The sequence below is a fragment of the Eschscholzia californica genome, unplaced genomic scaffold, assembly GCF_041429995.1.
Source record: "Eschscholzia californica isolate CP2 unplaced genomic scaffold, dmEscCali1.0.p SCAF_5, whole genome shotgun sequence".
Taxonomy (NCBI): Eukaryota; Viridiplantae; Streptophyta; class Magnoliopsida; order Ranunculales; family Papaveraceae; genus Eschscholzia; species Eschscholzia californica.
Window position 1 is genome coordinate 26,033,583 of NW_028238472.1, and position 144,179 is coordinate 26,177,761.

Below are 144,179 nucleotides of genomic sequence, written 5' to 3' on the forward strand. Positions count from 1 at the left end.
CAAACATACTCATAAACAACTTTTTTTCTTTTTTTTTTTCTTTTATGTCACTTTTTCCCTTTTCTTTTTTTTTTCATTCCTTTTTTTTCTTTTTCATAACACACATATAATCACCCACAACAAAACAAAACACACACAACACTATATTCTTGCGATCAACCTTCCTTTTACGTACTTATTTTTGACATTCTTCATTCTTTCTTCTCATGTCTTCATTCTCGGGATATAAGATGATAGATGGTGATGGAGTATCCGTCTTCTTCTAGTTGGCATTCTTATCGGGTTTCATGGACACAAGGGCAAGGTTAATTCGCTATCCTAATGTCAATCATAATGGCTAAGAAAATTGAGCACACGATATCAATTGAGCTATTTTGTAAAGTTACGAGGTTGAGTATCTCTTCATTCTACTCGGAGTTAGCGCGGAAGAATACACTCGAAGGACAATTTAGGCTTTGAGCTCTCACATGGGTTAAGTCTCCACTAATGACTACTCTAGGTTTCTTAGAGATGTTTCTTCTTCACTAAGATGTCACTTATATGGTACAACACAAACATTAAAAGATTCAACTTTCATGTAAAGGTCATTAGCAATCACAAAAACTCATCAAACTCGACACATATGCATCAACATTCTTAAAACTATCACTACAATCACATGCAAATCCACTCAAAATGTTCAAAATTTTCAAATTTTGGCTAATTTGAACTCTTCTGTCTTTGAAACCCATGGTCATGCATTGGGCATGGCCATATCTCGCATCTCCAAACTTAATACTAACATTGTCCTCAATGTTCAAAGCATACCACACACCAAAGCATACCACACACTCAAAATGTTCAAAATTTTCAAATTTTGGCTAATTTGAACTCTTCTGTCTTTGAAACCCATGGTCATGCATTGGGCATGGCCATATCTCGCATCTCCAAACTTAAGACTAACATTGTCCTCAATGTTCAAAGCATACCACACACCAAATGATTAAGAGGCACATCAATTTAAAGAGAATGGTGGAGAGATATTACCATGACCGGGGAAGATAAAGGATGATACTACCACGACTCATGTATAAAGAGGTTCCAAGTTGATGTCAAGCTCACCGCTATCCCCAAACTTGGAACAAACCACTACAAAAATATAGCCAATAGGGACGGTTCAAAACAAGGTTCACTTTCATTACTCAATTGCTACTAGATTTATTTACAAAAACATCTCCATGATCTTTCTTTTTCTCTCTCTCTCTCTCTCTTTATCTCTCTCTCTCTCTACTAAGTTAAAACAACATAACTATTCGTATCATTCTAACTTCGGATCTCAAATTTAGTTAACATAAAAGAACCCCTCCTCGTCTCTTTGATAGTGTTGGGGAAGCTGTGGTAGTGTCCAAACATCAAACAAGTACAACGACTATGATAACTCGTAAAATTTTCTGAACAAGGTATGTCTCTTGGATGGATCTTTCAGTTTATTACTTTTTAGTTGTCCTTGCCCAGGATACTTGCCATTTCCAGTTATGTAAGCAACATTAAAGAAAAGTTTATATAGGTAAAAGTAGAAGAAAAGTAGGAAAAACCATCTAGATATGTGAATAAAAGAAACAACCCTAATAATGATAAGGTAGTGTTGGTTTTTCATAGATTCAAAATTGATGTCTTTAAATCTGAAATGACACGGTTTCGGATTTGTCTTTTTTCATTTTTAGGATTTTCGAGTCGTGGATTTGACTAAAAAATCAGACATGTAATAATAAGTCCAAATTAAGAGATTGTTGTCTAAAGAACCTGAAAAAGACTATTGTGCTACACCAAGACAAACTTAGACTGAGATAAACAAAATATAGGATGATGACAAAAAACACTACACCTGTATTCCATGTAAACCATCCACTTGCACCAGACATAACACTAATCGATCCAGAAGTGCGGCGAGCTTTCTGAAGTGTAATATCATCTATATCATCTTCTAATTGCTCTAGACCAACCATTCCGTCTCTTGCATTCAACACCAGCAACACCAAATCATCTCCCCTTGTTTAGCCGAAAACTATAATATTAGCAGGAACTAAACTAAAAAAAAATGAGAGAGAGAGAGAGACCACCTTTGTTGAGGAGCTGTAATTGCTCATCACGACTATTGTAGTTTAGATAAACTCCTGAATCAGAAAGGGGCAAACTCTATCTGTTAATATTAGAAGTTGATAAATATACATGAGCTATAACTTATAATTGAACTTCAGTTACTTTTCATGTTTATCCTATAGATATCCACATAGTAGAAGATGAAGAGAAAAAACTGTAACTTAAAGCTATAACCTTGGTCAATAAGAAACTACTGTCTTTTTGTAGAGTAATAGATTTCCTGTCTTAGATATTCTCAATATGAATGAACACCACAGATACTTTACTAGTTAGACTATTACAAATACTTTACTAGTTACTAATAAGACGTAGAAAGAGCAATTTAAGGATATATTGACATGATCCTAAGCATATTTCGGGAGAAAATACGTAAGATATATACCTATAATTAAATGCCTAAATGTATTGATAATGACTTGTAACACAACGTCAACAAAGAATAATCTAATAGTTGGTTCTAAATGAGAAATCCGGAATCTATTTACCACATAGATAAAACAATGAAACAGAACCACCATAAACCGATAATACCATATTCTAATGTTCAATTCAAATACCCAAGAATTGAATATTAGGGTTTTATTTCATTCTTATGTTCTTACTGCATAGTAGTAAAATAACACAAAACAAGTTGATATCACCAAAGCATAAACTTTGGATTTCTCAATTTAATGAATAAGAAGATGAAGAAGAACACAAACCTGGATGTGAAGACTCGCACCAGAAACCCTCGAAGTTTTCTCGATCAACCATTCACAAAACCCTAGAAGAAATCCAAAAGAAACCCTAAGCCTGCCGCAAGAAAAAAGAATTTCACTAATCAGAAACCCTGGACCGATTAACCCTAACGAGAAGAAGATGAATCGTGCTGAAGAGGAGATGAGAAAATGGTGGAGAGAACAAAATCATGTGAAGAGGAAAAAGAAAGAAAAGGGGGAAAATAGAGAACGAAAAAATAGGGAGGGAACAAAATCGAGCGTCTTTTTTGGGTCGAAAATTTCCCCAATTTTTTTTTTGTCTGAAGTGATGTAGGAAAACTGTTCCTATGACTTATTGGTCTCAATTGTTATTCTATCACGGACAAATAGCATAAAATTGTCCTATTACTGTTATATAAGGGACAGATGTAAGAACGTTTGTCCCTATTGGGCATTTTTTTGTAGTGAACCACGCCTTAGAAGTAAGACATATATGAAATGCTCCTAAAATATCAAGAAGTATAATGAGAATGAAGCACATAAACGACACGACCATATACAAATCTACGACTAAGGCGGGTATACACGATTGCATTGAGCTGCGTAATTAGCCTTTGATTATCTTGTTTTCACATAAGAACACGAGTTATGTCTCGTGGAGGGTTTCTAGAGATGCTACCCACAAACATCAAGGCCCATCTTAATCGGCCTAGGGATCATAAAGCAAAAGACGAAAGATTTAAGGGTCAACCCAAAGAATGCTATATACAAATTCTAATAGTCTCACAAAAATATCAAAGCAAAGAAGTGCACGTCAGTTGAAAAATGAAAAGAGGTCATCCCCAAACTTAGTGGATGCACGGTCCACTAAGTAAGCAAAAATGGTAGGAGCGACGATTATGAAGTCATCAAAAGGGTCGACATATAAGTGAAGTGTGAAGAGGCCAGTCGAAGGCAAAAAGTCATCCTCAAGCTTAGTGGATAGAACATCCACTAAGTCCCTAAACATGCTAGGGAAGGCTGTAATGTCCCAAAAGGAATCAACAACTGAGTCTGAGATCATGTGGAAGGTTGAACTAGACTCTAAGGGTAAGGCGATAGGCTCGGGGACAAGTCAAGGTCCGTGGTTTCCTTAGCTAAATGGTCCGACAAACTATCCATTATCTCTCTAACTACTATGTTATTGAGGTCCTTAAAGGCACTTGAATCCTCATAGTCAGTTATAACGCCTTCCATTCTAAGTAACTCATCCAAATAATCACAAGTGTTAAAAGTTGGAAAGTCCAACATCATGTGATCCCAAACTTGCTCATGGAGCTATCATCCTGAACATAAAAATCTAGTGTAGTTTGATCATGGTGAGATGACAATGGTCGAGGGAGTGAGTAATAACGGTCATCGGTTAGTTCATCCTCAAAGGGTCTATCCAAAGCTTCTTCGACATTTAACTTAAGACTAGGGTTAGGTGTATTACCCTCACCATCATTCCTAGTCTCCTCTTGAGTTTGGGGTGGGAAAAACCCTTCCTCGTCGATGATAGGCTCCGACTCAATTCTATCAACAGTTTTAAGTATCCGTTTCGTGATCTTTGTTATATCTCGATAGAATCTAGTCTAGTACTCCAAAAATGCTTGGAGACTATCTTCAGAAGTCTCCTCGTAATGAGGCGCGTGAGTATAACTAGATGAAGACTCTCGTGGAACACGGATCATGGGACAATATCCAGTCAAATGGTTTAAGCTTGCATAAATAGCATAAACCGGGTTAATGGTCTCCATGATCCTTTCTTCACTACCTTCATGCAGATACATAGACTCGACTCTTTGAGTGGAATTATCGAGTCGGGAATTGTCATCATTAAGTGAACTGTCCATATATGTTTGTCGATAGTCACGAAGACTTCGAGGTGGTCAATCAGTCGTAATAGAACTACGGTCATCATCAAATGACAAATTCATACATGAAGGTGTGGTCATCCCAAATGCTTGTCGATAGTCTCGAAGACTCCTACGGGGTTGGTTAACCTCATGCCCATAATCCCTAAGACCATAACCATCATTAGTTTGACCATCTCTGTACCTCTATGGGTATTCACCCAGATCATCCGAGGTTAGTCAGGTTCAACTTGCCTATTCCTATCACTAGTCAGACGGTTCATGTATAAGTTTGAGTAGTCCTGAAGATTTCTAGGTGGTCGACTAGTGTTGAGAATACTTAAAATAAGGTCACCATCATCATATGACCAACAGTTATAGTAACTGGCCATGATCTCACAATATTCAAGGATGCTAACACACGATTACAAAATGAGAACTAAAACTAATAGAACTAAACAATCACACACAAGTAAAAAGGAAGAGATAAAATGCGGTACTATCAATGTTCCTCTCGTTTCGTTCGTGTTTCTTCGTTGCTTCTTGATTCCTACCTTTTCCTTCGCCCTTATGTCTATTTTGGCTCTTTTCTTCTAATGGTACCTAAAAGAAAATGAAACTAAGAAAATACAGATAAAATAAAAACGCCTAAGAAGCAAATAACACTAAACTAATGAACAAAAACAAGCAAACGATATTCAGACTACTAAACCTATCCCTGGCAACACCGCCAAAAACTTGATGCACCCGAAAAATGCGAAACAAGTGGAGGTATCAAGTAGTAACCCGACAAAGTCGGGGTCGATCTAAGGATAGGAGGGTGACTCAGATATCAAATGGTGTAATACCGGTCTAGGTGGCACTAGCTAACTTAGACTAAGACGGAAAGGTACAAAGATAAATAGGGTTTTTTTATATCGTATAGGCAACAAAAGAAGATAACAAGTAAAACTATACTAAATTATCAAAGTAAGATGGCGAGAGAGATTCAAGAGAAGAGTTGAAGGAACAAGAGTCGGGAAACAAACAGGCGAGAAAGGTGTCGAAGTCTGGAAATTCGTAATGATAAACCTACGACTATGTGTGTTCCGATCTAATGTGTCGAAATATGATTGAAGTTCGACTCCTAAAATTGATGTCTCTAAACACTACGTATATCCGGAGATCATACTTAGTAAAACAAACGTCATAGCCGATTAAACCCGAGTCATCGAGGGTGTTGTCTAGTCGCCTAATGATGGGCCTAAAAGGTTACCCTAAAAGGTCTCCACCCGCAACTATACGGGCGTCAAGTAATAACCCGGTAAGACCGGGATCGATCCACGAAGATAGGAAGGTAATACGAATATCGAGAAAATCTAACCCACCGGTTTAAGTGTCAGTCACTAACTCAGACTAAAAACGAAAAGATAATAATTGGGGTTTTGATTGGTTTATAATAAATATAAATAAATAAATAAAACGATCTAATATAAAAGTGAGAGATTCGGGAAGAGTCGAGCAAGAATCGAGTGAGAGGGATACTTCGATCCACAAAATCGATAGTGACTAGTACTAATGATCTATAAGCATGAAAAGTTAGTTAACTTCACCCCATTTACTTGGATTGGTCAACGAACTCGTGATTTAACTCAGATTCTGTCCATGAACGGTCTAAAAACCCAAAAGATTTTATCATTAAAAGCAATAAAACTATTTTGTCACATCAAAACATGTTTCACGAGTATCCGACCACAAAAGCTAGCTAGACATGGCGATACAAATAATAAAAGTAAGAAGATAAAGTAAGACAAAATTAAGATTGAAATCCCCCTTTTCGATGATGGCTCGAGGCTAGGATAGTTGGAAAATATGAATATGTATGTGCTGCTAATCTCCCCATAGCAATTTCCTGATTTCCCCTTAACAGAGCAGATTAGGTGTCCCCTCAGTGAAAACTAGGGTTCCCCTTAGTAACAGTACCTTCTTCTTCCTCCAAACTAAAAATCCACCATGAAAGCTCACCAAAGCTTTCTCTCTTTAAGAGTTCTAACTCAAAAACTCAATCAAACACAAGGAGCATCAAAGCAATGGAATGGACAGTAAAAACCCTAAACTTTCCGGCCAAAATAATGGTCGGAATCACCACAAAAACTGTCCGATCAGATCTGCTTTTTCCGGCCAAAGTCCGGCTTAGTTTGCTGGTCTCAAGCTGTTTCTACTCGAGCTCCTTTAATCCCGAGCTTTCAAAATCCCGAGCTGCAGAAGGAGACCCGAGCTACTTCAATGGAGGTTTCAAGCAAAACCGAGTTGCTGTCCGAGCTGCTTCTACTCGAGCTCCTTCAAATACCCGAACTGTTCTTGTCCCTGTGCTGATGAAGAAACCGAGCCGCTTCCTTTGATGGTTGATGAAGAAACCGAGCAGCTCCCGTTCCTGTTCCGAGCTGTAGCTGTGTTAATGGTGCTCTCTGGTTCTCCGAGTTGCTGTTGTTCCGAGCTCCTTCAAGAACAGCCGACTTGCTCTCTCTTGTCGCCGTGAAGCTGCTGGTGTCTGCTCTCTCTCCGGCCAGAACTTTGATCCCGAGCTGCTTGTTGATGAACTGATTTGGAGTCTGAACCCTAGAGCTCGCTGTTTTCCCGGCCGGCCAAGCTATGGCCGGCGGCTTCTCTTCTCTCTCTCTCCCTAAACTCTTCTAAACCCTAGCTCCAATTGAAAAGATGATGATTTTTCTTTTAAACCCTAGAAGAATAGAGAAGCTAACCCAATCAGATTTCTTTTCCTTTATCTAAAGACACACAACTTTTCTTAATGGCCCAAAGACTTTGGTCCAACTTCTTAGACTGGTCCAATCTAGGGGTGCTCATAAAACTTCTATTTGTCTCTTCTCTTTTTGAGCTTTTGGGCTTTGGGACTTCTGGGCTTTGCTTCTTATAACAAACCAAGGGGTGCCTTTAACTTTGCCTCTACTTCCTCTAATTTCCAGAAAAGACAAAAACACCCTTCGACTTCTTTCTTCCATAACTTTCCCGTTCGAACTCCGATTCAACTTCCGTTTTCGCCGTTGGGCTCACCATAGACTCCACTTGCCATCTAACCTCTAAATTTCACAAAATGACCAAAACACCCCTGGTTCCCTCTCCTTCCGATCTCTTTCACATGAGACGAAAATGTGATGAGTTGCTTCGTTTTATTCTGAATGTAATGCCAAACTCCAAATAAGCTTCCTAACAAGAAAAAATACATAAATTATTAGAAATAAAACCCGAAACGAACTAACTCATCCAAGTTAAGTGATCTCAATGTGGTATTTTAACGCCACATTACCTAACTATGTGAAGTGCATGACACGACACATGAAATTATGACTTAGGCTACGATCGATATCGAATACTTTGGTTCATCTATTATCTATATGAGGTGCATGACAAAACACATGAAAATATGATTGAAACGATAAGCGAATTAAAAGAATCTCGATTCATAATCAAAACAATAAACCATATCAAACATAATCAAAAATCAATCACATAATCGACACACTAAAGTGAGCTAAACATGGTGAATGAATAATAAATGACAAGAAGATGATGATAGAAACCCTCTTTTTTGATGTGGTGTGATCCTAAGATCGTCGGAAAAAAATGAGTATCTAGGTGCAGTCGATCTCCCCTTAGCAAAAATCTGGGTTCCCTATATCAATAATCATCATCTTCTCCATTTAGAACCCAACCTCCATGAAACCCTAACTCAAGCTTCCTCTCTCTATAAATTTTGAACCAAAATCAAATCAAACACAAGGGGATGGAAAACCCTTGAACATTCGACCAAAGTTGATGGAGCTCGGCCTAGGCAAAGTCTGGCCAAAGTGAGCCTTCCCTTGCGCCCCTCCCAACCAAGGCTATGTCGTCCCTGATGATGCATAAAAATGTCTAGACGACTAACGTCTGAAGAGTCAAGATCAGACCTGAAGTCTAACGGGTTAACCCGACTTAAGGCAACAGGACCGCTGAATCCTTGACGATCCGCTACACTCTCCTAACTAAGTGGTCGTTTAGAGGAAACCAACCCTGTTACGCCCTCGGCATGGCCAGATCAGCCCTAGGGCCTCTAGAGGACTGAGGGGGGTCCGGTAGGTTCGGTCGATGCCTTACGCCAAAACTGGCAGGCAGAAGCGCACTGACTTACTGACTCAATCTCGAAATATCTTTATAGATCTTAGTCGGTTACAGATCTGGAAGTGTTTAAGCAAGTTTGGACTACACGCGTCTAAGGGAGGAAACTTCTCCCAGAAGATCTATCACATCGGCAGGATAATCATGAAAGATCCTTGAACTTAGGAATTTTCACATATCCCGAATCCGAGATAAACACAGAGGGAAACTTTCCCCCAAACGGAAAATACCGCCGCCTCTTAAGCCTATAAAAGGCCCCCCACATCGTCTTTCAAAGGACATCAGGGAATCACCCGACATCTCCCATCACCCGAAATCTTGGATCTAGAGGAGGCTTCCCCAATCTAAGAAAACATCTTAGAACATCGTCTTCTACTTAGAATCCCTAGAAGAATTACTCAGAATTCCAATAACTTGCCTCCCAAAAGGATCAATCAATATTCATTCTTTTATTACAAAGAACACCTGACTGTCTTGAGCGTCGAGCGATTTTCGAACCCTTTGTAGGTTGCCCCCCTTTTGGGAATCGACGAACAGGAGCTTGGAGATAGCTAGAATCAGAGCTAAAAGATAGGAGACCTGGGCTGAAACAAGGAACCAGAAGCGAGGAGCAAGAAGCAAGGAGCAGGAACAAGGAACAAGGAGCAGGAGCAAGAACAACGCATCAGAGAACCAGAGCTGGAAGTAGGACTGCTCAGGGGAATCTCACCTCTCATAACAGAATATACCATCATAACGGAGGCTGTCATACATCAAGTCCCTTTTTCATGCTGATATAACGGAAGGCCATTTTTTTGGCAACAACATTTGGCGCTAGGAGGGAGCCTCTCCAGCAAAATCATCGATGCGGTAAAACCTGAATCCCTTTCGTTCACTTTCGATACTAACGGTTTCCCTCAGCCCTTCAGGCAAGCATGTCCTCGGAAGAACACACTCCCCGCGGATCCCAGCACTGGATCCCCAATGCAGTCGAGCTGATGGCCGAACTCGAGCAACTCAAGGCAGACGGAACGCGAAGAGAAGAGGAGGTAAAATGATTGCAGGAGAGGCCGAAGCTGTCAGGAAAGGACTGCGCAGGAGGAAAGGAAGGAGGCAATCAAAATGCAGGCCCGAAGGCTCTTCTCACCCGGCGGCGTGTTTTCTTCCGGAGCAATGGAACTACGGCCTGGTGATCAGATGCGTGTGGAGACCATATTGGACGAAGCCGGAGTACTGGACCAAAACAAGCCTTATATCCCTAAGCGAGCAGGGGTCGGCGAAGGATGCAAAGACGATCCGACTGTTTGTGAAGGGCTTATACATGAAATAGCGGAGCTGACTCGAGAGAGAGAGAGAGAGAGAGAAGGAAAAACTAACAGGGAAGGCAGTAATCCATCAACCTCCCCTCAGCCGAGAGATACTCGAGTCAGAGAAGGCCAAGAACTTTAAGTGTCCGGCTCTTGACCACTACTACGGCTTAGAAGACCCAAGCGCGTTCATCAATAACTACACCTCAGTGATGAACCTCTACACAACCAACAAGAACGTGTGGTGTGTTGTGTTCGCCACCATACTCAAAGGACCAGCACAGGCTTGGTACCAAGCACTGGCACCCGGTTCGATAAGATCCTTCGAGGAGTTCGCTTAAGCTTTCTGCGATGCTTTCCGAGGCAGCACCATCATCAATAGAAAGACAGACGAATTGTTCAATGTGGCCCAGAGGAAAGGCGAGACCCTCGCAAACTACTGGCAGAGGTTCCGCAACCTCATGGTACAAATTCCCGATCTGGAACCAAAGGTCACGTTTGCAGCCCTGAAGAGGTGTCTTATACAAGATGACATCATACGCGATATCTCGAGTCGATAACCGGACACACTGCCCGAACTGATAGAGAGAGTCGAGCAGTTCATAAGGAGGGAAGAAAACTACCGAAGAATGAAGAAGGTGGGCAACATTCCGTACGAAGGAGAGTTACCCAAGAAAAATGAGCGTGAAGAGGTGAGGATTCCCAGAGAACGGGACAGCAGCAGGAGACCAAGACCTAACTTCACCACGTATACGCCCTTGACAAAGGGGACAAAGGAAATCTTAGAGATCCTCGCCTCGAAGGGGAAAGTACAATTACCTAAACCCAATGACGACAAGGAAGAGTATAACTAATTCTGTCTGAACGATGTAGACTAAATTACGATTCAGACACTTCTTATTTTGTGTGTATGCATGATCATGAATTTTCTGCCTAGAGTATAACTAATTCTGTTTGTTTATGAGTTATTTTGATGAACTAACACTATTACTTTGATTTGAAGTTTAAACAACTGAAACACAGTTGCTATTAGCCTGGTTTTTAGAATTATTATTCAGAGTTTGTTCTCTAAAATAATGTAAAATGACCCTTGACGATAGACATGTCTTCATAGTAGTTATGTATTAAGTTTCATATGATTGCCTGTATACATATCTAGTGTTCTTGTGTGTGTGTGGCCGTAGTGAGTCACAATTTAATATTTTGGTGAATGTTGAGTAGTAGGTTGAATTAGTATTTTGGACTGGTTAATATACAACATTAGTTTTGGATGGTTTTGCATATAAAATTACTTTTTCATTGTACGAATGGTTTTCCATTATATGGGTTTTCTCTGTGCGAGTGCATAGAAAAAACATTATTTATGAAATTAGTACTCTTGAGAATTACGCATGAAATCAGTCTTTTTGTGTGAATTATATTCGTTTATTTGGATTTGTATTTTGGTTGTTTGTACTAATGTCTACCAATGTAGCACATGGTGTTTGTGTGCGTTGTATGTGTTTCAATAGTATTTTTGCGTACATAGTACAATTACCATGTGTTGAGGTAGCATTTTTGTGCCTTTTGTGTTTTTGTTATCACTATTAGATGAGTGGTTAATAGAAAATTAGTATCTGAGTGTGTTCAATATTGTGTTTTTAGTAATTTAGGATGCTGTTATTTTTATATTTGCATGCTTCTCAAGATTTTGGTGTATTCTATAATTTACAGTTAGTATTTTGGTGTACCATTTGTTTAGAATTTGGTGTACTGCCAAATTTTATATTCGTATGCTTCGTAGTGTTCTGTTTTCAATATATTGTATTTTAGAATTTAGAATTAGTCTTTCTTCTGAATGAGCATTTTTGTACCTTTTAATTGGTGTGAATCCAGCAATGAATCCATGGATTTATAGATGTTGGGTAAAAGATCATTGCCCTTTTGTTAAACCTCTGTTGTTTTGTGGACGCGCATCAGCACATGAACTATCGTAGGACTGTAAGCTAGAACTGATAATACAACGAAGTTTGTAACAGACAAACGTTTATCAGATTGGTAGTGAATATTCCTTGTGTATTTTGACTTAGTATTACGATGTTCCTTTGGATGAATTGTTAGTACAAAATTTGTGGGAATTTAAATTTGTGCATGTTAGTATTTTAGTGTTGCGAAATTTATTTTTGTTTGCTTTTTACAATTTGGTGTAATTTGTATTTTAGAGATTAAGGAGTCTGTTTTACTCTTACATTGGGTGCTGACATTTTATACTTGTTTGTTCCTTAATATATACTGTTTGTTTAGTCTACGTATAAAACTAAGTTTCTTATTCTTGTTGCTATGTTTTTGTATTGGCTACAATGTAATCATTTTACTAATCAAGTAACTCGATAGACTCCTATAATTAATTTAGTGTTTTTATGTAATCATTTTATTGATTAACTAACTTGATAGATTCCTTCAATTAATTTAGTGGTGTTTCATCGTGTGAGTATATATGGAAACCATAACATTATGTATTAAATTAATATTTTTGTGTATTTGTATTTTATAGTTAGTATTTTCTCTGAATTATATTTGTTTATTTGGATGGTTATTATTTGCATGTTTAAACAATCTAGACTAAATTAGTATTAATGAGCCACCTCTTATTATTTGTTTATGCATACATTCTTCTTAGAATATAGCTAATTGTGTTTGTTTGAGTACGTTTATATGATAGTGACGAACTAACACTATACCATGACTTGAAGCATAACGAGTGAAACAAAGTTGTTATTAGTCTGCTTTTAAGATTTTCTATGTTTGCGTGAATTGCAGTTGAAGAAAAGATTGTGTGTTTATTTGTATATTTGGTACGGCTGCCATGGTCTGTACTTCTAGAATGTATTAGCATTAGTGGTAATATTTTCGTATTTGATTGCCTGAATATTGACCAGAACTAGTGTCTGATGTTTGTTTTTTCTCTGAGTCAGGTTTGAAATCTGACCCTACATAGGAATTGACTCACAATGCCTAACTCGTCTGAATCACTGACGTTGGGCTTATTTCTGATTCATTTGAGTCAAACATCAGTTAAGTCTGAACCTGGAGTATGTTGCCAAAACAGCATGAACACCGGAACTTCTATAGTATAACTTAGTAGTTGTGTGTAATGTTTTATATGATTGCATGTATACATATATAGTGTTTTTGTGAGTGATGGTAGTGAGTCACAAATTAGTATTTTGGTGACTATTGAGTAGTAGGTTGAACTAATATTTTGGACTGGTTAGTATACAACATGAATTTTTGGGATGGTTTTGCATATAAAATTGTTTTTTTGTATTATGAAGGGGGTTTCATTGTGTTACTGCAGAGGGAAACCACAATATATGTAATTGTACACTTGAGAATTATGCGTTAAATTAGTATTTCGGTATTTCTACATATAATAATTAGTCTCATGTGAATTATATTCGTTTATTTTGGATGTGTATTTTTGGCTGTTTGTAATATAAACAACCAATGTAGTATTTTGGTGTTTGTGTGAGTAGTATGTGTCGAAATAGTATTTTTGGTGTTTGTGTGAGTAGTATATGTCGAAATAGTATTTTTGGTGTTTGTGTGAGTAGTATATGTCGAAATAATATATTTGTACATTTGTATGCTGCATAGTATCTTGGTGAAAACTTATTTTGTATTTATTGTGTGCTACCATTTCTATATTTTTGTATGCTTCTTGATGTTTTGTTTTCAGCGTATTGTATCTTTGTTGTATATGTTGTCCATGGATCTTCAGGGGAGAAATGTAATGGATCCATGGATCAACGAGTGTAAGGTTGGAATCCATAACAGAGCAATGTTGTTCGTAATAGAGGATACTAATTGGATTGGTAGGAAATACTGTTTTGGTGTATTTTGAATTAGTATTATGATGTGCGTTCAAATGTGTTGTTAACACAAATTAGTATTTGAGGGTGTTAAAAACTGTGCATGTTAGTATAGTACTTCTGTGCAGCCAGTGTTGCCAATTTTATTTGTATGTATGTGTTTTTTTTACAATTCGGTGTATTTTGTATTTTAGAGAGAGTATTATGGTGTATTTTGCATTCTGTAATTGTGTGCTGACAACTTTATACTTATATGCTACTTAGTATTTTAATTTCTGCATCTTTTAATTGGGTGGGTATTTTGATCCATTTTCTGAATTAGAATTTCGGTGTTCTTTTAAATTTTATGCAAAACTAGTCTTCAGGTGACGTTCGTAACAATGTGGTCGGTAAGTAGTATATACTGTTTGTTTAGTCTACTTTACAATTAAGTTTTCTATTGTGGTTGGCTTCATTTTGGTATTGGGTTCAGTATTTTAATTCTGCATCTTTTATTATTGAATGGGTATTTTGATTGACGTTTGCGGTTTGCTTGAGCATATACAAAATTAATGTTTTGGTGTTCATTTTGTATTTGAGTGATTGATGAGTACCTCATGCAAAATTAGTCTTCAGCGACGTTCGTAATAATGTGGTTGAGTTTATATATTGTTTGTTTAGTCTCCTTGTACAATTAAGTTTCGTATTGTGTTTGGCTTCATTTTTTTTATTAAAATCAGAATTACATTTATAAGTGAATTGATCCACATCATTACATGGTATTCGATTGTTAATTCCTCTGAGAACTACATGAGAGTTACATAAGTAAAGTTCTACGCAGAACTTTCGAACGTAAAGTGGTTCGGCATTTTTGTGTTGGCTTTAGTGTCATCGTTTTATAGATTAAGAATTTAACTTTAGAGATTCCTCTAATTAAGTTTAGTTGTGTTCCATAGTGAATATATTGAAACCATAAAATTATTTGGACATGCATTGAGTTAGCGTTTTTGTGTATTTTATATTTTATCTTTGTGTGAATTATATGTTTATTTGTGTGGATATTTTTGTTGTTGGTAGTTTTTTTAGTAGTATGTTACTATGCATTTGAAATACTACTTTTTTATGTTGATGGACAGACTATTTTCATACACGAGCTACAGGGTGTTGAGTTGGGATTGGAGTTAGCACTTAGTGCCGGATTGCAGGAAGTTGAACTTGGTCTTGACTCGATGAATATCAAGTTACTTCTTGCAAAACCACATCAGAAATTACCATGGAGGGCGAGGCGTTTGTGGAAGAGGGTTCAGAGGCTTCGGAGTCAATTTCGGAGTTTTCGGGTTTTTCATGTCTATAGAGAAGCCAATCAGGCTGCAGATTTCCTGTCGAAGATGAAGCTCGGACCGGGGGTGACTCACTTGAATATTAGTCAACTTCCGGTGGAATTAGTCAATATCGTCAATGCGGACTCTAGAGGAACAGTGAGAATGAGGAAAGGATGGGGCTAATGAGATGATGTAATTTGACTTCTTTGCTGTTTTTTTCTTTTTTGATTTTTCTTTCTTTGTTTTCGTTTCGGGCTCCCCCCGCTTATCATAATAATAAAAAAAGTATTTCTATATTCCTATTGCATTTTTGTTATGGAATGTTACATAAATTAGAAATCAGATGTGTTCCTGTTGTATTTTTTTGTGTGCTCCCACGTTGTTATCATCTTAAGTAAGATAATAGATGCGCCTAAAAATTGAAATGTGTAAGGTGTATTTTGTATTTTAGGGTTACAATGTCTTTTGTATTTGAAAGAGAGAAGTTTCATAAGAAGGAGACGCCCTTCGATGCCTTCGATCAAGCTAGTAATGTGCTCAGTTCGTCGTTCGATAGGACCAATAGCGACGTAGAAAATAAAGTCCGATCATTTAGAGATCGTAATGTTTTGCTAGAAACCAACTATGATTGGGGATTACTCAAGTGATTCGCGATTAATTACAACCGGATCTTACAACGGGTTACACCGAAGAGTGTCAATTTGATCGGAAGATGTGAATTGAGGGATATGGCACATAAAGTATGGTTCAAATTCATATATATGACCGAGTGTCTGGACGAAAAGGAACGGTTGGTCATAAGGCCCGACCAATGGGTGGCCCGGGACATGGGATTGCCGGTTAGGCCCATCAAGGGCAGATCCAACCGACCATACTATTTGATGTCTTAAACATCTCATCCGGGAGACCAACTCTGAGTTAGATCTAAAAACCTCATTTAGTGGTCCATATTGAATCCTAATATGAATGAGATTCAGACTTCAGGAGTTCTAAATAAGGACTCTATTAGAACAGAAACATGTGTGGATTCCTTTCTAGAGGATTTCCATCTCCCCACATTACAGAGACAAAGAGAAAAAAAGGGAGAGAAATATGTCATGTTATCTATACAGTTTAAGGAAGAATCAGTTCTTCATCTAACTGTTTATTAGAGCTCTAGCTAACTCAAAAGACGAGAGATTAAGTCGATTGGGCGAGTGTCTTAAGTAGAGGAGCTACAATTGAAGCTCTAAATCTTCCGAATAAAAGCAGTCAATTCAGTCCGTGGGAAATAAGGACTTTATTAGAACAGAAACATGTGTGGATTCCTTTCTAGAGGATTTCTATCTCTGCCACATTATAGAGAGAGAAAAAAAAGGAGAGAAATATGTCATGCTATCTATATAGTCTAGAGGAAGAATCAGTTCTTCATCTAACTGTTTATTAGAGCTCTAGCTAACTCAAAAGACGAGAGATTAAGTCGATTGCGCGAGTGTCTCAACTAGAGGAGCTACAATTGAAGTTCGTAGGAAAGCAACTTATGTATAATCCTATCCTTAACTAGTTCATTATTATTTTATGCATGAGATTCTGGAAATGAGTGTCAGACGTCTAAAATTCCGCTTAGAACATTGGGAGACTCCATGACACAACAGTCGTGTCAGAATCTCTTGCACGAGCTAATTTTGGCTAGTCGGACTAACTTCAGACTTGTGTAGTAAGATAAATGAGTCCGAAAAGAGTTTCAAACATCAATTTGATTTACCGGAAACAGTCTTTTCACTATCGAGTATTGAACTGTTGATTGATGAAAACAACTCAACCAAATGGAAACGAAAAAGTACATAAACCACCATGCAAAAACCACGCGAAAGAAATACCTAGTAGTTGAAGGACCTCAAAAAAATTGCCTCGGGAACTCTCGTTCTGTTGGTTCTGCATGTGAAAACTTTAAGCTCCCAGAGACGCCCAGTTTCTGATACTATATTCATCAAAAAAAGAATAACATTTAAAAATAAATAAAGAGTACTGGTGATATCAGCAAATGATGTTGCTTTAGACCTCATTTGTTGAGATAATTGACTCTTAATTCAGATTTGTGTTATGTCTGACTCAAATACACTTATAATAAACTCGATTAAGCCGTTCAGGCGAGTTAAATCTTAATTAAGAAAACAAATAAACAATATCAGACTCATATTATTTAACTAGACTTTACAAACTTGATACATAGCATAACACCCTGTCTTAGAAACAAAATGAGCATTTAGATTTCTTTGGCTCCTAGACTGGCTAAATGGAGAAAGTTGGGGTGATCTAGGTCGGGGTCATGCTAAGGAATTATGTCCCATGTGAAACTAGTAGACCCCTGTGGTGCTCAAATAAAGATCATTGTGACTAGTATTAAAATATTTGTTACATCAATTAGTATTATAGCTTACAAAGGCTCTCTTAGTCTCTAATGATGATGGATGAGGTGAAACGAAGGTTTCATATATAGAACACCTAAGGAAAGATCTCACGGAAATAGACATTTGTCTTGAATCATGATCTCCAGTAGCTTATTTCCCCGTCTCTTGCAAGATTGTAATCAACTTCTTTCTTCAACTCTACATGTTCTGCATGATCCTCTTGCTCAACTTGCTTACCAACATTGGATTCAGTCTCTATATCCATTACCTTCTTCTTAGTTTTGTTGGTTAACTTAAATCTACACTTGTTTTGTTGGTTATTGTGCTCCATATTTTTGTTTGTATTCTTCTTTTTGTGGATAAAGATTGTTTGTTCGGAGTGTTTTGATGTATTTTAGATTCATCATCTTGGTGTATTTTGGGTTTTCTTTTGTCTTGGAAGCTACATTAATGTCGAAACCACTTAGATCTTGCCTCTCAGTGACATGTTAGGAACCATGTGTAGACTACATAAACTTAATTGAATCAGTTGATAACTTGCCTTATTGAATGCTTTTGAGTCCATTTGAAGGAAAACTTAGTTTTGGGTGTTAAATGCCGCCATTTTTATATGGTGGGTTGGTTAAGTAAAGGAATTAATATTACATAGTTTTTTTTTGCATTAATAAGCTGGGAAAGGGCCCAGACCCAAGGACAACAAGCTACAAAAGCACAAGCAAAAAACAAAAAAAAACAAAAAAAAACACAAAGGACTAGGCACTAATGCCAACATTTTCTCAAACGAATTCTACCATTCCTATCATCTTTGAGGATATTGCTCAGCTCCATAGGAAGACTAGAAATGTCAAGTTCAATGACACCAGAAGGTCTAAGCTTAGCAAGGAAGTCAGCATCTTGGTTAATGATGGGCCTAGAAAGTTTCCTAAATAGGTCACCACCCGCAAGTATACGGGTGTCAAGTAGTAAACCCGGTAAGACCGGAGTCGATCCGCGGAGACTAAGTCAAACTCAACCTTAAACCTAAAACTAACTTGGCTTTTTGAATTCGATTTTGACTTTTTTTGACGATTAAATAGTAAAGTATTAAAATAACGTAAATAAGTAATAACGGCTAACGAATGAATGGAGGAGAAGTCTAGGGTTTTGAATCTATTTTAATCATGCATAAACATCGATTTAAATCTATTACCTTTTGGTGACTAAACTAATAATCAATTCTTAAGGATTCTAACTATTATTTATCAACTATCAAGTATCCAATATTAAAGAACCTAATCTAAATATAATGGATCAAGACTAACGAAGTATAAATAATGAAAGACTTAAAAGGAATTGAAATATATCTAAGCACCTAAGTTGTCGAAATAATCATCTAATAATCATGCATAACACAAAAAATGTCATCAAAACCCTAAACTAGGTGTTTAGCTACTCATCATAATCATGGTGGGAGAGATAAAAATTAATAAAATAAGAGAGGGATAAAGAATCGGCAAAGAAACAACCTTTTTTCTCGCAATTTTCCCTCTGCGCAGCCAAACAAACCCTTAGGGAAGGGTATTTTCCTTCTGGTTTTACTGAATTCTGCCAAACAGACCCTTAGGGAAAATAATTTTCTCGTCTTCCCGGAAACGGTTTACTGGTGAGAAAATAATTTTCCTTGACTGGTTCTTCTCTCTCTAGTGTTTTTTTTTCTTTCTTCCTCCAGACTTTCTCTTTATCTCTCTATAACAATAAGAAACTTTCTCTTTCTCTCTAGAACCGAACTAGTAAAGGGAGAAGATAAAGAGATGTAATCAAAATCAATTTTTATTAATATGAAATCTCTCTCTCTTTACAGTACCTCTCTCTCTCTCTTAACTCGTTCTTTCTAACCCTCTCTCTCTCTCACAAAGAGAAGGATTAGAAGATGAAAAAGAAAAGAATAAAGAAACTCTTTTACTCACCTTCTCTCTCTACCCTCTAGCTCTCGGTTTTCTTTCTCTCTCTAAACCGAGAGTTAGTTCCTCTCTGTTGTAGTTTGAGCCGTGGAGATATATTCCTTTCCTCCTCTAAACCTTCTGTTATAAAGATAAAAAAAAACAATCCCACAAATCCTTCTCCTCCTTCTTTCCTTTCCAAAATTCCGGTTTAAATTTCTTTCCTTCCCCCTTTATTCTTTCCTTCTCGGTTTGCTTTCTTTCTTCACTTCCCATATTAAACAAAATCTCCAGCTAACATATCCAAAACTTCCCATCTCTCGGTTTATATCTCTGCCGTTAAGAGCTGCTCGGTTTTAAGACTCGCGAGCTGCTGTGTTGGCGGGAAAGATTAGGTGGCCGTCGGATTCCAAGAGAACAGATCTGGATGGTGGACGAGTTGGGACGCAAGGTATAAACTTGCACACGGGTACACGGGGTCATGCGCTCTGTTATACTGGGGAGTGGTACACGGGAAACCCCTACGTACCACCACTGATGACCGAACGTTAGCCCGAAAATCCAGATTACCTGTTAGGTTGGCCGCCACGTGTCTACAAGCTGACTTGGTCAAATCGGTTCTATTCCCAACTTTGACTTGCTCTAGTTTACTCACCCGAACTCCGATTTGACTTTCGTTTTCGCTGATAGATTCGTATTGGACTCTTCTTTCACATGAGCACTAATATTGACCAGAATACCCTTGTCATTAAAATGACCAAAATGCCCCTCAAGTATGTCTTCATCACGATGTTTTCGCATCGAACTCCGTAAATGAGACCTGAGGAAGAAAATCAAACAAATAATCAGAGTAACCGCTCGAACTGGACTAACTAACCCGAGTTAAGAGATTCAAATGAGACATTTTCATGTCTCATCAGTTAAGCTCACGCACTACATGAAGGATGCTGCATTGTTCAAAGGAGTCCCAAAGCTTCTGAATACTCAACCAAATGACCCAAACCTCCCAAGGTGGGAGCTTACTCCTGTCTGCAAGAAGAGAGAACACCACCATAGAATCAGTTGCTATAGTTACTTTGGAGCACTGGTATTTGAGGGCTAGCTGCAGCCCCAGATGAACACCTTGCATCTCATGAGCAAGAATGGACTCCCTGAAAGAAGAACCAGCACCTAAAGCAATAGGATCCCCATCAGAATTTCTAAGAACAGCCCCATGGCCAGCATCCTCAGCATCTAGAGAGCCATATGAACTAATAAGGACATAACCAGGAGGAGGAGGGCACTACTTATAACCTTCACAGCAGGTCTAACCAGCTGAATATTAAGATTCCACTTCTTAGCAAATTCTAAATTCTGGATTGACCCTTCAATCTTGCCTTTCCAAGTAGCAACCTTCATTTTTACTTCCTCAACTATCATCATGATAATTCCTGGGGAAGTATTAGCTTTCTGTTGGAAGATTCTAGCATTCCTTTCAATCCAAATATGGTTAAGAAAGGCCTTAAAGACTAGGCATCCCACTTTAGCCAAGACAGAAGCACCCTTAAAATGTGTACAACACCAAGTAAGCTCTTCCTCAAAAGATTGGAAGCAATGTCTATAAAACCCCAATAACTGGAGCAATTCACACCAAATATGCTGAGAGAAGCTGCATTCAAAAAACAAGTGGGAGGTAGATTCAATACCTTGAGAGCAAATACCACACACACTAGGGACATCTAAGCCCAAGAGCCTCAGCTTGTCCCTGGTCTTAAGCCCATTATGAAGAATCAGCCAAGTTATAAAGCAATGCTTTGGGATGCAATCAGGGAACCAGACAATGCCCTTCCAAGTGACCTGAGACCCTCTAGGACGAATGGCTTCATAAGTGTCTTTAAGGTTATACACTCCTTTAGCATTAACTGACCAAACTATCCTATCAGCTTCCCCAACAACAATAGGCACACAGTCAAGAGCAGCAAAGACCTCAGGCCTTTCAACCCTCAGATAATCAGGAACATACCACTTCCCCTCTTCTCCTCAGGTCAACTCAAGAGGGGAAGTGTGGTCAAATGTACCGTGTATTTTAGTTGATAAATATTGTTGTAACGTTTTGATTTAATTTAATGCAATCTATTTCAACAAAAAAAAGGAGACCATGCCATGGAGGTTGGTTTCTGGTCCTTAGCCCATCAGACATTTTAGAAATATATAATCCGGGATGTTGGTCATTCGTCATCTTAATGGATTTTCCTTTTTTGTCGCTTAGTCAGTTTGATTCAAAAAAGAATAAATTGAATTTGTTGATACATAATGCATTATGTATGACATAAAAAAATGAAATAAAGTATGAAACTTTAACAATAAATAACAGGTAATTTATGAAACAAAACAAGAATCGATAAACAGGAAAACATTGTAACTTTGACATTTAGACATACTTTAACTAATTTGGACTAAATATCCATTAGAAGTATTATTTTAGCTTAAAATCCTATATTAATATTAGGGTGGACTAAATGTGTGTTTAGGTGTAGATTTTTGGACTAGGAACCCAAAAATTATTTAATTAATGGAAACAATTATAACAATCCTCATCCTGCTTTAAACAATCCTCTTATTCATATTTCCACCCACATTATTATGAGAAGCATCATGATGGTAAGTAATTTAAAAAAGGGTTAATTCTCATATGGCCTTGTACATGTGAGCAACTCCTTTCTCGGGCCGCCGGGTCCTCAGATTTTGAAGGCCCGAAGCGAGTTTCAAGAATGTCGCCTACACGCATTTTAGAAGAAAAAAATTATATATATATCGAAATTTTCTAAATTATTTTTTGCACATAATGTGAGGTTTCAAAATGAAACTTGCATTCATAACTTGTAATCCGAATCGAACGATCTTATTGAGTTATTTGGCAATCGGTTTGGGTTCGGGGAGAGCCCTCGACAATCCTTAGTCGATCTCCTGATCAAGTGGTTCAGCGAGGAACTCAACGAGTCAGTAACTTGTTCTGTTTTTTTTAATAAAAATAAGAAGGTATCGGAAAATGATTCTCTGAAAAAATAGCCCATAGAAATTTTAGCTTTTTTTTTGTGCTTAGGGTGATAGTGTTGGTTGTGGTTTGATGGTTGTTGTGGTGACGGAGGTTTAGTATTGATGGTGGTTGTGGTGTTGAAGTTTAGTAATGATGGTGGTGATGGAAGTATAGTGGTAGATGTTTGGTAATCGGGGTGGTAGTAGAGGTACAACGTGGAGGTTTAGTAACTGTGGTGGTGGTAGAAGTGTCAAGTAAGAAAATTAAAAAAACAATTTAATGATGGTGGTTATAGCGTTGAAGTTTAGTAATGATGTTGGTGATGGTAGTGGAGGTAAAGTGGTAGAGGAGGTTTAGTAATTGTGGTGATGTTAGAAGTGTCAACTAAAGTAATGAAAAAAATACAATTTAAAAACAAAAAAATGATTGTGTTTGAGATTGAACTCACGTTGTTCAAATTCTAACATGCTTACTACCAATCGAGCTAAAGTAACCTATTTTTTGTTTGGTAATTGTTTTATAGGGATAAATAAATGGGAACCCCTTAATTCTATCTTTGTAGGCTTCATGTGAGGCCCTGGGGGGCCGAAGCGAGGCTTTGCCCACTTGCACCCCAGGGCAGATCCTGTCCTTTGTTTTAGTCCTTACATTTGGAAGAGACAGTTTAACATGGTTACTACCAATTGAGCTCAGGTTGCTCAAAATCTTTAACATGGTTACTACCAATTGAGCTAAAGTAACCTACTCGTTGTTTGGTAATTGCTTTATAGAGATAAAATAAATGAAAACCCTTAATTCTATCTTTATAGACTTCATGTGAGGCCCTTTGATCTTGGGGGGCTCGGAGCGAGACTTTGTCGATGATGGGCCTAAAGGTTACCCTTAAAGGTCTCTACCCGCAAGTATAGGGGTGTCAAGTAGTATCTCGGTAAGACCGAGGTCAATCCACGGGACTAAGTGAAACCTATTCTAAAACTCAGAACTAGTACGATTTTTCCAAATGGTTTGAGATACTCCCTCCGTCCCATTTTGTTTGGTTGTTATTCCTTTTATGGATGTCCCAAAATGTTTGTTCACTTTCCTTTTATAACATTCATTCAAATATTAAAATGATGGCCCTTCCAAAACTACCCTTCAATTTCAATACCAATAAAATGTTCTAATTGGTTCCACACTTCCACCAATGTTATATTTAATGAAATATCTCAAATTAAATGAGGGTAATTTAGGAAAGTGTTTCTTTTTTGTCAACAATAAATAAGGTCTCCTTAATAAGTTGGACTCCCCAAAAATACAAACAAAATGGGACGGAGGGAGTATGATTTTTCGAAATGATTAAAACAAACAAAAATAAATAAGTATTAACGTTACAAGAAAACCAATGGGGGAAAGACAAGGATTTTAGAATCCATCCATGGAACAACTCTAAAGATGATCTAACTCAATAGTCAATCAAATCCTTTTATTACTCGGACCTCAAAACATGAATTTTCTAAAGTCTGGAAGATATCCTCATTAAAACGATAAAAATTAAAGATACATGTATCATTCCCTAAATACTAAGTGCTCCATTATTATATATCAACTAAGAAGTATAACCCATCAAAGCATTCTATTCTAAGCATGGAATATCAACTTAAGAAAGATGAATAATGAAAGAACTAATTAATAACAAGAATAACGCAAGTTAGACATGAACGGCCAAAGGACTAATTGACTCGCATTGAATCACTGCTAGAAAGTAAATGAACTTCATCAAAGACCTAGTAACATGATCATTAAGGATTTTAAAGAGGATTTCATTACAAAAATTAAGATCAAGAGATAAGAGGTCACCAAATATTAGATTCCTTGTTGATGGTGATGACAGATGACCATCGAGGAATGTGATAAATTTTTATCAAGGTCCCTCTCACAAAGACAAAGAAAATTCAACACATGAGCATTCTCTTTAATCTCTCTCTCACAAAAAGATTAATAGATCATGTCCTTCTCTCTTTTTCTCTACAATAATTTCTTTTGACTAGAAAAATAGAAGGAAGAAGAAAATGAAACTAAAATTCTGTTTTGCTTTGATATCTCTCTCTCTCTCTCTTTTTCTCACTCTCTACAAGTACTCTCCCTGTTTCTCTTTTGAAATTCTGTTTGGTTGAATACTTGAAGTATATAAGAAGAAGAAGAAGAAGAAGAAGAAGAAGAAGAAGAAGAAGAAGAAGAAGAAGAAGAAGAAGAAGAAGAAGAAGAAGAAGAAGAAGACACCAACCTATATAAGTCTCCCTGTTCTCTCTCTGTTATTCTTACAAAATAATAAGAAAAGGAAGAAGAAAAAAAAAAACACTCTCTGTAAAACTTTCTCTCACTAAAAGTTTTCTAGTAAATCTATTCTTCTTTTTTCTCTCAACAATCTTTTTATCTCTTTCTATAATAATAAGAACATGAAATTTGAATAACAAAAGCAAAGCTCTCTTCCTCCTTAAACAATAATTTCTCTCAAAATCCAAAAATCAATCTTTGAAATTCAATGGAAGATGAAGAAGAAAAACAAAATCAGAGAACATATATAAAATTCTTTCTAAACTCCTCTCTATTTTCTCCTCACTCTCTCTACAATAATCTGCTTTTCTCTCTCTCTCTCTCTCTCTAAAATGTATACTTGAAGCCCGGAGAGGAAAAGAAGAGCTCCCTGTTTTTTTTTTTTTTTCTAAGAAAAGGTGTCCACTCCCTTCATGAAGCTCTGTTTTTATAAAGTTCAGGATACCAAAATTCCAAATCTTCTCCTTCCATCTTCAAAAGAATCTTCCTCTGATTTCTTTCTCTAAATAGAACAATAGAGATAAATCCTTTTCTCTCTTTACTGTAAAATATTTGAATCCAATACTCCAACCAAATATCATCAATCCAACCCTCTCTCTCTAAATAGAAATCGAATCAAAATCTCCTCTGTCATCTTCATATATGATTTCCTTTGTTTAGAAATCTCAAATTGATTTCCATCTCTCTAGATCTCAGAGTTTCCTCTCTATAGAAAATATCCAGCTATCCCTCTTCAATCTTCTCTTTAAATTTCTGTTTCTAGAGAGAGAATGTTACCTGTAGAATCCTTCTTTCCATGAATCTCTCTATCTTCCCTATCAATGAAGCTCTCTGTTTTCTTCTATTTTTATTTCTGTCTCTAGATTTATCTCTTTTTAAAACAATAGAGGGAAAGAGAGAAACCGAGATGGAAAGGATATAGGAATTCCCATAAATTTGGGAATCACGTGGGTAGTTTGCTGGATTTAATAACAATGATTAGGAACTTCGCGGGAAAGGTTAATAAGTTGTGTCGCGTATCCCGGATGAAGCCTCGTGCGCAAAGGTATTTGATGCCGTTAGATCAAGTAGTACGTGTACCGGAAGTTTTGTAGTATCTTAGCTGCATTACATGGAATTTCCGCCAGAAATAAATGCCAAAGATTACCCGCATGTTACAACCAGTATACCGAAAATTCTTCCATCTCCGTTGGATCGTCGGTCACGTGTCTACTAGCTGACGTGGTCAATGATTCTTTTTTTATCCCAGCTTTGACTAGCTTTATTTTATTCATCCAGACTCCGATTCGACTTCCGTCTTCGCCATTGGATTCGTCTTGGACTCTACTTCTCATCCGTGCATCAATATTCAGGATTCAACCATTGACCAAAATACCCCTAGTCCGTCTTTTTCCCGTTTTTAGCCTTTTTCGCGCTCAATTTCGTAGAAGACACCTGAACAAGAGAAACATACAAATCATCAGAGTAACCGCTCGAAATGGACTAACTAGCCTTAGTTAAGAGATTCAGATGGGACATTTTCATGTCTCATCAGTCGGCCCCCACGGCGACCCTGTCCTTTGTTTGGTTCTTACATTTAGAAGAGACAGTTTAACCTCTTTTTGATAGTCCATTTAAGAGAACTTCTCTGTGAAAAAAAAGAACTTGAAGTAGAAAAAGTGGTAAGACTAGGTCCCTCATTCCAAAAATACAAACTTTGAAGATTTGGTGAGATCTTCTCTTTACTCTAAATTTTGGTGCTATGTAATTTAGTAGTGGGTCTCTCTCTCTCTCTAAACCAACACCACCATTCTCCACCACAATAGCAACAACTTTCTCTCTCTCTCTCTCTCTCCACTACAAACATGGCAAATGATACAAAATTTCATGTTTTAGCAATAGATGATAGTCTGATTGGCAGAAAACTTATTGAAAGACTACTCAAGACTTCATCATATCAAGGTATTCCAGATTTAAGATGAATCAAGTTTCTTTTCATGAAGATGTCCTAATATTTGAAGTCCCTGTATTTTGATTGTTATTTTCTTATGTATTTTGCTAGTTACCACAGTTGATTCTGGAAGTAAAGCTTTTGAATCCTTGGTTTAGAAAAGGACTCCCAAATAAACGAAAACCCACCTCCTATTTCATCACATCACCAGATAAAATCATTTTATTATGTGATTGTTTTTTTTTCATGATATAAATTTGACTCGTCTAAATTTAAATCAACTGAACTAAGTTGACCTAATATCAACCTATATCAGCTATCAGTCAAGTCATATAAAAATAAATTATCTGAAATCTGACTCGAGTCAATTCAAACTGTGAATAAGTTCTCTTTAATTATAGTTTAGTTTTGTGGGTTTTGTGATCCATTTTCAATTCTTATTTTTATTTTATTTTTTACAGGAGATTCAAGCTAATCTGATAATAACAGATTACTGTATGCCAGGAATGACAGGATATGATCTTCTGAGTAAAGGTATTTAAATATTTTATAGATCTTTATTTTCAAAATCTCTTTTTTTTTTTTTTTCTTTACAAAAAGTTTGATAGATTTTCCTCACTTTTCTTTTTTATTGTTTCAGGAATCATCATGTTTAAAAGATATGCCGGTTGTGATAATGTCATCAGAAAATGTACCATCAAGAATTAACATGTGTTTAGAGGAAGGAGTTGAAGAATTCTTTCTTAAACCAGTTAAATTATCAGATGTAAAAAGGCTAAAATCCCATTTGTTAAAGGGAAAATCAAGAGAAGAATTAAATCAACAATTACAACATTTGAACAAAAAGAGGAAAGCCATTGATGAAGTTCTTCTTTCACCAGAGAAGACAAGAATTAGCAGTCGTCTAAATTGAGTATTTTTGGTTTCTTTGTATCTCATTAGTGTATTTCTTCGTCATGCTTTATAATAGCACTTAGGAGAGTTAATATTATGAATTCTAGATAAAATATCAAATTTTGATTGAAATTCCTATTTCATTGTATCTTTCTTATGTTTGGATGTTTAATTTAATGTATAAAAGAGAGGAGAGTGCACAAGAAAGCAACTTGAAATGTATTTATGGGGAAGTTGTCCAGTAACCAAATAATTAAAGTCCACAAGTTAGACAAGCTCAAATCCGAGCCTATCGTTTCAAAACCAGATATTGGTCTAATTTTTATAATTAGTGGCTAGTCTCATTGCTCTCACCATGACACCACACACCACCACCATTGTCACTCCACCACCAACAGTAACACTAACACCATTATACTGCTACGGCCATTACCACAACTATACTAACAAACCCACTCGCCGAACCAACACTACCTTCATAATTCATTCCACCACCACCACCACCAATACCATAATTCTACGCGCCAGTAGCGACCGCCATAACCGCCACAACTCCAACACCACCAACACACATCCACCACCACTACTCTATTATTGCCTCGGATTATTCGGTCCGAGACCCATGAAAAGTGCCAAGAGTGAAGGCGAGACTGAGTGAAAACTAGGGATGCTTTTAGGGGCACCCTTACTCTCTCTCCCTCTCAAAATTCGTTTATATTTTGGGGTTTTAGGGTCTGTGTGATGCGCGCGAAAGTATTTGAACGGGAAAACCAAGTTTTTCTTACCGGAAAGAAAATGGAGTCGTTGAAATGTGGAATCAAGGGTCCATTTGATACGTGTGAAAAAGTGAATAAGAAAGTCGTTTTCGCAAAATAATCAATTTCCGCTGTTTGGTTGGCCACTAAGAAAAATCAATTTCTTAAGAACTAAAAAAGTGGGTAAATGAGTTGATAATTTTTCTCAGAAAATAGGTGTTAAAGTGGTTTTCTTAGGTTGTGTTTGATAGACACTTTCTGTAGGGAAAAGGGAAATATTTTCTCCTAAATATTAATTTTCAATGTGTTTGACGGGCAATAGGGGAAAGAAGGAAACGGACTCACGTGACTTTTTGGTCCAATTTTTTCTCCTAAAATAGAGAATCTCTTACCCACTTATTAGCCGAGAATTTTTTTCTTGTCGGGCATATAACCCATTAATGATAAGATTTCAACCAATAAAATCCTTCTCTCTTCACATTATTCTCATTGACTGTCTAGATAGAATAGAGGAGAAAGAGTACCCATCATCAACAACTTGAACCAGATTGGATTCTCCATCATTTTTGTTGTAGTTGTTAGCTTTAGTTTCTACCAGATTGGGAAAGATTTGGCATCGCCCTAAGGCTAAGTTGGACGAATCCATTAATCTACCGAACGACCTTTTTTCACTTTAAGACATGCTTCAGTTCTTAAACATGGAAGATAAAAAAATGAACTATGAAATTTCTACCCATATTCAGGATAGTAGTGGATGTTTGTTTACATTATACATTAACCAGATAATATTGGCAGAGAAATTATCAGAACACATGTGTGAGAACTTAAGGTTAAAGAGAGATTACCTGAAAAAAAGCCTTGGCAGGACCAGCAGGACCTTCTGTTGGAAGGAAAGTGACCAAGTACCCACGATGTGATCGACCACAGCTAGTTACTGGCCTTCGAGCAGACACTGATGCCGTTGTTATCATTTTCTTGCTCCAAGATGATTGACCTCCTGGTCTTGAATTCTAAAAAGATGGAAAATGGGTGTATATACCACCTTCAAAGAATAACACAATTTTCATTAATACGACCATCACGTAGAGGTGGAAAGGATAAGAGCGTTATTCAACCACTCATGGCAGACAAGAACGGGAGCATCCATCTAGTGATGCAGTCATTTCTCCTGCTCCTGAATTGTCGTATCTTATTAACCATGGCTTCCAGGACTACCTTCATATCTATGCTACAACCAAGATTTGAATCCATGAAAAAGATGTTATTGGACAATCAAATCTACCATATTAAAGGCCTAATTAATTATTCGCAAATTTATACAAGTTTATGTTGGCTTTCTGCGTTTGTTTATTGATCTTCATATATTTTTATTAAGTTATTTTGTACTGTTTAAAGATCATAAGATGGACATTGGTAATTGATCATTGACTGTAAATTAGAAAGAGAAGAAGATAAAGACGAAAGGGAAGATATGTTGCTTGTGATGATACTGATGAAAAATGATCTTGAGAGAGAAGGTGAAAATTTTATTGGGCGAACTTAATTTTACTAGTAGAAACATATACTCAAGCTAGAGGCTGGAAGTAATTTCATAAATTTTTCTGTTAAAGTATGAATAAGAGTTAAATCTATCACATTCCTATATAGTTAGCATTTGATCCATATTGGCATAAACAACTACAAATGAAACTACAACCACTTATGCGCTTATGCCAGTCAAACAACAGAAAATAGAAAATGAAGAAATAATTATTTTTTTCTTCCAGCGAACCAAACGATAGAAAATATGAAATTATTTATAGAGATAATTATTCTCGAAGAAAAAGTTTCTCGAGGTAAAAGTTTCTCTATTTTTTTTTTCCTTTTCCCTAATTGCTATCAAACAAAACCTTAGGAAACACGCTCTCTTTCCTCTCTTGGGGGTTATTTATGTAAATTCAGGTTGTTTTTCTCTTTTCTCTCTTTCTGTTGTAGTCTTGCAGATGAGAGCGACGGTGAGATGCTATCATTCTTCTCTCTCCTTCCATCTCCCCCACCTTTTCTTGAAATCTCTCGCCTCACAACAATCTTCGTTCAAAGGGAGAAATTAGGGTGAAGAATCTACCCCTAATTGAAGAAACAAAGAATTAAACACTAATTGAAGAATCTACCCCTAATTGAAGAAACAAAGAATTAAACACTAATTGAAGAATCAATTCAAGAATCACCCCCTAGTTGAAGAACCCTAGTTGAATAATCAATCAAGAATCAAACAAAGCTCAAGTTAGGGTTTTAATCGTTTTTTCTTCGTCTTGTTTCATTCTTGACCTAAAGCTCGGTTGAATTAGGGTTACAGATTTTTGTAACAACACTGAAGGGTTGCGATTTATAAATCTCAAGTTAGAAAGAGTGGAATTTTCAAGGGTATTGAAACAGAAATTCCACTCTTTCAAATCGTCTTTGTATTACTATTGCTTGGAAGGAAGGAAGGAGGAAGTGATGGCTAATAAGTTACAGATTGAGGGAGACGATTCTGTCCTTCTCCGAGTAACGCATTCTAATCTCAAGACCTTCTCATCAGATGTTTGTTTCTCTCTCCAGGTACTACTCTCTTCCTTTCTCTCTCTCTCTAAATCTGCAGACTAATTTTATTAACAAAAATGTTGGTATCTTAATTACTTGATATAATGAATGTTTTGTTTAATGTTTTGAAAACCCAAGTTCCTATTTGTTTTTCATGGAAGGGTTACAATTGACAAACCAAAGTGGCTACTGGCTATATCATATACTGTACAAATGGGAAGAATTTGGACTAGTGCCAACTTACACCCCGATTCATGTTTAAAGTTTTTCTTAGTGTGGCTTCTTGTATGTGTTACATGATCTTATCTGATCAACTTGTTCTAATTTATGGAAGGTTCCGATTACATATAGTAGATCTGGATCCGTCTTCAGTAACCTCTGGTGGCTGGCTGGAAGATACTTCATTGGTGGAGAAATACTCAATTTCTGAAGAAGCCTATGACAAACTAGGTGGTGAGTTTTATTTGATTAGTGTCAATCTTGAGAGATTGTTAGGTTGTTGAGCTTGGGTCTTGGTCAGTATTCCTTGTACTGGGGAAGTGTTTTTTTTTGTTTCTTTTTAACTTCTCATTTTCCTTGCTGTTTCTTACTTTACGTAAAGAAAATGTTTTGTTTTCTAACTTTTCTTTACGTTGTATTTCTCGTTCTTGGATTCTTAACATTAACAACTCATGAATGTTTCAGGTACTTTTAGAAAATTCAAGGAAAAAATGGCTTCTCAAAACCCATCAATTGTACAGAGTAAAGTAAGCACCTAAGTTTTATTGTTAACATACTTAAGATCATCTTATCTTACCATGGAAACCAATTTTTTTTTATTACTGCTTTAAAATCAGTCCAACACTCTGTCCATTCGATGTATACCATGTAGTAGCCTCTATATATTATGCTATCTCTTCACTAAAGTTATAAGTCGAAGATGACATACATTATGAGAAATGGATGCACAAGTGCCGGTGGAAGGAATTTATGACAAGGTTCAAATATCATTCTGAGGTGTCTTGGGTAGGAACTCATACCTAATTTCAAACAAATTAAGACATTTGATTGAGCAAAACATCTTTGAAACAAGTAAACAACCTTAGAGAGCCCCGGGTTACCACCAAAATATAAACAGAGCAGGAAATACGATGAATTTGATGTTTTGGATCATAGTGTTGCCTTAATTGATATGGATTTTGTGTGCAGATACCAAATAACTACATGGAAGACCTTTGTGCAAATATCAAGGTTAGACATCTCTGTCAGTTTAATTTGTGTTCCTTTCTTTTAGTTATCTTTTCCTTCCAGTGGCAATTACCATATCTACCATGAAATGTTTTATGTGGATGTACTTGTTTGATACAAAAAAATGAATCTACCTTCACCCGATGCTGAGTGTGTCAGGGCTCATTTGTCAAGTATAATATTATATTCTTTATATATGAAATAGATAAGGGAATAGTAACAGAGATATGTAAGTTGGTTACAACTATGTTAACACTGATGTTTTATTAGACTATTAGTGTCTATTAACAGTATTAGTGGCGCATTAAAGGTTGAGGAGAACTCTATCGCGTTAATTGATGAGAGATTGTAAAAAAGTATATTAATGGATTTACTTGGTTTCAGTGAAAGGATAAGTCCAGTGAGAGAAAATGGTAGTTCGGGGATTCATATTACTTAGAATTAGAAAAATTTTCAGCTTTAGTTTGCAGCCTCTTAGTTGATGGTCGTGAAAATCCTGAGCTAAAATAAAAGAATTTCGCCCTAGATAATTATCAAAAAGGCGCATAACGTACATAGTGGTTTCATATTTCATGGATAGCCTACTTAAATGAGTTTATGGGTTGTTTATTTACTATCAATGGTAATTCTATTGGAACTTCCATTATAACGAAGGAGCTGGGATAGCCTACTTAAATGAGTTTATGGGTTGTTTATTTACTATCAGTGGTAATTCTAGAATAACATGTTCAATTCATAAATCTCAGGTTTTTCCTTTGATTTGTTTTACTCAATTGGATAAAAACCTAAACATTGACCATCACATTTTTTTTACTTGGAAGAACAAGATCTTCTAATTGATTTTCTTGATGGTACCGATGAATTCAAAGTCTTGACTCTTGGCTCTTGACTATCACTTTTTCTATATAAAGTTGTTGTTGTCTTCCTTTCTTGCAACTCATTAAGCGTAGCTATCATTACTAGAAGACATGTTGCTTTCTTGTCCTATCACATACTTGTTATATCATTTTATTAAAGAAGTTTCAATATTACCTTATGCAAGTACATATATTCTATTTGTCCACCAATAATTAAGGGAAGGGTTCCACAATCCTGGGGATTGATGCTTAAGACATGGTGTATATGTCTTGTTTTACCCAATAATTGATTTTTTTTCTTATTTACACTACTGCACCTGCTTCATAATAGTGATGCGTAAGAAACTTCAATGTGCTATGTAGTATATTGTTCCATCAATATTCGAGGGAGGATTATACATTTGTCCGTTGTGATGCTTAAGAATTAAAACTTTAATGTGGTATACCACATTGTTCCGTCGACATTCGAGAGAAAGATTATACATTTGTCGATTCTGATGCTTGAGAAATAGAACCTCAATGTGGTATACCACATTGTTTCGTCGAGAAAGATTTTACATTTGTTAGTTGTGATGCTTGAGAAATGGAACCTTAATGTGGTATACCACATTGTTCCATCAATATTTTCGGGAAGGATTATATATTTGTCGGTTGTGATGCCTAAGAAATGGAACTTTAATGTGGTATACCACATTGTTCCATCGATATTTTCGGGAAGGAATATAAATTTGTCCGCTGTGATGCCTAATAAAATTGAACTTTAATGTGGTATACCACATTGGTCAATCAATATTTTCGAGAAGGATTATACATTTGTCGGTTGTGATGCCTAAGAAATGGAACTTTAATGTGGTATACCACATTGTTCCATCGATATTTTCGGGATGGACTTTACATTTGTTGGCTGTGATGCTTAAGAAATGGAACTTTAATGTGGTACGCCACATTGTTCCATCAATATTTTCGGGAAGGAATATACATTTGTCCGCTGTGATGCCTAATAAAATTGAACTTTGATCTGGTATGCCACATTGGTCAATCAATATTTTCGAGAAGGATTATACATTTGTCGGTTGTGATGCCTAAGAAATGGAACTTTAATGTGGTATACCACATTGTTCCATCGATATTTTCGGGATGGATTTTACATTTGTTGGCTGTGATGCTTAAGAAATGGAACTTTAATGTGGTACGCCACATTGTTCCATCAATATTTTCGGGAAGGAATATACATTTGTCCGCTGTGATGCCTAAGAAAATTGAACTTTAATGTGGTATACCACATTGGTCAATCAATATTTTCGAGAAGGATTATACATTTGTCGGTTGTGATGCCTAAGAAATGGATCTTAAATGTGGTATATCACATTGTTCTATCGATATTTTAAGGATTACAGATTTGTCGGTTGTGATGCCTAAATAATGGAACTTTAATGTGGGATACCACATTGTTCCATGAATAATTTCGAGAAGGATTATACATTTGTCGGTTGTGATGCCTAAGAAATGGAACTTTAATGTGGTATACCACATTGTTCCATTTGTATTTTTGGGAAGAAACAAATATTTGTCGGTTGTGATGCCTAAGAAATGGCAGTATAATGTGGTTTACCATATTTTTCCATCAATATTCTTGGGATGGATTATACATTTGTTTGTTTTGATACCTATGAAATGGAACTTAAATGTGGTATACTTTATTGTTCTAGAATATTTTCTGAAAGAATTATACATTTGTCAGTTGCGTTGCCTAAGAAATGGAACTTTAATGTGGTATACCCTATGTTGTTTGAGGCGAGAAGCGAGGCAAAGCGATGAGGCTGTCGAGTCGCCTTGCCTCGCCTTGGCGAGCGCTTCAGATCTCCATGGCAGCAGATGAACTAGGGTTTACAGAGAAGAAAAAGGTAAAAAAAGAGAAGAAGATGTCGATATGAGGAAACCCTAAAAGGGAGAAGATAAAAACTTCCTGTCCTCTCTTTTAAAAAGGGTGTATTGTCCTCCTTTTTAAGTTTAATATCAGAAAGGAGGACAATCCTCCCTACCTACACTATGAAATGCTTTATTTAAACTTGGTCAAGAGTGGGTCCCACCTCTTTTACAGCTGGGTACACCTTCTCCTCCTAAAAAATCGAAATGGGACCAACTAAAACCCTAAAAACTTCATCTTCTCGACAGTTCTTCTTCTCTCTCTGAAATCGCCTCAAATTTTTTCAGGCGAGGCGAGCTGTTCTTCAACCTTGCGCCTTGCTCGCCAAAGCGTCGCTTATGCGCGCCTTTGACAACATAGGGTATACCACATTGTTCCATCAGTATTTTCGGAAAGCTTATACATTTGTCTGTTGAGATGCCTAAGAAATGAAACTTTAATGTGGTATACCACATTGTTTCATCAATTTTTTTGGAATGGATTATACATTTATCGGTTGTGATGCCTAAGAAATGGAACTTTAAAGTGAAATGCCTAACATCTGTCGAATATAATGCTTAAGAAATGGAACTTTAATGTGTTATACCATATATTTCAATCAATAATCGAGGGAAGGATTATACACTTGTGGGTAGTGATGCTTAAGAAATGGAAATGTGGGATACCATATTGTTCTTCAACCTTGCGCCTTGCTCGCCAAAGCGTCGCTTATGCGCGCCTTTGACAACATAGGGTATACCACATTGTTCCATCAGTATTTTCGGAAAGCTTATACATTTGTCTGTTGAGATGCCTAAGAAATGAAACTTTAATGTGGTATACCACATTGTTTCATCAATTTTTTTGGAATGGATTATACATTTATCGGTTGTGATGCCTAAGAAATGGAACTTTAAAGTGAAATGCCTAACATCTGTCGAATATAATGCTTAAGAAATGGAACTTTAATGTGTTATACCATAATTTTCAATCAATAATCGAGGGAAGGATTATACACTTGTGGGTAGTGATGCTTAAGAAATGGAAATGTGGGATACCATATTGTTCCATCAATAATTGAGAACTAGGACTGGTTATGCGAGAGTCTGTATTGAAATTTCTAAAGACTGTACTATGCCTGAGGTTCTTAATTTCATGGTGAGAGGGGAGAGGGAGTTTGAGGTACGAGTTGAGTATTCCTGGAGACCACTAAAGTGCTTGAATTGTGGCTCTTTTGGTCATGCTAGGGGGAAATGTAGGGAACCTGTTCGACGAAATGTCCAAGAGAGTTCAGATGTTGAGATGGATGTAGCTGCTCATATTCCTAAGGAGCAGGGTTCAGTCAAAGTTCTTGCTCGTGTTCAAGGTCTGAAACCTCAAGAGGTATCCCTTGCTAAGAGCTCCTCTTTCATTAATAACACTTGTGCTCAGGATAAACTACCTCCTGGGGTGTTGCCTGCAAAAAGTGCTATTGATGAGGCTTCATCATCTTCTCCTGCTCTGCCAGGGAGGGTGATGGATGAGGGTGGCTGGACAGAGGTTAAATCTAAGAAGAATATCAAGAGTGAGGGTACTAGGAGAGCTTTTGTGCCTACAAACCAGGAAGAAGGTGGGAAATTAAATGCTTCCAAGAGACAGTGTGTAGTTGATGCTGGTGGGAAGGAAAATATGAATGCTACTGGTGAAGGAGTGGAAAACATGGATGTGGGGGATGGTGTAGGTTCTGTTGGTGTTGCTAACAGGGTTGCTTTATTTGGTAAAGGAGTTGTTGGCTCTCAAGGGGGGGCTATTTTGAAGGGGAGAGCTCCTTCTAGAATTCTTCATGATTAGTGTGGGTTTTTGGAATGTGAGGGGTCTTAATGATTCCCTCAGAAGGAAGGAGGTGGTAAAGTTTATTAGGAATAATGGGTTGAGTTTTTGTGCTGTTTTGGAAACTAGAGTTGATGTTACTAATAAAGATAAGGTTAAGCAAGTGCTTATGCCAACTTGGGAGTGGGATAATAACTATTGTTGTGATAAGTTAGGAAGAGTTTGGATTTTGTGGGATACCAGCCAGTTGTCTATTTCTGTCTGTGCTAAAACAGATCAGGTGGTGACTTCTCAAGTGAGTTTGAAGGATGGGAGGTCTTTCTTGCTCTCTTGTGTTTATGCTAGGAACCTGGCTTTGGAAAGGAAGGAGTTATGGAGTGAGCTGAGAAGGGTGGCTGGTATTTGTAGTGGCCCTTGGATGGTGATGGGTGACTTTAACTGTGTGCTGAAAGTGGAGGAAAAAGTGGGTGGTGCTGTGCTCCATCAAGGTGGCCTAAGGGACTTTGGTGATTGTGTGGAGGATACTAATTTGTTTGATTGTCCTTTTTCAGGTAACTTCTTCACTTGGACTAATTCCCAAGGGGGGAATAGGTGTATTTCTGAAAAATTGGATAGGGCCTTGGTTAATATTGAATGGAGCCAGGAGTTTACTAATGCTAAGGCTGATTTCCTTAATCTTGGAGTGTCTGATCACTTTTCTTGTGTAGTTTCTCTTTTTGAGAAGGAGAAGGTAGGGCCAAGGCCCTTTAAGTTTTTTAATTGTTGGACAGAGGAGGAAGATTTTTTGAAGATTGTTAAGAAGGCTTGGGACTTTGAGATCAATGGAAATCCAATGTTCAGGATGGTCTGTAAGCTTAAGAGAGTTAAAGCTGCTCTTAAGACTTGGCAGAAGGAGAGATTCTCTGGCATTTCTGACCAGGTAGTGCATGCTAGAAGAAGAATGGATGAGTGCCAATCCCAATTACAAAAGAATCCTCTTGTGGAAGAGCTTAGGGTGGAGGAGAGACTAGCTGTGGCTGATTTCTCTAAGAAGGCCATGATGGAGGAGTCAATGCTCAGGCAGAAATCAAGGGTCCAGAAGATTGAATTGGGGGATAGTAATACTAGATTCTTTCATGCTTCACTGAAAGAGAGAAGGTCTAGGAATAATATATCTTTTGTGTATAACTCTTCCAATCAAAAGGTGGTTAGTGCTTCATTGGTGGCTTAGGGAATGTGTGAAATTCTATCAAGAGTTATTTGGGGAGACTGATTATCCCAGTGTGCCTCCTGAGCTGTTGGCTGGTATGGAGTTTGAGGAGGTTCTTTCAGATACAGAGGCTGATTTGCTGGTTAGGAAAGTGACAAGAGATGATGTTTTACAGTCTCTTGCTACTATTGGGATTGATAAAGCTCCTGGTCCAGATGGTTTCACATCTCACTTCTTTAAGTACTGTTGGGACATAGTGGGAGATGACTTCACAGAGGCTGTTCTCAGATTCTTCAATTCAGGCAGGCTTCTTAGGGAGGTAAATTCTACCCTTGTGACTTTAATTCCTAAGTCTACTAATGCTTCTAAAGTTAGTGATTTCAGGCCTATCTCTTGTTGTAATGTTATCTACAAGTGTATCACTAAGATATTGACTATGAGGATGAAAGAGTGTATCTTCAAGCTTGTTAGTCCTTGTCAATCTGCTTTTATTTCTGGAAGAAGTATTCAAGATAATATTCTCCTTGCTCATGAATTGACTAGGGATTATCATAAGTCTTTTGGACCTCCTAGGTGTGCCTATAAGATTGATCTTCAAAAGGCTTATGACTCTATTGAATGGCCTGCCTTGCTCCTAGTTATGGAGAAAATGGGATTTCCTTCTAAATTTAGGGCTTGGGTTTTAGCTTGTATTTCCTCTGCTAGCTTTTCTATTATGGTGAATGGTAGTTCCTGTGGTTATATCAAGGGGCAAAGAGGGTTAAGGCAAGGTTGCCCCATGTCCCCATACCTCTTTGTTCTTGTCATGGAAGTGTTCAATGTGCTACTTCTCAGGAGATTGGTTGAAGGAAGGTTTAGCTTACATCCTAAATGCTTTAGGCCAGTTGTCACCCATTTAGCATTTGCTGATGATCTGTTGGTCTTCTCTAAAGGTGATATGGGGTCTGTGGAGTCTCTTCATGAAGTCTTAGCTGAGTTTCATGAGTGTACTGGATTGAAGGTCAATGTTGGGAAGAGCTCTCTTTATGCTGCTGGATTATCTGATTCTCTTCTGGCTCAAGTGTCCCTTTGTTTGGGCTTTGAGAGTGGCTCCTTGCCTGTTAGGTATCTTGGGGTGCCTTTGGTATCCACAAGGCTGAAGTATTATGATTGCCTGCCTCTATTGGATAAGGTCAGGAATAGGATTAAGTCATGGAAGACCAAATACCTTTCTTATGTTGGGAGAGTGGTTGTGATTAAGACTATTCTTCAGAGTATGGTGCTATTTTGGTTCAGTGTTTTTGACCTCCCTAAGAGGGTTATTAAAGAGCTGGATGCTATGTTGAGTAAATTTTTGTGGAATGGTGCTGGGGTGGACTTGAAGAGAGCATCTATTGGATGGAGTAAGCTTTGCTTGCCTGTTCAGGAAGGTGGGTTGGGGCTAAGGAATCTGAATATCCTAAACATTGCTTGTTGTTTGAGACACATGTGGGATATTTTGAATTCTAATAATACATTGTGGGTGGAATGGGTGAAAGCCAATTTGATTAAGAAAAGGGATTTCTGGCTTATGAACATTCCTGCTTCTTCTTCTTGGGTTTGGAGAAGGTTATTACAGTATAGAGGGTATGGGATGAGGTTTGCTGTTCATGTTATAGGCAATGGCAAGTCCACCCAGGTTGTGGAAAGATAACTGGCATCCCCTTGGCATTCTTGATAAGTTCTTCTCTGCTCATTTCAGATTTGATAGCACAATTCATGCTGAGGCTATGGTCAGTTCTTGCATTCTTAATGGTCAGTGGGTGTTGCCTTGGCAGTTGACTGTCTTTATAGAGTCCTTTGTTGACTTGCTTCATGATGTTTCCATTGATGAGGACAATGAAGATGTTCTTATCTGGAAGGCTGGGGACTCAGGTACATTTACTCTTAAAGAGACCTATGAAGCTCTTAGGCCAGTGGGTCAGAGGTTTTCTTGCCATGAGCTGGTTTGGTTTTCCCATAATATACATAGACACAGTTTTATAGCCTGGTTGGCTCTAAGGGGTGGTCTTAAAACCAAGTGTAAGCTGTTGTTCTGGGGAATTGAAGTTGATCCTTCTTGTGTGTTGTGTGGGCAGGGGAGTGAAGATGAGGATCATTTATTTCTTCAATGTAGTTACTCTAAGTTCATTTGGAAGAAGCTTTTGACTCTACTTGGAATTTACAGAGTTACTATAGGGGATTGGGAGACTGAAGTGGCTTGGTTGTCCACTATTTTGAAAGGAAAAGATGGCCTAGCTTTGCTGGGAAAGCTTGCCTTTTGTTCTTTCATCTACCATATCTGGTGGGAAAGGAACAATAGGGTTCATCAACATGGCTCTCTGAGTAAGGAGGTAGTGGTCCAACAGATTATTATGGATGTCAGGCTTAAGATGAATGCTGTCAAGTGCAAGTTTGCTGACAACTCTAGGAATAGGGAGTTAGCTGCAGCTTGGAGAATTGATTTGAAGTTTGTTCAGATGAGAACAGTGGAGTGCCAGTGGCTGGGGCCTTCTCCAGGTACTGTCCTTATTAACACTGATGGGGCTTTCTCCTTGAGTGCAGCTGGTTATGGTTGTATTTTAAGAGATGTTGCTGGTTCTGTTCTTGGTGCTGGTCATGGTAAGGCTGAGCCTAGATCGGTTATGTATCATGAGCTTCAGGCAATTGAATTGGGGTTAAGGTTGGCTATGGGTTTATCTCTGACAAGAGTGGTGATAGCTACAGACTCTATGTCAGCCAAAGCATTGTTAAGTGCTGAGATTCTTAAGCCCCCTTGGAGGCTCAATCACTTGTGCAGGAAAATCAAGAAGCTGATGGGGTCTTTTGTGAGCTGTTCGATTCAACATGTCTTTCGAGAGGTCAATTTTGCTGCGGATTGGTTGTCTAAGAATGTTCCTAGTTGTGGTGAGCTGACCCTTAGGCCGAGTGAGCTGAGTTTGGAGCTGAGGCAAATCATTGAGGATGACAGGAGGGGCTTTATAAGAGTTAGGCATATATGATTGTAATTTTTCTTTTGAGTTTCCTTTTTTGGCTGGTTGGGCCTATTTTTGATGTTTTATTTTGTTGGAGGAGTTCTTTTACTCCTTGTGGTATTGGTTGATTGGACTTTGTAGTTTTGTGGGTCAGGCTCCCTTCGCCTGCTGATCTATGCAAAAAAAAAAAAAATTACAACATATATATAATAACAAGAATTCAAGAACAAAAAAACATAGTGGATTTGTGGTACCATGAACAAAAACATATGCATAAACAAGACAAGAATGTGACTAACCTGCGTAGGAACTAAAATAAATGTATAAACAAGATAATCATTATTTCACTCTTTTCAAACTACCTTAACATCATGAAAAAGCCAACACAGTTGCCAACTCCTTGTTTTAACAAAAAACAAACAAAATTATTTACGGTGCCGAATAACTCTTAAACCATAAAATACTCGAAGTAACAACAATATAAAAGATCTGAAATAGGAAATGAAGGTTGTTTGCTTATCTTATCGTTAACAAGAAACGAAGGTGCATACAAGATAAGGAGACCAGATTTGACCGACCTTAGAAAAAGTGGTTTGCTTTAGCCTTTATGTCTCCACCACGATTTAGATTTTTAGCATGTGATCCGCTTAATTTGAAGGTATTGGTTTTTGGTCTTCTTGTCTATTTTTGTTTCTGTAAACAACCTTAGGTGAAAAACAACATCCCAGGTGAAATTACTAACTACATGCCAAATTTTTGTCAATTGAACTACTATGTTGATTAATCTTGCTAAAGAATGAGGGTTGTCTTATAAGATTAAAAGCAAAGCACAAATCAAATATAAAGGGAAAGAATGAAATAACTAACTACAATGCCAACCAAACTAAGATCATCAAACCGAACCACTGGTATACCCTAACTAATAGAAACCCCTAGATTAGTTAAGACTTCGAAGAAAATAAAATAGTTTACTTCTATCTAGGGTTAGGGAAAGAAAAAGAAGAAGAGGAATAAACTTTCAGATATAACCAAAACAAAAGAAAAGTTTGTTTGAGTCAAATGATCAAACATGTGAAGAGCAACAAATATACAGAGAGATAAATGTACCAAACCATCTATTTCTTCATGGTAGATGATTAAGAAAGTGCAAAATAGAGAATAATGGAATTGATCAGTCGAAACTAAATCGTTACCTTTTGATTGAATAGAGGCAGTCCAGTCCGAGAGATAAGCTTTAATTAGATGGAAAATTGTTGATTTATTTGTAACTGGTATTTGCCAATCCTGTGGTTCTCAAGTGAGATAAAGTGAGTTCTACGGAGAGATTCTTATGAAATCTGATAAATTACTTGTGATTTCTAGTTCTTCTTGATATGATTGAAAGAATTACTTGAGTTTTTGTTTCTGTTAATGATTTTAATGAGAGAAAAATTTGAATTCATTTATATTAATGATGGTAAACTCTTACTTGTGCTTCCTCTATTGTAGTTTTAGTCGTAGTTGTTGTAGAAGAAGAAGAAGCCACAAAGAGAATAGGTGATTTCTGGACGGAAAACATAGAAGAAGAAGCAGCAGTAGAAAATCCCTGTGAGGAAGGAGAAAAAATAGTGGGAGAGATAAAAATGCAAGATTTTAGGGCAAATCTTTTTTCTGGTTGCAGCCACGTTTTTAGTTTGAGCGGGAAGCTCAATTTTTGGCGACCTTAGATCTGAGTATAAAAATTTCGATTATGCAATGAAAAATCTGTCCCTATAATCATATTAATTGGTCCCTATTATAAATTTATTGGGGACAAACACTAAAAAATTGTCCCTATTTTTGATATATTAGGGACATACGTAAAAATGTCTGTCCCTATTAGACCTTTTTTTTGTAGTGCCATGTATCTCCATTTTATCCAAGATTTGCTCCATTTGTGCTCAAGAATTTTACTCCAAGAAATCCAAGTAATAGCTATTTTATTGCCACCCAAATAAGAAAAAGAAAGATAAGGAAGAAATTGGATGTAGAAAGAAGTTGGAAAGAATAGATGAAAGGGGATAAAGATGATAGAAGAATATGGAAGGAAGAAGGAGAAGACTATTAATGGAAGAATAATTGTGGTAGAGAAGAAGTAGTAGTAGTAGTAGTAGAGAAAGATGGATTTGGTAAAAAGACAGAATTAGATCCAAAATTTATCGGAGGAGAGAGAAAGTCCCGGGTTGGGCGATTTTTTAGGGTTCTTTCCACTTTCCTGCGCCGCCTATCATTTCTCCGATTTTCTTGGGTTATTTTCCGGCGCCGCCTACCATCTTCTCCGATTTTCTTGGGCTTGATTTCTGTGTCCGATTGCTTCTCTTTAGCTGACTGTTTCTCTTGAAGGGAAATGTTGGCTAAAAGGGAGGCACGACTCCTCCTTCCTCCTCCTGGTGGTGGAGATTCAGGTCCATTTGGGTCTGAGTCTCGACCGAAACAGAGAGCTCATGGTGAGGGGGAATCGGATAGGTGCTCTGAGAAGTCTAATGGTGAGTTCAAGATCCATTCGAGCTGGTCTGGTCTATTCCAGAAGAATGGTAGAGTTTCTCGTGAGAAAATGAATTTTGTGCCTCCTACAGTGATTAATGAGGAGGTAGTTCAGGTGATTTCTACAAAGGATTATGAGGAGGATATTCGACAGTGTGAGAATTGGTTGGTGGGTTCTTTAATTGGTAGACGATTGGATTTCATACTAGTACGTAACTCTTTACGTCGAATTTGGAAACCGAAGGGAGAGATGCACATCACTACTCAAGGTGAGTCTTCCTTTATTATTCGTTTTGATTTGGATGAAGATAGACAGAGAGTTCTTGAGCTGGAACCTATTTACATTGCTAGTCGATTATTTTTTGTGCGTCCATGGAAGTTGTTTATTGAGGAAGAGCTTGAGGAGATTGAATCTCTTCCAGTGTGGGTGTGTTTGAGGAGAGTCCCTGGTTTTCTATGGAATCGAAGAGGTCTAGCTCAGATAGTGAGCAATTTAGGGACTCCAATTATGTTGGACAGTCCTACAGAGCTTAAGACTAGAATGAGTTTTGCTAGGGTTCTTGTGGAGATAGGGAAGGAGAGTTCATTCCCTTCGACAATACCCCTGTTGGTGGATGGAGTGAGAAGAGTGGAAGTGCAAGTTGAGTATGCTTGGAAGCCGATGAAATGTGCAGGTTGTGGGTCTTTTGGCGACTCTATTGGTAAGTGCCTCAAAAGTGTTCGACCAAATGCCACACCATCTGAAGATAAGTTTGCTTGTCAGCAGCCTAAGAAGGATACTAGGCATAGTGTTAATGAGGTAGGGCAATCTAGTTCAGCAGCTAATATCCCCGTGAATGCTCCAGCTCGTGCTCAGGGCTTGGGACCTTCCATGGTTCCCCCTGCAAAGAGTTTGGGGCCAACTCGAGTACAGGTTCAGTCACCTGGTGTGCTGAACTTGGCAAAGGGTGTGAGGGGAGCTGGACAACCTGCTGGATTGAGCCTGATTGATGAAGTAATGGAGGATAACAGTGCTGGTTGGTCTGTTGTTACTAATAAGAGGAACAAGAAGGCTGGTCCTAATATTGGGTTAGTTTCTACTGGGTGTAATGAGGAGAATGAGATGGCTAAAGGGATCAAGAGACAGTGTGTGAGTGTGGGTAAGCTTGAGGATGATAAGCTTAAGGAGGATACCACAATTGAGGTGGGTATGTCTGGGGAGGAGTGTTTAAATGAAGATGTGGATGCTGAGTTGGAAGAGGAAGGGGTTCATGATGAGGATGGGGATGGAGTAGCTAATATGGTAGCCCTATTTACCAAAGGAGCTGAGGGTAGGATGGCAAAGCCAGGGTTGAGGGGTAGGGGTCCTTATAGGAATTTTAATGGTTAGTTTAGCTAGTTGGAATGTTAGGGGGCTGAATAATCCCCCTAGAATAAAGGATGTGAGGGATCTTGTTAGAACTAAGAAGTTGTCTATGGTGGGGTTGGTAGAGACTAGAGTAAAGGAGGTGAATAAGGTAGCTGTGCAGAGAAGTATTTGTCCCTTTTGGACTTTTTTAGATAACTATGAAGAGGATGATGGTGGGAGAATTTGGTTGGGATGGGACTCAAGGGTCTTGGATGTCCAGCTATTGTTTAAAACAGACCAAGTCCTTGCTGTTCAGGTGAGAATGTTGGATGGATGGGAGTGTTTGGTTGCTGTTGTGTATGGTAGGAACTCTAAAGAGATGAGGAAGAGTTTGTGGAAGGATATGATAGATCTTTGTGAGTCATTTGAGGCTCCTTGGATGTTTTTGGGTGATTTTAATTCTATAGTAAGTAGTGATGAGAAGATGGGTGGCCAGGTAGTGAGGACTAGCCAGTTTGAAGACTTGGCAGAGTGTTTACAGAGGACCAGTTTGTTTGATTGTGCTTTTTCTGGTTCTCTCTTTACTTGGTATAATGGGCAGGAGGGTGAGAATGGTATTTGGGCTAAGTTGGATAGAGTACTAATCTACATTGATTGGCTGGAATTTCCTGGGTCTAAGGTCTGTTTTGACTTACCCAGGTCTTCTGATCATGCTCCAGCCATTGTGAATCTTGATGATGTAGAGGTTAGGGGTAGGAAACCCTTTAAGTTCTTTAATTGCTGGTTGGAAGAGACTGGGTTTATTGAGATGATAGAAGAGGTTTGGCAAGGCAAGTTTGAGGGTAACCCTATGTTTAGATTTGTTTCTAAGCTCAAAGCTGTTAAGGGTTGCATTATTCAGTGGAAAAGGGGTAGGTTTAAGAATCTCCCTGATCAAGTTAGTGTTTCTAGGGATCATATGGAGAGGGTGCAGGGTCTTATACAGGGGGAGCCTTCTAATGTTGAATTGAGGAGGGTGGAGAGAGAAGCTGTAAAGAATTATGCTCATTTGGCCAATATGGAGGCAGCTATGCTTAAGCAGCAGGCTAGGGTCAAATGGCTTAACTTGGATGATGGAAATAACAGGTTCTTTCACAATACTATTAAGGAGAGGAAAGCTAGGAATTCTATTAAGCAGGTGGTGGGAGATGATGGAGTGATGGTGGAGGACCAGGATAGGGTGATTCAGGAATGTGTGAACTTTTATGAGAGAATGCTAGGGACTGAGGAGAGTGATGTGGAGGAGGATGCTATATTGGATTCCTTTCAGTTTCAACACCCCTTGGAGTAGGGTGAGAGCTTGGAATTGGTGAAGCCTGTTAGTAGAGATGAAGTTCTTCATGCCTTGTCTACAATTGGTTCTGAGAAGGCCCCAGGACCTGATGGTTTTTCATCTTATTTCTTTAAGAAGTGCTGGAGTATAGTGGGAGATGATTTTGTACTTGCTGTCCAAAACTTCTTCAAGTCTGGGAAGCTGCTGAAGGAGGTAAATTCCACTCTTGTTTCTCTTGTCCCTAAGATTCCTAATGCCTCTTCTCTTGGGGACTTTAGACCTATTTCTTGTTGCAATGTGATCTATAAATGTATTACTAAGATTCTAACTGAAAGGTTGAAGCTAGTTGTGTTTTCCATGGTGAGTGAGAACCAATCTGCTTTCATTTCTGGGAGGTGCATTCAAGACAACATCATGCTTGCTCATGAGATTGTGAGAAACTATACTCAGAAGAAGGGGATGGCTAGGTGTACAGTGAAAATAGATCTCAGGAAAGCCTATGACACTGTGAGGTGGTCTTCCTTGCTCAAGATTCTTAGAAAATTTCAATTGCCTGAGGTTTTTGTTAATTGGATTTTTGTTTGTGTTTCCACACCTAGCTACTCTATTGTTGTTAATGGGGGTGCTCATGGGTATTTTCATGGGAAAAGGGGATTGAGACAGGGTGACCCTATATCCCCTTATTTGTTTGTTATGGTGATGGAGGTGTTCTCAGCCTTGTTGCTCAAAGAGGAGAATGAGGGTAGATTCCACCTTCATCCCAAATGCAAAGACCCAAAAATTACTCACCTATGCTTTGCAGATGATTTGATGGTGCTTTTTAGAGGTAATGAAGAGTCTGCTTCAGCTCTTAATAGGGTGTTATTGAGCCTAAAGAAGGGTACTGGTCTTGGTGCTAACTGTCATAAGAGCTCCATGTTTTGGGATGGGTCTGATTGTAGGGAGAAAGAGCAAGTTCAGACTATGTTGGGGTTTCAATGGAGCTCTTTGCCAATTAGATATCTTGGTTTGCCTTTAGTTGCTAGCAGGCTTTCCTATAATGATTGTACTCCCCTCATCCATAAGATTCAAGGGAGGATTAAGTCTTGGAAAGCTAGGTTTCTGTCTTTTGCTGGGAGGTGCTTGTTGATAAAGGCAGTTCTTTGTAGTGTACTTATCTATTGGACAGCAGTGTTTGTGCTTCCTAAGAGGGTGTTTAGGGAGATTAATGCTCTATTCTTCATATTCCTATGGTCTGGGGTGGAGATGGGTGTCAAGAGGCCTACTATTAAGAGAGATGTTGTTTTCTTGCCTAAGGAGGAGGGAGGTTTAGGTATTAGAAGCATTGAAACTCTTAATGAGGCTATGAACCTCAGGCATGTTTGGGAGCTGGTGAGTGGTAAGAATTCTCTATGGGTTAAATGGGTCAAGAAGAATCTGGTGAAGGGGAAGAGTTTTTGGGTGATGGAGATACCTCATGACTGCTCCTGGTGTTGGAGAAGAATCCTAGGCAGTAGGGATAAAGCCATATCCATTATCTTTTATATGATAGGCAAGGGTGATAAAGTTCAGGTTTGGCTAGATGTATGGCATCCTAAGGGGCTTCTTTACTCTGATCTTAAGGATGGGATGTGGAAATTTCCTAATCACTTGAGACACTTATTGGATCCTATTCTAGGTTCCATGAAGAGTGTCTCTATAGGGAAGGTTGATGAAGATAGAGCTGTGTGGACAGTTAGCAGTAATGGGGAATTTAATGTGAAAGCTACTTATGACCATGTGAGACAGAGGTGTGCTGCTGTTGAATGACATAGGTTGGTATGGTCAGGGTGCTCTATCCCTAGACACTGTTTTATTGCTTGGGTGGCTATGCAGAGGGGGCTGAAGACAAACATGAAGTTGAATTCTTGGGGCTTTCTTGTTCAGAGGAGGAGTCATCTCTGTGGGACAGTAGATGAAACTGATTTTCATGTCTTATTTGAGTGTCCTTTCTCAGTTAGAGTTTGGAAGGGGTTCATGCTTCTGCTGGGTATTAGTCCTTGTGTGTTTGTTGATTGGGAGGCTGCTATCAGGTGGTGTATCATTAACTTTCAGGGAGATAAGTTCTGTAATAAGATGGGTAGAATGGTGTTTTCAGCTTTCATTTATCACATATGGAGGGAGAGAAATTTGAGAGCTTTTCAAAGTTGTAGTAGGAGTGAGGAGGTTGTGATTCTTATTATAAAGAAGGAGATGGTGATCAAAGTGATTTCTTGGGAATCAGAAGTTCGATGAAACTCGACGTGACGTCAAGTGCACGGAGAAAAAGACGAGGAGAGAGAAGGAGTGAGGAGGCGCGATTTTCTAGGGTTTGGATTTTGGTCTTTTTCCGTTAAGCTTGGGGCGGCGGCTACTGGTCGGAGCTCTTGGTTTCTGTTTTTGCTTTTTTGCCGATTGTCTTCTTCATGCCGACATCTCCTGTTTTATAGGATATGTTGGCTGGTAGGGAGATGAAAGCTCTTCTTCCTCCTCCTGGTGAGGGAGGCTCTGGTTCCTTTGGAACTGAGCTACCTTCGAAACAGGGGGTTTTTAGTGAGAAGGGATCGGGGTTCTCTGGAGCAGGTGGGAGCTCTACTTTTCGTTCTAATTGGGCTTCACTGTTTAATAGAAATGAGAGGGTGATTCGTGAGAAGATGGAGTTTGTTCTCCCTGAGGTGGTGAATGAAGAGAAAGTTCAGGTTATTTCGACTATGGATTTTCAAGAAGATATTAGGGAGTGTGAGAACTGGTTGGTGGGTTTTTTCATGGGAAGGAGGCTGGATTTTCTCCTTGTTCGAAATACCCTGAGAAGACTATGGAGACCAAAAGGTGAGATGCACATTACAACCCAGGGGGAGTCTGCTTTTATCATTCGCTTTGACCTTGAGGAAGATAGATGTAGAGTGTTGGAGATGGAACCTGTTTATATTGCTAACAGGTTATTTGTGGTTCGACCATGGAGATTATTCATTGAAGAAGAGATTGAAGAAATTGATTCTCTTCCTGTTTGGGTATGTTTGCGAAATGTTCCTGGTTTCTTATGGAATCGGAGAGGACTAGCACAGATTGTTAGCAATATTGGTACTCCCATAATGTTGGATGGTCTTACAGAGAGTAAATCTAGGATGTCTTTTGCGAGAGTGTTGGTGGAGGTTGGAAAGGAGTGTTCATTTCCACCTATCATTCCTTTGTTAATAGATGGTGTTAGGAGAGTGGAAGTTAAGGTGGAGTATGCCTGGAAACCATTGAAGTGTTCGTGTTGTGGTTCATTTGGTCATTCTGTTGGCAGATGCAGACTTAATGTTCGACATAATGTGCCAGAGAATGAGAAGAAGGATGAGAGAAAACAGAAGAAGGATGCAGCTGAGGGTAAATCAGAAACTACTAAAGAGTGGGTTCTTAGGAATAATTTTAGTGTTAAGAAGGTTGATAGCTCGGAAGGTGTGACTCTTAGTAAGGCTTCTTCTGCTAATGCTTCTGCTAATGCTCCTGCTCGTGCTCAGGATGGGAACCCCTCTGGGATCCCTCTTGCAAAGAGTGAGGTAGCCACTCGAGTCCATTCTCAGTCATCTAGTATGACTGAACTGGCAAAGAGTAAGAAGGGGCATCCTCAGACTTCAAGTTTTGGGTCCCTTGATGAGGTCATGGAAGACAATGTTGGCTGGGCAGTTGTTACTAACAAAAGGAATAAGAAGTTTGGAGCTACTAAGGGGTTAGCTGCTGCTACTTCTCTAGATGATAGTGAGGTGAATAAGGCTAAGAGACAGTGTGTACTGGATAATCACCTTATAGAGGCTCAGGCTAGGGCTGCTTTGAAGGTGGATAGTAGAGTGGCTTGTGCAGAGACTCTATTATCACCAAACCAAAAAAATGAAAAGGAAAGTGTTTTGCTTATGAAGAGGAGAGAGAAGCTCTAGAGCGGCGCGGTTTTTTATGGTTTTGTCTTGTGTTTTCCGGCAGGGGGCGGTGGTTGGTTGATTTCCGTGTTTGGTGGAGGGTTTTTTCTAGTGGTCTGGCAGCTGGGGAGCAACTGTTCTTGCTCCCTCTGATTTCAATGGAGGGAGAAGGAGATGATTTTACGAAGTTTGAGTATGGTTCGTCGGCTGATAATGGTGACTTTTCGAAGATGAACATGGATGATTCTTCCTCGAAGGGGCAGAGTAAGGATTCGAGTTGGGCATCTTTGTTTCGTCCAGATGACAAGAAATTTCGAGCTAAGTTAGATTATTCCCCTCCTCAACTCCGTAAAGAGGGTGAGCTACCTGAGATTAAGCTTGAGGATTTTGAGGAGGAGATTAGAGAATGTGAGAACTTGCTGATTGGGTCGTTTATAGGCCAAGGACTACCTTTTCCTCTGGTTCGTAGGGTTTTGACTTCGCGATGGAGGCCAAAAGGTGAGATGTTATTGACTGTCCATGGTGATGCTTCATTTATCATTCGATTTTCTTTGGAAGAAGATAGGCAAAGAATTTTGGAGATGGAGCCTCGCACATTGCTAATAGGCTGTTTTTTGTTCGTCCATGGAGTTTGTTCGTTGAAGATGACATTGCTTCCATGGAAACTCTACCAGTTTGGGTTTGTTTTAGAAATATTCCTATGTTTCTTTGGAATTCTAAGTGGTCATCCTTGATTGCTAGTCATTTAGGGAAGCCAATTATGATGGATGAACCGACTGCTAGAAGATCTAGGTTGGCTTATGCTCGTGCATGTATTGAGATTCCTAAGGAATTCCCTATGCCTGAGGTAATCTCTTTTGTTGTTAAGGATGCTAGGCAAATTAATATTAATGTCGAATATGCTTGGAAGCCATTAAAGTGTTCAGGTTGTGGTGTGTTTGGCCACTCTTTGGGTAAATGTAAAGAATCTGTTCGACATAATGTCCCAAAGGAGAGTAGGGGTGCCCCAGATGCTGATATGAAAGGAAATTATAAGAAGACTTCTTCTCCTGTTAATGTTTTTTTTTTGCATATATCAGCAGGTTTAAGGAAAACCTGAAACCAAAAGCAAAATAACTACACAATCATCAACAGAAAAAACCCATACAAGCCCCAACAACCCAACAAAAACATATGGTCCCATAAGAAGATTACAACCATAAAGACAAACATAAGAAGAAGAAAACCACCATCAAAAGAAACACTTCTTCATCTCTGTCTTATTCTAAGAAGACCCAATCTATCATCCATAGCAACAGCCTTCATAGCATCACTAAGGTCCCCTGCTGCAAGCTGCTCCATTCCTTCAGCTGTCCTAGCCTTAGACAATAAGTCAGCAAGTTGATTCACCTCTCTAAAAACATGATCAATACTGAAAGCACTAAATTTGGCTATGCTACATTTGATACTTCTCCAAACCTTCAAGGACTGCCAAGGAGGAACTGCATCAAGTTTGTTTACCAGCTCAAAAGCCCACTTAGAATCAGTAGCCACATGCACCTTATCAAAACCATAAGCCAAGGCAGTTGCCAAGCCAACATCAATGGCCTGCAGCTCATGATGAATGACACTGACAGGAGAAGTCCCTGCTTGAACAGCACACACAATCTCACCTGCAAAGTCCCTCAAGACACACCCAAAACCAGCCTGATCAGCACTATAAGAACCATCAGTGTTGATCAAGATAAACCCAGGCTTAGGAGCAATCCAGGAACAAGGAATGAGTTTAGGAAGCACAGCAGTCAAGTGAAGATTCCAATTTCTAGCAATAACATCCAATCTAGGATTACTAACAGTGCTACAGCTAAGACAATTCATTTTCATCCTCACCTCCTCAATGATTCTCACCAACAAGCCCTCCTGAGGTACACAAGAGCTAGAGAATACCCTTTTATTTCTCTCACACCAAATGTGATAGATGAAAGCATTAAAAGTCAATCTGCCTAGAATAGCTATTTTATCTTTACCACTAAACATCCTGACACACCAATCTATCATGGAGTCCCAGGAGTTACATGGCACCTGAATAAGAGCCAACATCCTAAGCAACTTCCTCCAAATGTCCTTAGAATAACTACAGGAGAAGAATAAATGAAAGTCATCTTCCTCCTCTTTAGAACATAGGGTGCAAGTAACATCAATATTAAGACCCCATTTGTAAAGTTTCAGCTTAGTCTTCACAGCCCTATGCAAAACAACCCAAGTAATGAAGCTATGCCTGGGGATATTATGACTAAACCAGACAAGAGAAGACCAAGAAACAGGAGGAGAAACCTCTCTCATGGCCTCATAAGTACTTTTCAAAGTGAAAGTACCCTTATCATTAGCTATCCAGACCCTAGAATCATCATAGCCATCAGCCACATCCACCTTATGCAAACTGTTTGCAATAGGACCCAAATAGATAGATTGCAGGAGAGAAAAAGTCCAATTACTATCAACCATACAGTCACTTACCTTAGCATTCAGGTGCAATATATTATCATATTTAAGCTGCTCAGGGAAGAAAGGTAGCAAAATGCCCATAGGGTGCCATGGATCCTTCCAAAACCAAGTATCCTTGCCATTGCCTATCATCACAGAGCAGAATTTCAGACCTTGCTGTCTATAATGCAAAATCCTGCGCCAGCACCATGAAGCATCACACTTCACAGACAGAGACCAAAAACAGTTATCCTTGATCAAATACTTTTGGACCCATTGAACCCAAAGAGTAGGTTTAAAGATAAATAACTCCCAAATATGTCTAAAAGTACAGGCAATATTTAAGGTTGCTAGGTCTCTCAAGTTGAGACCTCCCTCTTTAGTAGGGTGACAAATAATGGTCCAGCTGACAGAAGCACCCTTGGCAGACATGTCTGGACCATCCCACAAGAACCTCATAAAAATTCTATCTAGCTCATTGATCACCCTTTTAGGTAAAACAAATACACTGAACCAAAACAGAACCATACCATTAAGAACTGCTCTAATAAGAGTCAATCTCCCTGCATAAGATAAGAATCTCATCTTCCAAGACTGAATTCTACTCAAAACTTTATCAATAAGAGGCTGACAATCATTATAGCTAAGTCTAGAAGAAATGAGAGGAACTCCCAAATATCTAACAGGGAGGGAAGCACAAGCAAAACCCAAACAGTCCCTTAACCCATGAATCTTCTCTTCTGTCAAACCAGCTGAAAAAATAGAGCTTTTAGCTTTATTAACCTTCAGCCCAGTACACTCAGCAAACAAATCTAAGGCATGAGACAAAGCTCTAGCTGAGCCTAAATCTCCTTGCATAAAGACCATAAGGTCATCAGCAAAACTCAAGTGGGTAATCATAGGGTCTTTACATCTAGGATGAAGCAAGAATCTACCCTCAACAGCCTCAGTAACCAAAAGCACATTAAACACCTCCATAACCAAAACAAAGAGGTAGGGAGACATAGGGCAGCCTTGTCTAATGCCTCTCTGACCCTTAAGATAACCATAAGAACAACCATTGATCATGAATGAATATTTAGGAGAAGATATGCAGACATTAACCCATTGAATAAACTGCTTAGGAAATCCAAACTTATCCATAATTTTCAGAAGAGAAGACCACTCAATAGTATCATAAGCCTTTTGCAAATCAATCTTAATTGCACACCTAGCAGGACCTTTAGTCCTATGATAATTTCTAGTAAGTTCATGTGCCAAGAGGATATTATCTTGAATAGCTCTCCCAGAGATAAAGGCAGATTGACAAGGGCTAACAAGATGGCCTATAACATGCTTCATTCTAAGAGTCAAGATCTTGGTAATGCATTTATAGATGACATTACAACAAGAAATGGGTCTAAAGTCAGTCATTCTAGAAGCACCAGGAGTCTTAGGAACCAAGGAAACCAAGGTAGAATTTACCTCACCAAGCAATTTCCCAGTCTTGAAGAATCTAAATACAGCATTAACCACATCATCACCCACCACTTTCCAACAGTCCTTAAAGAAATGGGCAGAAAAGCCATCAGGGCCAGGAGCTTTATCACTAGCAATGGTAGAGAGAGCAAAAACCACCTCTTCTCTGGTCACCATAGCAGTGAGAGCAGCAGCTTGATCAGAAGTAACTAGCCTGTCAAAAGAAATGGAATCAAGCAAAGTTAGCCCATTACTACTTAAAACAGAGGTACCAAACAGCCTAGTATAGAATCCCACACACTCATTAGCCACATCCTGAGGAAGCACCAGCTTAACACCCTCTTCATTATAAAGAAATGGGATATTATTCCTGGATCTCCTCTCTTTCATAGAATTATGAAAGAACTTGGTATTCTGATCCCCTAGATCAATCTTCTGCACCCTGGATTTCTGCCTGATCATTGACTCCTCCATTGTAGCAAGTTTGACATAAGAAGCAACAGCTTCCCTTTCCTGGCTCCTAATAGTTGAATCAAGAGGATCCAGTTGCAGTCTGGTTTGGAGAAGCTCCACAACCTGCTTAGCTTGGTCAACCTTAGCACCAAACCCAGCAAATTTTACCTTTTTCCACTTCACCAGAGCCTTCTTGACATTCTTAAGTCTGCTCACAACTTGGAACATAGGATTCCCACATACTGGCAAGGCCCAAGCCTTCTTAACAATCTCTTGAAACTCATCCTCAAGAGACCAAGCATTAAAGAATTTGAAAGGCCTAGGACCTGTGCTCATCCCCTCAAATAAAGAAAGAACAAAAGAAGAGTGATCAGAAACTAAAGGATTAAAAAACTCTGTCTTAGCATTAGGATATAGGCCAGTCCACTCAATGTTAACCAAGACCCTGTCCAATTTCTCAGCCACAGCACCCTCACCAACTTGTTTATTAGACCAAGTAAATTCACATCCAGAGTAGGCACAATCAAAAAGATTAGCACCATGGACAAAGTTCCTGAAATCAGCCAAACCCCCTTCTCTCACATTGGCACCCCCTACTTTATCTTTGACCTCAAGGATTGTGTTGAAATCCCCCATAACCACCCAAGGGCAAGAGTATAACTCTCTAAGATTAAGCAAAGAACTCCAAAGAACCCTTCTAATCACAGCATCATTACTAGCATACACAAAGCTAATAAGAAAGACCTTACCATCAACAAAAGTAGCCATAACAGAGATATGCTGAGCATTCATGTTAATAACCTGCAAAGACACAACAGAAGAGTCCCAAAGAACCCATATTCTGCCTGCACTATCAAAATCATAATTATTAATCCAATTCCAAGTAGGAAGCAACCTCCTCCTCACCATTTCACTCCTACCTACATCAATATGAGTTTCAAAAAGACCACACAAGCACAAATTACTATTCCTAACAAATTTTGTAACCTCCCCAGCTCTAGTAGGGATATTCATCCCCCTTACATTCCAACCTCCAATATGAATCATTTAATCACATGAGAAGACCCTTTCCTAGGCTTAGGGTCCCTAGCCTCATTCAAAATTTTGGTCTCAAAGGCCAAAACATTATTACCAACAAGATTAGGCTGAGAACATGACAACTTACCCCTGTCACAATTTTATTCGAAAAAACAAGAGAGAGAAAGTCCCGGGTGGTGTTTCCTAGGGTTTGGCGGCGCCGCTTCCTGTTCTCCTTTCTTCCCCGGTTTTCTTGGATCGTTTTCTGTCCGAGTGTTTCCCTGTAGCTGGCTTTTCTTTTTCGAGAGAAATGTTAGCTGATAGGGAGACAAAGCTTCTCCTCCCTCCTCCTGGTGGTGGAGGTTCAAATTCTTCGAGATTTGAATCTCTGCCAAAACAGAGTGGTTATGGTGGGGAGTCCTCGGATCAACCTGGTGATTCATCTGAACAGAAGGAAGATTCTAGTTGGGCATCACTCTTTTGTTCTGACGAGAGGAGATGCCGGACGAAGCTTGCGTACTCTCCACCTCCGACTATTAATATTGGTGATCCTCCTGAGATTGTGTTGGAAGATTTTGAAGATGAAATTCGTGATTGCGAGAACTTATTAATTGGTTCTTTTGTAGGAGTAAGAATGCCTTTTCCTTTGGTTCGTCGAGTGTTAACTGATAAATGGAAGCCTAAGGGTAATATGTTCTTGACTGTTCATGGAGAGGCAGCTTATATCATTCGGTTTGATTTAGAAGAGGATAGGCAGAGGGTGTTAGAGATGGAACCTCTGTATATCTCTAACAGGTTATTCTTCGTTCGTCCATGGAGTTTATTCATCGAGGATGATATTGCAGCTATGGAAACGTTACCAGTCTGGGTATGCTTTCGTAACGTTCCTATGTTCTTATGGAATCCCAAGGGGTTGGCTCTGATTGCTAGTCAAATAGGGAAACCGATCATGTTAGATGAACCAACTGCTAAGAAATCCAGGTTAGCCTATGCTCGTGTTTGTATTGAAATTTCGAAAGAGTGTTTGATGCCTGAGCTCTTATCTTTTGTGGTTAAGGATCATAGGAAAATAGACATTCGTGTCGAATATGCTTGGAAACCTCTTAAATGTTCAGGGTGTGGAGCTTTTGGACATTCTGTAGGAAAGTGTTGAACAACTGCTCGACAAAATGCCCCAGTGAGACCTCCTGGTAATGGTGCTAATGATAAGCCTGGAACAGGGAAGGTAGGGGTGCAACCTTGTGCCCCAGCTCGTGCTCAGGGTGTGGAGCCTAATAAGACTCCCCCTGCTAAGAGTAGCAACTCTAATACCTTTGCTTGTGCTCAAGAAGAGACCTCTTTAGGGGTTTCTCTTGCAAAAAGTGAGGATGGAGTTGCATCCTGTTCAGTCATTAATGATGATACTTCAATGGATCCTGAATGGACAGAGGTTAGGAGATCTAAGAAGAACAAGTTTCTTGATGGAGCTCGAAGGCTTGTAGCTCCTTCATTCATTGAAGACAGGGGGGTTAGTAAGTCAGTTAAGAGACTTTGTGTGGTGGACTCTTGTGTTGAGGGTGATGCTATGGAGGTTAGTAAAGCCTCTGAGGGGCAGAGAGGTGTGGCAACAAAAGTTGCTTTATTTGGAGGGGGTCAATCAGGTGCCCAGGTGGGTTTGAAAGGAAGGGGTCCAATTAGGATTCTTAATGATTAGCTTTGGTTTTTGGAATGTGAGAGGGTTAAATGACTCTCTCAAGGTTAGAGAGGTAGTGAAATTCATTAGAAATAATAAGTTAGGTATGTGCAGTGTTCTGGAAACTCATGTGGCTGAAGCTAAGAAGGATAAGGTGTTTCAAAGTCTAATGCCTTCTTGGAATTGGTTACACAATTATGATTGTGATAAGTTTGGAAGAGTGTGGCTGATCTAGGATGCTGGTCAGTTTTCTGTTACTTTTGTGTCTATGTCTGATCAAAGTATAACTGTTAGAGTAGAGTTAAAAGATGGTAGGTTCTTTATGCTTTCTTGTATCTATGCTAAAAATCTTTTAGTAGATAGAAGGACTCTTTGGACTGAGTTGAGTAGTGTTTCTCTTGATTTCTCATGCCCTTGGCTTATTATGGGAGATTTCAATACCTTTTTAAAGGAGGATGAGAAGTTGGGTGGGGCTAATATCAAACCTAGTGAGCTGCTTGATTTTCAATTGTTTGTTAGAGATTCTCAGCTGTTTGATTGTCCTTTTAGTGGATGTTTTCATACCTGGTCTAATTTACAATCAGGTGATAGATGTATTACTCAGAAGCTTGACAGGGTGTTAGTGAATATTGAGTGGGTTCAAGATTTTTGTTCTGCTAGAGCTGAGTTTCTTAATAGAGGAATCTCTGATCACTCCCCTTGTGTTATTAGTCTTTTTGAGGATAGTGGTGTGGGTCCTAGACCTTTCAAGTTTTTCAATTGCTGGACTGAGGAGGAAGGATTCATGAAGCTAGTGGATAAGGCTTGGAGCATTAAGGTTACTGGTAACCCTATGTTTAGGTTGGTTTGCAAGTTGAAGAGAGTGAAAGCAGATCTTTTATTGTGGAAGAAACAGAGGTTTAGGGATTATTCTCTTCAAGTGCAGGAAGCTAGGCAGGAAATGGAGGTGTTACAAACTAAACTTCAAGCTACACCACTTTGTGAGAATACTAGAGTTGCTGAGAGGAAAGCTGTAGCTTTATTTTCTGCTAAAGCTAGAATGGAAGAGTCTATGTTAAAGCAGAAGTCTAGAGTGCAAAAGATTGACCTTGGTGATAGTAATACTAAGTTTTTTCATGCATCTCTAAGGGAAAGAAGATCTAGGAATAATATTCCTTTTCTTTATAACCTTGCTAATGATAAGATTGTCCAACCTGATTTAATTGCTGCTGAATGTGTTGAGTATTATCAAAACTTGTTTGGTGTTTCAGCTTTTCAGGGAGGGACTTCTGATTTTTTGAAGCAGATGGAGTTTAGTTCTGTGCTGGATATGCAGGATGCTGAACAACTGGTGAGAGGAGTCACTAGAGAGGAGGTTGTTCATGCTTTATCCACTATTGGTTCAGATAAATCACCAGGCCCTGATGGTTTTACTGCTCATTTCTTTAAGTCTTGTTGGAATATTGTTGGGGATGATTTGACCAAAGCTGTGATGAGGTTCTTTTCTTCTGGTAAGCTTTTAGGTGAAGTCAACTCTACTTTGGTCACTTTGGTTCCTAAGTCTAAAGATTCTTCTAAGGTCAGTGAATTTAGACCTATCTCCTGTTGCAATGTTATATATAAATGCATCTCTAAGATTCTTACTTTAAGGATGAAGGATTGCATTTCTAAGTTGGTTAGCCCTTGTCAATCTGGGTTCATATCAGGTAGATGTATTCAAGATAACATTCTTTTGGCTCATGAATTAGCCAGGGACTATCACAAAACATTGGGCCCCTCTAGGTGTGCTTTCAAGATTGATTTGCAAAAAGCATATGATACCATAGAGTGGGATGCCTTGATGTTGGTAATGGAGAGAATGGGGTTTCCTTCTGTATTCAGGAAGTGGGTGTATTCTTGTATTGCATCTTCAAGGTTTTCTATAATGGTTAATGGAAGTTCTTGTGGTTATTTCAAGGGTAAGAGGGGAATTAGACAAGGTTGTCCTATGTCCTCTTACCTATTTGTTCTTGTGATGGAAGTTTTCAATTTGTTACTGTTGGATATGGTGAAGAATGGAAGGTTTCATGTGCATCCTAAGTGCTCTAAGCCTTTGATTACTCATCTTGCTTTTGCAGATGATGTCCTTGTCTTCTCCAAAGGTGATATTGATTCAGCTCTAGCTTTAGCTGAGGTGCTGGAGGTGTTTTATAGGTGCACTGGTTTGATGGTTAACAAAAGAAAGAGTTCTATGTTCTTAGCTGGTGTTCCTGATGATATTGGAAGTGCTTTAATTGAATGTCTTGGTTTTTCTCAAGCTGCTCTTCCAGTTAGGTATCTTGGGGTGCCTCTTATTTCCTCTAGACTCAAGTATTCTGATTGTTTGTCTTTGCTTGATAGAGTTACTGCTAGAATTCACTCTTGGAAAGCTAAATTTTTGTCTTTTGCTGGGAGGCTCACTATTATCAAGTCTATTTTTCAAGGCATGGTTCTCTTTTGGCTTAGTGTGTTTGATCTTCCTAAAAGAGTCCTTAAGGAGCTGCAATCTTTATTCAATAAGTTTTTGTGGACAGGGTCAGATACTAGTCTGAAGAAAGCTGCAGTTGGTTGGGTTCATGTGTGTTTTCCTTTTGCAGAAGGAGGGCTAGGCATCAGGGATTTGAGGGTCTTGAATGTGTCTTGCTGTCTTAGGCATATTTGGGACATTTTTTGTGATAAGGATACTTTATGGGTTCAATGGGTGCAGGTCAATTTGATTAAAAAGAAGAATTTTTGGACCATGGCAGTGCCCAGCAATGCATCTTGGATTTGGAGAAGGCTTCTTCATATCAGAGAGGTTGGAGCTCAATTTGCTTTTCATGTCATAGGTAATGGTGAGTCTACTAAGTTTTGGTTTGATAATTGGCATCCCCTGGGTCCTCTATCTAAGTTCTTTACTCAGATGTTCAGATATGATAGTACTCTCCACATTAACATCAGTGTTAGTTCCTGTATTAGGAATGGTGTTTGGCACATCCCTTCCCATCTTGCTGTTTTTATTCCTTCTATCCTTGATGGGCTGAATGGAGTTCTTATTGATACTTCTAGGGAGGACTTGAAGGTTTGGAAGGTTAGTGAAAAAGGAGAGTTCACTCTGAAAAGTACATATGAAGCTTTGAGAATGACAAGGGTTGCCACTTCATGGCATAAGCTAGTGTGGTTTGCTCATCATATTCCTAGGCAGAGTTTCATTGCTTGGGTTGCTCTTAGAGGAGGACTTAAAACTAAATGCAAGCTTCTCTTTTGGGGTATAGAAGTGGATCCTTGTTGTTTGTTATGTAATAAGGAGAGTGAAGATGAGTTACATCTGTTTTTTCACTGTCCTTATTCTAAGTTTATATGGGACACCATTCTTCATATGCTCGGATTGATAAAGATTTCTAAGGTTGATTGGGATAAGGAGATTGAGTGGTGTATTAAAATGTTTCAAGGCAGGGAGGGTACTGGGCTGTTAGGCAGGTTAGCTTTCAATGCTATCTTTTATCATTTATGGTGGGAAAGGAACAAGAGGTTTCATGATAACAGTTGTCAAAGCAAAGAGGAAGTATTAGCTCTTATTATTCAGGACATTAGAATGAAAGTGTTGGGTTCTCAAGTGACACTTTCTGATTGTATCAAGAATAGGAAGTTAGCTAGTGTTTGGAATGTTGATATTCAGTTCTCTTCTAAGTCCCCTGTGCGTTGTGAGTGGCAAAAGCCTGAGCCTGGGCTGATCCTTATTAATACTGATGGTGCCTACTCTTCAGCTGGTGGGGGATATGGGTGTGTTATTCGAAATCATCAGGGCTCTATTATAGCTGCAGCTAGAGGGAGATCTCTTCCTATTTCAGTGTTGTGGCATGAACTTCAAGGCATAGAGGTTGGTTTAAGGCTTGCCAGAGATCTTCAATTGCCTAGGGTGAGCATAGCTACTGATTCCATGAACTCTTATACTTTGCTTAGCTCGAATAGGCTGGTTCCTCCTTGGAGAGTAGTGTTTCTTTATCAGAAGATTAAGCAGCTTATGAGTGGGTTTACTTCCTGCACCATTCATCATGTCTTTAGGGAAACCAATCGAGTTGCAGATTGGCTTTCTAAGCATTGGCCGGATGCTGAGGAGGAAGTGCTGCTTCCTGGTTCTTTGGATCCCAAGTTGGAGCAGCTTATTGATGAAGACAAGTGTGGTACCGTTTATACTAGATGTATATGATGAGTGATAATTCTGTTTTGATGTCTTTTTTGGGTATGGGACTTTATGTCCTTATGATGTCTTTTCTTTTGGTGCTCTTTTTTGTTTCCATGTTAAGGTTCTGGGGTGGGCTTGCTCCGACTGGCGTCGGCTAGGTTGTTTAGTTTTTCTTTGTTTTTCGGCCTGGCGCCTTTAGCCTGCTTATCAATGCAAAAAAAAAAAAAAAAAAAAAAGAAATTGAACTTGAATGTGAATATTGTTTCATCAATAATTAAAGAAAGTATTATACACTTGTCGTTAGGGATGCTTAAGAAATGGAACTATAATATGGTATATCATATTTATTTATCAATAATCGAAGAAGGAATATACATTTGTGATTTGTCGATAGTGATGCTTTAGAAATGATTTTTTAATGTGCTACATACCATATCGTTCCATCAATTTTCAAGGGAAGAATTATACATTTTGCGGTTGTGATGCTTAAGAATTGAATCTTTTACATGGTATACCACAATGTTCCATCAATATTTGAGGGAAGGATTATACATTTGTCGGTTTCAGTGCTTAAGAAATGGAACTTTAATGTGGTGTACCATTACAATATATTTTCTGCAATAATCGAGGGAAAGATTATACATTTGTCGGTTGTGATGCTTAAGAAATTGAACTTTAATGTGGTATACCAATGCAATAAATTTTCGTCAATAATCGAGGGGAAAATTATACATTTGTCGGTTTTGATGCTTAAGAAATTGAACTTTAATGTGGTTTACCATATATTTCCATCAATAATCGAGGGAAAGATTTTACGTACCTGTGTAGTGATGTCGAAGAAACAAAACTCTAACGTGGTATACCATATTATTCCATTGAAGTTGGGGGAAGGATTATATAATTGTGGTTGTGATGCTTAAGAAATGAAATTTTAATGTGGTATACCATATATTTTCATCAAAATAACCGATTGAAGGAGACCATGTCATGGAGGTTGGTCAATGGTTCTTAGCCCATCAGATATTCTAGAAATGTATAATCTTGGGGATGTTGGTCATTCATCATCCTAATGGACTTTCTTTTTTGTCACTAAGTCAATATGATTCAGAAAAAGAATCAACATTCTTAAAGGCTGGAAATTCAGCTTATTGGTGTAAAAACGAAACAGTTTTCTCCTTCAGTATATAGAATGTATTAGACTATAAAAGGTTTAATGGATAAGCAAATAATTGTCTGTTTCTAGAGTAAGATCATGACTTCGAAAATAGTTTTAGATCTAGGAATCTAAATTGATTCCTCTAATAGGTAACCAAATAAATATTTGTTTTGGTGACTCGAGAAGCAACGCTTCGAAAATAGTTTTAGATCTCCTCTCTTGATGTTGACGAAAAACTGCTTAGGAGAAAAAAAGGTTAGTTAATTTTGGCCAGATTGTTTGATATACGTTACAACTTGAGCATAATTTTGATTGACTTGTCCTTAATACTAATAATATAGACTGTAAACTTGACATGTATTTTTAGTTATTAATCGGTTGATGGCTTAAACAGGAGTAGTAAGCAATTTAGTTTGCACTTGAAAAGTTCAAAAGCATTGACAAGGCTGCAAAGATGCCAGTACTAGAATCAGTTTGTTTTCAGCTTTTGTAGATGGAAATTTTAATAAAATCGAAGAGTTCATCTGCTTTTGCATGGCAAAAAAGGTGAGCTTCTTGTGCAGGTAATTTTGGGTATGTTTGTCATATCTTGAGTGCCTGTCCTAGTTAAAAATAAAGGGCATGTTATATCTTCAGATATCTACTCTAGACTCTCTATCAGGAGGTTTGCATTAAAAGTTGAAAGTTAGAATCGGAAATCATTTTGCCACCATGTTTCGTAAGAGAAGAACAAACTAGTCGAGATGGGTAATAATCTACTAAAATCGTGAAATGTTCAATTTTGTAGCTCTTAACTGTTAAACAATGTCCACTATGTTGCATTATAATACCTAGATCCTTATACAAGGATGATTCTAACTAACATATTGTTAGTGTGGATGACAACTTCAATCATTATGGATGATCCCCTTAAACAAGCACAAGTTTCTCGCACGATGTCAATTTTATTACAGAGACCCCTAAGTCACAAGCTTATCAGGTATCTGCATTCATATTCAGGAGCTGCTAAATATGCTAGCTCAAAGCTGGGAGGTCACTTATTGGTTTTTAAATTAAGAGCAATTCTCTCCTATAGTAGAGAATGTAATGGACTACAAAACGTTCCATGGGCGACCAGTTTACGATTCATTTTATAGTTTCACATAAAATCAAATTTTGAACTCTCGTATGTAAATGGGTCTGCCGTACAAGTAATTAGATAAAAATTATTTCGATGGCAAGAAATAACCTTGCATTTTGGCCTTGTAAAATTGTCTTGTTTGTTGACGTGGAAGAAAAAAGCAGTGATAAAGAAATAAGGTCCGCTAGTTTTGTCCGAATTGCTTGATTTTTGTAACAATCTAACTTCGTATAACCCTGCACCTCTTTATACGGATATAAACTAGGTTCCTTCTATTAGGAGTTGAATTTAAGGGGTCACGATTTGTTTGTCCCGGTACATTTGTGGGCCTCGGACACCGAAAGCTTTATGAGGACTCAGGTGTAAAAGTTCACCTAAGTTGTAGTCTCTGTAGCAGTTATTCATTGGTTAACTGCTTCAATCGGAATCGGCAATTTAGTTTGCACTTGAAAGATTTAGGAGAAATTTCATGACATCTTTGTAGATTTTCTTCTGGACTTTTGCTGCAAAGTTTCAAATTTGGATCTGTGTTTTCAAGTTTCATAGTTGGAATGTTTTGTATCGTGATTGATTAGTTACTTTTTATGAGAACCCAAATGCTTTTCTGATATCTGCATAGCTAAATTAGATTTGCAGCTGAGAACATTAGAGTAATACTATATTTTAACCTGTAATTCAAATAGTTCTACCAGTGGTTATTGATGCTTATATTATGATCATGGACAATACCCTACCATCAGTAATTGTGGAATGCCTAACAAGTTTGTTTCGGATAAGTAAAAGATATATTACAGAATAGCAGTAAAGATCACACATTTGTCTTCTTCAGTTAAAAAACATTTTTGAAATCTGAAGAGAATCAGTTCGTACAATAGTTCTACAAGAGCATCTGTGAGGGGTTTGCATCTTAAGTTCGGAATTAGAACTGGAGTTTAGTTCGTTGTTAAGCCAATCTGATTCGTAAACACAATAATTGCTTCAATCATTTACAATGATCATTCCAGACAAGAACAAGCTTAGCGTCTAATATCTCTTCTATAATGGATTTTTTTTGTGTTAGTCTTCAAGAAGGATTCACTGAATTAAGTTCTCTCAGGCCTGGGAAATTAGATTTTGGTATTCACGGCGCAATTAATCTCTCTTAGATTAGAGAATAAATTAGACTGTACGATAAAAGGCTTCATGAATAAACTCCATATTTATTGATTTCAATTTTATTGTTGTCTCGTGTTTTAACATTGAGATTTGACATCGAAATCAGATTTTGACCTTGAGATGTAAATTGATTTCTCTTAAGGTAATCAAGCAAAAATCTGTTTTTCCCAATGGCGAGAGGAAATCATGCCAGCCTAGTGTTTACTTTCTTTTTCGTTTTCGAACAAAAAAAACAGTGAAGGAGAAAGAAGGCTAGTCAATTCCCGCAGATTGCTTGATTTACATTACAATTTAGAAGTACTTTTAGTTTTTGATTGACTTTTCCTCAATAGTCTATTTGGCATTTATAGTTTGCATTTGCACTTGAAAATATGCAGAGAATTGTCCAGGCTGCAGAGATGCAAATACTGGAATCAGTTTGTTTTTCAGTTTTCATAGCTTGAATTTTCAAGAAGATCAGTGAGTTCAACTTGCATTGTCAACGAGAACTACGAAGATTAATTTTCTTATTTGAATACCAAGATGTTGAAGATGATTATTGAGGTGAAAGAGGGAGAGAGGAAGGCTAGAAAGGTGAGTTCTCCTTCTAGTTGAATCGTATTACCTAAATAAGTTCATATTAATGGTACAGTATCTGCAGCTTGTTTCTCACGTCACTACTAGTTAAATAATATCGATAGTGCATGTTGTATCGAAGAAATAATGTGTTCCAGTTTTTTTTCAATTGCTTGAGGTTAATACATGCCTGGGGATATTGGTAATTCATCACTCATAAAATAAATGGTCTGGCCTATAAGTTTCTCCTCAGGAAACTCCACTACGAGGTTTGCTCATAAGTTTGGAAGTTTGAATCGAAATTTATTTCGTCACCAAGCCATTCTGATTTGTAAATAGCAGAACTAATTGCTCGAAACGGGTAATGATCTATTTAGATCGTGAATATAAGAATTATACTAGCTCTAAGCCTCTAGCTGCTTAACAATAATATGTTACATTGCGATAGCTGGCCCTTATACTGAGACTACCCTAACTAAATATTTTTTCTGTAAACGACATGCTTCAATCACTTGTGGTAATCCTTCCAAACAAGCACAAGCTTATTGCCTAAGGTCTCTTTGATTGCAGGTCGCAAAGCTTATCTAGGTGTATGCAATCACATTAGTGGATGAAGTTGGCTTCTTCTTTTTAAATTCTACTTTTAGAGATAATTATCGCAAAATCCATTTTGATTATTTGCTGTTTTGTGTTTCTCAAAATTTATTAACTCTACTTTATTGTTTCAACTAGATTTCTAGTAAGAGGGCAGGGTTTCAGCCTTAAGGTTGTTTTTTCCGAATCCTTCGCAGTCGTGGTCACCGGGAAGCCTTATCTAGATTGCATCTGCATAGATCGGCAAATAAAATCAGTGAGACTTGGGTGTAAAAATTCACCCAAGTTGTAGTCAACACTAATAACTTGAAATGTTGACCAGACATCTAATGCCTACTTGCAGTTATTCATCAATTTACCGCTTGAACAAGAATGTTCGATCTCAGTTTGCTCTTGATAGATTGAGTGTAATTGACAGAGAATCTTCGTAGAATTGACAAAGCATCCAATTTATTAACTATACTCTTATTTGTTAGTTTTTCAATTTTATAGTTAGATTTCTTATGGCGTAATAGATTAGTTATTTCTAAAGAAAATGTGAAGAGTTCATATAACATTTGACAGATATGATGCTTTTCTGATATTGAATTGCAGGATAACATGATTATTGAGGTGAAGGAGGGAATAAATTGGATGGTTAAAAAGGCGAGCTTCGTTTAAAAATATACAGGTAATTCTCTTTCTAGTTAAACATATCAGTCATATAGTATCTGCAGTTGCTCTCTCATCACTTATCACTATTAGTTACATAGTGTCTATAGTCGTCAATCACGCATAAAAAACTCTGGCCGAGTATATTGTAACCTTGGCGGTTATTTTGTTTTCTATTTCATGGGATTGTCTGAGACCGTCATAAACATATTAATGTGTCAAGACATTAGTATGAAAGATGCAAACGACCTGTCAAAGCTAAAACACCTTTTAGGAAAATTTAGGAACCGTACATGATAGTCTGGCAGATTGTCGGCACAAAATTGAACTGACAGTAAGGCACAAAATTTGAGGGAAGGACTAGATATTTGTTGGTTGTGATGCCTAAGAAATGGAACTTTAAGGTGGTATACCACAGCGTTGCATCAATATTTTCGGGAAGGATTATACATTTGTTGGTTGTGATGCCTAAGAAATGGGACTTTAATGTGCATACCACATTGTTCCAATCAATATTTTCGGGAAGGATTATACATTTGTCGGTTGTGATGCCTAAGAAATGGAACTTCAATGTGGTGTACCACATTGTTCCACAATATTTTTGGTCAGGATTTTACATTTGTCGGTTGTAATGCCTAAGCAATAAAACTTTAATGTGGTATACCACATTGTTCCAAAATATTTTCGAGAAGGATTATACATTTGTCGGTTGTGATGCCTAAGAAATGGAACTTTAATTTGGTATACCACATTGTTCTATCAAAAATTTTCAAGAAAGATTTTACATTTGTCGGTTGTGATGTCTAAGGAATGGAACTTCAATGTGGTATAACACATTGTTCCATCAATATTCGAGGGAAGGATTATACATTTGTCTCTTGTGATGTTTGAAAAATGGAACATTAATGTTGTTGATTTCCATCAATTTTTGAGGGAAGGATTAAACGTTTGTCGGTTGTGATGCTTGAGAAATGGAATTTTAATGTAGTATACCATATATTTCTATCAACAACGGAGGAAAGAATTATCCGTTTGTCGGTTGTGATGCCTAAGAAATGAAACTTTAATGTGGTATACCACATTGTCTAATCAATGTTTACGGGAAGGATTATACATTTGTTGGCTATAATGTTTAATAAATGGAACTTTAATGTGTTGTACCATATATTTCAAATCAATAATCGTGAGAAGGATTACACACTTGAGGGTAGTGATGCTTGAGATATGAGAGTGTGGTATATACCATAGTGTTCCATGAATAATCGAGGGAAAAATTATATGTATGTATGTAGCGATGCTTAATATATGTAAATTTAATGTGATATATCTTATTGTTCCGTCAATAATCCAGGGAAGTATTATACATTTGTCGGTAGCGATGCTTAAGAAATGAAACTATAATATGGTATACCATATTTAACCATCAATAATAGAGGAAGGATTATACCTTTGTCGATAGTGATGCTTAAGAAATGAAAATTTTATGTGGTATATACCCTATTGTTCCATCAATATTCGAGGGAGGAATTATACGTAATTCTGTTGTGATGCTTAAGAATTATACATTTTCGAGAAGGATTATACATTTGTCGGTTGTGATGCCTTAGAAATGAATATTTTCGAGAAGGATTATACATTTATTTATCAATAATCGAAAAAGGAATATACATTTGTGATTAGTCGATAGCGATGCCTTATAAATGAATTTTTGATGTGCTACATACCATATCGTTCCATCAATTTTCAAGGGAAGAATTATACATTTTTCGGTTGTGATGCTTAAGAATTGAATCTTTTACATGGTATACCACATTGTTCCATCAATATTCGAGGGAAGGATTATACATTTGTCGGTTTCAGTGCTTAAGAAATGGAACTTCAATGTGGTATACCATTAGAATATATTTTCTTCAATAATCGAGGGAAAGATTATACATTTGTCGGTTGTGATGCTTAAGAAATTGAACTTTAATGTGGTATACCAATACAATAAATTTCCGTCAATAATCGAGGGGAAAATTATACATTTGTCGGTTTTGATGCTTAAGAAATTGAACTTTAATGTGGTTTACCATATATTTCCATCAATAATCGAGGGAAAGATTTTACATACCTGTGTAGTGATGCCGAAGAAACAGAACTCTAACATGGTATACCATATTATTCCATTAGAGTTGGGGGAAGGATTATATAATTGTGGTTGTGATGCTTAAGAAATGAAATTTTAATGTGGTATACCATATATTTTCATCAATAACCGATTGAAGGCGACCATGTCATGGAGGTTGGTCAATGGTTCTTAGCCCATCAGGTATTATAGAAATGTATAATCTTGGGGATGTTGGTCATTCATCATCCTAATGGACTTTCTTTTTTGTCACTAAGTCAATATGATTCAGAAAAAGTATAAACTGAATTTGTACAAATTGTTCACAGCTCTTCCTTTTGAACAAAGTATACTGCATTGTAGTACTTGATTCTTTATACATGAGTCGCTAGCTGATATTTTATTTACGATGAAAAAACTGATTATGTCTTCTGGGAGGCGCTGAATCAACATTCTTAAAGGCTGGAAATTCAGCTTATTGGTGTAAACCCCAGACAGTTTTCTCCTTCGGTATATAGGAATGTAAATTGATTCCTCTAATAGGTAAAGAAATAAATATTTGTTTTGGTGACTCGAGAAGCATCGCTTCGAAAATAGTTATAGATCTCCTCTCTTGATGTTGACGAAAAACTGCTTAGGAGAAAAATTTGTTTGATTTAGGTTACAACTTGAGCATAATTTTATGGTTTTTGATTGACTTGTCCTTTATACTGATAATATAGACCGTAAACCTGACATGTATTTTTAGTTATTAATCGCTTGATGGGTTAAACAGGAGTAAGCAATTTAGTTTGCACTTGAAAAGTTCAAAAGCATTGACAAGGCTGCAATAATTTTTTTCTAGAATACAAACAACAACATAAACATTAGATATAATCGCAATAATTTGAGGGTAGAACTACATATTTGTTGGTTGTGATGCCTAAGAAATGGAACTTCAATGTGGTATACCAATTTGTTCCATCCATGTTTTCGGGAAGGATTAAACTTTTGTTGGTTGTAATGCCTAAAAAATGGAACTTTAAGGTGGTATACCACAGTGTTGCATCAATATTTTCGGGAAGGATTATACATTTGTTGGTTGTGATGCCTAAGAAATGGGACTTTGATGTGCATACCACATTGTTCCAATCAATATTTTCAGGAAGGATTATACATTTGTCGGTTGTGATGCCTAAGAAATATAATTCTACAATAATAGATTAGTTATTTCTAATGAAAAAGTGAAGAGTTCATATAACATTTGACAAAATATGATGCTTTTCTGATATTGAATTGCAGGATAACATGATTATTGAGGTGAAGGAGGGAATAAATTGGATGGTTAAAAAGGCGAACTTCGTTTAAAAATATGCAGGTAATTCTTTTCTAGTTAAACATATCAGTCGTATAGTAACTGCAGTTGCTCTCTCATCACTTATCACTATTAGTTACATAATGTCTATAGTCGTCAATCACGCATAAAAAACTCTGGCCGAGTATATTGTAACCTTGGCGGTTATTTTGTTTTCTATTTCATGGGATTGTCTGAGACCGTCATAAACATATTAATATGCCAAGACATTAGTATGAAAGATGCAAACGACCTGTCAAAGCTAAAACACCTTTTAGGAAAAATTAGGAACCGTACATGATAATCTGGCAGACTGTCGGCACAAAATTGAACTGACACTAAGGCACACAATCATTTTTCCTATGCACAATGGACGCAATTCAGACTTGCTGTCTCAATAGGATTTAGTAACCGTGGAAGTATTTTTAAACTGTCATTATTAATGAATAATTATAGAAGTACCACGTGGGTGAAATTATTTTCATATTTTTAGGTAGTAAAATTTATTTGTATGACTTAGTCTATCGGCCTCCATCAAACAAAAATCCTACTTATGTCCATGCTTGGTGGTGTGTGACTGTGTGTTTGATGAAAATGGTGGGCGTGTGTGTGGTGGTTTGGCGATGGAGGAAGTGGTGGAGGCCTGGTAGTGGAGGCAGCGACGGGATTCAAACAACAACATAAACATTAGATATAATCGCAATAATTTGAGGGTAGAACTACATATTTGTTGGTTGTGATGCCTAAGAAATGGAACTTCAATGTGGTATACCAATTTGTTCCATCAATGTTTTCGGGAAGGATTAAACTTTTGTTGGTTGTAATGCCTAAAAAATGGAACTTTAAGGTGGTATACCACAGTGTTGCATCAATATTTTCGGGACGGATTATACATTTGTTGGTTGTGATGCCTAAGAAATGGAACTTTAATGTGCATACCACATTGTTCCAATCAATATTTTCGGGAAGGATTATACATTTGCCGTTTGTGATGCCTAAGAAATGGAACTTCAATGTGGAATACCATATTGTTCCACAATATTTTTGGGAAAGATTTTACATTTGTCGGTTGTGATGCCTAAGAAATAGAACTTTAATTTTGTATACCACATTGTTCCATCGATATTTTTGTGAAGGATTATACATTTGCCTAAGAAATGGAACTTTAATGTGGTATACCACATTGTTTTAATCAAAAATTTTCAAGAAAGATTTTACATTTGTCGGTTGTGATGCCTAAGGAATGGAACTTCAATGTTGTTGATTTACATCAATATTCGAGGGAAGGATTAAACATTTGTCGGTTGTGATGCTTGAGAAATGGAATTTTAATGTAGCATACCATATATTTCTATCAACAATGGAGGAAAGAATTATCCGTTTGTCGGTTGTGATGCCTAAGAAATGAAACTTTAATGTGGTATACCACATTGTCCAATTAATGTTTACGGGAAGGATTATACATTTGTTGGCTATAATGCTTAATAAATGGAACTTTAATGTGTTATACCATATATTTCAAATCAATAATCGTGAGAAGGATTACACACTTGAGGGTAGTGATGCTTAAGATATGGGAGTGTGGTATATACCATAGTGTTCCATGAATAATCAAGGGAAAGATCATACGTATGTCTGTAGCGATGCTGAATATATGTAAATTTAATGTGATATATCTTATTGTTCCATCAATAATCGAGGGAAGTATTATACATTTGCCGGTAGCGATGCTTAAGAAATGGAACTATAATATAGTATACTATATTTAACCATCAATAATAGAGGAAGGATTATACCTTTGTCGATAGTGATACTTGAGAAATGAAAATTTTATGTGGTATATACCCTATTGTTACATCAATATCCGAGGGAGGAATTATACGTAATTCTGTTGTGATGCTTAAGAATTGAAACTTTAACGTGTTATACCACATTGTTCCATCAATATTCGAAGGAAGGATTCTACATTTGTCGGTTTTGATGCTTAAGAAATGGAACTTTAACGTGGTATAGCAATACAATATATTCCCATCTGCCAGTGATGCTTAAAAAATTTAACTTCAATGTAGATTCCATATTTTTCAATCAATAATTAAGGGGAAAATTATTCATCTTTGGGTCAAGGAATAAAATGTCGGTTTCGGTGGAAATTTCGGTCGGTCCAAAAGTGGAAACGTTTCGTGGAAACGTTTCGGTCTGTGTGGAAGTTTGACAAAACTACGTAAATGATAGAAATATGTTAGGAATGTATATAATACCCAATCACACAATCAGTTTAATGGGGTAAGTTGAATTATTGTCGATAATAAAGCCTAAAAATTACATTGTTACAATGACTAGTTACAAATAGTTGATATTAGGGGCTTAAGTGAGAAAAGTTAAACAGATTTATAACAAAACGGTTAGTTTGGGGGTTAATATGTAATCGCACAGTTAGACAAGGAGATACAATGAATTAATTGTTGATAGTAGCACAAAAAAAAACAAATAGGGAAGTTTTATAGGTGCCCCTTAATAGGGTGGAAGGCACTCCAGATCCCAGAACAATTAGGGAAGGAGGCGCTTTCAACACTTACGGGAGGCGCCTATACATCTTCCCAAAGGGTTTTTATTTGAAACTCTATACTCTTTCCTCGTCTTCCTCGATAGTTTTTAGGGGTTTTTACTTTCTCTCTATAGAATTCAAAATCGAAGAAAATCTCTTAAAATTTCCTTCCAATTTTCGATTTCCTTTACTGCTGGATTTCTTTTACTTGGTAAGTAGTTATGGTTCAATTTCCTTTAATTTTAGGGTTTCTTACTCTTTAGGGGTTCTTACTCTTCAGGGGTTCTTACCTTTTCTGTTCGATTTCCTTCTTAGATAAGAAATGTCGACATTTCTTCATGTTTCGACCGAAATCTTACCAAAAATTTCGGTAAGCGTGTTTCTGTCTACCTAATTAGGAAAACCGACATATTTCGGCAACTTCGACCAAAATATGTCGACTTTTCATTCCTTGCTTTGGGTAGGGTGAAGGATATGGTGCCTGAAGTCTGAAGGAATGGTATCCTTCCGAAGGAGTGTCCTTCGACCAAGGATGCAATGCGTGCAATTTGGCTATTAGGATCTTAATGACCTTATTCGGAAGATCATTAGTCCGGTCCAATTAGGGGTCGTAATGCTTAGCTAGAAGCCAACTACGATCGTCGAATCAAGAGTTGATTCGCGGCTAACATAGACCGGATCCTACAAGGGTTACACAACAGAATAATGATTTGAACGGAGAGAATTGACTAGATGGATAATGGCAAATAAGTGGATTGGATCCGTTATTGGTAAGTCCAGAAAGATTCGGAGAAGTCCGAAAGAGATAAACATGTCCGGGCCCAAAAGGGAGGCCCGGAATGGCTTTAGGGAAGCCGGCCATGTGATGGCCGGCCAAGGCAATAGGGCCGGCCATGTGATGGCCGGCTAGGCCCTAAGTGGGCCGGCCAAGGAAGCCCATAAAGGGCTATGTTGGCCGGCCACACTTAAGTGACCCAATGGAGGGTATTTTGGGTGTTGCCTAATAATTAGGTTTATGGAATCCTAGTTTGAGTCTAATACCTCTTCTAGGGAATTCTATATATACCTAATTATACAACCTAAAGAGAGAGGAAATTTCAGAAGAGAAATTCCCAAGTCTGAAAGAGTTTCAGAATATACATCTCAGAGAGAGAGAGAAAAGGAGTTTTCTCATATATCTAGTCAAGAAGAAGGAGTTCTTCATCTCAACCTTCAAGAAGGTCCTAGCTGACTGAAAGGAGGGAGTTCAAGTCATTATTCGGTGTCTCAAGTAGAGGAGCTACACTTGGAGCTCTTATCTTCCGAATACTGATCGGAATTTAGTTCGTGGGAAAGCGATTAAGAGGTAATCTTCTTTCCAATCTAGTTCATTGGTATGTTCATGTATAGATCCTGGAATTAGTGTTAAACATATGATGTTTGAGATTCCGCTACCAACACTAATAGACAATTAGGTGTATGAGATACACTAGGTTATTCCCCTACAGTGGCATCACGAGCCGTTTGCATGAACTATCTTTGACTAGATGAATTAGATTCATACTTGAACAACTAGATATTAGTGTTTTAATGTTTGAATAGAGATTTAAACATAAGTTTGATGAGATCAAATTAGGGTTTTGAATGAGATTCATGGCCTAGAAACACTAGAAACAAAGTTTTATGAAAAGAGTTTTCATAAACAAGTGTTAGGGTTTTAGAATTTTGATAGAAATCATCAAAACCATGAAGATTGGTTGATGAATTGATCAAAAACAGTACCTAACAGCAGCTGGAACAGAAAGAAAGAAAAGAAAAAGAAGTTGGAACGGCAGGAATTTCCAAAAAATTTGGAAACCCTACTGGCCGGACCGGCCAGGACGCGTCCAGGACGCGTCCGGGCCGGACCAGCACGTCTCGGACAGACAGTCAAAAAATTTGTACAATAGCATCTGATTTGTTACTGAACAACCATTGGGATTACACAATTTGTACAATAGCATCTGATTTGTTCCTTGTGTTACCAAATGCCATAACAAGCGAGCCAATCAAAAAAAATTTCGCCTATTGACCCATTTGGTTGAGATGCTGCATCTTCCATTATAATGCCTTAATTGTGCTTGGTGGAAGCTAGTCAGGGGTTGCAAGGTAGTCTTTCATGTATAACTTGGTTCTTGTAATGTTTGTTATCAGTTGCATATTCATTTGCAATATGTCATCTTACGAATTACTCAATAGTAACGCCTGAGAGGATTAGGACAGATCATATACAGACTATATGGACATAGTCATTAGAAAAAGAAGTTATCATAGGATGGTAACAATTGATAGAAAACTTCAGTAAGAACAAAAGAGATCATTAAGGCTCATATTATGTATGCTGTATCAAGGAGACCATGCCATGGAGGTTGGTCGTTGGTTCTTAGCCCATCAGACATTTTAGAAATATATAACCCGTGGATGTTGGTCATTCGTCATCCTAATGGATTTTCTTTTTTTGTCGCTTAGTCAGTTTGATTCAAAAAAGAATAAGATGAATTTGTAATTGTTCAATAATAGCAGCCCATCTTTGTGAAGAAAGTATGCTGCATTGTGGTACCTGATTCTTCATACAGGAGCATCGGTGGCTGGTATTTTAGTTACGATGAACAAACTTATTGCATTATGTCTTTTTGGAAGAACATTGTTGATACAATGCATTAAAAAAAATGAAATAAAGTATGAAACTTTAACAATAAATAACATGTAATTTATGAAATTACAGCTAGGTTCGAAGATTTCATATGAAACCCTAGAGAGAGAAAGTGGGCGGCCAGAGGAAGAAGACGATGAAAAAAGAAACTGTTCTTCAAACCCTAATCTATTAGGGAACTTTTAAGGGCGCCCCCGTAATTGTAAAAGACACCTCTCTCAAGGCAGACGCCTTTGACATTTACGGAGGGCGCCTTTACCTTCCTTTGTAGTTATTTTGCCTTCAAGTCTTTTAATGTTATGGATTTGCCATTTGACCCTGACCTAACTATGTGATTGCAATTTACACCTCAAACCTTCTGATTTGTATAATAGTACTATAATTATAACAATGTTCTCTTTAGGCTTCATGATGGATAAAATATATTAGTATATACAATTCTAATATATTTCTATTATTTTTGTGGTTTTGTAAAACTTCCACACTAACAGAAACGTTTCCACGAAACATTTCCACTTTTGGGTCGACCGAAATTCCACCGAAACCGAAGTTTCATTCCTTGCATACATTATGAGAAATGGATGCACAAGTGGCGGTGGAAGGAATTTATGACAAGGTTCAAATATCATTCTGAGGTGTCTTGGGTAGGAACTCATACCTAATTTCAAACAAATTGAGACATTTGATTGAGCAAAACATCTTTGAAACAAGTAAACAACCTTAGAGAACCCCTGGTTACCACCAAAATATAAACAGAGCAGGAAATACGATGAATTTGATGTTTTGGATCATAGTGTTGCCTTAATTGAGATGGATTTTGTGTGCAGATACCAGATAACTAAATGGAAGACCTTTGTGCAAATATCAAGGTTAGAAATCTCTGTCAGTTTAATTTGTGTTCCTTTCTTTTAGTTATCTTTTCCTTCCAGTGGCAGTTACCATATCTACCATGAAATGTTTTATGTGGATGTACTTGTTTGATACAAAAAAATGAATCTACCTTCACCCGATGCTGAGTGTGTCAGGGCTCATTTGTCAAGTATAATATTATATTCTTTATATATGAAATAGATAAGGGAATAGTAACAGAGATATGTAAGTTGGTTACAACTATGTTAACACTGATGTTTTATTAGACTATTAGTGTCTATTAACAGTATTAGTGGCATTAAAGGTTTAAGAGAACTCTATCGCGTTAATTGATGAGAGATTGTAAAAAAGTATATTAATGGATTTACTTGGTTTCTGTGAAAGGATAAGTAGCACAGTGAGAGAAAATGGTAGTTCGGGGATTCCTATTACTTAGAATCAGAAAATTTTTCAGCTTTAGTCTGTAGCCTCTTAGTTGATGGTCGTGAAAATCCTGAGCTAAAATAAAAGAATTTCGCCCTAGATAATTATCAAAAAGGTGCATAACGTACATAGTGGTTTCATATTTCATGGATAGCCTACTTAAATGAGTTTATGGGTTGTTTATTTACTATCAATGGTAATTCTATTGGAACTTCCATTATAATGAAGGAGCTGGGATAGCCTACTTAAATGAGTTTATGGGTTGTTTATTTACTATCAGTGGTAATTCTAGAATAACATGTTCAATTCCTAAATCTCAGGTTTTTCCTTTGATTTGTTTTACGGAATTGCATAAAAACCTAAGCATTGACCATCACATTTTTTTTACTTGGAAGAACAAGATCTTCTAATGGATTTTCTTGATGGTACTGATGAATTCAAAGTCTTCACTCTTGGTTCTTGACTATCACTTTTTCTATATAAAGTTGTTGTTGTCTTCCTTTCTTGCAACTCATTAAGCGTAGCTATCATTACTAGAAGACATGTTGCTTTCTTGTCCTATCACATACTTGTTATATCATTTTATTAAAGAAGTTTCGATATTCCCTTATGCAAGTACATATATTCTATTTGTCCACCAATAATTAAGGGAAGGGTTCCACAATCCTTGGGATTGATGCTTAAGACATGGTGTATATGTCTTGTTTTACCCAATAATTGATTTTTTTTTCTTATTTACACTACTGCACCTGCTTCATAATAGTGATGCGTAAGAAACTTCAATGTGCTATTTAGTATATTTGTTCCATCAATATTCGAGGGAGGATTATACATTTGTTCGTTGTGATGATTAAGAATTAAAACTTTAATGTGGTATACCACATTGTTCCGTCTACATTCGAGAGAAAGATTATACATTTGTCGGTTTATAATGCTTGAGAAATGGAACCTCAATGTGGTATACCACATTGTTTCGTCGAGAAAGATTTTACATTTGTTGGTTGTGATGCTTGAGAAATGGAACCTTAATGTCGTATACCACATTGTTCCATCGATATTTTCGGGAAGGATTATATATTTGTCGGTTGTGATGCCTAAGAAATGGAACTTTAATGTGGTATACCACATTGTTCCATCGATATTTTCGGGATGGATTTTACATTTGTTGGTTGTGATGCTTAAGAAATGAAACTTTAATGTGGTACGCCACATTGTTCCATCAATATTTTCAGGAGGGAATATACATTTGTCCGCTGTGATGCCTAAGAAAATGGAACTTTAATGTGGTATACCACATTGGTCAATCAATATTTTCGAGAAGGATTATACATTTGTCGGTTGTGATGCCTAAGAAATGGATCTTAAATGTGGTATATCACATTGTTCTATCAATATTTTCGAGAAGGATTACAGATTTGTCGGTTGTGATGCCTAAATAATGGAACTTTAATGTGGTATACCACATTGTTCCATGAATAATTTCGAGAAGGATTATACATTTGTCGGTTGTGATGCCTAAGAAATGGAACTTTAATGTGGTATACCACATTGTTCCATGTGTATTTTTGGGAAGAAATAAATATTTGTCGGTTGTGATGCCTATGAAATGGTAGTATAATGTGGTTTACCATATTTTTCCTTCAATATTCTTGGGATGGATTATACATTTGTTGGTTTTGATACCTAAGAAATGGAACTTTAATGTGGTATACTTTATTGTTCTATAATATTTTCTGGAAGAATTATACATTTCTCAGTTGCGTTGCCTAAGAAATAAATATTTGTCCTTAATACTAATAATATGGACTGTAAAACTGACATGTATTTTTAGTTATTGATCGGTTGATGGCTTAAACAGGAGTAAGCAATTTAGTTTGCACTTGAAAAGTTCAAAAGCATTGACAAGGCTGCAAAGATGTCAGTACTAGAATCAGTTGTTTTCAGCTTTTGTAGATGGAAATTTTAATAAAATCGAAGAGTTCATCTGCTTTTGCATGGCAAAAAAGGTGAGCTTCTTGTGCAGGTAATTTTGGGTATGTTTGTCATATCTTGAGTGCCTGTCCTAGTTAAAAATAAAGGGCATGTTATATCTTCAGATATCTACTCTAGACTCTCTATCAGGAGGTTTGCATTAAAAGTTGAAAGTTAGAATCGGAAATCATTTTGCCACCCTGTTTCGTAAGAGAAGAACAAACTGGTCGAGATGGGTAATAATCTACTAAAATCGTGAAATGTTCAATTTTGTAGCTCTTAACTGTTAAACAATGTCCACTATGTTGCATTATAATACCTAGATCCTTATACAAGGATGATTCTAACTAACATATTGTTAGTGTGGATGACAACTTAAATCATTTTGGATGATCCCCTAAAACAAGCAGAAGCTTCTCGCACGATGTCGATTTTATTACAGAGACCCCTAAGTCACAAGCTTATCAGGTATATGCATTCATATTCAGGAGCTGCTAAATATGCTAGCTCAAAGCTGGGAGGTCACTTATTGGTTTTTTTAATTAAGAGCAATTATCTCCTATAGTAGAGAATGTAATGGAGTAATGGACTACAAAACGTTCCATAGGCGACCAGTTTACGATTCATTTTATAGTTTCACATAAAATCAAATTTTGAACTCTCGTATGTAAATGGGTCTGCCGTAAATAACCTTGCATTTTGGCCTTGTAATTGTCTTGTTTGTTGACGTGGAAGAAAAAAGCAGTGATAAAGAAATAAGGTCCGCTAGTTTTGTCTGAATTGCTTGGTTTTTGTAACAATCTTACTTCGTATAACCCTGCACCTCTTTATACGGATATAAACTAGATTCCTTCTATTAGGAGTTGAATTTAAGGGGTCACGATCCGTTTGTCCCGGTACATTTGTGGGTCTCGGACACCGAAAGCTTTATGAGGACGCAGGTGTAAAAGTTCACCTAAGTTGTAGTCTCTGTCGCAGTTATTTATTGGTTAACTGCTTCAATCGGAATTGGCAATTTAGTTTGCACTTGAAAGATTTAGGAGAAATTTCATGACATCTTTATAGATTTTCTTCTGGACTTTGCTGTAAAGTTTCAAATTCGAATCTGTGTTTTCAAGTTTCATAGTTGGAATGTTTTGTATCGTGATTGATTAGTTACTTTTTATGAGAACCCAAATGCTTTTCTGATATCTGCATAGCTCAATTAGATTTGCAGCTGAGAACACTAGAGTAATACTATATTTTAACCTGTAATTCAAATAGTTCTACCAGTGGGTATTATGCTTACTATATGATCATCTACAATTATTTTCGTGGGTACTAACAATGCTGTGGTGGTTCGAATGATGCTTACTATTATGATCTTGGACAATACCCTACCATCAGTAATTGTGGAATGCCTATCAAGTTTGTTTCGGATAAGTAAGAGATATATCACTGAATAGCCGTAAAGATCACACATTTGTCTTCTTCAGTTTAAAAACATTTTTGAAATCTGAAGAGAATCAGTTTGTACAATAGTTTTACAAGAGCATCTGTGAGGGGTTTGCATCTTGAGTTCGGAATTAGAACTGGAGATTAGTTCGTTGCTAAGCCAATCTGATTCGTAAACACAATAATTGCTTCGATCATTTACAATGATCATTCCAGACAAGAACAAGCTTAGCGTCTAATATCTCTTCTATAATGGAGAGTCAGTGAGCTTATACATGTTTTTTTTTGTGTTAGTCTTCAAGAAGGATTCACTGAATTAAGTTCTATCAGGCCTGGGAAATTAGATTTTGGTATTCACGGAGCAATTAATCTCTCTTAGATCAGAGAATAAATTAGACTGTAGTATAAAAGGCTTCGTGAATAAACTCCATATTTATTGATTTCAATTTTATTGTTGTCTCATGTTTCAACATTGAGATTTGACATCGAAATTAGATTTTGACCTTGAGATGTAAATTGATTTCTCTTAAGGTAATCAAGCAAAAATCTGTTTTTCCCAATGGCGAGAGGAAATCATGCCGGCCTAGTGTTTACTTTCTTTTTCATTTTCGAACAAAAAAACAGTGAAGGAGAAAGAAGGATAGTCAATTTCCTCCAGATTGCTTGATTTACATTACAATTTAGAAGTACTTTTAGTTTTTGATTGACTTTTTCTCAATAGTCTATTTGGCAGTTATAGTTTGCATTTGCACTTGAAAATATGTAGAGAATTGTCCACGCTGCAGAGATGCAAATACTGGAATCAGTTTGTTTTTCAGTTTTCATAGCTTGAATTTTCAAGAAAATCAGTGAGTTCAACTTGCATCTGTCAACGAGAACTACGAAGATTAATTTTCTTATTTGATTGCCAAGATGTTGAAGATGATTATTGAGGTGAAAGAGGGAGAGAAGAAGGCTAGAAAGGTGAGTTCTCTTTCTAGTTGAATCACATTACCTAAATAAGTTCATATTAATGGTACAGTATCTGCAGCTTGTTTCTCACGTCACTACTAGTTAAATAATATCGATAGTGCATGTTGTATCGAAGAAATCATGTGTTCCAGTTTTTTTTCAATTGCTTGAGGTTAATACATGCCTGGGGATATTGGTAATTCATCACTCATAAAATAAATGGTCTGGCCTATAAGTTTCTCCTCAGGAAACTCCATTACGAGGTTTGCTCATAAGTTTGGAAGCTTGAATTGAAATTTATTTCGTCACCAAGCCATTCTGGTTTCTAAATAGAATAACTAATTGCTCAAGACGGGTAATGATCTATTTACATCGTGAATATAAGAATTATACTAGCTCTAAGCCTCTAGCTCCTTACAATAATATGTTACATTGCGATAACTGGCCCTTATACTGAGACTACCCTAACTAAATATTTTTTCTATAAACGACATGCTTCAATCACTTGTGGTAATCCTTCCAAACAAGCACAAGCTTATTGCCTATGGTCTCTTTGATTACAGGTCGCAAAGCTTATCTAGGTGTATGCAATCACATTAGTTGATGAAGTTGGCTTCTTCTTTTTAAATTCTACTTTTAGTGATAATTATCGCAAAATCCATTTTGATTATTTGCTGTTTTGTGTTTCTCAGTATTTATTAACTCTACTTTATTGTTTCAACTAGACTTCTAGTGAGAGGGCAGGGTTTCAGCCTTAAGGTTGTTTGTCTGAATCCTTTGCAGTCGGGGTCACCGGGAAGCCTTATCTAGACTGTATCTACATAGATCGGCAAATAAAATCAGTGAGACTTGGGTGTAAAAATTCACCCAAGTTGTAGTCAACACTAATAACTTGAAATGTTGACCAGACATCTAATGCCTACTTGCAGTTATTCATCAATTTACCGCTTGAACAAGAATGTCCAATCTCAGTTTGCTTTTGATAGATTGAGTGTAATTGACAGAGAATCTTCGTAGAATTGACAGAGCATCCAGTTTATTAACTCTACTCTTATTTGTTAATTTTTCAATTTTATAGTTGGATTTCTTATGACGTAATAGATTAGTTATTTCTAAAGAAAAAGTGAAGAGTTCATATAACATTTGACAAAATATGATGCTTTTCTGATATTGAATTGCAGGATAACGTGATTATTGAGGTGAAGGAGGGAATAAATTGGATGGTTAAAACGGCGAGCTTCGTTTAAAAATATGCAGGTAATTCTCTTTCTATTTCATGGGATTGTCTGAGACCGTCATAAACATATTAATGTGCCAAGACATTAGTATGAAAGATGCAAACGACCTGCCAAAGCTAAAACACCTTTTAGGAAAATTTAGGAACCGTACATGATATTCTGGCAGACTGTCGGCACAAAATTGAACTGACAGTAAGGCACACAATCATTTTTCCTATGCACAAAATTGAACTGTCTCAACAGGATTTAGTAACCGTGGAAGTATTTTTAAGCTGTCATTATTAATGAATAAATTATAGAAGTAGCGCGTGGGTGAAATTATTTTCATATTTTTCGGTAGTAAAATTTATTTGTATGACTTAGTCTATCGGCCTCCATCAAACTAAAATCCTACTTATGTCCCTGCTTGGTGGTGTGTGACTGTGTGTTTGGTGAAAATGGTGGGCGTGTGTGTGGTGGTTTGGCGATGGAGGAAGTGGTGGAGGCCTGGTAGTGGAGGCAGCGACGGGATTCCGAGGAGGTATATATATATATATATATATATATATATATATATATATATATATATATGCACAAGACTGCTTACTTAAATAATTTTGTAAGATCTATTTAAACTCATTTTTTTCTAGAATACAAACAACATAAACATTAGATATAATCGCAATAATTTGAGGGAAGGACTACATATTTGTTGGTTGTGATGCCTAAGAAATGGAACTTCAATGTGGTATACCAATTTGTTCCATCAATGTTTTCGGGAAGGATTAAACTTTTGTTGGTTGTGATGCCTAAAAAATGGAACTTTAAGGTGGTATACCACAGTGTTGCATCAATATTTTCGGGAAGGATTATACATTTGTTGGTTGTGATGCCTAAGAAATGGGACTTTAATGTGCATACCACATTGTTCCAATCAATATTTTCGGGAAGGATTATACATTTGTCGATTGTGATGCCTAAGAAATGGAACTTGAATGTGGTGTACCACATTGTTCCACAATATTTTTGGGAAGGATTTTACATTTGTCGGTTGTAATGCTTAAGAAATAAAACTTTAATGTGGTATACCACATTGTTCCAAAATATTTTCGAGAAGGATTATACATTTGTCGGTTGTGATGCGTAAGAAATGGAACTTTAATTTGGTATACCACATCGTTCCATCAATATTTTTGTGAAGGATTATACATTTGCCTAAGAAATGGAACTTTAATGTGGTATATCACATTGTTGCATCAAAAATTTTCAAGAAAGATTTTACATTTGTCGGTTGTGATGCCTAAGGAATGGAACTTCAATGTGGTATAACACATTGTTCCATCAATATTCGAGGGAAGGATTTTGCATTTGTCGCTTGTGATGTTTGAAAAATGGAACATCAATGTGGTTGATTTCCATCAATATTCGAGGGAAGGATTAAACATTTGTCGGTTGTGATGCTCGAGAATTGGAATTTTAATGTAGTATACCTTACCATGTATTTCTATCAACAATGGAGGAAAGAATTATCCGTTTGTCAGTCGTGATGCCTAAGAAATGAAACTTTAATGTGGTATACCACATTGTCCAATTAATGTTTACGGGAAGGATTATACATTTGTTGGCTATAATGCTTAATAAATGGAACTTTAATGTGTTACACCATATATTTCAAATCAATAATCGTGAGAAGGATTACACACTTGAGAGTAGTGATGCTTAAGATATGGGAGTGTGGTATATACCATAGTGTTCCATGAATAATCGAGGGAAAGATTATACGTATTTCTGTAGCGATGCTTAATATATGTAAATTTAATGTGATATATTTTATTGTTCCATCAATAATCGAGGGAAGTATTATACATTTGCCGGTAGCGATGCTTAAGAAATGGAACTATAATATGGTATACCATATTTAACCATCGATAATAGAGGAAGGATTATACCTTTGTTGATAGTGATGCTTAAGAAATGAAAATTTTATGTGGTATATACCTTATTGTTCCATCAATATTTGAGGGAGGAATTATACGTAATTCTGTTGTGATGCTTAGGAATTGAAACTTTAACGTGTTATACCATATTGTTCCATCAACATTCGAAGGAACAATCATACATTTGTCGGTTTTGATGCTTAAGAAATGGAACTTTAATGTGGTATAGCAATACAATATATTCCCATCGGTAATCGAGGGACGGATTATACATATATGTGTAGTGATGCTGAAGAAACAAAACTTTAACATGGTATACCATATTATTCCATCAAAAATCGAGAGAAGGATTATATCATTGTCAGTTGTGATGCTTAAGATATGAAATTTTAATGTGGTATGCCATATACTTTCATCAATAATCGATGAGAGGATTATACAAATGTGCATAGTGTTGGTTGAGAGATGGACTTGAATGTGGCAACCATATTGTTGCATCAATAATCGAGGGAAGTATTCTACATTTGCCGGCATTGATGCTTAAGCAATGGTTTTAATGTGGTATGCCATATTATTTCTTCAATAATCGGGGGAATGATTATAAATCTGCCTATAGTGATGCTTAAAAAGTTTAACTTTAATGTAGATTCCATATTTTTCAATCAATAATTAAGGGGAAAATTATTCATCTGTGGGTAGGGACGCTTAAGAAACAAAACTTTAATAAGCTTGAGAAGTATTATAAATTTGTGGGTAGTGATGCTTAAGAAATAATGTATTAATAACCGAGGGAAAGATTATACATCTGTGGGTCCTATGCTTAAGAATGAAACTTCGATGTGGTATGCAATATTGTTCCTAAAATAACTGAGGGAAGGATTGGAAATTTGTCGATTGTGATGCTTACGAAATGGAATTTTAATAACTGAGGTAAGGATAGTACATCTTTGGGTAGTGATCCTTAAGAAATAGAACTTGTTGAGTTTGATCATTGATACGCTAACAAATATAGTGGTGATTTACGTCGTGCACGATTTTGCCTGTTGAATTCAACTATATTATAATATAGTTATAATATAATAGTTTTCAGTTTTTGTTGTTGATTTATGCTTTTTTGGTTTGCTGATGCGTACGAACATGAACGATAGTTTACGACAGGATAAGAAGATTAAGAGATACGTTACTGAACAACCATTGGGATTACACAATTTGTACAAGAGCATTTGATTTGTTCCTTGTGTCACCAAATGCCATAACAAGCGAGCCAATCAAAAAAAAGTTTCGCCTATTGACCCATTTGGTTGAGCCGCAACAGAAGCTTCTGGACGCGTCTTGGAGACGTGACCAGCAGCTGCAAGGGAGCTTCCTGCACGCGTCTGAGACGCGTCCTGAGCACTCGACGTTCGGAGACACCTAGTGCTGGTCCGGTCCAGCACCAGACGCGTCTAGGACGCATTCGGTGCATGGACTAGCGTCCTGGCTCTGGCCAGGACGAGACTAGGCCTTGGTAGGCCTCAGCCAGGACATGCCGGCCCTCCAGACTGTCCCGTCCTCAATTCCACCATTCACAGCAACCTCAGGAAGCCTAGAGAACACTTCACCAAGCTCATAAGAAAGGAATTCAAGAACATACCACTCACCCTCCCTAAGAAAATCAATAACTTTAGTATTAAGGTGAAGGTAAGAGCTATATCTGAAATGCTCCTCAAAATACTCATATAACACCCCAAGGGGATGCCAACGATCAATCCAGAACAAGGTATCTGCTTCATTCCTATTATATGAATCATAAGCTCATGAGCCTTGGTCCTACCATCAAGAATTTTCCTCCAACACCAAGAGCAGTCCTGTGGGGTCTTCATAGTCCAAAACACATGCCCCCTAATAAGATGCTTCTGAACCCACTGAACCCAAAGAGTGTTCTTGCCAGTAGCTACCTCCCAAATATGTCTCATATTCATGGCCAAGTTAAGAACTTCAATATTCCTGACCCCCAGCCCACCTTCAGTCTTAGGTAAGCACACCAACTCCCATTTCACATTTGCTCTTTTAGAGCTCAACTCTATCCCACTCCAAAGAGACTTACTGAAAATTTTGTTAACTTCTTTGTAAACTCTCTTTGGAAGGACAAAGACAGAGATCCAATAAACAATCATGCTATTTAAGACCACATTTACAAGGAGGAGACTACCAACAAAAGTAAGAAACCTGGCCTTCCAGGATTGCACCTTATTAAGAATCCTTTGGATAAGAGGTAAGCAATTAGCATAGGAAAGCCTAATAGACAGAAGGAGAAGTCCAAGGTACCTGATGGGCAGAACCCCTTCCTGAAAACCCAAGATCCCAAGCACCTCAGCCTTTAGCTGCTCATCAGTTTATAGCCAGGAAAGCAACACTCTTATTGCAGGTGGCAGCCAAACCAGTACCCAGCAACATACTATCTAACACTCTCTTGAGAGCAGCAGCAGAAACAACATCTCCCTTCATAAAAACCATTAAATCATCTGCAAAACAAAGATGAGTGACAATAGGATCTTTACACTTAGTATGCAAATGAAAATCCCCACCAATCCTTTCTTTGTGGATAAGAGCAGCAAACACTTCCATAACCATTACAAACAGGTAAGGAGATAAAGGACAGCCCTGTCTTAATCCTGTATGCCCTTCAAAATAATCATTAGCAGCCCCATTCACAATGACAGAAAACTAATGAGAAGTGACACAAGCCTCCACCCACTGAATGAATAACTCAGGAAGTCTGAACTTCCTAAGAATCTTCAATAAAGCAGACCATCTAACAGTATCATAAGCTTTTTGGAGGTCTATTTTGACTGTACACCTAGGAGGGCCATCCTTCCTACCATAAGCTCTCACAAGCTCATGGGCTAGCATGATATTGTCTTGGATGGATCTCCCAGATATAAAAGCAGATTGATTCTCACTCACTAGATCCTTAACCACCTTCTTCAATCTCACTGTAAGAATCTTAGTGATGGTCTTGTATATCACATTGCAACAAGCAATTGGCCTGAAATCCCACATAGAGTTAACATTTGGCACTTTAGGCACCAAAGTCAGCAAAGTAGCATTCACTTCACCTAAGAGCTTGCCAGACTTAAAGAAGCTACTAATAGCTTTTGTGAAGTCATCCCCAACAATAGCCCAACATCTCTTGAAAAAATAGGAGGAAAAACCATCAGGGTCAGGAGCCTTGCCTGATCCAATGGTAGAAAGGGCAAAGACAATTTCATCTCTAGTGACTGATCCCACCAAGTCCTGCTCACTATCATGGGAAAAAGTAGTAGCAAACTCAATGGAATCCAAAACTTCATCTTCCCTCTCCCCCCGCATCAGAGTTACCAAAGAAAGATTGGTAAAACCCCACACACTCATCCACAATATCATGTTGATCTTCAAGAATCATTCCTTCACTATTAGTCAGTTTGAAAATGCTATTCCTGGCCTTCCTGGCTCTGATAGTGCTGTGAAAAAATTTAGTATTAGAATCATCCTCAGTCAGCCACTGAATTCTAGCTTTCTGCCTTAACATAGAAGCCTCAACCCCTGCCAAATGAGTATAAGAATCAACAGATTGTCTCTCAAGCCTTCTCAAATCAATGCTTTGAGGTTGACTGTGTAGTTGGTCTCGAAGATCCTCCACAACCAACTTAGCAGCAGCCACCTGATCAGCCATATGAGAAAATCTGGCCACCTTCCATTGGACCAACCTGGACTTGACTCTTTTCAATTTAGTAATCAATTTAAACATAGGAGTGCCTTTTACTTTACCACTCCATTCCTCTTCCACCAAGTCCAAAAAACCTGGAGAATAGCAGGAGAATGATCAAGGGCACCAGGGTTAAGGAACTGAACCCTGGAAGAAAGAAAGAGCTCTAGCCATTCAGCATTAATCAAGACTCTATCCAACTTGGAGAATATACTATCTCTACCCTCTTGCTTATTATTCTAAGTGAAGAAACACCCAGAAAAGGGGCAATCCATAAGAGCAGCTTCTTGAACACAGTCAGAAAACTCCTGAAAATGGGAAGATCTCACAGGATCACCACCCATTTTTTCACTAGGATCAAGGATGGAATTAAAGTCACCCATAAAAACCCAAGCCCCTTCAAATCTTCTGACAAGAGAACCCATATTCTGCCACAACTCTCTCCTCTGCTCTCTAGTATTATGCCCATACACAATGGCTAACATAAAAACTTTAGAGTCGGTAGTAACCACCCTGACAACCCGAACCTGTTCAGAAGTAAACACTAAACTCAAGCTCCAACAGTTAGGATCCCAGGCCAACCAAATTCTACCCCCACCACAAGCACTATAGTTATCCAAGAAGGTTCAGAAAGGATTAACAGACTTCTGAATAACCATTTTATTAGCAGCAGCAACTCTGGTTTCAACAAAACCACATAAACTCAATTTATTGATTCTAATGAGATCCTTGATCTCTCTTATTCTTTGGAGGCCATTAAGGCCCCTCACATTGCAACAACCTAGATTAACCATTTATAATTCTTAAAGGTTTTCTAGGCACACCCTTTTTCAACCCACCAGCACTACCCCTCTCTATTTGGTCAAAAAGGGCTACAACTCCAGCAACATAATCACTTGGCTCCACCCTAGGATCCAAAGTATCAGTATAAGCAGAAGCAACAGGGTTAAAGTCTTCTGAGCCAAGCCTATACCTCCATCCTCCTCCATGGAAGTCTCCTGACCCTCTCCACTCTGGCCAGTGTCAGCTATGCAAACCCTCTTGTGCCCCACCTCAGTGCTCTTCTGCCCCCCACTTTTGTTCTTTCTTTTAATAACAGGGGTCCATCCCTCATCATCCATCTTGTCAAGTGGAGATTCAGCCGGAGCTAGAGCAACAGAGCCAACCTTACTTGAGAAAGGTTGTCCTCCATCCTCATGGCAAGAGCTAGTCTCCCCACCATCAACAAGAATTGAGTATCTAGAACCATATTGGCCCTCTTGTTGCCTCTGAGACACAGCCACACCACTAGGATCAGTCAAGGGACCATCAACACTCTTACCATTACCCAATAGTACTTCTTGTTCCCTCTGCAAATTCACATAGGGTGGAATCCGCCCCCTGCCCCCTACCCTGGGTTGCACCTCTAAACTTACCCTTCATATGAGCATTCTGTCGAGCAGGTGGAGCCCCATTCCCTCTACCATTATCATTCCTCCTCATAGGAACTGGCTGAGGTTCCTTTTCCTTTGGGATTTTAGGACACTTGCCCAAAAGATGACCAAACTCAGCACAACCAGTACAAAGTGGTGGCCTCCATGGATACTCCACCTTAACTGAGGTCTTTATCTCTCCATCTATAATAAGTGGGATTTCAGTAGGATACTTACAGTCCTTACCCACTTCAACACAAACCCTAGCATAGGCCATTCTTTCCTTAGTCTCAGTAGGCTGGTCTAACATAATAGGTATCCCTAGAGCACTTGCAAGTCGAGCAATACCTTTGGGGTTCCAAAACAAAGAAGGAATCTCTCTGAAACACACCCAAAGAGGAATCGAGTCCAACTTTTGAAAATCAGACTCAATGAAAGGAGTCCAAGGTCGAACAACAAACAAATGGCTCATAATAAACAGAGGCTCATGATCCAGAGCTCTATTCCTATCTTCATCAAGAGAAAGCATAATAAAGAACAAAGAATCACCATGAAGAGTAATTCGGAGCTCACCTTTAGGTTTCCATGCTTTAACAAGAGCATTATAGACTGCTGGGTAGGAGAGACACGTCCCACAAAGGAACCAACAAGCCAAGATTCATACTCTTTCCTCTCATCCTCAAAATCAGCCACAGCAAAAGACACCATCGATTTTCCATCAAGAACAACAGGAGCTGAATACTCCAATGGAGTTCGAACAGTAGCCTTCTTACGAAGAAAAAGGGAAGCCCAGTCAGTTCATGGAGTAGCACTACCTCCAGCCACTGATGGATCTGATCTCTCCTCACCCAAACCACCCTGTTTTGGTGGTAATTCAGATCCAAAAGCATCTGAATCTCCACCACCAGGAGGAGGGAGGATGAGTCGAGCCTCCCTCTCAGCCAACATTTCCTTCAAAGAAGGATTTGTCAACAAAAAGGGAAGCAATCAGACACTAAACCTCCAAGAAGATCAGAGAAGAAGGTAAAAACCAACGCCGGCACAGAATACCAAGAAATCGCCCTCCACCCGACACTTTCTCTCTCCTCTTTTGTTCAACGGTAATAATCCTTCCTGTTTATTCATCATTATCCAAACAAATCTCTAGAGCTGAGCTTCAAGATGTGATAGGTCAACGAAAGCCTTTTCCCGTGCTAGTTGTGGCGACCGCGTAATATATTACTATAACTCTTTCCTTCCCTAGTGATATTTCCGCACTTGAACTAACTGTTAGGCATGAACGGCATTCCGAGGGTGTATTTCATCAGCCAGCACCACTGGAGAGTCTAAAATCCAATGAAGTGAAATTCTGTGTACCTCCCAAAAAACTCAGAAGCACCCTTCGGCCTCCTGCCATACACAACTTCAAACGGTAACTTTCCTGTTGATTGTCCTGCTCGCACGCTACTCGGGGAGTAAGCAAGCTACTTTGCTTGCATTCTAGAAACGGTAGCTTCTGCAGCGGGAAAAATCCCTGTTGGCAGGAAGAATTGGACAAAATAACGACGATTCTTTTAGGAGATAATAACAGAAACAAACTAACAATAGTAATCTGATTTGGAGTGTAAACGATTGAAACATAGTTGCTATTAGTCTGTTTTTTTTTTTAATAGTATTAGTCTTCTTTTAGAATTAGTATTAGTATTCTGTGATTGGTTTTTCTTAATGAAGATTTTAGTATATAGAGAACTAATCTTATGCATATATGTCTGAATATTGTGTTGAACTAGTGTCCCATGTTTGTTTTTTACTCTGAGTAGGATTTGAAACCTGACCCTATATCTGAATGGACTCTAGTCAGATTTTATGTTGTTTGTTTTTGTCGAACTTGGATGTCTGACTCGTCTGAATGGACGACTCTGGACCAAGTGTTGGCTCATTCCAATTGGACATCATTTGAGTTAGACATCAATTACTAGTAGTAACTATATGTAAATAGTATTTTGGACTGCTTTCTATATATCATGAGTTATATGCAATTTTACACTTCAGAGTTATGCATTAAATTAGCATTTGCATGTCTAGTAACTACGTAAATAGCATACTACGTAAATAGTATTTTGGACTGCTTTCTATAAATCACGAGTTTTATGCAATTTTACACTTCAAAGTTATGCATTAAACTAGCAATTGCGTGCAAATTGACATATAATTATCAGTCTTTTGTGTGTAGATTATACTCTGTATTTGTTTATTTGGGTGTATATTTTTATTGTTTGTAATGGTACCACTGTTAACTGTATAAAAATATTGTTTGCGTGTGTGACTTACGCATTAAATTAGTATTATTGTGAGTAGTATGTGTTGTAACGGTACAATTAGCGTGTTATTTAATGTGTCTACCGTATTTTTGTATTGTTATTGATTGAGTAGTTAATACAAAATTACCAGTATTTTTTTTTGTTGAAATTACAAAATTAGCATATGGGTGTGTTCATGTGTTGAATATTGTGTATCTTAGTGTGCTGTTATTTTTGTACTTGTATGCTTCTTAGTATATTGGTTTAATTTGATTTATATAGTTAGTATTTTGCATTTAGTGTACTAACATTCTTATATTTGTATGCTTATTACTGTATTGGATTGGTAGGGAATGAATATATTAAAATAGCTTCACTTGTCATTAGCTTGAAAGGTTTAGGTGTTTTTATTTAAGGAATTATAAGGATGACGACGAACCACCTTTCCCAGGCTCTCATTGTAGTCATCAACTTGTACTCATTATCATGAAAACTTTGCGGCTCAGAGTTTTTACTCAACAGATTCTCTTATCGCTGGAATAAGAGATAAAGATTTTTAACCTATTAATCTCCAAAGTCCTATCGATGAATTAGGTTGTCCATTCGAGTTTTTTTCCCTAAAGGATGAAATGTTTAGGCATCACAAAACAACTATTTATGATTATAAAACATGAATACTTGGGTCAAGGAGTCCCACGTCAACGAGTACTCTTGAGCCCTCTTGTTGACATGCGAAAACATGGTCTTCTTCCTCGCGTGGGGTTTCTAAGAAAAAACACCTCATAATGTGTTTTAACCACAATTTAGAGTTTTAGACTAAGTATTAGTGAGTATAAACTATGTATTATGTGTGTATGTAATATTAACTCATTACGCTTAGAGAAACTTGATGTCTGTGATTTTTTTAGGTTTTTGGTTTTTTCCGGCAAACAAAGAGAGCCTTCACCACCGGCTGGGTTTCCGGCTAGGCTGGTGTGATTCCTAGGATGAGAGATGACGGTACAGTGGGTGAGGGTAGGTTTCTGGCTGCGGGAAACCTTCATGTTAGTGAAGATGAAATGGATGATGAGTCTCCACCAACGGAGGCAGACAAAACAGTCCCAAATTCGAAGGAGAAGGGGCTGAACAGTGAGGTTGTGAATCGTTTGAATGGTGAGGTACTTACGTTTAGATCAAGAAAAGAATCAAACCACACAGAAATAATAAAGGAACAACGTTCAGGCAATAAGAAACCAGGGAGAGAAGGGATAAACAGGTCAAATAATGCTCAACAACCCTTTCGCAGATGCGATTAGAAACAATCTGTTAGTGAATGTTTTATGTCAACCAATTGCTAATCTGCAACAATCAAATAAAAAAGGAGAAGATCAGCAAATACCACCGATTGTAGGAAGCTCTTTTCTTGACTGTAGGGCTCAGGCAAACCCTAGGGTTCAGGCCAGCACTATTTTTCGGTCCCTGTGGTCCAGGATGATTCACATAAGGGATCATCAACGAACTGGGGTCAATTGTTAAAGAAACAATCATCTCCGACGAGTAAACATCTGGTCTACACTCCTCCAACAGAACTAAATGGTGAGAAATTCATTGACTTAGCAAACACGAGAACGAATGTCTTACGCTCGTGTGTGTGTGGAAGTTAATGCCAATTGTGAGTTGCCAAAGGAGATAACTCTGCGAGTTAAAGAAGGGCAACAACTTGAATTGGTTACAGTGGAGGTAGAGTATTCATGGATGCCTGACCGATGTGCTATGTGTTTGGTATTCGGACATATTGATGAAATGTGTCCCAAGAAACCCAACACACATGAGACATCAGGAGTGAATCATGTGAGTTTTAATAAGACCATGGCAACTAACCGAGAGGTTAACTCTACTTTGATTACTCTTGTTCCTAAGTCTTCCAATGCTTCTAAGGTTACTGAGTTTAGCCCTATTTCTTGCTGTAATGTCATTTATAAGTGCATTACTAAGATTCTCACATTAAGAATGAAGAGTATTATTGATCAGCTTATTAGCCCTTACCAGTCTGCCTTCATTTCAGGCAGCGCCATTCAAGACAACATCCTTTTGGCTCATGAACTTACTAGGAATTACCATAGGTCTCAAGGGCCAGCTAAGTGTGATGTTAAGATAGATTTACAGAAGGCCTATGACACTATTGAATGGAGTTCTCTCTTACTGATTATGAGGAAATTTGGGTTCTCTGAGAAGTTTGTGAATTAGGTCCAGGCTTGTATCTCTTCTCCTAGGTTTTCTGTTATGGTTAATGGCAGCTCCTATGGATACTTTAAAGGTGGGAGGGGCATCAGACAAGGGTGCCCTATGTCTCCTTATTTTTTTGTGCTAGTCATGGAAGTGTTTAATGTGCTCATGGTCAATATGGTAGCTGCTGGGAGGTTCCACCTTCATCCTAAGTGCAAGGATCCCTTGATTACTCATTTGAGTTTTGCTGATGATCTCCTCGTTTTCATGAAGGGTTATGTTGGCTCAGCTCAGGCCTTATCTGAAGTCTTGGATGTGTTTTTTCTTTGTACTGGTTTCAAGGTAAGCAGGGCTAAAAGTTCTATTTTTGCTGCTGGTATGAGAGATGGTGTTTTGGAGGCAACTCAGGGGTGTCTTGGGTTTCAGAGTGCTTGTTTGCCTGTTAGATACTTAGGGGTCCCTCTTATCTCTTCTAGGTTGAGTTATATTGATTGTCAGCCCTTGATTGATAAGGTTCTTGGTAGAATTAGATCTTGGAAGATGAGGTTCTTCTCCTTTGCTGGTAGACTGACTTTGGTTAGAGCTGTTCTTAATGGCATGGTGCTGTTTTGGTTTAGTGTGTTTGTTCTTCCCAAGAGAGTGGTTCATGAATTGGATAGAAATTTCATGAAATTTCTTTGGGATGGTCCTGAGATGCAAGCTAAGGGGGCCTCTGTCAGTTGGAGTGTGGTTTGTCATCCCTTTAAGGAAGGAGGGTTGAACCTTAGGAAACTTGGTGTCCTGAATGATGCCTGCTCTCTTAGGCACATCTGGGATCTGTTTATTGACAAATCCACTCTTTGGGTTGCTTGGGTTAAGTCTTATTTGATCAAGGGTCAGTGTTTTTGGTTGATGGGTGTCCCTCATGAGGCTTCATGGAGTTGGAGGAAGATTTTCATAATAGGCAGCATGGGCTCCAGTTTTGTTTCTCTCTTGTTGGTAATGGGAAGTTCACCAGCTTTTGGAAGGATCCATGGCACCCTATGGGGATTTTGGCTCCTTTCTTTCCTAATCAGCTAAGGTATGACAGGCTGCACTTTGATGCTCTTATGAGTAATTGTCTGGTTGATGGTCAGTGGGTCATTTCTTCTCTTCAGGCTATTTACTTAGGTCCACTGATGGATGGGGTACATCAAGTGCATTGTGATGTTGAATTTGAAGATAAGAAAGTTTGGCTTGCTAATGATAGAGGAGTTTTTACTTTGAAAAGCACCTATGAAGCTATGAGGGGGTCCCTGCCTAAAGTTTTCTGGAGTTCCTTGGTTTGGTTCAGTCACAATATTCCTAGGCATAACTTTGTCACTTGGGTGGCTTTGCATAGAGCACTTAAGACTAAGTTGAAACTTTACAAATGGGGTATGAATGTGCAAGTCACTTTTTTCTTTGTCATGAGGAGGAGGAGGATGATGTTCACCTTTTCTTTAAGTGCAGATTCTCCCTGGCTATTTGGAAGGCTTTGCTGCAGTTGCTGGTATTGAAACAGGTCCAATGTCACTCTTGGGATGCTATGATTGGATGGTGTCTTAGGCTGCTGCAGGGGACTAATATAATAGGCATCCTTGGTAAGCTTGCTTTTAATGCTTTTATTTACCATGTGTGGTGTGAGAGGAACAGGAGAATCTTCTCAGGCATTAGTGAATCTCCTGAGAGTATTCTTATTAGAATTAAGGAAGAAGTCAGAATGAAAATGGTTAGGCTTTCTTGTAAGACTAAGAGCTGTCCTAGGCTTGCTAGCATTGAGAGAAACTGGAACTTGCAGTTAGTTGTGACCCCTCCTGTTGTCACTCCTTGTGTTTGGGTTGGTCCTCCCCCAGGTTATGTGTTGATAAATACTGATGGTGCTTACTCTGAAACACATGCTGGTTTTGGATGTGTGTTGAGAGATTTCTCAGGGTCTGTTATAGTGGCTGCTATGGGTGGTGCCCATCCTGTTAGTGTTGTCCATCATGAATTGCAGGCAATTGAAGCTAGGCTTAGTCTGGCTGCTTCTCATGGTTATGGTCGAGTTCTAGTTGCTACTGATTCTCAGTATGCCTGTGACCTGCTGGTTAAGTGTGGAGCTGAACCACCTTGGCAGTCCATTGCTTTATAGAGAAGGATCAAGACTATGATGGGGAGTTTTGATGAGTGCAGCCTGAAGCATGTTTTTAGGGAGGCTAACCAACTTGCTGATCTGTTATCTAAAGCTAGAACAAAGGTGGGTATGGATGTTTTGTTGGCAACCGACCTTAGTGAAGATATGCAGTTAGTGGCCCTTGATGACAAAGTGGGTACTGTCAGGCAAAGGCTGAAGTGCTAATGTGGGTGGTTTGAGTCTGTGTTTCTTCTTTGCATTATGGTTGTTATTTTTATGTGGGATTATATGTTTCTTCTTGGTTGTTTTTCTTGGGTACCCTTTGTGGGTTTGTATGCCATTCTGGCTGGTAGCTCTTTGTTTCTTTTCTAGCTTTCCTTTTGTAAAGGTTCTGGCTACCTAAAAGCCTGCTGATTTATGCAAAAAAAAAACTAACCGAGAGGCTACAACAACACGAAATGGCATGCAGGTGTTGATATTGGTCCTAGCAAGGCTGCTATCAGATGGGATATTGTTTGCTTGCCTAAGGCTGAGGGTGGTCTTGGTATTAGAAACCTAGAGGCCCTCAACCTAGCCTTTAACCTGAGACACATTTGGGATTTGGTTTCTAACAAGAATACTCTTTGGGTCAGATGGGTCAGGTTGAATCTCATCAAGAGTAAGCAGTTTTGGCTCATGGAGGCTCCTCAAGACTGCTCCTGGTGCTGGAGAAAGATCCTAGGATGCAGGAAGGTTTCTCAAGGTATTCTTTGCCATCTTATTGGGGATGGTGGTGACACTCTTTTTTGGATAGACCCTTGGCATCCTAAGGGAGTGCTATATGAATGGTATTCAGATTCTTATAGGTACCATTCTGATTTACATCTTGAGATCAAGGTTGCTAATTTCATTAGAGAAGGTACTTGGTTTGTTCCTGATCACTTGAAATTTGAGCTTCCTGAGGTCTTTGTTGCCTTGAGTAATGTCTCTCTAGCTGTTGGGGAGGTGGATAAGTTGGTTTGGAAGGCCAACTCCAAAGGTGTGTACAACTTGAAGGATACTTATAATGTTGTTAGGCCTAGAGGGCAGACTGTTCCTTGGATGAATCTGGTTTGGTTTTCCAACTGTGTTCCTAAGCATTGTTTTATAACTTGGTTATTTATGCATAATGGGTTGAAGACCAGGGATAGGCTTAGGAATTGGGGTCTTCCTGTCCCTGCTGAATGTGGTATATGCTCCACAGGCCCGGAAACTCCAACCCACCTATTCTTTGGTTGTTCCTTCTCTCAGGGTGTCTGGAGTCAGCTATTGAACCTGCTGGGATTTTTTAGGCCTTGCTCCTTGTCTATTGAGGAAGAGGTTAGGTGGTGCTTGTGATCATTTTAGAGGCTCATCAGTGAAGGCTAGAGTTGGCTGCTTGGTCTTTAATGCTTTCATATACCATATTTGGCTTGAAAAAAATGCAAGGGTTTTTCAGCTTAAGTTCAATACTATCTCAGGGATTGTCAACTTGATTGTGGATGAGGTCAAAATTAAAGTTTCATCTTGGAAGTGCAGGGTTGAATGGTCCATCCTTAATATGGAGTTTGTTGATAATTGGAATTTTGATTTGCAGCTCACCAGGCCTGCTGTTAAGGGCTATAGATGGTCCCCTCCCCTTCGTGGGTGTATCCTCATTAGCTCAGATGGTTCCTTGACCACTGAGTCAGCTGGCTATGGGGCTATTCTTAGGGACTCAGATGGGAATGTTGTTGCCCTTGGTGCAGGGTCCTCTCCTATGAAGTCTGTGCTCTTTCATGAATTGCAAGGTGTCCATCTTGGGTTGCTTTTGGCCCTTAAGCATAACTGTTCCAGAATTGCTCTTGCTACAGACTCCATGGTTGTGTTTTCTCTGCTAGCAGATAAGCATAAGCTGCCTCCTCTGGATGTGTGGCATCATTGGGTCCAAATCCAGCAGCTTTGGGGAGGGTTCCAGCAATGCAGTGTTCATCATGTTGTGAGAGAGCTTAATCAGGCTGCTGATATCCTTTTTAAGCTCAGGCCTGCTGGTGTGGTTGAGTTTGAAGTGTCCTGCCTCCCTGAGGGCTTAAGCCAAATTCTTAAGGATGATAAAAATGGTAGAATTAGATTGAGAAAATGTTGGCTTTAGTGCCTGATTTTTGTTGTTTTGTTTTTGCTTTGTTGCTTTTGTAGCTTGTTTTTCTCTGGGTCTGGGCCCTTCCCAGCTTATCAATGCAAAAAAAAAAAATTGCACCAGACTGTGACATAATCTTTTTCGTATGAATTGTGAGTTTTGTCATACAATATGTTTAATATGTCCTAAAACTCAATTACATGTGATTTTGTAGGCTTTTACCTCAATTTCGATCCCTCAGATTGGAAACGGAATGTCAGCACCAAGAAACTGCACCAAAATGAATATGAAACTGCACCAAATTGCACTTAAAGATAAAAAGACAAAGAAAAAACAAGGAGAGAGAAGCTCTTGGGTGGCGCGATTTTCTAGGGTTTGGATAAAGTTTTCCGGTTAACTTGGAACGGTGGCTGCTGATCGGATTCTTTTAATTTTGTTCTTGTTTTCTGTGCCGATTGTCTCCTTCATGCCGGCAACTACTGTTTTGTAGGATGTTGGTGGATATGGAGATGAAAGCCCTTCTCCCTCCTCCTGGTGAGGGAAGCTCTGGTTCTATTCGAACTGAGCTACCTTCGAAACAAGAAGGTTTCTGTGAGAAGGGATCAGGTTTTTCTGGTCCGAGTGGTAGCAAATCTTCTCGCTCTAATTGGGCTTCTCTTTATCAGAAGAATGAGCGAGTTGTTAGAGAGAAAATGGAGTTTGTACCAACTGAGATAGTGAATGATGAGAAAGTTCAGGTGATATCAACTGAGGATTTTACAGAGGATATTAGAGATTGTGAGAGTTGGTTGGTGGGTTTGTTTTTGGAAGAAGACTCGATTTTATACTGGTTCGTACTACTCTGAGAAGGTTATGGAGGCCGAAGGGAGAGATGCATATTACTACTCAAGGTGAGTCTGCATTCATTATTCGTTTTGATCTTGAGGAGGATAGGAATAGAGTTTTGGAAATGGAACCGATCTATATAGCTAATAGATTATTTGTGGTTCGTCCATGGAGGATGTTCATTGAAGAGGAAATTGAGGAGATCAAAACTCTTCCAGTTTGGGTATGTTTGCGTAACGTCCCTAGTTTCTTATGGAACAGTAGAGGCCTAGCACCAATAGTCAGTAACATTGGTACTCCTATTATGTGGGCTGGTCTGTTATTACTAATGAGAGAACTAAGAAGTTTGGGAGTTCTATGGGGCTGGCTGCTGCAACTTCTTTTGAGGATAGTGTGTGTTTGAGAGTCACTCTAAAGAGGAGTTGTCTAGTAGTGCTATGAAGGTGGAGGCTAGGATGGAATATACTGAGGATACAATCACTGGAAAGGCTGTTAGGGATGAGGTGATGGCAGGAGATTGAGTGGATATGGATGGGGTGGCTACTAAGGTGGCTTTATTTTCTCAGAGAGGAGCTGGAAGGGGTTGTAAGGCAGGTTTGAGAGGGAAGGCCCCCTCTAGAGTGTTAAACTCATGAATATGGGTAGTTGGAATGTTAGGGGATTGAATAATCCCCCAAGAATAATAGATGTTAAGGATCTCATTAGTTCTAAGCAGTTAGGTTTGTTGGGCCTGGTTGAGACTAGAGTACAAGAGAGGAATAAAGTGAAGGTGTAGAGAAGTATCAATCCTTTTTGGTCTTTTTTAGATAACTATGAGAATGATGAGGGTGGGAGAAACTCTTAATTGAGATTATTTTTCCTATATGGCTAACTTTTAAGTCCTTTTTAAATGCAACACTAAAAAAAAACTCTAATAGAGCAACTTCTGAAAAAAGTTTTTGGACCATGTAAGACCATGATCCAGTAGTTGGATTCTTCAAATTGCAAATCCACAACTTCAAATAAAGTTTTTTTGTACTAATAAGTTCTTAGTCATGTGCAAGATAGTACGAGCAATGGTTTAACTTTGTGCAGGTTGTATCTTATTCATTGATGGATGTGGCATGTGTTTACTATTCGATTTAACGTATTTGTTTTCTGGGTCACGTCTACTTCATATTTTGCTTCGTGCAGTACTTCAGTTTCAGGGGGCTTTGGAAGTATATATGATGAACCCAAGATTATTTGCGAACCATTTGAGCCTCGAGAAAAACTTTCATTTTAGCAAAGGTTGGTTGAGCATTTTAGCGTTTCTTTATCAACTCAAGTTTCTTATTAATCATTGTTAGGCTTATAAATAATTGACATGGATTAGTAGTAGTATGATGGTTTGTTTATCGCACATTATATCTACTGCAATTATAATGGCAATTCCTTCAATAATGATTTTTACCTTTTCCTTTTAGGAAATGAATAGAAACATCGAGAGAATGAAGAGATCTTTTAATTAAGGACTGCATCTACCGACTAGAAAGCACTTGTTTGGAGACACAGGGGGAAGGACTCAGAGACTCTGAACTCTGTGCAAGACGCTCTACTCCTTGTGCCAAGGCTAATTCTCAAGCACAGTTCGGTAAGTACATCGGAGAGGATGACTATGAGGAATCCAAGAACGTAATGTCTAAGAAGGGTTACACTAACTAGATTGGTTTAAAATTAAGGGAGAAAGGTTTCTGTTATGTCTATAGTTATAATGCCAAATTTTTTTTAGTTACCGTTGATACATTTTTATGAGATTAGTTAATTTACTTGCATTACATTTGACCATTTCATATGTAAAAAAAAACATAGATAATATTCTATAAAAACTGATGATAATATTGTAGGGAAACTATATCCGTGTCAACATAGATGATATTAAAAAAAAATTGATGATAATAGTTGAGCGCATCGACGCAGTTTAGAAAGAACTCAAATCCTTCGTCTGCATAATCGAAAGTATTTATCCTCTTCCTTTACCATTTTTTGACGTATAAAGTACATTCTGAAATCATCCGTGTAGAAGGCACATGTGCTGACTGGGACAAACCTCTGGATAAATCTAGCCCTCCGTCCCACATCAGCGTTAATCCCAATCGTTGGATTAAATAAAATCAACTAGGTTGCCACTCGGGCGCCTGTAGCAACGAATGGGCATATCTCCTCACTTCCACCGAACATATCTTCTAATTTGATCTTCCCCAAATTCAGTAATGGAGTTCACCATTACTGTCTCTATAAATCTTAGAGCGTTCTTCGACGCCCCTTTCTTCCGGACATATCTTCTAATTTGCTTCCCTATTTTCTTCCACATTCAGTTTGGTACAGATGAATTCATTGTATGTTAAAAAGTGAGGAAGAAATCCAAATTCATTTTCTCATCTTTTCTTCTCTTATCTATTGGTAAATTTCAATCTCATAAAGAAGTGTGTGAAGAACTAATTTTTCTGTGTTGGTAATTCTTCTGTCTTCAATTTATTTTTTGTGTTGTTTTGCTTTGGAAGTAGATGTTATCTCTCAGTTGTTTGATAAAATGTCAGAAAGAAATAAGAAGGTAGTATATTTTTCTTGAATGCTATCCTTCTATCTCTCTCTCCAACGGTTCAGTTGCTTCTTATCTCTTCGTTGCAACTCAAATCAGATTCGAGTGATCAAGTAGGAGACTCAGGATGATGAAGGAGACTCGAATGATCACATTTCTGACACTCAAATCAGATCAAGAAGGAACTCGAATGATATGTGTGGGCTGAAATTCTTGGTTGAGTGCCTCTGGCGAGTGGTCTTCCCATATATTGTACATCCTTTGCAACTATATTCATTTTTTTCTATTCTTTTCAACTATTGAGACATTAATGGCTTAACATTGAAGTCCAAATCCGAGGTATGTTAATTCCCATCTAAAAGAAAGAGAGAAATTTCTGATTTTTTAATGTTGTTTTCTCTTGTATAGAAATCTCTGTCAATTTTTTATCCTCCTGGGTTTAATTTCTGATTTGTTTTATGAATTCTCTATTCTTTATCTTGGGCTTATAATAATTTTTCAATCCAATTTCAGATGGATAAAAGAAAGAGAGAAATTTAGTAAAATCATATAGAGAGGAACCGAAAAGGAATGACTTAGCGCTGGCAAAGGTATGAACGTGAACTTTCATGTAAACTCAAGTTTAGTACTAAAAATAGTTGAACTTGTATATAACCAAAAGATGAAATCTTTTTGGGTTTGAAATATTTGAAATGTGTGTGTTCAAGAAAGATATGATAATATAGAATGAAATGTGAAGCTGTTTGATGGTAATGGAAGACCATGGCCTCAAGCTTAGTATATATGGTCACTTATGTCGTCATATGGATCACTGTTGCTGAGCTTAGATATTTTCTTGATGTATGAAAGTATATCCCCACCTATGGATTTCCAAGCTTGGAATTAGCACATTGTACTAAATTTTAAGAATTTCTTAAGTATAAATTAAATATTCTGAGTTCATACTATAAGTGGTTGTCAAATTTAGTTTTGTCAAATTTAGATTGGTGTAAGAATATAATGCAGTATATATTTCTATTTTAGGTTCCTTCTATATTTGAATTTCATATTAGCATTTGTGTAGGGCCAAGTTGTTTGCTATCTATGGTTTACAAGATGTAAATCTAGGTTTTATCCCCAACACCCCGAGTATATGAATGCACTACACGATATTATATGTCAAAAGCTCAGTTTATTAGCTTAGAGATATTCGCACAAACTTCCTTCTTTTTCTTATATTCTGTTTTATGTAATTGCGCTGTTTATTAGCTTAGAGATTTTGCATTGCATGATTAGGCCTACAAGCTCATTACTGCATTCATTCCATCTAATCTTTTTTTTTTTTGTTAGACCAACCTATACTTAGTTCTGTCCCTAGAACAATAATATATTCAAGTTGTGTATATATCAAGGTATAAACTCCGTTATTTGTAGGTTAAGTTAGCGTTATGTGGGCTGAAGATTTCTTCGTTGGTCATTAGATATATCTATCTGCCAAAATTCTTGGTTTTAGTTGATTCATTTAGCTCTATTTTAATCAGATACCCCGGGTTCATAATCAGCTGACTATAATGGTCATTTGGTTCTAACATTTTGTTTCGGTTTAAAAAGATAAGCTATAGTTATATTTCGTTTCGCTCTTCTTCCGTTTTCTTCAGTTACTAATCTCTTCATTAATCTTCTCGATGGTGATTAAAAAGCTTGTATCTTGGGCTTGCTTCCACTATCCATGATTGTTGGCAAATGTAATGTTTGCTGATGTTGAACTTTGTACCTTTATCTTGCATTTTGCTCTTCTAAGATTTTGGGAACTGCTGATTTTGGCATTTAACTTCAAAAGGTACCTTTCTTACATACTTCAAGGAAGCAGGTCGGATTTTGATGGAAAACCTAGAATGACTTCTCTATCCAGTTTGGATTCTAACAACAGCCAAACAATTTCATACATTCATCACACCAACATATCATCTGAAGTTTCTACCCCCCTATTCATCACTTTTTTGAAAAAAAAAACTTTATGCCTTCCATATCCTTTTTCGTCATCTTCGTCTTCCTCACTTGATACCCATGATATCTATCATGAGTAAGATATTGTCTGTGAGTATCTCATCTTTTCTTCTCAGATCTGTAAAATCAAGTGAGGGTTGATGCTTAGTCCTGTCAGTATTTCCCATGATGCGACTTAAGGATAAGAAAATTTTGACTGGTTCGTTGATTTTACGGTTAAGCCTTTTGTTTACATAGTTGAGGTGGGTTTAGGCCATTCTTAAAGATTTTTTAATCGGGAGGATGTTTTGCTACTTCTGTTCGCATCTAGGTTTTCATTGATGTTAAGAAGATACGGTCTATTTACAATTCCTCATTCCTCAAAACTAAAGATGATCTCTCTTTGATTATTCACTACATCAAATGCTAAATTATTCTTTCAATGAATTAGATTTAACTTCCAACTATTTGAAGGTGCAATGAAATCATATTATAATCACTCAAATGAAAATTTTATATTCTGATGTTTCAGGGGGAGAGGTACCTTGAAATCTGACCAGGTCGTATGAGGGGAAACGACAAACACCATACTTCAAATGGGATATTTATCATGCGGGTTGCCGAAATAAATTTCAGGTACACTTTCTTAAGAAGAAAATCAAACTTTTTGCCTTTTTCTTTTAAAATAGTAGAGTAGAAATAAATCGCATTTGTATTGGAAGAAACTTTTTTGAGTTTTACTTGATATGTTCCATTAAAATTCAATGAATTGTAGTTTAGGATTGAAATTATTCCAAATTTTTTGCCTTGAAATTTTCTTTACCTAAGTTTGTCTTAGATAGTAATTCAAATAAATATAATATAATTGGTAGTAATGTGTGAATGCCTTGAAATTTCTGTGAAATACTGTTGAAGAAGTTACTATTTCTCTGAATACTTCGAGAGAATATGAAATTGTAGAGGTTCTCACTTCAAATTTATCAGCATGGACGTGATGCGAATGCCTCGGGTCATACGGGGCATATGTTATTGTACAAAAATGATGTGACGGGTGCAGTTCTTTGAGCTCTTACCTAAGAAGCATGCTCGCGTTAATGCCACTGATTTGTATGAAGCCAGGTTAGCTCATGTTTGTATGACTTCAAAATATTTTCTCCTCAATAAAAGGAATTAAAGGCAGATGGCTAATGAAAATTCAATAATATTTGATAGTTGTTGTGATGGATAAGGGTTGAATTAATAGTGAATAAGTTAAGTTGGAAGCACGGTTAGTTTAATTTGACCTTAATAGCTTGGAAACAGCTTAAAGGAGGAATATGACAAATATTGAAATTTTTTATTCCAAATAATCTTTTTAGGAGAATTATTTAGCTTTTATATCTTTCCATTTGTTAAATTAATAAGGAGTTTGTTTAGTAAAGGTGTTGAGGCTATCATTTTATTTGATTAACAATGTCATTAATGGTTTGCTTCAAGGCAATTGAAATAGTGTAGAACAAAAATAATATACAGAACACACTTTTTTGCCAACTAAAACATGCGTCCAACGAAGATGAGATACTACTTTGAATAGATTTACTTCCACATGGTGAAGATTATTTACTTGGTAGTTTGAATATATTTACTTTTGAATCTCCTTACTCCATTTTTCGTCATCGATATGTTTAACAATAGGTTGATAACAACTGACTGGTAATTGGTTGATTCATTCTTTTCTTTCCTCTGTTTTTCTAATTTGTTAGGATTCTTCTTCTCTCACTCTTTCCCTTTTATGGCAACAGATTGAGACCAATCTTCTGGCTATTCTAATTGAGTATCCCCTCCACTTTTCCTGCGATCGTTCGTCGGTTTTGCATTAGTAGTTCTCAGACAGGTCTGATTCACACTCATCTCTCTCTTATTATGTTAAATGGTCTTCGAGCATTGTCTCGACGTTCTCTGTTTTACCCATATGAAGAGGAAGACAAGGAGAAGCCCAGACGTTTTAGTTACCAACCGTTTAAGTGACAACCCGTTTCTGTTTCTCGGTCAATATTCAATGGCCATCCTTCTCTCGAATCGACATAACTTCTGCGCCTCTCTCGAATCGACATTACTTCGCCAACCGTTACAATCTTTATCAGATTTCTTTCTTTACTGGGTAGATCATCTTCCACTTTTTCCTGTCATCTCTCTAATAGATATAGGGATTTCTCTCTCCAGAGGCTGCAAAATGGTTACAGTGAAGAAAACGGTAAACTCCAGACTTTCATAATTTTGAGTTTTATGCTTCTTCGTCTTCCTCTGAACTTTAAGCATGATTTTTGAAGGTAAGTTACCCACTAACTATTTAATTTTTAGGTTTTCAGAATTATCTTCATTCCCCAACTTACTGGTCATTTCTCTTTTAGGGTGTTTTATTTGAGATCTTCTAAAGGAATCCTCACCACAACTAGAATCAGTTTAAGTTTGCAAATAGACGGGGAAGAGTTAACAGAGCAGGTAAATCATATATCTAACTCCTCTTTATGTTTTTGTTCTAGGGGTTTCTTCCATTTCAATAACCTTTCCATGCTTATGGATTTGAAATCAGCAATTGGGAATGGATTAAGATTTATTCATCTGTTTTTGTTCTTTCTTCCATTATATTTACATGAAATTATAGGGGTTGTTCTCCTCCTATTGCATCTTATTCGATGGAGGTGCCTCTTTTCGGTTTCGTTAGCGGAATTTAAATACCCTTTTCAACAGTTAAACCCATCTAAATACATAATTTGTATTTTTATATGCCTATTTTAGTTTGCTTCAGATTTAGAGTTTCACATTTTAGTTAAATTTCTTAAGATGATATATTTTCTGCATTATTTTGTTGTTTCATTATATTGATTTGAGATTTTTGATATTTTGTTGCTCTAATCAAATTTCATTTGGGTACATGTTAATACTTATTGTGTTATTGTGTTATAGAGAGTGGAACATCTACTGGGAGTTGAAAGTCTCAATCTTATTTGCTTAAGGTTATTGCATATATAGTCACCAGTTTTTTTTGATAATGATAAGCGGGAGATGCCCGAACCGAGAACAATGAAATATAAAATCAAAAGACAGCAAAAAAACAAAATTACATAATTTCATTAGCCCCACCCTTTCCTCATTCTCACTGTCCCTCTAGAGTCTGCATTAACGATATTGACTAATTCCACCGGAAGTTGACTAATATTCAAGTGAGTCACCCCCGGTCCGAGCTTCATCTTTGACAAGAAATCTGCAGCCTGATTGGTTTCTCTATAGACATGAAAAACTCGAAAACTCCGAAATTGACTTCGAAGCCTCTGAACTCTCTTCCACAAACGCCTCGCCCTCCATGGTAATTTCTGATGTGGTTTTGCAAGAAGTAGCTTGATATTCATCGAGTCAAGACCAAGTTCAACTTCCTGCAATCCGACACTAAGTGCTAACTCCAAACCCAACTCAACGCCCTGTAGCTCATGTATGAAAATAGTCTGTCCGTCAACCTGACCTGTGGCTGCTCTCACAACGGTCCCCTCCGAGTCTCGAATAATGGCTCCATACCCCGCATCCACCTCGTTCAATGCACCATCCGTATTAATCATGTATCTCCCTGCCGTCGGCCGAGTCCATTTGCATGGAGTGTAAACCGGCTTTTGGAGAGAGATAGTAAGATTCCAGCGATCAATGGTTCTCTGATTCTCCTCCGTATCTTCAAACCGTTTGGTAATGGTATTCAGCTTGATCCTCACTTCATCACATATAGTGTGTATAATCAACCCCGGTGGCATGACATTACTTCTAAATACCCTATTATTCCGCTCCTTCCAAATATGATAAACATAGGCATTTAGAAGCAAACGACCCACTCGGGCAGCGATAGAAAGCCCACCAAAATGATTGATACACCACTGTAGCTCCCCTTCCCAATCTGCAGCACATACTCTATGGAATCCCATCTTAAGTAATAACGATTCCCATATAATCTTTGTGACTGAACACCCAAAGAATAGGTGGAAAACAGTTTCTTCATCCCCCCCACAGTATACACAAGTAGTGTCTATAGCCATACCCCAACTAGCCAGAAGCGATCTGGTTTTGAGGCGTTGTCGGAAAGCAAGCCATGTGATGAAGCAATGTTTGGGTATACCCCCCGGTGACCATACTAATGAAGTCCAGCTCAATCGAGTTCCTCTAGGTCGAATAGCTTCATACGTCTCTTTGAGAGTAAACTCTCCATTCTGGCTAGGCGTCCAGATCACCTCATCTCTTAGAGTACTATCTACCACCACCTCTCTAGCCTCGACCTCAATGGTCCCTAACATAGCTGCCACATGCCTAGGGAAAGCCCAGCCTGACTGCCCGATAAACTGAGAAACCCGGGCATCTAAATGAAGGTGAGAATCATATCTATGTGTCTCCTCAAAAGCATCAAATAGAAGACCACGAGGATGCCATAAATCAGTCCAAAATTTGGTGTCATGACCATCCCCCAAAGAAGTGCAAATGAGTCGATGAGCTGTCGGTCTGCTAGCTAGAATCCGACGCCAACACCAAGAACTTCTACTCGAAGCCGATAAAGTCCAGAAGTGTTGATCTTTGATGAGATTATGTCTCACCCAATCAGCCCACAAAGTCGTCTTACCACTAACCAGATCCCATATATGGCGAAGGTTAGACGCCTCAAACAGCACCTCGACATTACGAAGTCCGAGACCCCCTTCACCAGTTGGGTAACAAAGGCTTTCCCAGCCAATGGGAGCTCTCTTACACCCCATATCAGCACCTGACCAGAGGAACTTACTAAAGATAGAGTTGATGTCGTTCATAACCCTTTTGGGAATAACAAACACCGCTGCCCAATATAGTAACATGCTGTTCAAAACCACCTTAATGAGAAGAACACGCCTCGCAAATGATAAAAAGCGACTCTTCCAAGATTGGATTCGTCTCTTGATTTTATCAATTAGCGGGATGCAATGACTATAGGTAAGACGAGACGATATAAGAGGTAATCCCAGGTATCGAATAGGCAGAGAACCAGTACTGAATTCCAGGATGGTGGTGATATCACTCTGACGTTGAGCCGAAAGACCAGCAAAGAAGATGGTACTCTTGAGCACATTGGCCTGCAACCCCGTTGCCCGATGAAAACCAGTTAGCACATCTTTTAGAGATTGAGCCGAACCCATGTCTCCTCGAAAGAAGACCATGAGGTCATCGGCAAAACAAAGATGAGTAACCTTCGGGACTAGACACAGGGGGTGGAGCAGAAACCGACCTGCTCTTTCCTCTCGATCAATGAGGACCGCGAAAACCTCCATCATTAAAACAAACAAATATGGGGATATCGGACAGCCTTGCTGTAAACCCCGTTTCCCATCAAAGTAACCATGGGCTTCACCATTGACCAGAATAGAGAACTTGGACGTAGTAACACAAGCCCGTATCCATTCTATAAATATGCTTAGAAAATGGAACATACCAAGGACCAAGAGTAGTGAAGACCAACGGACTGTGTCATACACCTTCTTAAGGTCAATCTTAACCGTACACCGAGCTGGACCAGTAGGTCGATGGTAGTTCCGGACAATCTCATGGGCCAGCATTATATTGTCTTGGATAGTACGTCCAGAGATAAAAGCTGACTGGTTTGGACTAATCATCGAATAAATAACTCCCTTCAGCCGTATAGTAAGAATCTTGGTAATGCATTTATACAATACATTACAGCAAGATATCGGTCTGAAATCTGACACTGAAGAAGCATTATCTATTTTAGGAATAAGAGTCACAAAAGTAGAATTTACCTCTTTGAGAAGTTTTCCTGAGCTGAAGAACCTCTGGATAGCTTCCACAAAATCATCCCCCACGATGTCCCAACACGCCTTAAAAAAATGGGAAGAGAACCCATCCGGCCCCGGCGATCGATCAGAACCAATAGTTTGCAAAGCAGCATATATTTCATCTCTGGTCACCCTCATAGTAAGAAGAGCCCCTTCAGCTTCCGTTAGCGGGCGTGAGAACTCCACATTAGACATATGATCTAATGTTTCATTATCCTCATCCTCTCGACCGAATAAGTCCCGATAGAAATCCACACATATATTGGCTATTTCCACTGGATCCTCAGCCACCGAACCATCCTCTCTAGTGAGTCGAGTGATAGCGTTCCGAGACTTCCGCTCCTTAATAGAGTTATGGAAATAAGCTGTGTTGCTGTCATCGAGAGTGAGCCATTCAACTTTAGCACGTTGTCGGAGCATTGCTGTTTCTGCCCGAACAACATTACTATAGTTTTCAGTAGCTACTCTCTCTTGCCTCCTTAATACTGGGTTTGCTGGATCTGCCTGCAATCTTACCTGCACTGAATGTAAAAAATTTCGGTTAATGGTTACCTGGTTCGTCACCCTATTGAACCGATCCTTCTTCCATTCATTCAGCCGTGCTTTCAAAGCCTTAAGTTTTGTCACCATACGAAACATCGGGTTACCTTGTACCGACACCTTCCATACATCAGCAACTAGAGCTCTGAACGTGGGATCCTCCGTCCAGGCATTGAAGAACCTAAACGGAGTACGCTGGTGTATGTTGGGTGCAGCAAGTGGTATAATGATCGGAGAGTGATCGCAATCCCCAGCCGGTGGAAAATCTGCTTTGGCTAGAGGATAACGAGTCAGCCAATCACCATTTATAAGAGCCCGATCAATCTTGGAACTGACGTTTGCGGGTCCCATCTGCCTGTTGGACCATGTATAGAAACAACCTGTATACGGACAATCAAACAGTCCCAAATTGGTAACACATTCAAACATCTCATTGGAGCCTTGAGATGGTGAGTTGTTACCCCCTCTCTTCTCATTGGCCAGCATCGTGGAGTTAAAGTCACCTAGTACTAGCCACGGAGCCTCAGAACCCAGCATAAGGAACTCTAGGTCCCTCCAAAGCTCCCGGCGATGAACAATACTATTGCTTCCGTACACCACTGCCAAAAGAAAACCTGATCCATCTGGGAACCGAACACCACCTGCAATAACTTGTCCTCCAACTTGGGACACGGTGAAATCAACCCTACTCGGGTCCCATCCAATCCAAATCCGTCCATTCGGGACAACCACATAATTATCAATGAAAGACCAGCTAGAATTAAGACTACGCTGAATACGAGTCTTATTCCTTTCCTGGACATGAGTTTCTAACAATCCACACAAACCAATACCATTCAATCTCATAAAATCACGCACACTTTTCGTACGGAGAGTGTCATTAAGACCTCTCACGTTCCAACAAGCGAGGTTAATCATTAACTATTGAGGGGTAATTGCAACCTCCTCGGAGGTCTCTGGATTACTCTCGATGCTCATTGTACTCGAATCAGGATTAGTATCATTTCGTGTGTCATGGACCGGGTCATCTTTATCATGATTATTATGGTCCGAATGATTAAAACTCGATTCAGTACCATCAATTGACAATAAGGCAGCAAAGGAATTACCTTTAGTGGTCTGATCTTCCAGAGCCGTGAGTTGTGGAGGATGTGATGGTACTCGCTTTATTATTTTCCTTCTCGGTTGGTCCAATCTGTCCGTCGATCCTATTCCCACTTGAAACTCTCTAGTCTTATGTGTAACCAACGTCCACTCATCAGTCCCATTTCTCACCTCCTTGTTATGAGTTACGTTGTAGTCATTACCTGGTCCATTTGCTGGTCGTTTACGCCTAGCATTTTGGTGCTTTGGAGCAGCATTAGTCGTGCTGTTTTTTGTTGGAATTGAAGGTCTCGGGTTCCTGTTATTCCTAGCAATAACAACTCTATTAGTATCCATTGTAATGTCCCCACGTACCTGGTTTGCTGCTGTTTTCTCATGTGAATTAGGTTTCGGTTTCATGGGACATGTCTCATCATCATGGCCGAACACTTTACACCCTTCACACCTTTCCGGTTTCCACGAGTACTCAACTTGTACCTTAACATTGTGTGTTAATAATCCATCTTTTACTCGAACATCTACCTCATCCGGTAAGCAAGCATCAGCTTGTACCTCAACACACACACACACGTGCAAATGCCATCCTCTCTTTCGATTGCGTACGACCATCTTGCATGATAGGTTTACCCACCACACTCACAATATAACAGATTCCTTTTGTGTTCCAAAGCAGTAATGGGATATTCCGAAAACAGACCCAAATAGGTATAGTTTTCAATTCTTGTAGTTCTTGTTCAACATTAGGTTTCCATTGTCGAACTACAAAAAGTCTCCCCGAAATAAATATCGGCCCAAGTTCCAATGCTCTTTGTCTATCATCGGACGAAGAAAACTTTATGACGTAAGCTGAGTTTCCATGTACCGTGAGTTGCATGTCCCCTTTCGGTTTCCATTGTTTCAACAACACATTATATACCAAACCATATCCCAACCTATCACCAATGAAGCTGCCTATGAGAATATCATCGAAAGTTTTGATTTCCTGTTTGAATTCCGTCACGTCCACTTCAGCGAATAGTTTCCCGTCAATCTTCTTCGGTGGTAAATAAACCATCTCATCTAAGTGATTAGTATTCTGGTGGCCGAACAGTGAAGAGGACCAAGTAGGAGTTCCGTTCACATTCAGTGATGGTAGTTTATGAGCACTCACCTGTTCGGGCCCAGAGAGTGAGCGTGTATCTTCATTTGGAACCCTACTTGCAGACGAAACCCTAGTGTTTCCTGAGTTAACTCGCTGAAATCTTGCTGCTTGTGAATCAGCCGAACTTTGTGTGTTCATGGTGATTCCCACATTTGGTTTTCGAAAAACACTTGATAAAATGTTATTTCGTATATCATCTGCTAAGGGCTTGTGACCCTTATGGACTGTCTTCTTCCCCAAACCTGCTCGTTCTTCTCTCACATGAACAGAATTTTGAGTGACTCCTCCATTAACATTTGATGTAGACCCATCAACATTTGTTTTGGATTTGGACATTGCCTTAAACAGCAGACCAACAGAACCTGAAGTTAACGTACCACTTTGCTGCTGATTTTCATGAGCAGCCAGAGAGTTGTCTTGATCCATCTCCTCCTCTTCATCTTCACTAAGCACTCGGTTTCCAGCCAAGAGAAACCGTTCTTCACCTATTTCACCTTTATCTCTCATGTTGGTGTCATCACCAAGATGAGAATCACTCATTGCCGAACAAGAACAGATCGGCCAGTAAGAGATCTGATCAGAAACTTTTGCAAACCCTAGAAAAACACCACTTTCTCTCTCCTCACGTCACTTTCTCTCTCCTCACAACAACTTATATAGTCACCAGTTTGTCTTTACTTGCTGCTAATTCTATGTATACTCTCCCCTTTAATCATCGCATTACATTTATGTTCCTGTGTTTGCTCACGTGAAGAGACATGATTTGGAATGCCCTTTTGATTAGGAATAGAGTTTTGTGATTAAAAAACATATTACATACGGTCTTTCCGGATAGAAAGGAATAATCGATCATTCCGTGAAGCAGATTGCTTAATCAAAAGGGTCATTATGTCGGTTAAATCATTGATTTATCTTTGGGGAATGCCGACTAGATAGTTTGAGGATATTCCTTAAAATGTTATGTTGAATGCTTAGGATAACATAGTTCTTGTAATGTAAACTTTTTTTTATGCTTTTCGGTGTAGTTTTTGTGCCTTCTTAGCACCTAAATAATATTTCAATTACTAAAGCATCTAGCTCTAATTAACTTTTGAACATTCATCAAATTTGCCTATTTGCACAAGGAGTTGCCAGAAGTGATGAAGAAGTAGCTCTTGCTATTTTCCTTTTTTTTTTCCTGTTCTTTATTTGAGTAGAGCCCCATTTTTTTTTATCTACTGCTGGGACGTCCATGGAGCTGAAATACAAATATTGTGTGAATATTAGAAAATAGCAATTACTTTAAATATATTCAACATGATATTTGTACGTCATTACAATATTTGTAAAGGAGTTTCTCCTCCTGATAGGCTGCAGCGGATGCCAAGGTCTAGTGAACTCAGAAATTTACAATATATTGAGTGCTCGAGGAGCCAAAGTTCCGGTAATGCTTCAAACTTCTGTTATCTTTTTTTTTCTGCTCACCTGAAATGGAAAACAAATTCTACTTAGCTTTGGTTCTTAAATGTTTCTCCATTATACCTTGTAGAAGTTCAGGAAAACACCAATGGCTGTAGCAAATCCTGGAGAAGAAATGGAAAACAACTACGGAAGGGTAATGGTATTTCAAAGGCATGCTCTCATTTCTTTCAATACATAAAATCATTTATGGTATTACTTTATTTGCTGTTTTTATCATAATTGAATACACGTACTAATTATAATTCAAGCATCACCCTAAGCTACTTTTGAAGATGGATTGAAGGCGTCTGTTTTGTTGCAGAATTCATATCAAACAGCTAAACGGAATGGGGCAAAGGTTGCTGTCAAGATACTTGATAAGGACGGCTACACTGATCTAGATGTAATTTACGTACTTAATATGTCCCTTTCTTCTTATATTGGTTATTCTGTAGTTGTGCATCACACCTAAAATAGGCTCCCTCTGGGGCGCTTTCATAAGTTTTCGACGCATAATACTTATGGAGTTAGCGGTGGTTTTTGTTAATAGCTTTCTGTTACTCCTCTCTTAGCGAGCATATCTGAATTTGCCATTTGAAAGGGAGAAGATGGAATCGTACACTTTCCATCCAATTAGGACTACCCATTTCACTTTTCTGTTCCAACATTTTGATTATGTGTTATGTGCTTTTCAACATAGATATGATATGATATCAAGATGGTTTCTCTTAAAGTTGTTCCACTGATTATTTTACCAAATTTTCCTGTTACAGACAACTGTTTATAATATTTTCTTATCTTGGGCAGAAATGCTTTCAAACTTGAGTTGGCATTGGTAGAGAAGGTGCGACATCCAAATGTGGTGCAGTTTGTCGGAGTCCTTGCTCAAAAGTAGTTCGCACACATTTGTAGTAGTTTGCACACATCTTGAAGGAGAATAAGTTCTTGACGGGTGGCCTGTCTGGCTCATTGTTGTTGCCGAAGCCATTTAATGACGATGCCCTCTCAAAGTTGATTCTTTCCAAAAATTGGAGAAGGTAAAAACCCAATTTTGAAACTCCCTCAAGTTTAATAACTATGGATTCGACTTCACGTGAGAATCAAACTTAGGACCTATTATTCAAGCAGGGTCGGTCAAATTGAATGTTTTTTTTTTGTTTCCTTTCTATCAATTATAACGAAGAAAATTTAGAGCAGGTCGTTGGTCATGAAATATGAGAAATTTAAAGTATCATATATATTTCTATCGCAAGTCAGTGACAATAACCCTTCTATAGCACTTCCGAACAAAAAAGAAATCTATATGACCTGTAGAGGAAAAAATCTATAGTACAATGCATGTTTTAGCTTTTTACTGTTGTGATAGTTGTATCACTCAGTTTAGAAATGTTAACTATTGCAATCTTAATTAGGTCGATGAAGAAATCTTATCAACCAATATGTGAATTACTGTTTTGTCCATCTACCAAATTATATGCCTACCAAGTTTCAACAGATGTTATATTCTTTCTTGTATGCTTACTGGTACTCTTATATGCTTTACTCTAGGTTTCGGATATTGATGATATTATATAATCTGTATTGAAATCTAACTTGTTATTTCTAATTTGCAGTTTCAAGGGAAACTTCTTATGATGTGGTTGGTAGTCATTAGGTTGCCCTCGGTAGTGTTACGTTGGATTGTGGTCTAGCATGTGATCCTTGATTGATGGTTTTTTTTTTGTATTGTTAGTGTGCCTCGAACCAACCGCATAGAAGGTGGAAAACTTAACCTCCTGCCACTCCAACCAAGATTTGTTGGCTGAGTGATGGGGTTATCACATACATATTTCTAAGTGGGGTTCCTCGGGATGGTGAGATGTGATTCTTCAGCCCATCTGCTTGAATATGCTCGACACAAATCTGACTACAAATTTCAGGATGAGAAGATTATCAGTAATTTTATATTCTACTAACTTATAGTTTCTAGTGTAATTTTCTTTTGACAAAATAGATGTTTGTATCTTGAATGGGTTCTGTAAATATTGATTTCAATATAACCTCTTAATGGAATTGATAGGTGTTGTTTGAGGAATATAAAATTCGCAATATATGAAATTGATCATAATGTTTAAACGGAGAGAAATGAAGTAATCAAGGATTTCTTAATCAAGGTGAGGCAACTAAAGCAAAATGTGCTTCATACTTACTGTCAAATTTTGCATCATGAAGTGCTTAATAAATTTGTCCGTGCCGGAGGCACGGGCTATACCCTAGTATATATATATATATATGTTATAATATTATTTTAGCTTATCATATGAGGCAACAAAATACTATTTGCTATTATTTCAAAGTCATATCTTCGTTCTTTTACGGATATTTGGATGTTTGTAAATAGATAATTGGTGAATATTTATTATTATTATTATTATTATTATTATTATTATTATTGTTATTATCACCGTATGAAATAACACAATTTTACTAATATTTCAAAATTATCTATTATTTCAAAGTCATATCTTCGTTCTTTTACGGATATTTGGATGTGTGTAAATAGATAATTGGTGAATATTTATTGTTATTATTGTTATTATCACCGTATGAAATAACACAATTTTACTAATATTTCAAAATTATCTTCATATATATCTGAAAATATCTAGGTACTTCATGGATAAATGATGCAACATGCAAGGTCTGATCGGCCCTCCTTACTTAGGTAAAGGAAATTCAATGGCCCAAAATCACACCAATACTAAGACGATAATATATTATTGTATTGTTATATACTAATATTATATTATAATATATTATTATTAATGTTATAATAATTTATTTTATATGATATAATATCATCTTAATTATTGATCCATTTTATTACGAAAAGTTATATTACGTATTTATTGTGAATACGAAAGTATCTATGAAAATCAATTGAAATGTCAATAGAAGTCCACAAAATTCTATACAACTTCAAAAGATTGTCTTTGACAATATCATTGACAATTGATGGAAAACATGGACTCCTCATTGTCAATGAAAATACCGATTGACGAAGTCCATGAAAGTCCGCAAAGGTATCGATTGACTACCCTCAAAAGTATCTATGAAAATCAATTGAAATGTCAATAGATTTCCACAAAATTCTATACTACTTAAGTTTCTCGCCAATCCATGATTTTAATTTACCACTATTCTGAAACGCTTTGCATTATTTGCAACGCAAGTGGAAGCACTTTAACAATACTTTTGAGGTGCTTTCCCGTTACATTTTAAGATGCAGTACCTGCGACAAACCCTGATGAACTTAAGTCCATTTGATACGTGTGAAAATATTTGATGTGAAAACTATTTTTTTCCGATGGGAAAGAAAACCCAATTTTTCTAACAGAAATTTGTGTTGATATGGCAGGGGAAAAATGGATTTTTCCGCGAAATCGGTTTTCGCACCATTTTGGTCTAAACAAACAACGAAAAATGGATTTTTCCGCGAAAAGGACTTTCTCATCCATGTTTTCCCCCCGTATCAAACAGACCCTTAATGTCCAAACTGACGTCATTTAGGGGATATAATTTTGCATAGAAATCTTTCCAAAATATCAAGTCCTTCAACAAAAAATCACTTAAAACTACCTAAAAGTCACTGCAATTTCCAGAAAGCATCATGTAGAGGCCCAAAATATTAGTGGAAAGTTCTCGCCACAGACATTACAGAACTATTGCCAAAAGTCCAACTCAAACGTAGCGGAAAATCCAAGTCAAAAGCGTCACAAGAGTAGACCTAAAAGTGTGGCTGGTTAACAAAGGCGGCACCTACCGCGCCCCAAAAGCACTGTATAAAAGTGCCACAAATGCAAGACTTCACCTAAAGTGAAGGGTAAAGTGCATAATCGCTTACCAATTAGTGCACCAAAAGCATATTGTGAGTTCTCCACAAACAGACTGCTTAAACAATATGACCAATTCACATAAATAGATGTTCTTCCAAAGAGGCAAGAGGAAAGGAACTTAGCAAATATTATACTAATAAAACAGCAGGTTGATTCAAAAGCTAATCAATAGGTTTTTAATAACTGCATCCCTTTCACCCTTTGTAATCATTGAGAACTATTTACTAACTATTAGCTAATCTATCATGTCACGAGACTTCCAGCTTAGTATTATGATCCCAAATTTTTTGCTTACCAACAAAAATGAAATTCAACATACAGTGTCAATGACTATTCAGTTCGGCATAAACAGTGATTTCAGCTGAAATTTCTCGGTCAGAAATGTACATAATATTATTAGAAGTAAACTTTTGGCACAAACGTTGACTTGAGCTAAATAGTTTTCTGTTCTAGTTTTCGAACTTTTGACACAAACCTTTTTACTTCATGAGGTTGAGCAACTACCCCTAGCATATATATCGCCTTTATAAGGATAACCAACATTCCAGGCGTATATACCCCTCAAGGACCTTAACTTCAAGGACCTGCTCTCGTAGAGACAACAAACACTACTAATATTATTTAACATGTCTTTCAAGCAATACCAAAACTCACCTGCTTGTTTGACCATCAATATTAAGCCTCCCCTTTCTAGCCTTCATCTCTTCTTCCCTCTTAAATCTCAATAATCAATTCTGCCATGCAAATATCACAAGCATCTGGGTTTCAATTGTGATATGTTAATATTAGCCTCCCTCGAGTGACTGCTAATAGCGATGGATCCGCTCAATTGGATTTATTAGGCGCTACACATCTAACTACACGTTGGTTGGAAACCATTAAGGCAGACTGAAAAATAAATACAGTAAGAAAAATGGATTTTGCCAAAATTAAGATAACAATACTTAAGGAAGAAGGAAACAAACTTTATCAACCAACCTACTCATTCATAGATAGAAGAGTACTTAATTCCTCTGTAAGACCCTCTCCATTGATTTATACTGTAACCTTCAATTTCAGTAATATGAATTTCACCACTCTAGTTCATGTGCTCCTAGGGAAAGCAATCGTACTATCATTGATCCCGAAGTGCAGGTTTGTACGAAATCAGATTGTTAAGAAAATTTTGAAAAAACTGACCTATTTATTGATCTCTTTCTTTGACATCAACAAAAAGACAAATACAAGGCCAAACCTAAAAGGTACGATTATCTCTTGCCATCAAGATGAATGTTTATATTATTCCCTCTAACTAAAGTCTAAAACCTTTATATTTGAAGATTCAAATTTGATCTAGAGAACTCAATTTACACTAATAACACATGACAACAATAAAATCAATCATAAAGTACTTACCCATGAAGCCTTCTGTAGCCTGACATTCTATACTAATGTGAAAGCGTTTACCTAGATCAACAGGATATCGTTCACAGTATACATATTTACAGCCATCCTTGTATAAGGAGGGTGTATAGCAATGCAACATAGGGATATTCTTGAACAGTTAAAGCTACAAAACTATTCCTAATTCCATTAGATAACTAACCCAGTTTATAACTCTTTTTATGAAGAAGACTGACTTGCCAGTGGGTTGGAGCCTTGGAGGTACTACATTACTTGAGGTGTGACTGATAAACCAACATCCACTAGCATTTAAAAATCCTCAGCTTAACCTTGGGAAGAAGAGGACGCTTGCAATCTCTTTCTATTAAAATTCTAGCTGACTCAGAAAATCCCACGAAATAGAAAACTCGGAGGCCCCACTATTTTAAGAATATACATCCCAAGCATGATAATATTTAACAAAATAGAACTTGAGAAGCTAGCTGGATTCGACATAATAGAAGAGATATCATGCAAAAAACGTTCAAGAAACAAAATATTCAACTAGTATACTCTTATACAAAGAGTCAGGTATAGTAATGCAACACACAGACTTTCTTTACAGTTCTAATTTCCGAACTGGCCTCGAGACAAAATAATCTCCAGTTTTAGTTTCCGAATTTTCGATGGAAGCCTTATACAGAAGGATTGGTACTAATTTGGGATGACGAATGACCAAGTACCAACATCCTCAAGCTGTCAAGCATATATATTTCTGTTTCTATTTCTATAAAATAAGATAAATGGACATAAAAAATCTCATGAAATAGAAAACAAAGAACCTGAAGGAAGACTTCTTTGCTCTTATCGAGATTCTTTCGTACTAATTCAGCATCGTTCAATATACTTCTTTTCTAAGGACATCAAGCCTCCGGAAACTTTGTTCCAAACTAAAACTATGGGTTTCCTCTTATATGGACCCCCAAATAAAAAAATATATGGCGGTGACCATTCTTCATCCTCCCAGATGTTACTCTTTTGTCATTTCTACTGCTATTTTGCAAATGGATATACCACTAACAACATAATTGAAGCAACGTAATCTAGCTCAGATGCATCTCAATCTGTTGGGTTAAGAGTCCAAGCAACTATAGGTTCTTCGGCTGGTTTTGGCTTGTGGTATAGGTGAACATAGACAAGGGACAAGCCCAGATGCTTTTGTAAAATGAAGAAATTGTACACAAATTCCCAGTCAAGTCTCCTAAATCTTTTTAAGTGCAAAATGAATTTGCATAGTCCTGTTTAAGTGGTAAAAGACGACTTAAAGCAGCCGAGCTCAACAAGTTCTAATCAATACTACAACTTACGTAACCATTAGTAGGCAGTTGAGCTTATAGTGACTGCAACTCACTATAGACTCGAAAAAATGGATTAAAGCAGGCTTAACATGTTCCTGTTAACAAAAGAAAGCAAATAACAAAAATGGACTTAGTCAAAATTCTCTAATTAATTTGTAATGCAGGACGAAAATCCTAAAGAAAATCAAGCAAGCCATAAAATTTCTTCGACATTAAAAGACAAACACAAGGCCAAAATATAACAGAAGAGACCTTAACCAATGAGCTTGTGCTTGTTTGGAAGGATCAGCTGCAGATGATTGAAATTTGTTGTTCACAGTTAACTTATTTACGAACACCTCGGTGTAAAGAAGCAAATACAACAATGCAACATAGAGTCAATAACTGAACTATTCATGGTTGCATTAGATAACTTCCTGTTACTTTAGTCTTCTTTCTACGAACCAGACTTACTAGGTGAAGAAATGATTTACACAAAATATAAAATCAATGCACATACAATTTTGTGACGAAAGGAGGTTTTCCAACCCCTTGTTATTAAATGTCTGACGGATCCAGTAAATTTCTTAATATAGAAAATCCACTGCCAACTTATTTTGTGAGAAGTGATGTATTATCATGGATAACATCCACCAAGCATATGGTTTTAACTTGTACTGAGAGAAACGAGCAACAAATATTATATATAATGAGATTATGGAACTAGGAAGAAAATTCAGAGAGATAGAAAACATGCCCAAAGATTACCTGCACACTTGAACATCGATGTGAAGCCTTTCAAGCCCTCCTCTCTTCTTCCCTCTCAAGCCAATCAATAACCATAAAAGTAGACAGATATCTTTATTGTAATATGAAGTCCTTCAAGAAACATCACCAAAACTACCTAAGTATATCACTGCAATTCCCGGGAAGAATCACCTAGAGGTTAACTAGAAATTGCTCCCCAAACGCTAGCTTTACGGAAGTGTTGCCCAGAAAGCAGACCCAAAAGTGTCACCATAAGTACACCAAAAATTCTTGCTGGTGCACCAAAGGCGACAGTGCCCCAAAAGCTCTACATAAAGTGCAAAAAAGTCAGAATGCACCTGAGGCATCTTGGGAAGTTCACAACAGATCACAAATGCTAGCGACCCAAGTAGGAGAGCTTCTCTCCTCCTTGCTTTCATGATGCGCAGACTTACAAGCTGCAAAGTGACCTCGATGTATCTGATCCCCAAGACGGACTAACTGACACTGAGAGAAAAGTGAAACAAGACTAGCTTTATATTATAGGGGACATCCAGGATACTTCTCAACTCATATCGGAGCAAGGTAATTCTTGTCCTACTGAGAATCATACCACACAGAATTGTCACTTCGTCCCACCACATCCGTCTTTGGGAGTTGGGACGATATAGTCACAGATTTTCTATTCTGCGTGAGTGAAAGATTAATACTAGTTCGAGAAGGCTCGGTAGTCTTGAGAATGGTTTGGGTAGGGGGTTTACTTCATGAATTAAGAAGATGGATAAAAGTATCCCCAGAATAACGTTTCAAAAGTGCACCTAAAAGTATCGCCCTAATATACATTTAAAAGTGTATCCAATAGCATCAAAGAAATTGATTCAAAGTGTTGTATTGATAGTGCACCAAAAGCGTGTCGGGAGTTCTCTGCAAGCTCCTGATTAAACAACTTTACGAAATTAACCATTGGTAGCAAAGATGAAGAGAGGAAGTGACAGATATCCTTTATTCCTTTGTAACAAGTAAAGGAACTTACAGAGAGCTAAAATGCCCGAAACTTACCTTCACACTTGAACATCAACATGAAGCAGCTATCCGGCGTAACTCTTATCTTTTCCTTAGAAATTCACAATCCCAAAAAACAGGTAGTGGCTTCTCGTAGCTTAAAAATTATGCTTATATTGCCTAAACGCTAAAACCAGTTGACTGGACATGATGTATAGAGTCGTAAATAATAAAACATAGAGTTGATTCATAAGCTAACCAATTAGTCCTTCATAACTAAATGGTTTCACCTCTTTCTTATCATCTTCAAGATGCTTCTCCAACGCAACTACCAAAAAAACAAGAAATCTCATTGTATAAATTGAGTAACTATTAACTAATCTATTATTTTGTAAGATTTCCAGCATGGTATTATGACCCCAATGTTTTTGCTTTTGGTGGTCAACATAAATAAAATTCGACATACAATGTCTTTTTTCATTATTTCAGTGCCAATGACTGTTCAGTTCCACATGTTTCAGCTGAAATTTAAGTACCTATGGAAATGTTTATATTTCATGGGTAACCACTATTTCACTATTTATATTTCGTGATCACAACATTTATAATAAAAAGGCGCCACAGGAAAATGGTGATACCTGTGGCACTACATTGTTGACAGGAAGGCGGGGCAATAAGGTGAAACTCATATTTGTTGATGTAGACAAAGAAAAAAGAAACTAGTAGTTGTTAGTTTATGAGAATAAAGTCGCATTATACTAGTGATACTATTTAACAAGAGAACTACAGGTACAGCAAACTGTTTTATAGCCTTCATCTTTTCTTGTTCATTGTTTTGTTGGCTTAAGAAGATGAAGTTCCCCAACTGTCACCTAAATAACAGAAGAACCAGTCAATTACTAGAGTTCTTTCATAAAGTTAACCAGTCTATGTTTTTCGCCTTCCTAATTTAACACCTTTTCGAATGGTGATACTAAGTTTAGGAATTGGCTAACCTATTTTTGGTGTTGCCTCAAGGCCCTCAACAACCATCCAACATCCTGTCACGCAAAGACAAGCACCTGTCTTTTATTGGCAAGTGCAAACTGAAGTGCATATTCCTCTTTATGCGGTTAAGGGATGAAGCCTTTTATACCCCATCACATTCTCTAACATAAGATAGAATTGCTCTTTTGAAAACCAGCTTCAGGAAGAACTGGAGTTACTGACTACTTTCAGCAGGCACGACTACGAAAACCTGGATGAGCTATGTGTCTTTGGCGTCTTTGTTATAGAAGACACATTTGGCGGTAATATCGTGTTATTATTCTAAAGGGACGACTATAGATAATTAAACTATGTCTTTCATGGTAAGAAATATATAATGCCAAGTGCTTCCGGTATAAGGAGCCAAGTCTTGTAATGCAAAACAGAAACGTACTTTACCAGAAAGAGCTGGCTATAATTGACCTATACACAGTTTTAGTACAGAAATATCCATACCCATTTGGGTTTGTTTATTCTTCTATTTGGATCATACTGTCTTGTCAGTTAAATAGTTTATTGGTTCTACTTTCCGAACTTATGATGCAAGCCTATGATTATACAAGGGTTGACCAACTACCCCTGGCTTAGGTACCATAAGATAGAAATCTAAAGAACAGCCCATGGTTCACTAAATACTGACAATATCTAATGATTGATGGATAACCAACATCCCAGGTGTATGTATCCTAAAACTCAGGAACGTGCTCCCCTTGTGACAACAAACACTATCAATTTTATTTAACTAGATACTAGTGTATTATTTGACTAGGACAAAACTCGAGAAATACCAAATATGTCAAAAACTTACCTGTACATTGGAACACCAATATTAAGCCTCAACCTTCTAGCCGTCCTCTATTCCTCCCTCTTTGATCTCAACAATCAATCCTGCCATGTAAATACTACAAAAGCGGGTTTTCGTTGTGATACACGTTAATGTTAGATGAACTCTTAAATTTTCTTAAAGAGTAACTAATAAGTTAGGTCATTAAGAAAATCCAACAATGAGAACTGAAAGTCAAAACAAATCTCAGTAGTTACATCTTTGCAACGAAAAACAACAAAAAATTGTCCAAACCATGCCCCCTCAATTCTTTCGTTCAAGCAGTTAACCATGAATAACTGCAAGTAGACTATTAGGCCTCTAGTAAAAAAAAGATTCAGTAATAGCGCTGGCTACCAAATTAAGTGAACTTTTAACGGCCTAGCTTTGGGCGCTACACAGGGAACTACGAGTCAATTTGAAACCATTGAAGCAGACTTATCAGCCACACAGCGAACTACAAGTCAATTTGAAACCATTAAAGCAGACTTATCAGCCAAAGTACTCATCATCTATAAAAGACCATCAAAGACTTATGGTACCAACAGCCTTGTACCATGTGCACTTTCTAAGAGACAAATGGTCAGCAGCCCCAAAAAGACTACGACATAGTTTTGGGACACGACAAAGATAACGACGAGCATTCAAGAAAGTTGAGAAATAGAGTTACTCAAGCATCTTCCCAAACAATTCGGGAATCTTCTTTTACAAAGTAAATGAAACTATGGAAGTTGAAATCCTGCGTTCCAAAATTCAACAAGAAATAAGATGGTGAATTCAAGAAAGGAACTTCTTACGTATTCAAGAATCTGTTTTTTGGTTATCTCTTGCCATCAAAACAGGATTCAACTTGATCACCACTACGAGTAACCCATTTACATTCGAAGGTTCGCTTTATTTTAAGAACAATAAATTACAAAGCAGTTAGATGTGAAATCTTTTGTAGTCATGTACATTCTCTACTATAGAGAGACTAGCTCTTTGAAAACAATAAACTGCACTGCCGGCCCTGGGATAAAATAGTTTAGCAGCTCCTTCCGCTCATGTGAATGCAAATACCTGGAAAAGTTTCAACCCCTAATGGTTGTGGTAAATAGAGACCTTAGGCGATAAGCTTGTGTTTGTTTAAGGGATCACCCGCAAATTATTGAAGCATGTCGTTCACAGTAAAAATATTTAGGAGTGTCACTATGTAAGGAGCCAAGTATTGTGATGCAAACACATGCACACTCTTAAACCATTAGAGACACTATATTTGAGTTGTTCCCAAAACCTCCTAAAGGAGAGCCAAGAGTAGACATCTTTAAGGCTTGCAATTAATATCCCTAAGACTCACTATTAGCATATATATCCTTAAGGCTTAACCTTGGTAAGAACAAGCTTGCTATTTCTTTCTATTAAATTTCTAATATCGAGAAATGACGGATGACCAACATACCTAGGCACCTTTAAATCCTTAACATCGAGCAACTAAGAAAAATTCGAGCGTTCGATACAACATGCACACGATGTTGCATTATTTAACTAGGAAAGAAATTAAGACGATAACATGTCCAAAAACTACATGCACAGTGCACACTTGAACAATGATATGAAGACTCATCTTGTTGGCCTACTCTTTTTTTTTCCTCTTTGACCTCAACTATGGCCTTCCAAAAAGCATCTACGGTTCTCCTCAATTGGAAGGAGACGAAAAATATCCTTTTACAAAAAGGAGAGGGCTGCAGACCAGATGTCCGCAAAGAGGCGAAAAAGTATCGACAGTGTTTGCAAATTCTAGTTGTTACTCCAGGCCCAAGCTTTTGTATTGAATAGCCATGTTCTTTTCCTTCCATATCCCCCCGTACATTTGCATAAGGGGTAAATATTCCATATAACTCTACCTTGCTTCAAAGTTTGAGTCCTACCACTGTTGAAAGTAATGTCTACTGTATCAGCTATATCACCAATGGAACTTCTAATGAAGAAACTTCAGATCGGTCAAGCTATGATTATGGACAATGGATCATCAGGGGACACGTCAATTCAGTTCTGGAAAGCATTAATGAGATTTAGTGTTTTTCTTTTGAAGTTCAGGTTAGACATATTTATGTGGGCTCTGGAATTGTTTATCAGACGCCAATACTTATTTAAGCCATTAACCAATTTCTAACTAATATTCTTGAGAATTGAGATGTAATGTAAATGGAGCAATCTGGACAAAATTTAATTGACCTTTTTTCCCCTACACTTTCTTTTTCTTTAACACCAAGAATATAGACAAAGACAAGATCAAAATGCATGATTTTCTATGTTATCCAAACAAACGTTACTTAAGTGGAATCAGTTCACAAGGCGAATATGAAGTACAAAATCCCACGAAATTGAAAACTAAAGAACCAACCTCTAGCATGTTGTCTCCTCGATACACATACACGTATAAAGAACGAGGACATCTTTTGCCATCTTGCCATTGTCTAATACTTCCTTTTTAATGATATGTCAACATAGCTTGCATGAGAACAAATTTATTAATGACATCAGGCTTCCAAGAGATGAGAACCAATACAAGATATTAAGAACCAACACAGCTATACTAAAAAGACAACATGTATCATTCAACCCATCTAGATGTACCAAAGCTCAACCGAGGCCATAGCACGTGCTAAAAGAAGCATCTCAATCTGTTGGGTGAAAAGTCCAAATAACTGTAAGTTTTTCTGGCTTATTTTGGCATTTGGTATCGAATACATGGACGAGGGACAAACGTACCATGCACTCATGTAAAAATGTGTTACGAATTGATCCTCTTCAGATTTCACACGTGTTCAATTAACTGGGGATACGTACTGCGTAATATTTTCATCATCTATCTCTTCAGTCTTTCTTATCTGAAACACACATGTATCCATACATGTGGAATCATTCTACAGTTGGTGCAAGAACATTGTCCATGTTCAATTGAAGAAACTAAAAAAATCAGAAAACCCAAACTTTATATTGAGTTCAGTTTTACAAGCAAATTCGTGCACCATTTAAACCGCCAACTTATCATTAGTACCAACTGAAAATTGTGTAGATGCACACTACATAAAAGGAACATACGATTGGTATACCACATTGAAGTTCCATTTCTTAGGCAAATTCGTGCACCATTTAAACCGCCAACTTGAATCAGCCAAAGTACTCATCATCTATAAAAGACCATCAAAGACTTATGGTGCCAAAAGCTTTGTATCATGTGCACTTTCTAAGAGACAAATGGTCAGCAGCCCCAAAAAGACTACGACATAGTTTTGGGACACAACAAAGATGACAACGAGCATTCAAGAATGTTGAAAAATAGAGTTACTCAAGCATCTTCCCAAACAATTCAGGAATCTTCTTCTACAAAAGGAAATGAAACTATGGAAGTTGAAATCCTGCGTTCCAAAATTCAACAAGAAATAAGGTGGTGAATTCAAGAAAGGAACTTCTTACGTATTCAAGAATCTGTTTTTTGGTTATCTCTTGCCATCAAAACAGGATTTAACTTGATCACCACTACGAGTAACCCATTTACATTCGAAGGTTCGATTTAATTTTGTGAACAATAAATTTCAAAGCAGTTAGATGTGAAATCTTTTGTAGTCATGTACATTCTCTACTATAGAGAGACTAGCTCTTTGAAAACAATAAACTGCACTGCCAGCCCTGGGATAAAATAGTTTAGAAGCTCCTTCCGCTCATGTGAATGCAAATACCTGGGTAAGTTTCACCCCCTAATAGTTGTGGTAAATAGAGACCTTAAGCGATAAGCATGTCGTTCACAGTAAAAATATTTAGGACTGTCACTATATAAGGAGCCAAGTATGGTGATGCAAACACATGGACACTCTTCAACCATTAGAGATACTATATTTGAGCTGTTCACAAAACCTCCTAAAGGAGGGCCAAGAGTAGACATCTTTAAGGCTTGCAATTAATATCCCTTGAATATTGATGGAACAAATGTGGTATACCACATTAAAGTTCCATTTCTTAGGCATCACAACCGACAAATGTAAAATCCTTCCCGGAAATATTGATTGAAAAATGTGGTATACCACATTGAAATTCCATTTCTTAGGCTCACAACCGACAAACGTAAAATCCTTCCCGAAATATTGATGGAACAATGTGGTATACCACATTAAAATTCCATTTCTTAGGCATCACAACCGACAAATGTAAAATCCTTCCCGGAAATATTGATGGAATAATGTGGTATACCACATTCAAGTTCCATTTCTTAGGCATCACAACTGACAAACGTAAAATCCTTCCCGAAAATATTGATGGAACAATGTGGTATACCACATTGAAGTTCCGTTTCTTAGGCATCACAACCGACAAACATAAAATCCTTCCCGAAAATATTGATGGAGCAATGTGGTATACACATTAAAGTTCCATTTCTCAGGCATCACAGCCGACAAATGTATAATCCTTACCGAAATATTGATGGAACAATGTGATATACCACATTAAAGTTCCATTATATAGCCACCACAACCGATAAATAGGTAATCCTTCCCGAAATATTGATCGGAAAACTATATAATAATACATTTCAAGTCAACAAGAAAATCATGCACCATCTAGACCAACATCGGTTAAAGCACTATATATAGCACCGGGTCGACAGCCAAACTTATAAGACCACGCTAACAATATTGAATCCTCACTGGTGTAATAGTTACTGCAGTTCTTTGTAGAAGAAGATGGTGCAATAAAACTTGGAAAACCATACCATCACATAGGCCACAACATATGCCAACAACCCACTTGCAAAACCATACCATCGAGTACTTTGTTGTGTGAAAAAACATGATGAATGTAAATGTTTGTTCAAAACATTAAAATATTAATTTTGACATAGCAAATAACTAAATACTAATAAAACTAAAGCAATCACATACATTCACTATCACCACCATTTGTCTAGTTATTTAATTGTCCTCGAGACCCTTTGTTGCTTTTAATGTGATGCACACACATAAGTCAGTTTCGCATTAATACCGAACTTGTAAAATCCTTCTATTGACGATTGGTGGAAAATAGAATGTATATACTTGCAGAAGTTAGAAAATCTAAAAATTATATAATTTATACAATTTTAAATCCAAAACAAGCAACAAGAACTAAAAACTATATATATAGAATATTGTTCAAGTCAACAAGCAAATTCATGCACCATTTGAAACCGACAGCGATTGTAGCACTATATATAACACCACCTCGACAACCAAACTTATACCACCGTGCTAACAATCTTGTATCTCCGCTTTTGTAACAACTACTTGGTAGAAGAATATGGTACATGGAAATCTTGGCTTGAGACTCAGAATACCACTATACATTATATATACTGAACAAACAAGTACATTCATCATATAGGCCACAACATATGCCAACAACCCACTTGCAAAACCATACCCTCTAATACTTTGTTGTGTGCAAAAACATGAGTGTAAATGTTTGTTCAAAACATTAAAATATTAATTTTGACATAGAAAATAACTAAATACTAATAAAACTAAAGCAACCTACATTCACTATGACCACCATTTGTCTAGTTATTTAATTGTCCTCGAGACCCTTTGTTGCTTAATGTGATGCACACACACAAGTCAGCTTCGCATCAATAACAAACTTGTAAAATCCTTCCCTTGACAATTGGTGGAAAAATAGAATGTATGTACTTGGAGAAGTTAGAAAAACTAAAAATTATATAGTTTATACTTTATACAATTTTAAATCCAAAACAAGCAACAAGAACTATATATATATAATACTGTCCAAGTCAACAAGCAAATTCATGCACCATTTGAAACCAACACTTATTGTAGCACTATATATAACACCACCTCGACAACCAATCTTATACCACCTTGCTAACAATATTGTATCTTCGCTTTTGTAACAACTACTTGATAGAAGAATATGGTACATGAAAAGCTTGGCTTGGAACTCAAAATACTACTATACATTATTTATACTGAACAAACATGTACATACGTCATATAGGCCACAAGCCCACAACATATGCCAACAACCCACTTGCAAAACCATACCCTCGAATACGTTGTTGCGTACAAAAATATGATGAATGTAAATTTTTGGTCAAAACATTAAAATATTAAATTTGAAATAACACATAACTAAATAATGTAAAACTAAAGCAACTACATATATTCACTATAAGTCAGTTTAGTATTAATAACCAAACATTTGTGTAGTTATTTAATTGTACGAGAGACCCTTTGTTGCTTAATGTGATGCAAACACGTAAGTCAGTTTAGTATTAATAACCACTGTAGGTGGAAAATAAAACATATGTACTTGCAGAAGTTAGAAACCCGAAATATGTAATCTATACAATTTTAAATCCAAAACAAGCAACAAGAACTAAAATTTATATATAATACAGTCCAAGTCAACAAGCGAACTCATGCATCATTGAAACCCACACCAATTTTAACGTTATACATAACACCATGTCGGAGACCAAACTTATACCACCTTTCTAAGAATATTGTATCTTGGCTTTTGTAACCAGAAGAATATGGTACATGAAAAGCTTGGCTTGAAATTAAAAATACATTATACACATGTAGGCCACAACATACGCCAATAACCCACTTGCTAAACCATACCTTCGATTACTTTGTTGTGTGCAAAAATATGATGAATGTAAGACTAAAGCACAGAACTAAATATTTACAAGAATAACACAACTACGTATATAGATTCTCTGCAATTACCGTCTCTTTGGAAATGTTATTGTTTCAGGACCTCTTTGTTTGCTTAATGTGATGCACACACATGTCGCCATACGTTTATGATCAGTGCCAAACTTGAAAAATCTTTCCCTTGATTGTCGGTCGAAATTTTTTGTAATACATAGGCCAACAAAGTGACATGTTTTTAAGTGATGATAGCCACGTTAATAGTCTTAAAAGTTTAACTTTTCTAGTGAAGTTGTATACTTTACAAGATAATAGGGCATCAACAGATTCGCATCATATGGGATTTGTATAAGAAACAGATACGGAAAAACCCTAAAAAGACTTTGATACATAACTTGGGACAAAAGAAAGATCTAATGATTAGATCGAGTTTGTAAAGACCTTAAATTTTTCTGGGATCTTACTTTGCCGTAGTTAATAACCCAATCATGTGTATCAAGAACTTAAATTTCAGAACAGAGAATTAACATACCATTGCTTGATCAAACAAAGTCGGTTTTCCACTCGAGGATCATGGCGATCATATGCAACGAAGAAAAAAGAACTCCCGATCAAATCTACAACTTCATATCAACCGACCTACTTCGACTGTAGTTCTTCTAGGGTTTCTAATACTTCCGACGCCAAGAGTTGATCCGCAAAACAAATCTCATACCTTTCTGGATCAAAATTTGTATTGTATTATTATAATCTAGATCTAGATTTGAAAGCCCACAAAGTTATCGACGAAAAATAGAAGATTTTGAAAGAGCAAACCCTAGCGGAGCAGGAGGTCCATCGTAAAAGGAACCCGATCCAAGAAAATAAAGAGAAACGCATTTAACACAATTTAGACGAGTGAGAAGTCTAGAGGTGCTCAAAAGGCCGGGCCGGCCTGGCCCGTACAGAAAACGGGTCAGGTCAACCCGGGTTCTGTCCCGGGTCCGGGCTGGGCCTCTATTTTGGGCCCGACGGGCTAGGCCCGGCCCGGAAAAGTCCGGATTGAGCCCGACAACTTGTTTTTTTTTTCTATTTTTCTTTCTTTAAATATTTCTATTCCTCCTAATCATTTATATCCTATTTAGAAAACAGAAATGCTATTTGTCACGAGAAGTCAAAAGCGAGGGAATAGCGACCGAATCAGAGCGCGACACGTGGCGAGAAAGAGGAAATCACGTGAAGTCTGATTTCTAATTGAATATTCACAGCTAGATCCTTAACTATTACGTGTTTACACTTAAGGGCTTCTGCTCCAAATTTGATATGAACCGTTGATCTGTTCAACGGTCCAGATTATAACAAAAAAATTACCACCTCCAAATCCAGTCATTCAAAAGCTAAACCAACCCTTTTCCTCTCAAATTCAGAAACTAATTTATGTTCTACTAATCAACTACTTAGAATCCAAAACCTCCTTCCACTTCCTCAAAGACCTCAAGCTCTTACTACTTCTCTAGTCCTTGATCTTACTTCTCCCCCACCTGCAACTTCTGGTGATTTTTCAGTGTTCCGTCTAATAAGGTTTACCCTTTATTACGCGTCTCTTAGAAATTCCGATTTCATTAATTTTAATGGGGTTTTAGTTGGTTGCTAATTGGTTTGTACTGGGTTGCCAATTTTGTAGCCGGACATGATCAGTAATTATATTCAAATTAAGAGAGAAAAAGAGGCGCGTAAGGACGAAACCATCACTAGAAGATAAGAAAAGGTATAGAGAATAACGGGACATTTTAGCAGAATTTAGGAATTCTTATGAACACTTCACCCAAAGAATTCTTGCATTCGGCAATTTTGTTATTTACAGGAATTTCGATTAGTATCGATATAATAATTATACAGCGTATTTGCAACTATGAAAAACTTGTCCGACAACTTCAGCTGGATACAAGGATGTATCGACTTTTTTTTTTATGAAAGAAAATATATTAAAACCAAGCGTCTATTACAAACCCGCTAGAAATCAGAAAAGAAAGAGACAACATCATGAAGGAGTTGAAGGAGATGTCCTTCGACCAAGGTGACAATGCGAACAATTTGTCGGATAGGACAATTGATGTGGAAGATCATCAAGTCCGATTGATTTAGTGATCGTAGAGTTGTAGCTAGAGACCAACTACGATCGTCGAATTACGAAGTAATTCGCGGCTAACTTCGATCGGATCCTACAACGGGTTACACATAAGAGTGAAAAATTGATCTAGGATATGACTAGTGGGAGTGAGATATAATCATGGGAGTGTCCCATAAACATATCTCATAGGCCTAAAAAGGAATTAGGCAAAGATAGTACAAAAAGGCCAAAAACAGGGTTTTTGGGCCTAGACCGGTTCGGGTACTTCTAGGACTCGGATTGGGCTGAATCTTGGAGGGTTAGTTGCTGATATAATAAACATTATATCTGCCAATTTTCGTGGTGTTTGGACACCTCCTCCTTAGGGAATTGAGAAAATACCAATAGTTGCTATTTTCGACTATTTCCCTAAATCTTATTCTAAAGGGTGTTTTAGGAAACCTAAAAGGAGGTGGATTCTTATTAGGGTTCTATATAAACACTCTTAGGGCAGAGAATAAGGTGTGGAATTTCTCTCTAAGCTTTCTTACTCTACCACATCAAGTAGAGAGGAGAAAGTGAGCTAATTCCCATTAACTATCAATCTAGTCAAAGAAGAAGGTGTTCTTCTTTTCCAACCACCATTGGTGTGCTAGCTATACAACAAGGTGGGAGATCAAATTGATTGCTCGTGTCCCAAGTAGAGGAGCTACACTTGAAGCTCTTGGTCTTCTTCAATCAATTCAACTAGTTCGAGGGAAAAGCGATTAAGGTAATCTACTATCTCCATTAGATTAATTACTAGTTTTGCATGTGATCCTGGGAATACTAGTGTAGACATTAGATGTCATATTTCCGCTATAAACACTAGTAGAAGGGTGTAAATCCCTACAGTGGCGTCAGAGCCTCTTGCTATTAACTAGTTTTTGCTAAGAATCGAACTAATTCATATGCTTGATAGTTTGAAAATTGAGTTTATAAAAGTATTTTAAAAGGTGTTTTAAAAGATATTTTTAACTCATAATTTGATAGGATTCAATAAATTTTCAAATTGAGAATCACATTGATAATTAAAAGTGTTTTAAAAGTCTCAATTTGATTGAATTTCAAACTAATCCATGCTTGATTAAATTGATAGTTATGTTTAAAAAGATTTTAAAACATAAAATTTGATTAATTTTGAATTGGATTCAAAGATTTTTCAAAATTGATTTCAAAATTGTTCTTTGAAAAATTTCAAAAACCTAGATTTTGATCCAAAATTGGTTTGATTAAGAGTTGTTTTTAAGTTTTGGAAACTTTTGAAAAACAAAATTTTGGAATTTTAGAATTTTAGAAGTGTTCTAAAAAGAGTAGTTTTGACTTTAGGAAGCTCTCAAAACAAATTTGGAAAAATTTAAAAGTTTCTAAAAGTTTTAAAATTTTTTTTAGAAGTGTTCTAAAAGGAATTTCAAAAATTTAAGAAAAGTTTTAAAATTGGAAAATAGCAACTTAGAGTTGCATAAGAAAATTTTTTTTTTTTTTTTTTTTCTTTTTGGAAACTAGGGTTTTGAAAAACTAGGGTCTTGAAGACGCGACCAGCAGCTGCGACAGAAGCTTCTGGACGCGTCACAAAAGACGCGTCCAGAGCAGCTGCTAAGGACGCGTCTTGAAGACGCGACCAGCAGCTGCGAAGGAGCTTCCTGGACGCGTCTAGGACGCGTCCAGAGCACTCGACCAGACGCGTCTTGGAGACGCGTCTGGGAGGTTCTGGGTGTCTCGGACTAGTCCGAGACACCTAGTGCTGGTCCGGTCCAGTACCAGACACGTCTAGGACGCGTCTGGTACATGGACTAGCGTCCTGGCTCCGGCCAGGACGAGACCAGGCCTTGATAGGCCTCGGCCAGGACATGCCGGCCCTATGGGCCGTGCTATGTCCGGACCTTGTCCGAGCCCTTTTTGGGCTTGGGCCGGGACTTGTCTAGGACTTGTCCCGGGCTTTTTCAAGGCTTTTCGGACCACGAAAAGGGACCATCATTCGAGTGGGAGTTTTTGCCAAAAATTTTTCCGATTCCAACCAAATAATTCCAAAATCAATCCGGGCCATCCAATAGCCCAAAACGGATTTCTCTTTAAATTGATTTATGAAATCATTAAGAATCGAACCAATATTTTTTCCGAAATTGACCCGGGCTTTCTCGAGCCCAAAACGGAGTTTTTCTTAAAGATGATTTTAGAAATCATAAAAGATAAAACCGGAAAGCACCACTAGTAGAATTCTTCGAATTTAGACTTAAGGTCCGTAATGTGACATGTGATGTCAACAAAAGTATCTCCCAAGATAATCATGCATATATAATTCTTAGCCTTGATATATTATATGATTGCATGTGATGTGAATGCGGGAAACTAGTATGGCCATAGATTTATTTCTTTATTCTTGTTTTAAGCACGGATGGGTGCATGCTTTGTAATTAATTTTAATTTCAAATTTATACGATCTGCGAATCGTTAGAGTCTTGTAATTAGAGTTTAGGGTCTATGAGTCCATTGAAGAAACTCGAGGATGAAATCCAAAGGCGAGTGGGAGAAATCAATGGAGGTTCAAAGATGGTGATCTAAGACGAACCAAAAGGCGAAACAAGAAGAAAACCAAGTGTGATTAGATCTTCTAGGTTAAGGGCCATACTAGGATCCATGTCTGCTTGATTTACTTTCTCGCGCGCATTTACTTACTTATTTACGCTTTATGTCGTGGATGTTAGTTAGGCTAAATAGTTCACTATAACAAACGCCAGACTAGCGTAAAAGTCCCCAAAAGTAATCTTGAGTAATCGCCTATCCAGATTAAGACACTCGTTGCGCCCTTGTTCGAGGAAGGTGGGTCGGCCTTCGCAGAGTACCTCTTCTACCTTGGGACAATGCGGGTAGGTCTATAGAAGAGGCCTACACGTCTAAATGGTTCTACTCAACGAGATCAGCAAGAGAGTCTTGGATACTCGAGGCAAAAGGATAGATTAGTCATTCATTAATGAAATCTATCAACCAAGAGTCATAAGGTATGATCAGTGAAGTAGTTCGCTCACCCGGAACGACGGAGTCAAAGGGTAGGGCCTTCGTCCGCTTTACTTCGAAGAACTGGGGTCTTGGAATCACTTATTCAATCGGGGACGATTTTATATTGGATAATGTGGGAAAACTAATGTTTTTCAAAAACGATAACGAGTTTTAAAACTTTGCCATTACTTTATGTAGTTTTAAAGATGACACAAGGAAACAAGTTCGACCTTGGAACATACCTAAGGAAGGTGTTAAACGAAAACATCCATGAAGGAAGGAATCGGGAGATACTTCAAATATTGGATGGAGAGTTTAAAAACAAGCTAAATGTCTCACACTATCCATTTTTGGATTTTTTGACTGCTAAGGAAATAGAGCATCAAGAGGATGGTCAAAAGAGGGCAGAACCAGAATCAATGACTTCTCGATTGTTATCAGCCATGGAGGCTACTCTTAACGAGAAACCTCTGAACATGGAAGTCCCCTCCATCACTCCGAAAACTGAGGATTCAATCCGAAGCAAAGCGAGAGTGGAGAGGTTTGATACAACCAGTAAATTATTGCGTCTGCGCCTCGAGAAAGGAAAACCAGTAGGTCCTCATGTTCGGCAAATGATAGAACTCTTTGCTAAACTAGAAGAGCTGGGTTCTCCTGTTAGCCAATCGGCGGCTAATGACATGATCCTCTATTCACTTCATGAAGGGTTCAATCTATTTAAGATGGAATATGCGATGAATGGATGGAACAAGCCTTTAGAGGAACTTGATGCAATGCTTCAGGCAGCAGAACGACTAACAATGGACTTGGAGCCAAAGAATAAGATTCTTGTGGCTCAAGAGAACAAGAGGCAGAAGAAGAAACCCGCGTTAAAAGGAAAAGGCAAACATATTGCTAAACCTCAAAACAAAGGTATTCAATCTACGTCAAGATGTTTCTACTGCAGTGGCATAGGCCACTGGAAAAGAAACTGCCCCAAGTTCTTGGAGGACAAAAAGAATGGAACAGTGGCTTCCAATTCAGGTATAAACAGTTAACTTATCAAATACTGAAAATTCCCAAACCTTGGTATATGATACCTAAAATTGGCCTTTCATTGTGAATGTACAGGCGCAGCTGGGAACTGAGTATTTGGCTAAGGAAGACAAGATCCAAGAGGGAGCAGAAGCCTCGACTGCTAAGGATGCTGAAAGGGATCGAAGTCTACTTTAGGCACTATTCTAGATTAATCGTTTTCTAGTTTTTTAACATCATCTCTGTACTAAGTATTATGGAGAATCAATAAAGAACTTTATTTCTAAATTGAGATGTTAATAAGTGCTAAATTTAACAAACTATACCAAAAGATTCTAAAATTGGTCAAAAACCTATAAGATAGGTTCATCCCAATCGGAAAGGGATGAGGACAACAAGTCCACTATAACCAAAACATGAATCAAACTGACAAGAAAGAAAGCCTTGAGTCAAAAACAGAGATTGATCTTCAAACGTACTTCTAACCTATCCATATTTGGAGTGTCCAAAAGGATTAAGATGAAGAACACGAATCAAACTCTATCCTCCAAAATCCATTTAGTCTAGACATAGCTTCTCACAAAACTACCAAAATTCCGTCTAACAGCTAAGCTTGTAAAAGCATTACAAAAACTAGCTAATATCTGACGCAATTTCTTTTGAAAGAAATTTGGGCTTCTTCCACAACCAATCAAGAGAACAAAGTGTTTGTTGCTCATGATAGTATTCTTCTAATAATTAGCACACCTGGTCGTCTGGGAGAAAAACACTAATTATTACAAGAATAAGTGGGAGAAAAGTACAAGTCGATTTAATTCGATCATGAGAAAAATCATGGAGGGTCATGAAGAACAATCATGAAACTTGTACAAAACGATTAAAGTCGACCAAGAGCAACAAACTGCGGCTCCTCGGAAAAGGAAAGGTTAAAGATATGATCTTATAAACCCACCGCACAAAAGCGAATGTCATTCGCCGGAGAACTCTCAAAACAAGTGAAAGTGTCTCTAAAGGAATATCTTAAAGTAATTGAGAAAATTCCAAATTGTTGTTCAAAAGCCCTAAAAGGTCAAATCTCAAAGACACAGAAAATAAAGGTTATTTCTGAAGAGATAAAAGACCTGCGCAGAAACGGAAACTGACTCTAGATTTTGGCTAGAACCCAAAATCATCGTGGAATCCATATCTCGTCAAGACATGAAGCTTGATAATTTAAGTCAACAAAAGACCTAAATTGGTTTTCCAAAATAGAAAACTGAGAAGGATGGAAACATTCGTGTTTCCCGAAACGAGACAAGAAGAATAAAGATTCTTCCAATCAAGTTATGTCCACAAGCATGCTTCAGAAATCTATCGACGGATTAAAAGCACGCAAGAGTTAGAATCTTCGATTCAAAAGGCAATCAGAGAAATTTGATTCCTGGAGAATGAAGAAAATCTTGAATCACGAGTTTCAAGAAGGTAAGTGGGAGTAAACAAACCTTCCGGGTCCGTATGCAGAGTACATACAAAAGATTGAGTACAACATAAGGTGTTGTATAACAGTAACGAACTGACTCAATAAAGGACCACACACAAAAGGATAAAATGCCATTTTGGGCATCTGAAGATCTATAAGCATAGATCAAAAGGATGATAGGATTAGAGTGACTCAGTACGCTGAGATGCTTGAGATCCGAAACAGAAAATCTAAGACTCGGAAAGTCTAAAAGAATTTCGACCCAAAAACTCATGACAGAGGGCGTTGCAAAACTCGGAGTCTAAAAGACACCGATGAGCTAGCACGCATGAGAGAGACATTTATGTTCGAAAACATAAAGTCAATCATGTTGGACATGATTAGCATTTAAACATCCGAATTCGGATTGGAAAACCGAAACACTACTTAGTACATCCTAGAAGGCTAAAGGATGAAGTAGTACAAAGTTGAACATGTCATCATAGCAAACTTCCAGACATGGAAGGAAAGTAGGCTAAAAGTGTTTTAAGCCGGGAACTGTTGCAAATACTACACAAAGAATTAAAGGCCTTAACTCTAGTAAAGATTACTAGATATTATCAAGGTTGAAGATAGTAATCTTCAAATTAATTGATAATAAGCAAAGTTTAAAACCGACTACCACGGTAGTCAAACTAAACTGTCACCTAAGACATAGTTTGAGATTCATACACAGTCTAAGGCATGAGGTATAAATTTTAAACCTCGACAAGTAAAACTGAGTGGGTAAAAGGAGTTTTACGGAAGAGGCTCAGATTTACAACTCTCGTTATCAGAAATAATAAGAATTATTTCACCAGTCGTCTAAACTTGGTTTAGTGTTTAAACGACAGTCCATCGATAATAAAACGTTCCGAATAGGTTTGTCAGATACGTGATCTGATGAATGAAACCCTATTAAGTGAACTTGGAATATTTATTATCAAAAAATCCCTGGTCCAGGTCATTGCATGGACAACAATGACTCACGAAGACTAGCACGGGAGTCGATGGGTTAGCGCAGTTTCATGGGCTATAGGAATAGTATATTCTATTCGATTACGTGGGTGTATAAAAGGTTTATACACTGGATAACCCTCAAATGAGAAGTACATCATTCGTGATGAACGTCAATACTTCTCATAAAGACAATTGGAGAGATTCCTCAAAACATGAGTGCTCCACTCATCTTATGTAAGGAATGCCCGACTTTGGTTCCGTTAAACGTCGCGCCGTAAAAGGAGGTTATAAAGACGGATACTGGGAAGGACAGGATAGACATGAAGTTAAGTGGGAGCGCAAGAATGGATTGTGTCACCCTAATCACATTAGGTACAAAGTGTGTCAAGGCCACTTGATGAGTAGCAACTGAAAATGCGTGGCCGCGCTCAAACGGATTAAAAGTTAATCGTTTGTCTTTTACAGTTGTACTCGGATATCAAGAAAGTCAGAATGATGTGACGTATCAGATGGGATACTAAATTGACACGGGAATCGAGGCATTGCACTTGTTCTATGTCCAAGTGGGAGTCTGAAGGAGTTGAAGGAGATGTCCTTCGACCAAGGTGACAATGCGAACAATTTGTCGGATAGGACAATTGATGTGGAAGATCATCAAGTCCGATTGATTTAGGGATCGTAGAGTTGTAGCTAGAGACCAACTACGATCGTCGAATTACGAAGTAATTCGCGGCTAACTTCGATCGGATCCTACAACGGGTTACACATAAGAGTGACAAATTGATCTAGGATATGACTAGTGGGAGTGAGATATAATCATGGGAGTGTCCCATAAACATATCTCATAGGCCTAAAAAGGAATTAGGCAAAGATAGTACAAAAAGGCCAAAAACAGGGTTTTTGGGCCTAGACCAGTTCGGGTACTTCTAGGACTCGGATTGGGCTGAATTTTGGAGGGTTAGTTTCTGATATAATAAACATTATATCTGCCAATTTTCGTGGTGTTTGGACACCTCCTCCTTAGGGAATTGAGAAAATACCAATAGTTGCTATTTTCGACTATTTCCCTAAATCTTATTCTAAAGGGTGTTTTAGGAAACCTAAAAGGAGGTGGATTCTTATTAGGGTTCTATATAAACACTCTTAGGGCAGAGAATAAGGTGTGGAATTTCTCTCTAAGCTTTCTTACTCTACCACATCAAGTAGAGAGGAGAAAGTGAGCTAATTCCCATTAACTATCAATCTAGTCAAAGAAGAAGGTGTTCTTCTTTTCCAACCACCATTGGTGTGCTAGCTATACAACAAGGTGGGAGATCAAATTGATTGCTCGTGTCCCAAGTAGAGGAGCTACACTTGAAGCTCTTGGTCTTCTTCAATCAATTCAACTAGTTCGAGGGAAAAGCGATTAAGGTAATCTACTATCTCCATTAGATTAATTACTAGTTTTGCATGTGATCCTGGGAATACTAGTGTAGACATTAGATGTCATATTTCCACTATAAACACTAGTAGAAGGGTGTAAATCCCTACACATCATTCCAAAGTTTCTTACTCCCGTGAACACGTCCCCATTTAGCTAACACATCTGCATAACTATTACTGTTCCTAGACACATGAGAGAATATAATTCCTGAGAAGTTATCCTTGATGTCTTTGATCTGTCGAATGATACTATGCGATTGCCATTGAGTACATCCTTCCTCGCCATTGAGAGCTTGGATTATCGCTTTATTGTCACTTTCTAGATGAACATAAGATAGATGCATTTGCTTCGCGCTTAGCAGACCATGCAGTACCGCTAAACTCTCACATTCTTCCGCATTTTGCCCTCTAACACTATCTGCCACCGCCAATATAAAGTTGGTTTCTGCATCGCGCATGATATAACCGATTCCTGCCTGTTCATGTAAATTAACGAAAGAGGCGTCTACATTGATTTTTATATATGGTGTCGATGGAGGTCTCCATGTTTGTATAATCGTTTGATCTTGACCCTTCGAGGTAGTGAATTTCTCTGTTCTGAGAGGAGTAGTGGAGGTTTTGTTGATCCTTTCTATCAGTTGCATTGGAGTCTGTTTAGTCGTCGTAAAGCAATTTTCACATCTAGCTTTCCATAGAAACCAAAGAATTTTAGCATACAGATTAATAGTATCTTCGTCAAGGGATTTCCATTGGATTATCCATTGAATAGTGGTACCGATGTGCTCAGTTCTAACTTGGTAGTGAAACCACGTAGCTTTTGCAAACGTGCAATGTAACATGACATGGTCTATGGTCTCCTCGTCATTACAGTTCACACAGGAATAATTATGACCGATAAATTTGCCGATCCTTGATTTTACTGGTAAGCTATTCGTACAGCACTTCCATAGAAATAGTTTGATTCTTGGGATAGTATTCATGTTCCATATGAAGAACCAGTCCATCTGTTCCTGCGTATTGTAGATAGTGTTGGTTCTTAAAAAGTTGTACATGGATTTAAGGGAAAAGTTACCTGATTTAGTCAAAGTCCAAATAGCTTTATCTTCATCACTGGGATTTAGATTGATGCTTAGAATCGCTCTGCAGATCTCATTAGTAAAATACATATTAATATCAGTTAAATTCCATCTACCGTTTGTAATTAGTTGTGAAACTCGATCATAGTTACAACCTCTATCATTAATAATAGGTGGAAGATGATTAGGTATCCAGTAGTCAGTCCATATATTGGTTTGATCTCCTTTGTTAATATTCCAAAAAATCAGACTCGCGCTTTGATCATAGTATTTCGAGATAGATTTCCAAGGCCACGAGTAATGATTCTTGGGTGGTTTTGGTTTCTGTGATTTATGAAAATACTTCCCTTTCAGCACTTGGACCCAAATGGCCTTCGGATTACTGATAATGCGCCAGTTCAATTTATGAAGGAAAGCTTGATTGTCTAGTTGCGGAAGGCGAAGCCCTAGACCACCATATTTGCGAGGTTTGCAAATAGCATTCCAGTTGATAGTATGGAAAGTTTTGGATTTTCCCCACCAGAAAGTCCGTTGAATAGACTCAATGTTGTTGCTTATACCTTTAGGAAGGGCAAAGCACTGCATTTGGTATCGGGGAACAGCCGCTGCGATGGTTGATATAACTACCGAGCGGCCAGCTTGGGAGAGGAGATGAGTTTGCCATTTGGCGAGTTTATTCTTGATTTGGGTGACAAGGGATGTGAAAGCTTGTTTCTTATTGCGATCAACGAAGAGTTTGGTACCGAGGTATTTATCCCCCGACGAAGATTGATGAACCTTAAGTTCTCTGATGATCATCCTCTTGAACTTGGGATGCGAGTTTTTGGAGAAAAAAATATTCGATTTAGCGTAATTAATCATTTGACCGGACGCATCACTAAATTCCTTCAGAATTTGCTTAAGATTGAAAATATTCTCGAGTGAGTTCTGACCGAAAATGATGCAGTCGTCAGCGAAAAGAAGGTGTTTGATCGAGAAATTCGCATTAGGGATGGGGAAGCCAATGAAAGAGCTTTCATTTTGATTCTTCTCAAGAAGCCGACTAAGACCTTCCATGGCTATGGCGAACAGAAACGGAGAGAGCGGATCACCTTGCCTAATGCCCCTACTTACATTGAAATTATTACCCGGCCGACCATTGATAAGCACCGCCATCGAACTCGTAGAAAGACAAGTGTTAATGAGATTGATCCATTGACTAGAAAAGCCCATCAGATGCATAACACTCGCCAGATAGCTCCATTCAATTCTGTCAAAAGCTTTAGACATGTCTAACTTTAGGCCAAAGTAGCTTTTGGAGCCCTTAACTCTCTTGAATGAGTGTATAATCTCTTGACTGATAATAATATTATCAGTGATTTGTCTGCCAGGGACATAAGCTCCTTGAAAGGGGGATATGATATCCGTCAGTATGGGTTTAAGTCTATTAGCCAGGATTTTGGTAATGATCTTATACGTGGTGTTTAGCAGACTAATATGACGGTAATCAGCCGGCGATTGCGGAGTTTTAGTTTTTGGCAGAAGGCAGATGTGTGTGTGATTAGCCCTCTCCGGAAGCATGGAATGCTGAAAGAAAGAGTTGGTCATGAGATGAATATCCTCCTTAACAGTCTCCCAATTAGATTGGTAGAAATAAGGAGGGAAGCCATCAGGCCCTGGCGCCGCATCAGGCTTCAGGGAGAAAATAGCCTTCCGAATCTCGTCGAAATGAGGAATAGCAGTAATAGACTCATTTTGCTCATCTGAAATCTGAGTCTCGAAGCAGCTAGTAATATTTGAGGAGAGAGTAGAACCCGCTGTGGTGGAAATTTGCTGAATATGTCTCGAGAAAACCATCGCGATTTCCGCTTCCTCATTCACCCACGTATTGTCTTCCTTTTTAATGGCCAAAATCTTGTTCTTACGAAGTCTAGTGGTGGCTTTGGCGTGAAAATACTGAGTGTTTCTATCACCCAGATTGATATTTGCAATACGAGATTTCTCCTTCCAAAGACTCTCCCGCTGAAGAAGAAGATGCTCGATCTGGGAGTAAGTATTTCGGAATTCCTCACTATTGTTAATCTTTTGAAGATTCTGCGTAAGCTGTTTGATTGTCATCTCCAGATTACGAAAGACCTCTTTGTTCCACTTTGCGAGCTTTATAGCTAGAGTGTTAAGCTTGAGCTGAATTTGAAGAGGCTGTTTGGGCCAAGTGGAATTGATAAAGCTAGCACAATTGGGGTGAGACATCCATGTGCGAATGAATTTGAAAGGTTTTCTGCCCATAGCCGATTGATTCTTGGTAGCAAGAAGAATAGGTTTATGATCGGATCCTAGGGTGTCTAAATGGTTGATTCTAGTGTGAGGATAATTACTGATCCAATTATAATTCGCCACTGCTCTATCCAGACGCTCTTCAATCAGATTCCCTGCAAATTGCCTGTTAGTCCAAGTATACGGGTACCCCACATAACCTAAGTCATGAAGGCCTAGATCGTTAATCGTATTCTTATGAAGCTGAATCGTCGGGAGATGCGCCGGTTGACCGCCCTGCTTCTCCGAGGGATCAAGAATACAGTTAAGGTCACCTATGACTAGCCACGGGTTATTATCACTAGGGGCCAGACTGGCAAGACACTCCCAGGGTTTCATTTTATTATTTTTATAAGGAGACCCGAAATACTTATACCAGGGTGACTTAGAAAGAAAAAAGTCATGACAACATAAAGGATAGTAGATTGAAGTAGCATTTACTTTAGTCATTGATGAAAACAAAAGCCAGGGTATATATAGTATATTAATAACAACTCAAAAATATTACTCATGAAAACAATTTGGTAGCCAAAACATATTAAAATTTTCAAGAAGTTCTTCTATAACTTGTGTCGGCCATTCGTCTTCCTGTCCACCAAAATAAACAAACAAGCACAATTTAGAACAAATATAATTCAATAAAATCGCTCATCCAAATTTAAACGCAATTCGAATGAATCAAAATATAGTATATACCTTTACTCT

At 37.8% G+C, this 144,179-nt stretch overlaps 5 protein-coding genes, 2 long non-coding RNA genes and 1 pseudogene across 10 annotated transcripts; 6 read left to right on the forward strand and 2 right to left on the reverse strand.

Annotated features, from left to right (window-relative positions):
• The first annotated feature begins 26,783 nt into the window (after nucleotides 1–26,783).
• Nucleotides 26,784–27,782, forward strand: LOC147538004 (two-component response regulator ORR10-like). Its single transcript, XM_086642916.1, has 4 exons — nucleotides 26,784–26,880; nucleotides 26,981–27,021; nucleotides 27,331–27,403; nucleotides 27,505–27,782. The coding sequence occupies exons 1-4, from the start codon at nucleotides 26,784–26,786 to the stop codon at nucleotides 27,780–27,782; spliced, it is 489 nt and encodes a 162-aa protein (XP_086499042.1).
• A 1,434-nt stretch (nucleotides 27,783–29,216) lies between these two features.
• On the forward strand, nucleotides 29,217–29,872 carry LOC147538005 (1-aminocyclopropane-1-carboxylate oxidase 1 pseudogene; annotated as a pseudogene).
• Nucleotides 29,873–30,493: 621 nt separating this feature from the next.
• On the forward strand, nucleotides 30,494–32,260 carry LOC147538006 (uncharacterized). 2 transcript variants are annotated; one of them, XR_015225501.1, is made up of 4 exons: nucleotides 30,494–31,098; nucleotides 31,415–31,533; nucleotides 31,765–31,826; nucleotides 31,917–32,260. It is a non-coding gene; the product is annotated as an uncharacterized LOC147538006 (long non-coding RNA). The 2 variants fall into 2 exon arrangements; XR_015225500.1 differs by having other exon boundaries at nucleotides 31,765–32,260.
• Nucleotides 32,261–37,048: 4,788 nt separating this feature from the next.
• On the forward strand, nucleotides 37,049–41,067 carry LOC147538007 (uncharacterized). The gene is made up of 3 exons (XM_086642917.1): nucleotides 37,049–38,016; nucleotides 38,063–39,685; nucleotides 39,789–41,067. The coding sequence occupies exons 1-3, from the start codon at nucleotides 37,049–37,051 to the stop codon at nucleotides 41,065–41,067; spliced, it is 3,870 nt and encodes a 1,289-aa protein (XP_086499043.1).
• A 14,708-nt stretch (nucleotides 41,068–55,775) lies between these two features.
• Nucleotides 55,776–61,323, forward strand: LOC147538008 (uncharacterized). The gene is made up of 3 exons (XM_086642919.1): nucleotides 55,776–56,574; nucleotides 56,644–57,113; nucleotides 57,373–61,323. Exons 1-3 carry the CDS (start codon nucleotides 55,776–55,778, stop codon nucleotides 61,321–61,323), a joined length of 5,220 nt encoding a protein of 1,739 aa, XP_086499045.1.
• A 7,830-nt stretch (nucleotides 61,324–69,153) lies between these two features.
• Nucleotides 69,154–82,809, forward strand: LOC147538009 (uncharacterized). 3 transcript variants are annotated; one of them, XR_015225502.1, is made up of 5 exons: nucleotides 75,067–75,830; nucleotides 76,014–76,055; nucleotides 78,338–78,485; nucleotides 80,651–80,847; nucleotides 82,017–82,809. It is a non-coding gene; the product is annotated as an uncharacterized LOC147538009 (long non-coding RNA). The 3 variants fall into 3 exon arrangements; XR_015225504.1 differs by lacking the exon at nucleotides 75,067–75,830 and adding an exon at nucleotides 69,154–69,994 and having other exon boundaries at nucleotides 78,338–80,847; XR_015225503.1 differs by lacking the exon at nucleotides 78,338–78,485.
• Nucleotides 82,810–86,695: 3,886 nt separating this feature from the next.
• On the reverse strand, nucleotides 86,696–90,076 carry LOC147538010 (uncharacterized). Its single transcript, XM_086642920.1, has 9 exons — nucleotides 89,944–90,076; nucleotides 89,773–89,862; nucleotides 89,132–89,638; nucleotides 88,690–89,052; nucleotides 88,373–88,497; nucleotides 87,972–88,243; nucleotides 87,779–87,863; nucleotides 87,379–87,671; nucleotides 86,696–87,272 (listed from the first exon to the last, which is right to left on the reverse strand). Exons 1-9 carry the CDS (start codon nucleotides 90,074–90,076, stop codon nucleotides 86,696–86,698), a joined length of 2,445 nt encoding a protein of 814 aa, XP_086499046.1.
• A 19,400-nt stretch (nucleotides 90,077–109,476) lies between these two features.
• LOC147538011 (uncharacterized) lies at nucleotides 109,477–110,480 on the reverse strand. Its single transcript, XM_086642921.1, has 2 exons — nucleotides 109,670–110,480; nucleotides 109,477–109,538 (listed from the first exon to the last, which is right to left on the reverse strand). Exons 1-2 carry the CDS (start codon nucleotides 110,478–110,480, stop codon nucleotides 109,477–109,479), a joined length of 873 nt encoding a protein of 290 aa, XP_086499047.1.
• Between the last annotated feature and the right edge of the window lie 33,699 nt (nucleotides 110,481–144,179).

Bases quoted from the DNA above. Each gene is read 5' to 3' on its own strand.
- LOC147538010 (XM_086642920.1), bottom strand. From the start codon at position 90,076: ATGTTGGCTGAGAGGGAGGCTCGACTCATCCTCCCTCCTCCTGGTGGT. The intron at 87,672-87,778 runs GTAAAGTAAAAG...ATGGCTGATCAG, and splicing joins GGTGGAAGAGGAATGGAGTG to GTGGCTGCTGCTAAGTTGGT. The intron at 87,273-87,378 runs GTGTGTGGGGTT...TTCCCATGATAG, and splicing joins CAACATGATATTGTGGATGA to TGAGCAGGACTTGGTGGGAT.
- LOC147538011 (XM_086642921.1), bottom strand. From the start codon at position 110,480: ATGATTAACCTCGCTTGTTGGAACGTGAGAGGTCTTAATGACACTCTC. The intron at 109,539-109,669 runs GTAACCCGATGT...CATTCAGTGCAG, and splicing joins ATGGAAGGTGTCGGTACAAG to GTAAGATTGCAGGCAGATCC.
- LOC147538007 (XM_086642917.1), top strand. From the start codon at position 37,049: ATGCCAACTTGGGAGTGGGATAATAACTATTGTTGTGATAAGTTAGGA. The intron at 38,017-38,062 runs GTCTAGGAATAA...TCCAATCAAAAG, and splicing joins GCTTCACTGAAAGAGAGAAG to GTGGTTAGTGCTTCATTGGT. The intron at 39,686-39,788 runs GTTTGCTGTTCA...TGCTCATTTCAG, and splicing joins TATAGAGGGTATGGGATGAG to ATTTGATAGCACAATTCATG.
- LOC147538008 (XM_086642919.1), top strand. From the start codon at position 55,776: ATGTTAGCTGATAGGGAGACAAAGCTTCTCCTCCCTCCTCCTGGTGGT. The intron at 56,575-56,643 runs GTTCAGGGTGTG...AAAATGCCCCAG, and splicing joins TGCTTGGAAACCTCTTAAAT to TGAGACCTCCTGGTAATGGT. The intron at 57,114-57,372 runs GTGGGTTTGAAA...TGGCTGATCTAG, and splicing joins GGGGTCAATCAGGTGCCCAG to GATGCTGGTCAGTTTTCTGT.
- LOC147538004 (XM_086642916.1), top strand. From the start codon at position 26,784: ATGGCAAATGATACAAAATTTCATGTTTTAGCAATAGATGATAGTCTG. The intron at 27,022-27,330 runs GTTTAGAAAAGG...TATTTTTTACAG, and splicing joins GTAAAGCTTTTGAATCCTTG to GAGATTCAAGCTAATCTGAT. The intron at 27,404-27,504 runs GTATTTAAATAT...CTTTTTTATTGT, and splicing joins ATATGATCTTCTGAGTAAAG to TTCAGGAATCATCATGTTTA.